This window comes from Drosophila erecta, unplaced genomic scaffold, assembly GCF_003286155.1.
Source record: "Drosophila erecta strain 14021-0224.00,06,07 unplaced genomic scaffold, DereRS2 tig00000126-arrow-pilon, whole genome shotgun sequence".
NCBI lineage: Eukaryota > Metazoa > Arthropoda > Insecta > Diptera > Drosophilidae > Drosophila > Drosophila erecta.
This window is the reverse complement of record NW_020825209.1, coordinates 9,121,606-9,253,390: the sequence shown is the minus strand read 5'-3', so window position 1 is coordinate 9,253,390 and position 131,785 is coordinate 9,121,606. Positions and strand designations below refer to the sequence as shown.

Here is a 131,785-nt window from a genome sequence, read left to right as displayed (position 1 = left end):
AATTTGGCAAGACATCCAATCTATTTACGTTGTGTAAATAAGCAGTAGCTGCGATAGAATTAAATAACGATACATGTTGCTAATATATCATGCAAGTTGTTGGGCAGATATATATTTCCCAAAGCATAATAGCCGTCGAATCGGGGATACCCTCGATAATCAGGCGGCTTGAGGTGGCACCTTGGGTTTGCGTTTTGGCTTTCAGGCAGCTCGTTACGTGGATTGCCTCATGCATAAACATGACACTCAGTCAACGCCTGCGAAGGAGCCGCCCTCATCCTTCATCCAACCCATTGCCATTTCAGGTCGCTCCGTTCCACTCCCGAAATGGAGCAATTTGTGCCTCTGTGATTTTGTATCAATTGCCACGGCGGGTGCCACGGGGAAATTGCTCATACGCCGCGTAAGCCGGCAGCGTAATAAATTCGCTGGTAGATGTGGCACCTCTTAAACCGATTTATTTATCGCCCGGCCAGAAAACCTAAAAACCAAAAACCCTTGCCATTCAGCCAGACACACGCACACACTCGCAATAATAAAGGTCATATATCAGGCGGAGTCGGCAGAGGACTTCATGTCTTCCTGTTTGTCTTGAATTCGATTCGGGGATTGCCTGCTGGTGATTTATATCACCCAACCAGCCAGCCAAGCAATCAACCAAGGCGATATAAAGGAAACCCTTTGGAGACCATATATGCAAATAAGCCGGATGAGAGGAAGCGAGAGAAGCTGCGTGAAATTCAATTAAAAGAAAACTGTTTTCTGTTCTCCCTGTGAAAGGAATAACGCAATTACGACAGAGGTAGACGACAAGCTCATCCTTTTTTGCCTCCAAGCCGGGCATATAAACCCATAACCAAAAGCAATAAAATTATTAAGCCACACAAAGACATACATACACACACACGCACACAGACACACAGGAAGAAAAAGCTAGAGTCTGAGTGAATAAAGTGAACTCTGGGGAAATGAGGGCACACATCACAGGATGCGGGATCCTTCTGCATGAAACATGATGCAATGAACGCAATCACCAGGCATTATCATCTCCATCAGCTCCTCCAAGGCAATGTGAAAAATCATTCGCAGAGACGTTGAATTTTTAATGCACTTTGCCACTCGATTTTTGTGGCTTGCGACTCCTGGTGACTCCTGAATTCAGAATTCTGAATCCCGGCTCCTCGCATGCGGATGTCTAGATGCGATGGCACTTTTAGTGCTCCACTCTGGCTTACGTAATCATCGACTCCACGGAGTTTGCTTTATTCTGGGCCACCTGCTTGTGTGAATGCGGATGCCTAGCTAGTTAGCATTCGAATTGCTCCACCAGGCGTATACGTAATGCGGCGCTTTCTTCTACGAAATTACTATGCGACCCACTGGGCGTATGCGTAACAACATTCTGGCCACCCAAATTGCCAGGCATAAATTTCGCACGAACTGTCTTTGTGTCCTTAAAATTTCCTTGGTCTATGACGATTTCATGGAACTCTATCTTTAATAGGGAATTCAGGTAATTTAAAAAACCAACTCAACTTGGCGTATACGTAATGTATGAGCAACTAGGGTAAGAGACATTTTGCCGAAAAGGGGTATCATCTTCGCAAAGTTGATTCTTAATCGGGTTATGCAATTATTCAATTTTCCGAGGAAACTAGACAGAAATACATTTCTGCAGAGCTGCATTACGCAGTTGTAAGAGAAAATGTTGAGAAATTATTTATTATGTATATTATATATCATTTAATTGCTGTTGAAGTATATTTTCTGAATGATGCAACTTAAGACTTTAAGCTCCTGCCCAAGTGCAAATGATTAATTAGTTCAATCAGCAATCCTGAGCTGCTAAATCCATTGCCCAGAAATTGGCTATCGAACATGGAATGGATGGTTTCGATTTAACGCCGCTTGCAGCTGAAATCGTACGATAGGCAATAGTGGCAATCGCTGCAATTACCTATCGGCGTCGTCGGCGAGTGGGTGGTGCTGATTTAAGGACCTGCGCCCACAGGCCTTGCTCCAAATGTGCGCTGGCTTGTCGACTGGCAAATACCAAGGACCAAGGACCAAAGACCTGCTGCCTGCCTGGCTGCCTGGCTGCCAGGCTGCCTGGCTCAACAATTTTTCAATGTCGGAACTTTTCTGTCGCTTCTGCCTTTCCCGCTACTGCTTGTTCTGTTGCTTGGGCACCTTTTCAGCCGCGAGTTTGAAAAATTGAAAAACGTTTTAATGGCAGCGGCAATGGAAATTAATGGCCATACTGTTGGTGGCTGCCAGTTGGCGGCCTTTAATTTTGCTCAATCGAATCCGAGCGCCGCATTACGCATACGCCGCGTGTTCGCAGCCGACTTAATGCAATTTGGTGGCAATAGCTGGCAACATGGGGGGCGTGGATTAGACCGAATTGGCTTAACAATGCACAGGCCGGATAATAAAGCATTCCCACCGGACACTTCGCTTCGATAACGATAAAATACAGAAGGGAATTGCTTCAAAGTAAATTAGTAAATTATATGAAGAAATTTTACAGGACTAATATAATATTATTATTTTGAAACAAATGTTATTCAATCATTTTGCTTGTTATTCAATCCCAGCCAAGCAAATGTATATCAAGTATTCGTATATGCAGCTACTTTTACCTAAAATCTCATATTTATTTTTGGGAAATCATAAAAATGCGTTGTATTTAAAAGGCTTATATTTTAAGCTATCTTTTAGTCTGCGTATCTGATTGCATTAAACAAAATGAAAGTGTGCTATCAACACATAAAATACAATTAAAATCCTTTGAATTTAATAAAAGCGATTGCCAAAAGCCCATAAAAACGGATTTCATTTATTTAACAGCTATATTAAATATTCTAGAGCCATGTTCAAAATGCCAAAAAGAATGAAAACGTAACGAATTGTGGGGAAAAATGCAAAACCAAGGACGTTTGCAAAAAAACAGAAAACGTAGCCCATAAAATATGCATACCAGAAATGGTTCGTCTATCTTTAGCCAAAAAGCAAAATGTATGTATTTTAAAGCCAATTGATTTTTTTTTACCGGTATTTTGGGCCAACAAAACAATCGCATAAATAAGTTATTGACAGCTACTGATACGATTGCCGTCTTTTCATTGAGAATTTGATAATCCAATGCGACGCACAATGGCATCCCAACATCCGCCCGTCACTTTCACATACACGCGTAAACCCATTTCCTGTCCGCCATATTCTTATTCATTCTCAGTTCACTTTGAGTTCATTTCGAGTTTCACTTTCATTCACACCAACGTACACTTCGCATTGGATTCACCCGTTCTAATGGCTTTGCACTTAATTGCAGCGTTAGTATAAAAAAGAAGGAAGGGCAAAAGGCGCCGAAAACATAAGCAGCATAATTATTTAACGCCCTGCATCAAACACTTTTTTGTGTGGCCGTGAAGTGTTATTAGCTTGAAATTAGCTTGAATATTTAATTGAGGTAAATAAAATCTGGGTTCGTGATAAAGGGAGGTGAGGATCTGGGGGGTGTGTGTGTAAGAGCATATTTTTCGCACCCACAGAGAGCGGCACGCACGCACATAATTGGCATCAACTCGTTCGCAGGACCAATTCGTCCTTCTCCTCCTCCACATGTCAATCCAAATTCAAATGACGAACGGAGAGCAGTCGAGGGGGGGTAGGATGAACGGTGGGCGGGGTCAGGTCAGGTTAGTCAGTCAGTCAGGACCCCCGCATGTGCGTCAAATTACTTCCGCTGGATTTGAATTTGTTGTTAAGGCTGGCGACACAACACTTGGAGAAATAGAAGTTCCCCTCCTTGGCAACAGCTATCGATTTTGTACTGAAAAGCCATGCTGGCTAAATGTTTCAATGAAAATGTTGAGCAAATGTTTTTTTTATAAAGCTAACTATTGACATCTGCAAAGGATGCTAACAAACTGCAAGACCTGAGCTATTTTCGATATAATGACTGACTTTAATTGAACCATTTTATGAGTTATTAAAAGTGGTTAGCTGCTGCAATTAGAATAATATGCGTGTATATGAAACATGCTTAAATGCCAAACAAAATGTTCATTTCTCCTGGTGCAGCGAGAGACTAAAAGTAACCAGCTCAACAAGAAAAAAGAGGAACTCATCTGGCTGAGCTTGTTTCCATCAAATGGCACACGCACACGCACACGCACACGCACACGCAATCACACTCACACAATTACGCGAATGACAGGAAAAGTGAGCACAATGCGCATGAAAGCGTAAAAAGCAACAGAGATGGCAAAGTGCCGCAGCAGGATGCTGAAATGTGTATGCAATGAGCGAGGAGAGAAATGGAAAAATTATAAAATACGCACACTCACACACACATAGGGAGCAGAACCACCCAGCAGCCAGCCACCCACACATAAAGCATAGCCCAGCGAAAGGCAAATGAATGCCAATTAAGCCTACACTTGAACCCCAGCTTCGTGTAAGGACGAAGGACGAAATGCGTTGAATGAAAGGCGCATTGCCGCGCACCGTCCCCACTGGCAATCAACAAAAGACGCTCGTCGAAATAATAAATGCGTTAAAAAAGGCTAAACACACTGACACGACAACACATACACATGTAGTACGCACACGCATGCACACACTCGTAGGCTTGTGCACTGGGAGAAAAGGAGACTGCAGAAGCTAGACTCATTGATTTTAAAGAAACTGAGTGGCGGTTCATACATTTATTTCGCACCATACCGTAAAAACTACTAATTCTTTTGACAGAACTTGTTTCTCAGTAGTTTATCTGCAGATACTCACAAATGAGTTCGTTTTAAAATTGTATCTGATAAGTTATGTTTCTCTGCTAATTCGACTGCAGTTTTCAGTCCATTTGAACAGCCCAAGATTGAGTTACTTTGTGAAGTGGGTTGCGAGGTCATCGATCATTATTTTCAGGCTGATTTTTCGGTGTACAAGCATGTTACAGAGCAGCATACAAGTGCTGTTTTTTCGTGTTGCTCGTTCTTATTTTTACAATTTTTTCATTTTTATTTTGCAAAATAAAGAACAGTGCAGGGGCGTGACGAGCTGCCTGGGGGAAATGAAGGAGCAGAGAGCAGGCCATCTCAAGTCAAGTCGAGGCGCAAACACAAAAGAGGAAATTGTAATAAAAATAATTGACAACTATTTGACATGCCTCATGTCCGCACACACGCAAAGGCCATGCAAACACCCAACCCCACCCCCACCCCCACCCAAGCCAAATAAAAACAAAAACAAAGTGGCATTCGGTAGGTGGTGTTCGCATGTGTGCCTCTTCCATGGCCTCCCCCCAAAAAAGTCCCTGGTGTGCATTTACAGAGGCTTCTTCCAGTCATTTGGCTGCCCTTCGAGTGGAGGGGAGTCCCCAGCTGAAACCCAAGGAGTGGGCCACATTTTGGGCACACATATGTGCAAAGATGATATTTCATCGGAAGCTAATTGATGGATGCTTCCCAAATTATGTCTTCCTCATTTTCAGAGCTAGCTGCCAATATTTCAAAGCAATGTTTGATATTTATTTCATGCATATTTATCAGTACCATACAATAATATAGGAATATCGTATACGGATTGCTTTATTGCAATTTGTATTTCAATTAGAACAAGCCTCATGAAAAACCCAAGCATAGAGCGCCCTTTAACCCAAGCAGAATATCAGCTTACCAATAAATTTACAAAGCACCTTCCTGCAATGTATTTTGCTTCAAGTGGGCAGGGAAACTCTGGAGGAATGGGTGATCTTATTATAGCCCTCGACCCGAGTCGGAAATGTTTTGTGCCAGGGTCTGTAACCCTTTTAAGATGAATCCCGTGATTGATTGCAGCTCGGCCAACTGAGGCATACAATCAATTTCTCGGCGGCAGCATAATTAAATAAAAAGTGCGCAGAGGAAGAAAGGCGAAGAAACCAGCTGAATCCATCAAGATTCAGTTTTGCATAGCTCAGTAAATTATGTTTGACTGAGATGAAACAAAAACTAATAAAAAGAAGAGATACAATGGGGCGACTATGTGTGGCGAACCCAATCAAAATGGAAATTAATGGCAAGGAGTGTCTGTTACACGGAAAAAGCCGCCTGCGAATGGAACACGTTCCGGCTAATAGGCACGTACCACGCAGTTGCCAAGATGCGGCGATAAAGCCGGCTGGCAAATGAGTTACTTGCCGCTCTTTGTGCGGGCAGCTCACGGAATGCGGAAATGCGGAAATGCGGAAATGCGGAAATGCGGAAGTGGTGGCCAGAAGTCAGTCCACCCACTCGGCCTGGCAAAGCAGTCACCCCGTCACCAAGTCACCCCAGCCAGCCAGAAGGATCCCAAGTACCAAAGGACCAAAGGACCACGAGGAGCACCAAATGAAGACGCCTGCCTTCCTGCTTAACGAAGGTAACAACGATTTTTATGGCTCTCGGTATTTGGCTTCACGGGTAATCGAAAGTTAAGGTAAACAGGCCCCAAGCCAGCAAAAAAATGAATTGGGGAAGGTAAAATTCAAGTAAATGGGTGAAAGAAGTGGAGCCAAGGGTAAAGTGGGTGCTTTTGGGGGTTGAAAACCGCTTGTTAAAGGTTTGTTATATTGGGCAAAATATGACAGTCAGCGATTTTTCGGAAAATTTAAACCCAAACGGATAAGCCACTATTATATTTGGATATCAAATTTGAAATATCTTTGCGAGTATTCAAAACAGTAGATAGAATTGAAAACGAAGGCAAAATGAAAGCTGCGCATTTTCTTTCCACAGAACTAATTGAAGCCCATTTATCTCTCCTAGTGATTACTACATTTTCTATTTCCCCCATCAACTTGACCATTATTCGCACAAAAGCGCATTGTAAAAACATGCAATGCCCAACTCTTTCCAAAAACGATCAAATTCGTCCCTTTTCACACATCCCCAGCGGGCTCTTTTACATTTTCAGCAGCGTAATAACATTTATAAATAATCTCTATCAAACCTTTTTCAACTTGGCATCCATTACGGACACATTTGTCCGGAGCTCCGGAGCTCCGGACTCCGGACTCCGGACTCTGGAGTCCACACACCAGACTCGTTCGCACGAGGACACAGATCCTGGCAGACCATAAAATCAAATCAACTGAAAGTAACAAAAAACTTGGCCAACTAAATGCAATTTATGGAAAAGCACACACCAGCGCTGTGTGTGTGTGTTTGTGTGCTTATGGGTGTGTGTAAGTGACAGGCATACAATGCAGCAATGCAGTTGCTCCTTGGGTATATACATATACAAGTACATATATATAAGTATGCGTGTATTAGTGTGCCCTGAGTGCATTCTCTGTGTTGGCAGCTCATCGTTGGACTCTGTAATTTCATTAGGGCAGTAGGGCAAACACACACTCACACTCACACTCACACACACACACACACACATGCACAGGCAGAAGCAGAGGAGAACAAAGCTTAGTTCAAAATTGATAGTCTTGAGTTATTTAAATTTTTATTGCTACCAGCGCACAATAAAATATAACATTTCCAGAATATTCGCTTTTATGTTTTAGCACACAGCAACTACAAACCTAAACTGATAAATGCCTGAGTCATAACATTACAAACTCTGTATTTATTATTTAATTTATATATATAAATATAGAGTAAAGCTAGAAAAAACATGTCTTACTTATTTAAAAGTCTATTCAAAAATTTGATTATGTGATTATCTCGAATAGTAATGTAGCCTCATGTCACTACACATTTTTCCCAGTGCACAAATGCATTTTAGTTGAGCTCACACCCACGAACAAAGTAAGGACGTGCTAAGGAGCTGAGCTAAAATTCAGTTCACTTTCACTTTGGGGCGCAAGCCGGAAATGCCACCCGAACCCTCGCCCCCTTCAACTCTCGCTCTCTTCACCCACCACGCCCCTTTTCCCAGCGCCACCCCGCCCTCAGCCATTTTGGGCGAGTGCTATTCAATCAATAAAAAGGGAAATCTCCGCCCGGCATGGCATAGTTTTTCATGCCAGCTGCGAATGCACGATGAAATCAAAAAGGGCTTTAACAATACTTTTCGTCTTATGCGCGTACCATATTATGTAATTGTAGGGCTCACTCACACCCACACACACACACACATGAACACACAGATACAGTGTGAGCGCTGTGTGTGTGCTTGTGTGAGGGAGAAGCACTTCATTTCTTGGCATTTCCTTTTGGCATTTCGCATAAAGAGAGACCAGGAGACGCGCACACATGGTCTTCTTGGGTTTTATTATTATTGCTGTCACACACACACACACATGTGAAGGCAAGGAGAGAGTCCTTTACACAGATACATTCACACTTACTAGCAAAGATGTCGTCTGCTTGCCATTGTCCTTTCTTATAGTCGGCATCTTTGGCATTTTTCTTCTGCTGTTTTCTCGCTCTCACTGTGCCGCTTTCTCCGCGCTTTCTCTCCCTGCTTTCTCTTATTCTTATTCTTCTACTTCTTCTTCATCTTCTCAAGCATCCTGCGAATACGAATGTGTGTGTGCCTTACTTTTGCCGCTTCTTCTTCAGTGTTTATTTTGTGAACACATTTCGAATGTGACTGGCCGAGTGTCATTTTATTCTCTCGTTCTCTATCCCCCCCGCCCCTACTCTTTATCCAGTCACTCTTTTCTTCCTCTCTTTCTTATCCTTAATCTGCCAGTATTATGTGTGTGTGTGTGTGATTGTGTGTGTGTAAGTGCTTGTGTCATTGCCATTAATTAAACACGTTTATGGCTCGGCCAGTCGAAAGAGAACAAGAAAGTGGCAAAAAAATATAAATAAAGTTGGCTAGGGGAACAGAAATAAAAAAGAAGTATAAGCACACACAGGACCAAAAATAAAAGCAGCCACTTTGCACATTAAATTATCGATTATGACATTCATTCACAGCTCCGAGCGAAAATAGCATCAACAGCAAAATCAGCTGCCAATCTGGGCAAAAACCCAGATCCTCGAAAAAGCCGAACCCTCTGTCCATCCAGCCAACCAACCATCCAGCCATCCAGCCATCCAGCCATCCAGCTATCCGGCCATCAAAGTCACAAAACGACCAGCGGCGAGCAAACAAACAAGCAAGCCAACATTTTCAGGCTGGCATACACGGCGTATGGGTAACGTCAGTGAGAAAGTGCCGTCAATGGGGATTCCCCACGTCCATCGAATGCGTAAAGCACTGGTCAACGCGATAGTGACCACTGGAAAAGTAAGCTCTGCAGTCTGAAATGCTGTTGCGTGCTTTAACTTATATCGGTGAAATAAGTTACTTCGCAAGACTGCTGAGTTTATTCCAAATATACTTTCGTAAAATGCATTTTGTTGTAAAAAGGCATAAATGGTTATTTTCCTGATTTATTTCACTTTCTTGTATAAAAGTGATTTATCAGTTGGAAAGTACATTCAAATTGGTTGATTTAAGTCTTTAGGAACTTCCCATACCTACTTTAACTTTGTATGCCAACAATTTGTTGAATTAAAAAATATATACACAAGTATAAGTCTTAAAAACATTTTGTTCTGGTATTGGCAAACCTCTTTAACGAATTGAAATATTAATAAATATAACAAAAACATGTTGCTCCTACTATTGTGGCCACCACTGTGGGGTTGTGTGTGCTGCTGAGACAAAAGGGCAAATTTATATTCGACGAGCGACAAATGGCGAAATGTTGCTTGCAACAAAGCGCACTTTGCATTCCGGTAATTTGGCAACGACGAAACGTACAGCGATGTGGTAATTAAATTAAAACCGGAATCGTTTATCAAATTAATTAATATGCAACCGTCAGGCAACCAAATACCATCGCATTGTAAACTTGACATCTATGAAGGGTTGGGATTATCTATCGGTTTTATTCGCTAATTAAAGGTGCCAAGAGTCCCACATATAAACCAATTCACACCAATTAGCAGGAATTCAGAAATTAGGAACAATTCACAGATTTTCAATTTTAAGCAGTAATTAGTCAGAGCAGTTGACTTAATAAGTCAACGATGTGGTGAGTGCCAACAATAATTAGTTTATTTAATAACCCAATTTATAGAAAAAAAGCCAGTCATTAATTGATGAATAAAATGGTGGCTTTGAAGTATAAATCATGAAATAGCTTGTAGTACAAGCAATACAATATTTCTAAAACCGAACCTTACTCAAATGGAATGAAAATGAACTAAAATCATTGCTTTTTGAGTATGTACATATTTTTCAACCGTAATTTCTCGAAAGGGAAAATCTGTATGGCAAAAAGCTGATGATTTTCCAAGCACAACAAAGGCGCACACACATGAGGGACAGAGAAATACGCAAAATTATTGCCCGCATTCCGACACAACACCCATAATCACTCAATTTTCAAGTCAACCCCTCATCAAAAATCCCAGACCCCTTCGGCAGCAAATTCTCGACTTTGAAAATGCCCATACAAGAAAATATCATTAGGAGCCCGGGCAGAAAAGGGAAAACTTTATTAATAATGGAGCTAATAGAGTTTTGAGGACCAGGCCGAACCACACCCCCAAAATTGCACCCCCCAACCCCCGACAAAAAAGAAATTACAGCCGAAGAAAAAAAATTGGGGAAAGGAAAAGGAAAATTTGGTCAGTGGCTCAAGGAGCTGTAAAAATAACAAGGCGCAGACAAGAGGCGGCAGTGCCAGAAAGGCCTAAATCGAGGGTGGCACAAGGACTACAAGGACTACAGTCACACCGACAGGGACACTAGCGCACACACACACACGCACACTAGCACACCATCGGCGCACACACACCAAAGGCGATTGAGTAATTTTTTTGGCCCTCCCCCCGCTCAGTCGCCGCCGCCACACAACTTCATTAGATGAATTGGGATGTTGGGTTGTTGGGTTGTTGGGATGTTCTCTGGGATTTCTGGCGGAGATTGGGTGCCGGGATATCGGTGTTATATAAATTATATAAATAAAAATGCCAAAACGGGGCCAAGGAACCACTGGCAATTAAATTTTGGCATTAGTTTTGCGTAATCTGTCAACTAATTGGCACAGAAACACAGAAACACACCCGCACACGTGGAAAAGTTGACTCGACTTTGGCTCTCAAATTGGATTAGAACCGAGCGCCGAATGGTTTCACACTTGGCAAATGGCAAATAAACATAAAAAACAGACTGAAAACTGCCCAGCAATACATTTGAAAACTATGCGAACATATATACAATTTTGGTTTAGTTACATATCCTGCTGCTTTTGGTCACATTTCACGCACATTTGCAGCAGTCCTTCATCCTTTTGTTGTGGTTGCTGTAGTTGTTGTCGATGCTGTAGTTGTTGTTGTTGGATATTATGTACATATATATATGGCTATATATATATTTATATATGTGTTTAATTATGTGTTGTTGTAGTTGTTCTGTTCGCACTCGTGTTCAAACCGCACAAGAACAAAAAATCTCAAAAAAATTAGCAACTGCACGCAGCATATTTATCCCTCTTTGCATTTTTCTTTTTTTGGGCGCAGGCACATTTATATTAATATATATTTTCTTCAGCTTAGCTGGAAGGGTTCCGGTTTATTCGTTTGAATTTTCCTCGATTTTTTCCTTTTTCTTTTTGGCACTTGAGCACTTTGCTTATTATATTTTTCTTGCGCTTATTTACTTTGTTTTAGCTGCTGGCTAAATGTTGCAATGGAATTTGGTGGAACAAGAACAAAAAACATTTGTGGAGAGCGGTCCTGGCTCTGGAATCCCTCGCTTCCGCTGGCCAGAGAGTTCGTTGCGGATTCAGATTCAGAATCAGAATCAGAATCAGATGCGGATGCAGAGGCAGATTCGGATTTGGTTTCGAGTTGGTTTTGGCTGTGGCTGTGGCTCGGCTGAACTGGACTGAAAGACCACTCAGAGGGCGATGATGATGGGAGGCGAGCGCACGCTGGCTCCGCACCACATGACCGCACTACACGATTGACAGTTTGGCACTGAGCTGGAGCAGGACCACGAAAAGGACGACTGGGCCAGGACCACAGCTTATCAGAGCCGAGCGGAAACGAGCTGACACGAAGCCCCGAAGGCCTGACGCCCCGAATGCCCCGAGTGCCCCGAATGCCCCGAATGCCCCCAAGAACCGAGAGTCCTTCGGTAAGCGACTGGCGAAGGATGAGCGGGGGGCTGATCAGCATCCTGGCGGTGGGGGGGATGTGAGCGGGGAGCGGGAGAGCTCGCTTAAGGATATGCGCGACTGTTACAAAAAATGTTTGTAGCCAGGCCCAAAGCTCGGTCCTGTCGCCTCCGCATCGCCGCCTGCCGCACATCCTTGCCCACCTCGCCCCGCTCTCACATGTTCATTGAGGAAAGCCCAGCATCAGCAGGAGCAGCAGGCGGAGCAGGAGCAGGAGCAGCCTCAGCATGGGCATCAGCATGGGCATCAGCAGGACTCCAGGCGAAGCGAGGCGAGACCCAACGAAGTGAACCGAGCCAGGCCAAGCCAAGCCGAAGCGGGCCAAAACGAATGCCGAGCCCAATTGCGAGCCGAAAGGACACTACTAATGCTCCTCAGGCGGAACAGCCCGCTGGGAAATGGAGCAATAGTATTCGGGCGTGATTTAAATTAGGTGCCATTAGCAATTATTAAAATGTTAAATAATATTAAATGCTAAATAAATAATATTATAATATTTTAAGGTGTTGCCTAATTACTTACTTGCAGTAGAGGAGTTTCCGGGTGAAATATAAATGCGTTAAAATTATTATACAATAAATTACATTCTTCCATGTTAAATGTAAAGATTTAAAATTAGATACACTTTTTTTTAAGCTGCAGAACGTGCTAAACCTATATACTTCATTTTTTTTTTCAATGAAAAAATGATTGATTCATTTTTTTTGATGAAAGAAAGCGATTTTTGCAATTTGGAAAAAATCCATTAAATTATGATTAGGGACTGCTTGGTTAAAATGACTCAAAGTTTATTAAATGATAAAAGATTTAGTAACTGTTTGACCACGTGGTATGCATGAAATTATGTACCACCTGTAACTAAATGAATGAGTGTTTAAAGTACATTTCCGAGGAAGATTTCCGCCCCTCAAAATATTTGTATGGAAACGCTTGGCGAAATGTCAACTCCGCGGGGACTTGGACTTTGCGACTTTCCCCGACGCCCATCTGCATACATTAAAGTTGCAGGCATCGGGCAGCCGGCTGCTCCCAGCTCCATTTGGCAGATGAAACTGCTCCGGATTTCCAATTAAGACAATAGGAGAATCGTGTCCGAGGACGGGCCAAAGAAAAACCGAAGTGCTCGCTGGTGGAATTGAATTGAATAAAGATAACAAAATATTTGTCTGCCGCGGGCGATGCGCATTTCCCAGCGGGGACAAAGCCAACAGAAGACCCCACAGCTCCGCAGCAAGAACAACAAGAACAACAAGAACAACAAGAACAACAAGAACAGCAAGAACAGCGAGAACAACAGCCAGCACCACAGATAGAAACAGAAATGGTGCACTGAGCACAAATTTGGCACATTACTAATGATGTGCATATACAGTTTCTTTTATGACTTCTTACACCTGAGCATTGATATATTGGACAGAGATCAAAATACTATAAGCATAATTATGTTTAAGCACTGACCAATTTAATGAGAAAGCTTTCAAAGACATGGGATATCATTAATTCATTCACAAGAATGCTTCAAAAACGCATTAATATGTTAATATGTTGTATGTTATAAGCATAATGAATTTATCTATTTATATGCTATTTATTAAATGCACCTGAGCACGTTACAATTAAATAAGCTCGTAGTTAGTGAAGTACCCAATAAGTTTTTCTCAGTGCTGGGACGAAGGAAGCGCCAAGTGCCATGTGCGGCGCTTTGTGTCGGCGTCTGTGTGAGTGCGGCCTTGCGGTGTCTCTGTGTGTGTGGGTGTGTGTGTGTGAGGGTCCTGTGAGAGGGATGGGGGGGGAGGGGCTAAGGACGAGAGGCAGCATCAGCAGCAGCAGCAGTGGAACCACGACGAGAGCACAAACAGAAACGGCACAAACAGCAAACGTGATGAGCGCATGTGTTTTATCTTCAATCTCAGCTGAAATCATCTGCACCCCCTGCACCCCCTCTTCACACCCCACCGCCAAGTAGTGAGGGCAAGGGGGCTCCCCACGGCCCACCCCCCTGCCGCATTATGAAGGGCAATAGGTTGCGTGCGACTCCTGTGGACTCGGGTCGCCATCGGTGTTGGGATAAAGTTCGGGTTGTCGGGTCGACAAACGCCTTCGGCTGCGACTTAGCTCTGACCAAGTCACTAAGCCAGTCAACCCCGCTATCTGGCATGGACCTCTTAGCCCCCCTTCGATCCAGCCAGCGCCAGTCAATACCCCCCCTGCTGCAGGGCCCACGCCCATGGAGCGCTTCACAGCTCGCTTTGTAACGGGAAGAAATTTGTACTTCCGCCAGTGGAAGAAGATTTTAATTAAAAGCAGCAGGAAATGTGACCCAAATAATACTTCCGCATAGTGTGAAAAATTGGCCAGGAATTCCCCCGAATCGCCATGCCCCGTGTCCATGTCCTCACATGGCCATTCCATGGCCCACAGTGTCCCACCCACGGTGGATGCCTAATTTGTCGCAGGACCGCCTGGGAAGCGGGCGTTTAGCTGCCGGCGGGCGGGAAAAATATAATTGAAGTGATTCCTAAGCTGGCGACTGACAAGCGAGCGGAAAGCGTTTATCACTCGAGCGGAAAATGACACGGGGAAAATGTGTGGCTACTTTGCAAGTGGAAGGCTTAAGTTGGCCCATTCAGAATGTATCACTTGGCTGGGAATTAGTGCATTTACAGATTGAAATTAAGCAATTGAAAGACTGCCAAAAAAGGGCGTTGGACTAGCATATTTTGTACAATATACTTATATTTTATAAAATTTCTGGCAATTGAATATGTGTATGTTACTCTTACAAACTTGGGGTAAACTAGAAGAGTAACTTTTAAATTTAATGGATAAAACTAACAAACAAAAGATACAAAAATGACTCACGCAACGATTAGAAAGCTAAAAGGTATCAAGTCCTTATAAATATAGAAATTCATTTTGTTTAGTGTACATGTCCGTGTAGCTACATGTTAAAAGACGTTGATCCCTTTTCTCAAAATAAATTTGCCTCATATTAAACAGTAATTTAATTGAGCATGACCCCAGTATGTGGTACCATAACTGGAATGAAGTTTCGGCTAGAAAGTCGGATGCATTACGTGGCACTACTTGGTTATTCTTGGCGCGACACAAAATCAATATGGTTACCTTGTCAAAGCGTGTCCTTTGACTTCGTTCCGTGAGCTCTTGGCACGCAAGCAGCGTGAAAATGCAATCAATAGCAAATCGTTGTCAGCAATTAGTGTCCGGCCCAAGCCCTGAAAACCGATCCCGCCCAGAACCAATACCACGCCCGCGTGGGCTGGACCAGGTGGTTGATTGGGGAAGGGTTGGATTGGTGGTCATGTGCGGATAGCTGAATATCCAGCTGCAACACGTGAGTGATGCAGGCTTTCGACTGAAGTGGGCCAAAAAGGATTTGCCACTAACGATGCACTGCATCTACAACTGCATCTGCAGCACTCTCGAGCATATTTGCTCATCATGCTCGGTTTTTACAGCCCCACCGCCCCCAATTGCCACCCGAAAGTGGGCTTCCCACCCACTGTCACTGGCAAACCATTCCGAGCGATTCTACGATTCTATTCATAGACTGCTCTGCGGCTCTCTCGATTGCCAGCAAAATGGCAAACAAATCGTTGCAAATATTCCCTTAACGTGGCGTATGCGCAATTTTTGCCCAAACTAGGGGGCTGTGATAAGCATACACACATATATCTGCACGAGTAGATATATATTCATATATGTTTATCCGAACTGCCTAGCATACATGTTTCATCGCTGAGTGTGTCTCGTTGTTGATTTAATTCCACATTTACCGAATAAATTTGCATCTTTCGTTGACAAACACCCCATTTATGGGCGTACCAAATCCAAGTCCATAGCCAAATCAATCCGAGCTGGGCTTCCAAGATGTGGGCGTTAGTGAGGCAGCTATGCATTTTGCAATTCCAGGAACACTCACTTTTGGCCATGTTCAGCGTCTTAATTACCGGCTGGCTTACGTAAACTTTTCTTCTTTTTAATTGATTTTCCTCTGAATGAGTTCTGGAAATCAAAGGTCGTCGGGCATTACATACTTCCTGTTAATTAAGAGGCGATTCATGCGCTTATCCAAATTATTTGGAATTATTCGGAACTTGTTTATACAAAGCTAGCACACAATTTAAATATCGCTTCAATGCACGAACTTGCATTGAATCTATATTCTCTGTATCTATAGAGTAACACACAAAAATGTTCAATTTTAATTCCCCATTCCATCTTCCTATCACTTAAAAAACAATGCTTACTTTACATCTATAAGTATTTTATATTTATTTTGGAATTTATCATAAATTTTGCTTGAATTTCAAATACACATCCATAGATCGTCATTAACTATTTGCAATTCAGTTTTAAATAGGTCGTAACATAAGTTTGACTTGCAAGCAAAACAGAAACGAACAAAATGTATCTAAAAATGTGAATACTTAAGTGACTCAATATTTTATATGCTGTCTTCATGTACATAGATAATATATAACAATTACGATTACAAAAAAACACGACATTTCATGTGACTGCAGGACAGTGACGGCGGAAAAAGGGGGTTTGGACATGGGACAGGGGACAGGGGGCGGAGGAGCACAGCTTGGGTGAAAAATGAATTTCGCTTTCTTGTTGTCTCTGGTCGAGGCGACGAGGGAAAAAGTTCTATAATGTAAGCGTTAAATATATTATTTATATTATGTTTGTTATATATAAGATCGTATATATGTATGTGTGTGTGTGTGTGTGTGAGTGTGTGCGAGTGGGTGTTGCGTGTGTGAGGGAGTGGGGGATATTCCCATATCGTTTTAATGTCTTAAAGAACTAGAAAACATCATCATCAGCAGCAGCAGCATCATCATCAGTGTCATCCCTTTCGCCTGGTTAATCTGGCTTAGTATCAGAATCCAATTATTTCACAGGACGCACACACAATAATTTAGTCTAGATACTCGTATTTGGAGGCATATATCATACGATTAAGATGTCCTGTCTTCCCAATCCGCTGCAGCTGTGTATCGAAGGCATCGGAGGCCGCTTAGTTTTCCATTTGTTTATCATATTTTCATTGGTTTTTTTTTTTGTTGTTCTTAGTTTCAGTTTAGTTCCAAGTTGGGTTTTGCTCCGTTAATAAATATTGTTAATGCATTTGCATTAATGTTTTTGTGTTATCATTACAGTAATTATTTGTAATAAAGACGACGGCATTCTAGGAATTGTTTATGCACAAAAGCAAATAGTTATTAGTTCCATGCTCCAATGCTAGCTTTAGTTTCATGTTTTTGTTTGCTTCTATTTTGTGTTAAGCTATTTCAATGTTTATTTAATGTTCCTTCTCCATCTCCCTCTCTCTGGCGCGGCTATCGTCTCTTTCTGTCCCAGTTTAGCAGGATGAGTGCTTGAGTTCGTGGTTGATTGATTGATTATCCTTTTGATTTGATCAGATCCCGGGAAGGCAGAGTGTTCCTTAGTACCTGCTGTTGTTAAACTGCGAGTTAATGGCCGTATTAACGGCCGAGGAGGCAGCCTCCTGGACGTGCTGGTTGCGCAGAAACTCGGTGGTGAACTCAGCCTGGGCCTTGGCCATACTGGCCCCTGTGCTGCGGTAGATCGAGTGAATCTTGGTGATCATCAGCACATTGGCCACGGCCACCGCTGTGAAACAGAAGGCCACGTTCAGCAGCAGAATGCCGACGATAATTCCCGACGCATTGCCGTCGAACTGCCGGATGGCCGTAATAAAGCCACAGTAGCCCATCTTGTTGAAGCCCACCGCCTGCACAATCGAGTACAGCGTTTGAAAGAAGTAGATGAAGAAGAAGACCATGAAGTTGAAGCTCGAGTCGTTGCGGAACGCCTTGTACGCCGGTCGGAACCTGAAAAGAAAGCATAAGGTATCACATTATTCGCGAATCCGAAAGTCGGGCCTTAAGGAGCTTCTAGGTCTAAACTAACCAGCAGACATATGAGGCGGGCGAGAAGAGCATCGTGTAGAAGATGGCCAGGAAGAAGGTTTCGAACTCGCCAGCGTGGAACAGCAAAATTAGACCTCCAATCACGTTGGCCAACAACGTCATGGTGTAAACTGTTGGAGAAAGTATTAAAAATAGGCACATACAATCAACATAATGGTATACTCTGTATTTTAATGCTGATAACATGCAAATCATAGAAATTACATGATGTGCTATCGCCTCTTTGGTATGAAATTCAGCACAAAGGCACGTTTAATAACGGCATCGGTCTGTGGACGACACGCGATGACTAATCCCAACCTATGGCACCGCTTATCAGCGAAACCATGTAGAAAACACAGCCATAAAGCGTCAATACTTACAAATCCAAATGTAATACAATCGCTTGACCAGTTTCTGGAACTCGGGCGGTATCTCCACCTCGAAGTCCTGGTAGAAGCACGGCTTCACACAGAAGTTATCCGGCAGCGGTGGCCAGTTGTTTAGCTGCGGCACATTGCCCTGCAGCTGCTGCTCGCGGCGGTCCAGCTCGGCGGCCTTGCGGTCCAACTCCTCCTGCCGGCGCTAGATAAAATACAAATCATACTATTATCTTCCGTTTGCAAATACATTTGACTTTAGCATAGCATATGGTAAATACTTTAAATCTCATTCCCTTACATCTTTAGGAAAACAAAGGCTATATTCATCGATAGAAGTTCACATCGAAATCTTGAAATAGATAAACTATTATCTTAACACATAAGACATTTGACCTGTCTATAGTTCATATAATATCTGATTCTGTACAAGAATGGTGCATAAAAAACTAAAGCCACCAAGGCATACGTATTTAGGTCTAGCAACTAGTATTTCTTGTATTTTCGTGTACGGCCGAAGAAGCCAAGTAAATCAAGAGAAACCGCAGTTGGTACAGTGAATATTCGACACGCCAACCAATAGCTGCTTGTAGTCTCAGCCAGATAAATGCCCCAAAGCGGATACATCGTTGGCAGATTGAGATAAGTCCGGCTATCTTTGTGACTCTTGATGGAAAGTAAGATGTGATAAGCCTATACGCCCTAATCCGGCACTCTTTGAAAGTGATTACTGTGCAGACTTTAAGGGCAGTGGAACGGGGTGGTGTGGTCTATTTCGGTTTTTTCCGAGTGTCGAGTGTATCTCAAGACTCTACGAGATGTGGTTTTAGAGTAATGCGGATGTGGCGGGTGCCGGCACACCGCAGAGTGCTCACTGTTGTGTGGGCGGTAACGCGAGACGCCCGGCCAAGTGGGTTACCTGCAGCTCCTCCGAGGTGATCTGTATGCTGGTGCTCGGCGCCGAGGCGCCCAGGGAACTGGTCTGCGGGGGCGGAATGTTCTGCGACAGCGGCTGGACCACCGCCGCCGTGTTCGTCGAGTTGATCTGCAGCTGCGGCTTGGCCTGCTCCTCGAACGGATTGTAATCCTCGAGGGAAACGAGGGCGGCGCCGCTCTGGAGTCGCCGCGCCTGCTGGATGGCGGGGTCCTGCGGGGGAAATCGGGAAGTCCCAATCAGAAACCAATTCATTCAACATATGTGACGAATGCACCCAACACACACACACTCACTGGCACGTACACAAGCACCATCACCGTTGCGTACGTGTGCGTGTGTGTGTGATGGGATTTTTCTTCGGCTTCCGCGCTCTCTCTCCTCGCTCTTTTATCGCCTTACCGCAAACGGATTGTCCAGATTAGGCTCCCCGAAGGGATTCTCGTCGAGACCGGAGCCGGACATGGGTATTCTACTTTGGATAAGGCTGTTCGATGACCAGGAAAACGCACTGACTCGCACTTTACTTTTGGCTGTGTATATTTTCCCTATGACTCTGCTCAGTTATCGCTGTCGGTGTTAGTGATGGGCCAGCATCGATAAGCTATCGTTGGAAATTACAGTGTGGCCCTTAGCTATCGCATTAATAACATAATATATTAAACGTTATTTAAATTATAAATGTTACTAAATTTGGCAGCGATCCAAATTATCTAACACCATTAGCATTAATCTGTAATTGTCAGAAATGTGAATATATCGTGTCGACCGGAACTAGTCCAGCCGAAGCAGCTCCGTGGAACCAGTTCCCATCGCTGGTGCCGCCATTCCGCAATTGGAATTCTAGTGTTTTGGGTTGCGAATCGATTCATTTACCGCTGCCCGCGTCTCCAATTCGGTTGTGTGCGATTCTGTCTGCTCCGCATCCAAGTCCAACTCCCAATCCTAGCAAGAATGTCGAAGCCCAGCTACAAAGTCGGTGAGTTGCGTTATAAATAAACCCAAAGGGATGGGAAACATTCGAATCGAATCTCCGGCCGGCAACAGGCAACATGTGCTGGTGAATCGCATCCATCCAAGAGCACATGTTTCTGAGGTTAAAATAGCGGCCAAACGGAGGAAAGCACGTTGTTGCCGGGAAAAAAAACGTAAAAATGGTATAAATCAACAGTGCCCGCTTATCTGACCCTATCTCCCTTTTATTTACACACTCGACAGCCGATATCAGTCTGGCAGAATGGGGACGCAAGGCGATCATCATTGCGGAGAACGAGATGCCCGGCCTGATGGCCTGCAGGAAGAAGTACGGCCCGTCTAAGCCCCTGAAGGGCGCCCGCATCACCGGCTGCCTGCACATGACCGTCCAGACCGCCGTCCTCATCGAGACCCTCGTCGAACTGGGCGCTCAGGTGGGTTCCATGCCTGTTTGGCGCTTGAGATGATGATATGCATCGTGTCATTCAAAATATATGCCCAAATCCAGGGCTGAACAGGCAGGATCGTACATAATGATATACTAAAAACCTTAATTCGGTTAGGGATACTACAAAAATCTGAATACCATAGTTCCATTACACAAAAGATGCATAATACTTCACTTATTAAGTTTTTAAAGTATGTAAAAATGTAGAAAGATAGGTATCTCCAAGCACTGACCAAGGGCTGGTCCCTTATCATCTTTTGTTTACGCACCATTTGAATAACAAAACTTTCGTTTAACAGGGGGGCAAGTTCAAGGCATCCAAGATAAGAGCATCAGATTGTTACTTCCTCTGACACAGCACCTTTTGCTTTTCAATCCTCGCACATGGCAACTATATCGAACAAAATGCTATGTCCTGAAACCCCCTTAAAAGTATTTAGTCATTGATCATTGATCCTCTTCCAATATACTTAATGCATCTCACTCTGTAAATATCCATCCCAACTGCAACGCATTGAACTACATTTCCATTTTTCCCCAGGTCCAATGGTCCAGTTGCAACATCTTCAGCACCCAGGATAACGCTGCGGCGGCCATCGCTGCAACAGGCGTGCCCGTTTACGCCTGGAAGGGTGAGACCGATGAGGAGTACTTGTGGTGCATCGAGCAGACGCTGGTCTTCCCCGACGGCCAGCCCCTGAACATGATCCTGGACGATGGCGGCGACCTGACCAACCTGGTGCACGAAAAGTTCCCCGAGTACCTGAAGAACATCAAGGGCCTCAGCGAGGAGACGACCACCGGTGTCCACAACCTGTACAAGATGTTCAAGGACGGTCGTCTCGGTGTCCCGGCCATCAATGTCAACGACTCGGTGACCAAGAGCAAGTTCGACAATCTGTATGGCTGCCGTGAGTCCCTGATCGATGGCATCAAGCGGGCCACGGACGTCATGATCGCCGGCAAGGTATGCTGCGTGGCCGGATACGGTGATGTTGGCAAGGGCTGTGCCCAGGCGCTGAAGGGATTCGGGGGTCGGGTGATCGTCACCGAGGTCGATCCCATCAACGCCTTGCAGGCGGCGATGGAGGGCTATGAGGTGACCACCATGGAGGAGGCCAGCAAGGAGGCTTCCATCTTTGTGACCACCACCGGCTGCCGGGACATCATCACCAGCGTGCACTTGCTACAGATGCCCGACGATGCCATCGTGTGCAACATCGGTCACTTTGACATCGAGATCGATGTGGACTGGCTAAACGCAAATGCCAAGGAGAAGGTGAACGTGAAGCCCCAGGTGGATCGCTACACCATGCAGAGTGGCAAGCACATCATCCTGCTGGCCGAGGGTCGTCTGGTGAATTTGGGCTGTGCCCACGGCCATCCCAGCTTCGTGATGTCCAACTCCTTCACCAACCAGGTGCTCGCCCAGATCGAGTTGTGGACCAAGTCCGACCAGTACGCCGTTGGTGTGCACGTCCTGCCCAAGATCCTCGACGAAGAGGTGGCCAGTCTCCATCTGGACAAGCTGGGCGTCAAGCTGACCAAGCTGACGGAGAAGCAGGCCAGCTACCTGGGCGTCTCACAGAGCGGTCCCTTCAAGCCAGACCATTACCGGTACTGATTACCGTTACCGATTCGCCAACCGGTTCCGCACCCGAATCGGGCCGCGGCGCCGGGGACGAGGGACCCACACTAGTTATCTATTGTTTGCGCGTTTAACTGTTCACCTAAGCTACAATAAAAACCCATCTCACGTTCTCTCAGCGAGAGAAACGCCAACACAGCTCCAATGTTTTCTTTCGCCCCTATAAGCGGGGCATATTGGTTTGTAAAATACGAAAAACTTGGAAGCAATGTTTTTTGTACTGCATTAAATTGGTGGGTTATTTTTGTACTATACAAGCTACCAAACTGTTTAGAGTAAGGAATATTCAAAATCGTAAAATGCTAAGTCATTATCTAAAACATCTCTTATTTTAAAGCACGTGTTCACCATCAAAAACATACGTTCTGTGAAGGCAATCTGATTGAAGAATTACAACTTGAAAAAACAGTGACTATACAAATTAGGACTAAACAAGATCAAGGGCGAACCGAAACATCTGGAAGAAATTCATTAATTTGATAAGCAAAACTAGGCCCGAAAAATCTACCAAAAATATTCTTCCAAATCACATACATACGTAAGCAAATTTGGTCTGATAATAGCTGACATAGCTTCAAGCTCATGTGCAACTATTTATAAACAATATTGCAGAGGCTCAAACGAAAAATAAGTAAACTAAAATTGATATATACATATGTATATATTCATATTCCTATTAATTTAATATTTGTAATATGTTTATTTTATTATAAAATCACTTATTTTGTGTCCCCTTTAAAATTCACTCACGTCCAGGCAATTTTACGATATTTTGCTTATCGTTTTCTGCATCATCCCAATTGCAATGTAGGGGATTCGAGGTGAGAGATGGCCGACTCTCGCAGATCCCGTTGATTACCAGCTGGTCGTCGTCGCCATCCCGCTCCCTCTCGCGAGCCATATCATGCCGCCATCTCGCTCCGACCTGCAATTGCAGTTGTAAACCGCTGTTTTGTGATATTTCACGCTCACTACAGTTGGAGCACTTGTTGCGTGCGAAAACATTCCGGCTTACCCAAATTACATCACCCAAGTGGCGATGAAAATAATGTCACCACACGGACGTCCTGGTTGGGCTTGGGGCTACCTGCTGTTTACCCTGGCACTGGGATTCGCATCCACCCACGGCTGGATGGCCCACTTTCGTCCAGCTGCGCTTACGTTGCAGATGGAGAGCGGGGATCGGGTGCAGCTAAAGCTGGAGAATGTGGCACCGTCCACGCTGCAGCAGACGGCGCGTTACCACTTCCGCCTGGAAAGTGTGGACACGGATTTGGCCAGTGTGCCCGGGGAGAATGCCACGATACCCCTGGATGTGTTCAGCACGGAAACACGCGACTGGACGGGTGACATAGTGGTTAATGCCCATTTCCTGGGACAGACCAAGATCCAAGTGAAGCTGTACGATAACCAGCGAAACACCAGTGAACTGCCCACCAATTGGAGCAACGACAGCACGCTGGACGTGAAGATCAAGCGGCCGAAACGTGTGGCGGATAGCATATTCCTGGGCACCATAATACTGCTAATGTCGTTGCTGTACATCAGCTTTGGTGCCGCCCTGAATCTGGACGTGTTGAGGGGTCTGATCATCCGGCCAACCGGTCCGTGCACCGCACTCACTTTGCAGGTGGTGGGCATGCCTCTGCTCAGCTACGCCCTCGGCGTGTTCGTCTTCCCCCAGGCGCCGACCATGCAGCTGGGCCTCTTCTTCACCGGCATCTCGCCCAGCGGGGGGGCATCGAACACCTGGTCCGCCGTTCTCGGCGGGAATATACATCTGTCGGTGTTGATGACCACCGTTTCCAATGTGGCGGCCTTCGCCACCATACCGTTGTGGACCATCACACTTGGCCAACTGATCTTCCAGCGTGCGGGCATTAAGGTGCCTTACGGCAAAATCGCCTCCTACAGCAGCAGCCTGATCCTTCCGCTTCTGCTCGGACTGCTTGTCCAGAAGAGAATGCCCAAAACCGCCAGGGTGCTGGTCCGCCTGCTCAAGCCCATCTCCGCCTTCATCATCCTGTTCATCATCGTATTCGCGATCATCAACAACTTTTACCTCTTCTATTTGTTCTCCTGGCAGGTGAGTTGGATTCTCTTCTCTACTAGTTTCTTGATACATCTTGGGATGTAATTTTTTGATCATTTGCAAAGGTCGATAAGGTGCATATTCATATTTATATCGATCTCGTTACCCACTCTTATTGAACAACGTTTAGAAAATAGCATTAGTTGAATGTACATGTTAATTGTTCTCTATTCGAGCTATTCCTTAATATTTTAGGTGAAACGGACACATAAGTGCAACATGTATTAAGCTATTGGAAACTTTAACGCTCCTTTCCAGATCATTGTCGCTGGCATAGCTCTACCGGGTCTGGGCTACATCTTCGCCTACCTGGCAGCCAAGCTGCTGCACCAAAATTCCGCCGACGCCCTGACCATCGCCATTGAGACGGGCATCCAGAACACGGGCATCGCCATCTTCCTGCTAACGACCACGCTGGAATCGCCGGAGGCGGACATCACCACGGTGGTGCCGGTATCGGTGGCCGTGATGACGCCGCTGCCCCTGCTGGGCATCTATCTGTACAAACGATGCTGGGGAGGCAAGCCAATCAGCGAACTCCAGGCATCCACCTCCGAAGCGGAGCGGATAACTGGGACAATACATTAGCATTTCTATAGCATAGCAAGGCTATAACACAAATATTTTTTTTGTACATATTCGTTATTTTTATAGCTTATACATTGTGGTAGCATGTAGACAAGGCTGAGATGCTGGTTAAGTTTGCGACCAAGGTATTCCGCAAATCTTAGGCGTATTATACTCCAGAATTTCATACACCTAGGACTCACCCAAACTTGTTGGGATAATCATATTACAAATAAATGAATTTATTCATTTTGTGCAAACATTATGGGCTATTTCTTTTTTAACATATTTTATACAACCTTTGCGCTAGTTTATATCGTTAAGCATTAAGGAACAACCAATTAAATTTTCATTACCCAAAAGTTCCGACTTGATTTTATAACAATTTAATTTTAGAAGTTGGGCGGCAAACTTTTATGCAAAGTTTCAAAGATTATCAATAGCGGCACAGAAAACCATAGACATGTGCAATGAATATCAAGCGTAGATCATTGATACAACAGATATTCTATGTCTAGCAAAAAAGTATTTCCATCGGGGATCATTGGCTGCCCATGGTGTACGCCAAAAGCGCTGCCTCATCCAAAGTCACCACCTCGGTGGTCAGTGATTGAAGGATCTTCAGCAGGGCAAAGATGGTGTGCGCGCCGAGATTCAGTTGGCGGAATTCATATAGAACACGCATGTAGTTAATGGTGCCCGTGCTCAGGTCCACTCCATTCAACATATTCGGCAACAGGTTATAGTAATTGATCACGCAGAAGGCTCGCTGCAAGTCCGGTCCACTGACGGTAGTCACATAGCTGGGATCCAGTCGCTTTCGACTGAGGAACTCGCGCAGCGGTAGGCACAACTCGCGCGTAGAGTTCTCCATTTCCTGCTTGAAGAGCTCTTGCATCATTTGGATGAGCTCCACCGAGATGAGCGAATGTTCCGACTCCTGGCTGCGACTCAAATAGGCATCGATGAGCTTCAACTGCCACACATCGATGTTGTTCAGCATGGACTTGGTTACGTGCTAAGGGCAAAGAAATTTATATTTGCGATCAGATGACGCCAAAATGGATCCACTTACATCATATAGCGTTAGGTAAACTGGCAGCAAATGCATGCGATCCTTCACGACCGCATTGTAGAAGAGCAGCATCATCTGGTGGCGCTTCACCAGCTCCGGATAACTCAAATTCGTGCCCTTGGTGGCCAGGCAACGACTTAGGAACTGCTTGACCATGCATTCGCTGGCAAACTGCTGCAGGTCGTTCATGTCAATCTGCCAACAGATGCTCTGTTCCATCGTCAATGTCTGGGCCAGCATACTCTTCAGCCTGTCCGGATCCTCCAAGTGAGAAAGGCAGCCCGTTCGCTTCTTAATATCGATTGGTGTACTCATCTCCAGCGCCTTTTCCAACTGATGCCAGTTGCGCGATCGCTCGAAACACACTGGCCAATAGTTCTCGTCGTCCACCACCACCTGCTGTAGGCTGCTCAGCACTGGCAGAATGCAGGGAGCGATGGGCAGGCGGCGCATCTCGGTGGCACCCACCTCCAGCACGGATATGTTGGCCAGACACAGCTGATTGGTGTCGATGTCCCGGGGCAGGAACAGGCGCGGCTCAACAGCCAGTACATAGAGATGTCTCAGCGCTTGCAGATGGTACCTAGGAATATAATGGTGGCGCTAAGTGTGCTACCTCTTTGCTGCGAACCGCAATCGATCCTTACCGATTGTCGTTGCTGTGTATGGGAAACTTGGGGAAGAAGGCGCAGACCAGGGCAGCAATCGACTCCGGTGTCTTGGCAATGGTGAAGCGACCTGCGCCGAGGAATAGCAGGCCCAGCGACATGTGTATGGCCATGTGGGAGCCGTAGGTTATGTGCGGATACTGCGGTCCCACTCGCGATCTGAGATACCGAATTATGCGAAGAATTTCGCAGTTGCCGGAGCCGGCGAACACCAGGGAGATCGAGATGAGCAGCACCATCAGGCAGCTCTCTACGGTTGTGCGACCGGCACATTCGCCCATCGGCGTGCCGGGGAACCCAAGGAACTCCTTGATCACCGCTCGCAGTGTGGCGAAGGCCACCATATCCTCAGTGCCCGCGTACTTGAGACCAATGCAGAAAGCAGCACCAGCCATGATGTTGCAATAGGCTTGCCTAGACAAGAGCATCTTAGTCGTATCTGATTATTTAATATTCAACTATAGTTGCTTACGTGATGGCCTCGTAGTCCACATCATTGTCATCGGAGGGATGCTCATCTTCGCGGGACGGGAGTCTCAGGTGAACTCGGAGTATTTGTGGAAACTGTGCCTGGAACCACTCGTTGTCCGGCCGGATATTCTGCCACAGGATCAGGCCCCTGGCAATGGTGCGCAGCAGGAGGAAATCAGGACGCACCATGTCCAGTAGATATCGCGAATCCGGCGGCTGCATCCATTCGGCAATAGCCGCGTTCCCAGAGTTGAAGAACATAAGCCCCAGGGCAAGCGTGGCACCCGGAGCAGTGACATCTATGTTGACACTATCGCCTTCACGAACTTGAAACGAGGCCAGTCGGTATTTCTCCTTCTGGGAGCCGCAAATGGGTCGCTTTACTCCACCCACCATGTAGTAGTGTAGCGTATCCGGCAGTTGGAGGTCCCTTAGTCCCGCCGGCGATTCACCCTGGCCCAGGGTGACCAATCCGAGGGACAGACCAGCTGTCATGGCATACGATTCGCGCTCCACGCTGTTCTCCATTTCAGGGCCTGGAGGACGGCCAATCTCCTGGAGCAGCACCTCGGCTATGTGACGCTTTGCTGATCCTTGATAGAGCAAACCAATGCCCATTAAAGCAGCCACTTGTGTGCTTTGCGGTATGTCCAACTCCATGGCGGTGGCTGGGAGCAGTGCCTCCAAGTGAACACTCAACAACTTTGTGGTTTTCGTATCCATGGTGCCGCGATGCGCGGCGGATATGCCCAGCAGCAGCCCCACATTGGTCATCTCATCGCATTTAACCAAATACTTATAGACACTCATGAAGGACAGGGTCTTCAGGTGACCATTTAAGCCCAAGGCCATGAGGAAACCAGCATGCTCCAGGGCATTGTTCGCCTGCGTTTTGGGCTTATTGTAGACAATCCAATTTGAGTCTATGTCCTGAGCCTGGGTCGAGATCTTCAGCCCTGTGGCCACACCATTGTGGAACGATGGCCACATTTGCATATTTGCGGGGAACTCGATCTGCTGCATTTCGATGGTGGTGCCCTTCAGCGGCTCCCTGCCCACCAGGCACAATTTGGGCATGGACAAGCTGTCGCTTGGCCGCGGTATCATCGTTCTCAGGGTGAACATGCCTCTGCCCAGTGGCAGCGTCATTGTACGAGCACACAGTGCAAACAGTTGCTTCTCCTGCTCCTCAATGAACTCGTGATCGCTGGTTCCCGGCGCCTGCTGCACTTCAATGACCACCGGTTCCGAGCTGTTGAGCAGACGACGCACTTCCTCCACCCGCATGTCATCGGGAAAACGCAGCCGCAGCAGTTTTGTGTCCATGTTGTCCATGTCGTCGTGACGCAATTGGTCCGGCGTATCAGTTTCTGATCCTCCGTTCGGTGGACACCTCGCTGACAGGGAATCTTCCTTGTAGACCCGGCCACAATGCGGTTGCCCAGTGCTCGTTTCTAGGAATGGCAGCTGAGCGTGAGCCGCCAATTCCGGACGCAGGATAAGTTCATAGGTGGCCATGCTGCAGCCCATGGGCGGCGATAGTCGTGCCTCCTCCAGAGCCTCCGCTACGATCAGATGCACTGCCGCCGGGAATCTTTCAATGTCGCGCCGCGTCAATCGCATGGCCAGGAGCAGCTCAAGCATCTGGTGACTCCGCGGAGAATCCGCCGTGATACTGCGCTTAGCCCGCCGTGGATAGTTGCTCTGAACGGCTTCGGGGATCTCGAGCAGCTGCCACCAGTGCTTGAGTCGCTCCTGCCCGTGAGCCACCAGTGAAACGAGCTGTAGTAAATTGCGACTCCTCTCGTTAACGCACTCCAAAAAGCTGTAAGGCATCACCTCCTCCTCGCCGACGATAATGTGCTCCAGTTGGGCAAACACACTGGGCGCCGGAACCCTCAGAAGCTCCTGGTGCAGCATCATAGCTCCATGCTCAGAACCCAGCAACGAGAGCTTGCCCGTGCGATTCGAGAGTTCCGGAAAGTCCAGAATGTAGTGTAGCACATAGCTGTCCAGCTGCATATCGATGGCCAGCTGGTGAAGGAACTGAAAGGAGTCGGAAGGAGATAGTGTAATGCACCCACTGATGGATTTATTAAGTTATCCACCTACCGTTGCCAGATATGGAAGCGCTGCATAGAAGACAGCGTCCAGTTTGAGATCCTCGTACAGTAAATGCAGGCTGAAGAAGATGGCGGGTATCATTTGGAAGAGCGGCGCACTGATGTTCACGCTGTAGCTGTGGCCATCGGCTCCACAGGGAGCCAGTGTCGTCTGGAGCAGCAGGAACTCCCAGTCGTCGTCCGTGAAATCCTCGCAATCATTGTATTTTCTCCGTTTCTTCGGCTCATCTTGAGCGCCCAGTGTGGAATTGGAACTGCAATTCGAACCGTCACCCGATCCCGTCGCAGCAACGCCTCCGAATTGAGTGTGCAGAGTTGGCGTGGCACACCTACCGTAGCTCTCGCCCGCATCCACATCTGGTGCAGCAGTCAGACCCATTAGGGCGAGCAGTGTGGACCGGAATAGCAGCCATTCCTGCTCTATGGAGTAGTCTCTGGATCCCGGCGGATTCCTGGCACTGTACCAACGGATCACAAAGTGCAGGAACTGTGCCGGATTTAGAACCTGCCGTAGAGTAGCCACACACCTGGTGAGCAATCGTGTGTCGTTTAGAAAAGGCAGCGCTATTCTGAGCATTCTGCCCGTGACATAAACCAGAGTCAATCTATTTCCCGCCGGATCTCTCAGGGATTTGCAGACATTGTGAGCCTGCCGCTGTGTGTAGGACACCGGCTGCGGTTGGATGGGCGACAGCATGTGCAGCTCCTCATCGAAGGCAGGCACATGGCCCGGAGCTTTTGTGGGGAGTAGGCTGCTTCTTCGCACCTCTACGAAAGAACTGCTGACGGTCGGATCGCAGCCTGCAAGTTCAGCTGCCACCGGTGTTTTCACAAGAGATGGAGCCGACGGAGGTGCCGCAGCAGCTACGGGCGTAACCAGCGGTGTGGGAATGGAGGTCGGCGCTAGCAACGGCGTAATGTGCACCTTGGAAATGAGCACAGTACCAGTATATAGAATCAAGCTCCCACTCGGATCGAGGACGGCAATCATGTGCATTCTGTCGAGACCCACTGCATCCTTGGCGGCCAGCGTGGAGGCGAGTGTGGAGAGCTGCACCTCGCTGGTTCCGTAGCCAGTGAGGCGGACCAACTGAAGGCGGCAGGAGCGGGGCAGCAGGTAGCACAGAAAGGTCTGACCCACCAAATCCGTGTGGATAAATGCTCGGGTGGCTATCTCGCAGAATTCTCGTTGTCTAAGGGACATACAATTTTAGTACTGAAAATCACATCTTTCTAATATTACAGACGTTCCGTAAATGTTCTCCGTCCAGATGTGCTCCAGACACAATTCCGGTTCAATGGGCTTTGCTGGCTTCACGTGCGTCATCTTGCGTATATCCTTCCCGGACATGGATTGCTGGCTAATGCTGCTCTGCAGTTGACTCAGTGGAGTGCCCAGGGAAGCGCGACTTAACGGGAGTAAAGGGAAACCAATAAATAAGTGTTGGATGCTGGGGACTTAAACCTACTTGGACTGGCCGAGAACTCCGCTGAATGACTGCGACTGGCTGAGTCCGAACTTGGAGATGTTGGCCATGCCGGTGGTGGTGTTATTCCTGCCCATAAACGATATATTCGAGGCTTTTGACGTGGCTAACAATAAAACACAGTGAATAAATCGAATGCCGTCGCTCCCATTGCTGTCAACTCACCTCCAGTGTGCTTGGTGGAAGTGAAGCTATTGCTGGCCATCGATCTGGCTCCCAGTAGCGTCTGTCCCAGCTCCATCTGCTGGCTCACATAGTTGACCTCTTCGGGCGTGACCTTACGCAGGCGTGCCACGAAATGCTTGAAGAACTTGGCATCGTACAGCAGCACCAAATCCGACTCCTCGGTGGTGTAGACCACACTGTACACCGGTTCGGTCATGTAGCCGGTGTAGTTGGTGGCCGTCTTCAGGACGACGGGACAGGCCTCGTGCAGCGGATGCGACATGGAGAAGAGCCGCGGCATCGGAATGGACAGGTGCGATATCAAGGCATTGCTGGAATCCTTTTCCAACAGCAGGCCATGCTGGGTTTGCCACAGCTGTGACACAGGAAAGTCCAGATTGGCCAGGAAATCCTCGCCGTCGTTACAGTACACCCGCAGGGCGTCCTGATCCATCACACAGATGGCGGTCAGCTGGTCGTCCTCCGACTGGACAGCCGCCTTCAGCTGCGCCAGTCGTCCGCGCACAAAACTCCGATTCAGGAAGCAGGCGAAGCGCACCGGCGAATCGGTGGTAAAACACATGCGCTTGTACACCCCATTATCGGGATCATCGTCATCGTTGAAGCCCTGCGTCCACACCACCGTGTTTCGGTGCACGTACAGCTCCTCCTCGTTGTTCACCATATAGTCGCACATGGGCTCCTCGCGCCGCTCCGGCGGCGGATTCAGCAGGCTGTGCGGCAGCGACGTCAGCTGGGTGGCCGCCGCTGCCTGGGGACCACATCGCTTGGTCCGCTCGATCAACTGGCGTCGCCGGGCGGCCCGTTCCTCGGAGGCCTCGTAGTCATCGTACAGCTCCCGGACCGTCCACGACTCCTGGCCGCCGGGAGGGCAGTCCTCGCCGGCCGACGAGATGTTCACATTCTGGAGGCGCTGCAGCAGCAGGTGCTCCGTGGTGGGCAGTTGGTGGCGCGCCAATGGCTGGTCATGTGGACCCGGATGCTCCGCGGACGACTGACGGCCGCGCGGCACAAACTCCAGCGGCGGTTCTGCGACGGCGATCATGTCCGCATCGCCAGGTGCATCCAGAGTTGCGATTGCCGAGTTAATTAATTACAGTTTACTATTATCAAATAATTTAACCAATTATTTAAAAACTGTCATCGATTTTGGGAGGCGATAGGTAAATGATTGTATCGGGTTCGGCAGTGCTTCGGTATATATTCCTATCGATATCGATAAGGAAGCCGATAACGATAGCAGGATCAGTAGGGCGTCTAACAAAACAATTGCCGGTACATAACATGTTGCCAATGAGTAGATTTCACTCAATAGTAGCCTAAAGAAATGTCTTGGTGTATTGAAATTATCAAGAACAACAGTTCGATTGCCTCAACTATCGATTACATTGTCGGTTGGTCACTTGCAGCAACGAGCTTTGGTCCGCTTTCGTATTTTATTTTACCGGTCCGGCAGCGCTGTGCTTCTGTTCGGCTTTTCCAATTGGATTTCAGAGTCTGAATGTTGATTTGAGCAGAAAAACGGAACCGGAAATCCTGGCCAGAATTTGGCAATGAGCAGCGGCACCGCCGGCTGCAAGCGCTTGCACAGCATCGAGGTTGAGCAGCCGCTGGAGTCGGAGCGCCTGGAGCACAGCCTGCTGTTGGTCAAGGGACGCCTGGTGCCCAAGTGTTCCACGGCGCGTCAACTGAAGGCGATCCTCGATCTGCCCCAGCACCAGTCCCAGGAGCAGCTGACTCAGCTATCGGCCGGCGGCGAGTTCAAGCTGTTATTCGACTTGGAACAAACGAATAGCGAGGAACAGAGCGCCTGTCTCCTGGAGCTGCGAACCTGCACGGCCACCCGTACGATCAGCTTCAGTTACAGGCCCCGGCGCAGCTCCTACCGGGTGCAGCCGCTCTACCTGCTCTGCCAGGACGAGGAGAAGCCGCTGGCGCAACAGCACGAGGTGCACTCCCTCATAGATCTTAATCTGCGCCTGGTGCAGTCCATTTACGCCCACAAACTGCACGCGGCGGGCTTTCCCAACCGCACCTTCACGCTCAACGGCAAGTGCTGCGCCTTCCGTAGCCAATTGACACGAAAACAGGCGCTGGAGAGGAGCGAGGACGAGCTGTGGCAGCATTTCGCCGGCGAGATCATCGCCTGCCCGCAGTGGGGACACCAGTTGCTCCTCAAGTTCGTCGCCTTTGTGAGTTGCACGCACTACGACGGCGACGCGGTGGTGGCCAGCGGTGACTTCTCGTACGCCAGCATCCGGCGGCATCTCAAGGGACACGCTGCTCTCGGTGGCGGCGGATTGGCGCTCTTCGGCAGTGCCCACTTCTACGCCTGGCCCACGAGCTTCGCGGAAATCGGCGACTGTGTGCGCAGCGCGGAGCGGGTGGACATCGCCCGCCTGCCGGACGAGAGCAACTACCGGAGGACGTACGGTGGCGTGTATGCCAGCACCTTGGGCGCCGTGTGCCACGAACTGGGTCACTGCTTCGATCTGGGCCACACCAGCGAGGGTGTGATGGGCCAGGGCTTCGACTACCTGAATCGTGTGTTGACCGTGGACAAGCCCACGGAGCATTTGCCGCAACGAATTGTGGACGCCAGAAAGGACGCAGGTGGCAATACAAACTTATCCGAGGGCGGATCATCCTCCTCCTCCGTCGCCAGTGGCGCCGCAGGCAACCGTGCCCGCCTCACCAAACTGAAACTGCAGCCCGGCTGCCAACTGCTGGACAACTATCACAATCAGAAGCGCAACGATAGCTTCTATTTTGCGCGCAATTGTGCCGTGATCCTGGCCCACCATCGCTGGCTGAATTTGGAACTGGAACAGACAGCTGCCGAAGACTTTGAAGCGGCCGATATCCAACTGAACCACGACACCCGGGAGATCTGCTCCAGCAGGCCCATCCGGCTGGTCGAGCTGCGCTGCAACCAGAACAGCTTGGTGGCCCACTACGAGGAGTTCGAGGGGGCTTCCGTGCACCGCTTCCAGCTGCCCGCTTCCCTGTGGCATCTCCTCGCGGAGCAGTGCACCCACTACGTTTTCGTGCTGACCACCAGTGGCGATACCAAGCGGCTGTCCTGCGACTCCTAGGACTGCTAGGAGCAGGAGCACTAGGTGAGTCGCCATTCTCCTTGGATTTTATTGGAATAACTGGATGACCCATTGCCAATCGTTTCATTTCATATTTATATTTCATATTTAAATGCAAATCTGGAGTTTCTCAAAAAATGAGGTTTGAAATGTATAAATATGAAAATATGTGAAAAAGGGAACTTTATGCTATGATATACATATAGTTCAAAGTATTATTCCAAACGCGAATACAAAACTTATCTAAATTAATTTTTAAAATATATTACACACTAAAAACATTTATATAGACAGACACATCTGCGCTGTGTGATCGCACTTGATATAAGAAGTTCTTAAAAATATTCCCCACGAATAATGAGAACTTAAGATATCGTTCCGTTTGAACCCAGCTAAATTAGGTAGCAATCCATTAAGTTAATAAACAGTCCGTGGAAAGAACCCCCGCCACGCAAGCGAATTGCCTGATAAAACCGAAATCATCGGTGAGTCACTTTCGTTCGTTTGCCAAGTTCCTGGTGACGTTCACCCTGGTTGGTTCCACAATATCAAACTATCTGACTTTCGCAGCAGTGCCGTCGAAATCAAAAAACTGAAAATACACCAGATTAGCATGGGAATGCCATAAATTGATTGATAAGCGTTATCAGTGGATCGATATTATTCGAAAGTGCGTGATAGTTAAATGTTCGTCTCATTGTTTTCTTCATTAGTTGTTTGAATACGAAAACTGCAGTTTAAAACTGCTTTTGACCCTTGTTTTTTAACTTGTGTTTAACAATTTAGTTTGATTTAATGAATTCTAAATATGCTTTCACTTTTCATTTTCCAACTAAAGAAGTTTGCCCAAAATCCGTTCTTTAGGCGATTTGAATCTCTATTACGTAACACCGCAATTTCAATCTCCACGCCTATCAACAAATCAACACTAAAAACACAAAACCTATAATTTTTTAAATGTCATTTGAAGTCGATTAAGTTTGAGCCGCAAAAGTGCGTTTTAGCCCATGGTGCACAGCAAAGCTGCGCTGAAATCAGGTTTTCGTGCTGCGCCAGCTGGGATCGGATTGAGCGGATGAAGTGGAGCGCTCTGTCGCTCAGCGGCTCTCTAAGATGCAAGACGCCAGCTGTGAGGTGGGTTAAAGCTCTGGCCCTCTCGTAACCCGTTCCCCCGAATGGAACGTACTCGCGCGGCACTTGCTCAGCCCATTTTCCATTATCGCAGCAGCGGAGGAGAAGCGGAGGAGGCCGTTCGGTGGCGATTTCAAGTGTCGCACGAATGTAGGGGAATATTTGTATTCCGCTCCGTTCGATTAGATAAACAGCCGATATTGGTGCACGAAACTGAGCAGCTGGTGAACTTCGCTTGCAGATTACCGATCAGTCGGCGTTGGAAGCGCTTTGGAGACGGAACCGAGCGGAGCGGAGCAAAAAAGGAGCACATGATGACAGCCAGCGAGGGATCGGCGCGCATTCAGTTCAAGGTGCTGCGGGGATTTCCGGCCATCGGCGATTCCACTGATAAGCTGGAGACACAGGCCTTCCTTACCGCCTCCAAAGAGATAGTAACCGTCATAGGTGATAACAACGCACCCAAACTGGCTCCAATCAATTCACTCACTGCTATCTGTTTTCCATTTTGCAGAGAGCTTCGGCAAACTATTCACACCCGTGATCAGCGACATGAACGGAAACATAAACGTAAGTTCACCGGGGCGCCAAGCTTTCGGAGATCGCGGTCGGAATTGTACGAGATGTAGCTGTTGGTTTCCCTGAACCAACCACATGCCAAAATGCTGCAGTTGAACTCATTTTCATTGCCGTTTATTGCCATTTCAGAAACTGACGAAAGCCTACGGAGCAGATGTGGTCAAGTACCAGTATCTGGAGGATCTGATTGTGCTGAATGTGAACGTGGACGACTTTGCGGCCAATGCGTTGCTCTGGCTGAAGCGCGGCCTCCAGCTCATCTGCACCTTCTTCGAGAACATCTACAACGATGCCCAGGCCAAGGAGGCACTGAAGCAACACCTGCAGGACGCCTACGAGCGCACCCTGAAGCCCTACCACGGCTTCATCGTCCAGAGCACAATCAAGGTGGGTGCTTCACCGACCAATCCATTCCATTTCGATGCCTTCATTCGGCTAATTGCAAAATTGTTTGCTCGCTTGCAGATCATCTACAGCTGGGTGCCCACGCGCAGCCAGCTGCTGGGTCAGGGAGACGCCCAGGCGGAGAACATCGAGGTGCTGACCAGCTTTCTGCCGCGGATGCGCGCCCATCTGGACTCGATCGATGCCCTGCTGAAGGCGCACAATTTGGACGATGCACGGAAGGTGTGATCGGCGATGATCGCATCGTTCCCCTAGCCTAGCTTAGCTTAAATAGCTTATCCTACTTTATTATTTATGCCAATGTCCAAGTAAACCTCAGAGCCTCACTTATAAACCAGCTGTTCGGCTCATCATTTCGATTCCGGGGAGCGTCGCACGCGGCGCTTTTGCTCATTGCCCGTGGGCGTTCCCGCACTGGCGGACTGCTGCTCCTCCTCCTCCTCCTCCTCAGGCGGCTCCTCCACTTCCAGTGGCAGTGACATCTTACCGCCCGGCTTGCAGATGACAAAGTGCACCAGGGACACAATCACCTCGAGAACTATCAGCGCGAACACGGCGTTCGTGATGATGCGTAGCCATAAGCTGCGGCCGGCAGCTGAGAGGCGAAGAAAGACCATGGCGGGCAGCAGAATGCAGGGTGTCACTGTGAGCAGCAGCCACATGGCAGTGGCGCCAGAGCACAGGTTCACAGAGTAGCCGGCGTACAGGCGCACCGATTCAGCGGAGACCGCCAAGACGTAGGCCACGAGCATGGACAGGCCCTCCAGGTTCCACAAGTGATTCAGCTGCAGGGGACAAACGGAGGCTGGTCATGACAGCACATCGCCAAGGGGGGAATCTCAAAGGCAGACTCACGCGTATGAGCATGTGGATCATGTAGCTCATGGCCCACACCATGGACACATAGGTATTGGCCTGCAGCAGCATCTGCAGCACCAGGTTGGCCCGATGTGGCGTCACTGAGTACGCCATTTTAAGCACTCCGTATGCACGTGAAGGATCAGGGTGAGTATGTCCCAGTACTGCAGTTTGGTTTGTAAGTTTGGATTGTGGGAATGGATCTCCAAGTAGCTGGAACTTCCAGCACCGTCGTTTGTTGTACTTCTTGCTGGTTGCCAGGGTAACGTAACCAGCTGGAAAGCACAATTCAGCTCTGGCTGCTGCGACTCCTGCGGGTTGCGGGACCTAAGCTGCCTGCTCGCGCACTCGAAGAGGTCCTGGCGCACAGTCCTTTGGTTTAAATAGTTATCGAGCGCCTGGCCCAACTTTCTTTTCTGTCTGCAAAACATGTTTGACATACATATTTAAAAAACATTGAAATGGGAACTTGTCAATAAATTTCACAATGACCACCAACACCATTGGACTTGTTGGAGCAAATGTTCAAGTGCAATTGCAAGATTTAGGAGGGCGGAACACATTAGTGCCAAGACAAGCATGAGAAACCAGCTAAACGGGCGAAACTAAACGAATAAATTCGACAAGGCTACAGAGACCAACTGACCATGCGGCAGCAAGGAGTGCGTTGGTGCAGCCTGGTGGTCGTCGTCGTAGCCATTGCCATACGGCACGTGTCCCAGGGCATCAGCTCCAGCGATCGCAGCTTCCAGTGCCTGCATACGCGCCTGAAAGGCCAGACCAACTGCTCGCCATGCGCCCAGCTGTACGTGTTCAATCGGAAGTCCGGCTACCGGCGCTGTGAGCACGTCAACGGGCAGTGCTACCCATTCCGCAAAGTTTTTCCCACCGCCCGCCTATGCGAGTCCATCTGCCAGCCGTACATCCGGCGGCCAACGCTGCACGAGGTGACCACCCTGCCACCGCTACCGATCGTGGAGCCCTTCGCTGACAGCGATGAGGAGTTCGAGTGAGGTTTCATCAACAAAAATAAACTGCTTTTAATTCAGCTGGTATGGGAATGTTTGGTTGGGACTTTTGGTAATGGCACTGGTAATGCGCAACAAGATCCTTTGTGGAGATTCAGTTCTAATGGGGCAAACTGGAGCTGATGGTCTCCCGCAAGGCAGACACTGCAAGACAAAGGAAATGTAAGTACATGTAACCGATGTCGGGACCAACAAACACTTACGGAATCTGTGATCGTTCTGGTACACCAGCGTGTTGAGGATGTCGGCCAGGGTTTGGTGGCACCGTATGTACGTTATCTCAATCTCCACCACCTGATTGAGCGCCAGGTACTCAAAGCTACGGCGTTCCGCATTGCCGTCGTCAATGCCGTCATCCGAAAGGGTGAAGTCCAAGCAAAGGGCATCGTTGACGCCCATGTAGCTGGCGCAGGTGTTCCACTCCATGTCCAGCACGAAGACCAGATGAAAGAGCTGCTCGAGGGCGACGCGAAATGACTTGAAATCGTCGGTTAGCATGCAATGTGTCTTCAGCCACGACAAGTGCTCGTCGTGCATGCTCCTCAACTCGCGGATGTTCTTGCACTTGCCAATCCTGAGCTCGAGCTGCTGACCCACAGCCTCCATAACGTGCGTGTGCAGGTTGTTCATGAGGAAAATCAGCCAGAAGCGCACAATCTGCAGGCGACGGATGGTCAGGCCGAGCAAATCAAGAGGTGCATATGGATCTGCCTTGTCGGGGCCCAGAATCTGCAGAGTCTCCAGCTTCCAGAGGGCCCACTTCATCTTCAGCATCAGGCGCCACACCAAATTGTAGTCTTGTATGTGCTTGGTTGTGAGGATGCGCTGCTTGGCTACTGGCATCTCGTAGGAAAGTTCAATAGCCTCCAGGGCCTCATAGACCTTAATTGAATTTGAGTTTATCTGGGATATAACGTTGACATGAATGGTGTGAGCCAATCGCTGGTAATATGGATACAGCACTTCGCGGAGCGTAGAAGTAAGTACTGAACTCTGTGTCCAGTTATCGTTCCTCTCAATGCGCGCGAAGAGTGCGGCGTAGTAGGGCACGAGTATGTACGCCTCCAGCATCATCGTGTGCCGCACGAAACGCAAGTTCTCAGCCAGATGCAGCTCTTTGCAGTACGCTCGCATTGCGTACTCGTTCGCCAGGCACTGTCTCCTTTGCAGAACTACGCGCAGCGCCACCGGCAGCTCAGACTTCAGCTGCAGACAAGTGGCGCGCTCCAAACGCTTCAAAATGTTGACCAATTCAATGGGCTTCTTTCTCAGCCGTTCGCGTTGTCGCTCTAAACGTCGTTGCTGCACCGGCTGGGTAAATATGGCAAAGAGATCAAGGTTCCTAATGCCCTGCACATTGCTCGCAATCAGATCGTCGTGTGCCTGCTCTGGGTCCTCCTCCGGCTCCGGTTCGTCTTTCTCATCCGTGGGGATGCTACCACAGTAAGCCTCAATCTGGGTAAAAACCTGGGCGACCAGCTCATCGTACAGTGACGGCGTTTGGCTTTCATTGTGGGTGGTCAGCATCTCGCCCAACTTATTTACACTGGACAGCAGATCTTGTGTTTCTCCAGACTCCAGAGCATGCTCCAGCAGTATCTGGTAAAGAGGGCAGGATTGCAGCTTATTGAAGATCTCCACGACTTCCACACCTTCCTCACAATTCACACTGCGTTTGCGCACGTAGCCACGTTGCTGTGAGTCCTCCTCGACACTTTAAGAACAAAATAAAATGATGACTTCAGCTGGCCCCAGTAGTGAGCACCCTTTTGACGTACCATAGCTCCACGATGAACTCGTTTAGGCGATCCTCCAGCTTGGCACTGCGCCACCAGCCGTCGATGATGATACAGTATCGCTTTAGTGAAACAAGCAGCAAGGCAATGGCCATCTTCTGGTGCGGCACCTGCGGCAGGGTCTGCTTATAAAGTCTGCATAGCAAGTAGGCGCTGCGTAGGTGCGGAGGACCCTTATCCAGGATGGCCTCCTCGACCAGCAGTCGCAGCAAGCGCAGCTGGGAAAAGTGTTCCCTGAACTCAACCGTAAAGTTGATCAGCGTATTTGTCGCGGGATCCTCAATGACACGGTCCTCGTAAGCGACTAGGAGCTGACAAATAGGCTGGACAAGATCCCGCAGGCCGTATGCAAAGCATTCCAAGGTAATCGTTGTCTTTATGCCATCGAAATGCAACGTATGAGTGTCGATGATGCGTTGCACTTCCAGCATGTCCTCCAGCGCAGGCACCACATTATAAAGCAGAAACTTTTGCAGCGTGCACTATAAGCAGATAAGGACTGAAGATAGAGTTACATTAACATTTCGAATTCTTACCGCAGTCACTGTGCAGATACTGACATTATCGCGCACAGTAATGCGACGCGTATCCTTGTTGAATATAAAGAAACAACAGCTTGATGGACGCACGAACATTAGGAGGATCTCCCTTAGCAGACAGGACTCCGTGGTGGTTTTGGGCAGTGGCAGGGCCAACAAGCCTCGGGCGTTGTGGTTCAAATACTGTACGTAGCTCACGGCAAAGTTGTCCAGTGGATTTGTACTGGCGGGCAGGGCGTTCAAATGGACATCAGGGCGCCACCAGAGGGAGTGGATTGTACGCGAGAGCAGGTCCGTGTTCCTCTCACTTTGCCAATATGGGGTGGTTGTTCGGGGCGGTTGGGGCGGCGGCAACTGAATCAGCTTGCTCCGTCTCAGATGATTGCTCTTATAGTTGTTGAGGCTCAGAACCGTTGATGGCGTTATCCGGATGACGCGCTGCACCGGCATGGACGGCAAGTAGCTGTTGTTTTCCCTCCCATTTGGGTCTGCCACCTTTATGGCCTGCTGATAAGCCATGGCCATCTCATCGGGTTTCAAAGTAGATGTCGAGTCGCAGTCCGACTCCTCCGACCAATCCTTTTGGGAAAAAGGTAAGGGTATTATTACGCTGCAAATGAAACTAGCAGTGGTGTTCTCCAGATGCTTACACTTAAGCTGTCCGAGCTGTCATACTCTGGTGGATCCAGGAAATCCTCGGACAGCAACGCTGCCCAGTCCACCTCCTCGTCTGGATGCATGGCGGCCTCCAGTTCTACCTCTGCCTGGCGCTCACTCGCCTCCATGCTGTCGATCATGCACAGACGGTGCTCTTCCATGAACACCCGGTTGCGCCGGATGTTTTGCACCGGCTTATGGGCTATGAGGAGAAGGAATTCCAGCATTGACCATCCATCGGAATGCTGTTGAATTTGTTGCATGGCCAGGTACTTGTTGGCCAGCTCCTTGATGGTATCTCCAAAAGAAGCCATGCCTTCCACCCGGAAACGGTCGGCCAGATCGTCCAAGCTGCGTTTCACCTCCGTGTCTGTGCGGACCCATGCCCAGTGTTCCTTAGTGAGTATCTTTGATACCGTATCCTCCATCTTGTGCAACTTCTCCTGGCTGGTCTGCAGTATAAATGTATTAAATTGGAATAGGAATAACATCTGTTTTTAAACTTACCCCCGGTTCCGACAAGTTCCTGACCAGATGTCGCACGTTCGCGGTTATAGCGGAGTTTATCTGCTTCCCGGTCTTTCCTCGCTTACCCTTCTGCGCGGAAGTGGCCATTTAGCTCCGTTTTCTGATAATAAAGAAATGAATTCTATAAATGGCGCCCTCAGAAATGGCAACAAAATAAACAGTACATCGGATCATTATCGGCGTCGTTATCGATAACGATAAAACTAAGTGGATAATTCAGATCAGTGATGCCAATATTTGTGATTGGATGTGATGTGGAATTATACCAATTAAATTTTAAAAATTCTAACAAAGGAAATTCTAAAGGACAGATTTCCGGATAGAAAAACTTAAAAAAGGTAAAATATTAAAAGCGGCAATAACTATGTGTTCCGACAGTAAGTTAAAGATTCTTCAGGCTTTAATTAAGACAATTTTTACTACTTTGTGTAAGTAACACATACACTACATACATACATATATATACATACATATATACATACATACATACATATGTATACATACATACATACATACATATGTATACATACATACATACATACATACATATGTACACATACACACATACATACATATGTATACATACACACATACATACATATGTATACATTCATATGTATCCATACATACATACACCGGTACATACACTACACATACACCACACTCACTGCTCGACCGGTGTGACTCTAAATTTGAAGACATGCCTTACAGTCCTCGCTAGAACCAGTTGGGAATTACAAGAAGGGCTACACGAAAATATGTTTCCTAAGCAAATATTAAAAGCCCCAATAACTATGTGTTCCGACAGTAAGTTAAACATTCTTCAGGCTTTACTTAAGACAATTTTTACTACTCACTGTAAAGACCTCACTATTTCACTCACAAATATAATTATGACAAAATAATAGATTATTATTTAATTACTTACAGCTCGAGATTAATTTAGTAGCACTTATTTTTTATGTTTATTCGTATACATGTTTATGTTTATTCGTATCACTGATTCAGAAGCTAGTTCAATTAATCGATAAATTGAAATCGACTTGAAATGTAAACATTCCATTTTGTTGTTATTTAAATGGGATTTATGTGGAGGACAACATGAAGAACAGTACGCCTCAGCCCACCTACGTAATACTGGGCTCCGGCGGCCACACGGCGGAAATGTGCCGGCTGACCCAGGCGCTGCTGCAGCAGGCAGACATCGAGCAGACGAAGAAGTACCAGCCAATTAGACTGATCCTGGCTAGCAGTGACTCCACCTCCGAGCGCCAGTTCAGGCAGGCGCTGCCGCAGGCATCTCAGAAGGCGGAATTCGTGAAGGTACCACGCAGCCGCAACGTGGGCCAATCCTGGCTCACCAGCATCTTCACCAGCCTGTGGGCACTTCTGTGGAGCTGCTATATGGTCTGGCGGGATCGCCCCCAGCTGATCCTCTGCAATGGACCCGGCACCTGTGTGCCTTTCTGCTACGCCGCCTACTTGTGGCGCCTCTTCGGACGCCTGCCCTCCCACTCCAGGATAGTGTTCGTGGAGAGCTTTTGCCGCGTGGAGACGCTCTCGCTTAGCGGACGCCTGCTCCTGCCGCTGGCGGATCTCTTTGTGGTCCACTGGCCAGCGTTGGCCACGCGCTATGTGGGTAAGAAGAACGTGCGATATTTTGGGCGCATCATTTAACAGTTTTTTAATAACAAATAAAACGAATTCTGAAAAACTTAATTAATTTATGGTTAGATTAGATCTGTGCTTGAATAAAGTGTCGTTCTAGCGCTTCTTCCGTTCCTGACAGAGAGATCGATGCTCCTTCAGCTGGTGGCCCTCAAACTCCAGGCCACATCGGGGACAGCCAACGGTCTGCTTGTAGAGATTCCGCTGGCGACGCTGACGCGGAGTAAGCTCGTCCTCGCTGGACAGCAAAGTGGTCGAGTCGCTGGAGGAGCTTAGGTTGAGCTCGGCGATCTCCTCTTCTGTGTATCCGGAGTTGCGAAGAATTTGCTTTGATGACGTTGATTTTGACTTGGCGCCGCGTGATGTGGAAGGTCTCGAGGAGGAGGAACTGGTGCCCTTGGAGGTAACAGAGGCACTTGGTCGGCTGTTTTTCGGTTTAAACGATGGCGGTTCCACGCGCACTGTAATGGTACAGCCCTCGAAATGATTGGCCAACTGCGTGCGCTTCATCTTTTCAAAGCAAATGGGACAAGATACGATGTCGTTGTCCACATTTTTGGCGTACTTTGATCCTGTGGGGTGCACGTCATTTTCACGCTGAAACTCCTTCAGCAGGGTGTCCTCTCCAAAAAGATCGTCAATAATAGATTGATCAGCTAGTTCCGTGGCAGCTGTAAAACTGTCATTTGCGGCCGCCTCCTCATCGTCATATTCATCATCAATTAAGAGAATATCGTCCTCGCAAAAGGTCAATTCATCCTCCATTACCTCGCGCTTGATGTTCTGAGTGCGCTCCTGACTGCTCATGGTGTTTCTACCAGCTGGCATCTTAAATTTATTCTTCTCCTGCTCCTCTTCATCGCTATCGCTGTCCGTCACGATTATGACGGGCACATGGACATCCCTGACCATCACATCATCATCGTAGGACTCCCAGGTGATTATCTCGCCGTCACTGGAAACACGACGCCTCTTTTTGGAAATATCTGTTTTAGAATTATTCTGCGGTTTGTCGGAAGCAGATCCACTAAAACGATCGAGTCGAATTTGACGAAGTGTAGCAGTATTGGGCGCATTAGGGCCACTAATATCAATGATTTCTACAGCGCTAGAGCCACCAAGACTGTAGCCCTGACCGTTCATATCAGTGGTGGCTTTCGAACCTGATTTGGTCATTTCGCTGCCTCCGCCACTTTTGTTGAGATCGCCGAAGCTTATGATATTTGCACCACTGGGTCTTGTGGCAGCAGTTGGTGTCTTGGGCATGGCAAATGGATCGGATGAGAGTCCGGGATATGAAGTCGGTGGCACCGCCTTCGCCAAGTTGCCCAGTAAAGCTGTGCCAGTGGCCGCTTTCTTGGCTGCCGGCTGTCCAAGCCAGTTGCGTATATCATCCTTGGGCGCGGCCACCGCCGGAGTGGACTTCTTAGCCCTGGTTTTGGGCTCCGGTTTGGAAGGTTTCGATGGTTCTCCCACCTTCATAAAGGTGCCGCCACATTCGCGCTGGTGCTTCTCCCACCATTGATCGTTCGGACCGGGCGCTCGGTTGCTAGTTCGCTTCACATAGCCCAGAAAGGGTGTGCGCTGCTGGCAAATGCCCGTGCAGCGCCAGATGTGGGTGCGGTAGGCGGCCACCTCGTCGTGAAAAGAGTGGTAAACGGTAATGTTGGTGCCCGCCACCTTGTTGATCGTCTCCATAATGCGCTTGAAGTTGGGTCCATGACCACCGTTGCCCTCGCGGATGTTGAGCACAAAGCAGTAAGCGTGGATCATTTCGTGCTAAGTCAACAAATAGGTATAATGTAATACAAAATATCTATGTACATATGCTATTCTCTAGGCTTGATATGCAAATGAAGTCCCCTCTTCTTAATTTGCATCTCAAGCCTAGCTTACTGCGTAATATACATGCACAGTGCAATAAACCTCACCAAAAGCGTCTCCACGAGATCCTTGCGCGGACGCAGCTTTAGCAGCGGCTCACTGAGCCGAATGGTCACCTCCTTGACGAAGCGATTGCCTCGCTGGTAGCAGATTCCAGCGCACGAGTACATCTTCTTGCTCCACTCGAGAGCGACGGCGCCAAGGCGCTGCTGGAAGAACTTCTCGTCGAAGCGTATAAACATGGAGAAGATGTCTGGAGTGGGATCAACCAGCTCCCACTGCGGATGCACCAGATTCATCGTCTGGTTGAGAAAGTCATCATGGCTGGCCTGAATGGCGCGCACTGGCTGTTTCTTTGGAGCAGAGGCTTTATTGTTTGGGCTTTTATTGTTAGCCATTGCTGCCTGTTTGAGATGTAAGGTGATTAGATTATAACAAGGCCCTTGGTTGAATGAAATCCTCGGATTTTCATGGCAAACTCACTGATTTTGGCTGATTTGAAGGGTAGACGAAACGGAGACTAGTGTCTAGATCGCTGTCTCCGTCCTTCTCGCCCTCATCCAAGAGGGCCTGAATCCTGCGTGCCAGCTGTAAGTCTGTGTCCTGCAGAGAGGAGATCACCCAGGTTTTTTATTGACCAAATTACCATTTCCCACTACGTACATTGCTGGTATCCGCACTTGCAAATGCGTTGCTGCGCTCTGCCTCAGCGTTCAGCTGGTTTTGCAGCTTCAGGGCAAACAAATAGTCTGATTCGGACATGATGGTCGCCGCGTTGCCGCTGGCCAATCCTGGGCCAGAATTTGTATCGCAAGTTGAAAGAACACAAAAATTCTTCGAAAAAGATTTCGCGCTTCTGTGCAGTGTGGCCAGCCTTTGGGTAAAGGAGATATGCTCGTGATTGGTGCAGGGAATCGAGTATCGATAAGTTCGCAAACGATTATCGGGTATTTAAGAAGCTATCGGGCAAAGCTCGCATTCTCTATTTAAGAAAATACGAACATGTTGCATTTGAAATTGAGAGACAGTGATAATTACATATATATAAAAACTTTCCGGTAAAATAATACGACATTTTTATGCATTTGTGCTATAGCAATTGGCTTTACATCAACAAGTACCCATCGTCGCATAATTTAACTAAGAAATCGTATTCACTTGTGGGCAAAATGAACGAAATTTAAATATTACGCGAAACGACTTAATCATTGTTTCAAATAAGAAATACACAGTGCCCAGTGTCGCTTAAGTCCATCTCTAGTTGCAGCGCCCTTTTTAAACAGCTTTCCAAATTCTCGGAGTTAAACTTAGCGCATAAACTACGCATGCCCAAAAAAATCCTGCAACTGATCTATTCGCTGTTTTTTTTTAAGCAGAAACAGAAGCCTTTCGAGTCAATATTGCTTACCAAAGTCAATATGAATTACCTACTTTATTAATTACTTATTCAAATGTATCGCGTCTTTAGGGAGGGGAGAAGGAAGCGATCCCTAAGTCCAGCGAACTGAAGCCATCGATATCGTGATGTCCTACGTATCGATGCTGCACTGCCATTTAACGGTCCATCCCTCGAGGACATTTTACCTTTGGTAACTGGACCGGCATCCGTTTCCGGAAAATCGTCAAAACCAGAAGTGCCGTTCTGGGCGACAAAAGTTGGAGCATGAAGAAAATGAAGTTCGTTAGCAAGCGACAGAAGAAGCGACAGGGCAGCTACGACCAGCCCAATCCTGGGCCACTGATTTTGTGGCAAAGCAAGGAGCATGCGCAGCAGACTAAAGCGCCCAGGAATTTGAAAAAAGCTAAGAGCGGCCAGAGGAACCCGGCACGCAATGTAAGCCATTGGGATTACCATCATGGCGGTAATACGCCGACCCATTATTTGCGCTAACTTCAAATTTCTCGCCTCAGATTGCCACCACAAAGCATAATCCAAACAATTCGAAACTATTTTTTCCGACGGGTACCGGTAAGCCAGTAGTTGTAGTCCAGTAGTCAGTCATTTACATATGCATTATCTACTCTTCTGGTGGCGTCATAAACAAACGCCGCGGTGTACATATGCATGTAAACAAACATAAACAAATTGGCCATTTAGTAATATAAACTTCGATTTGCTGACCATGGACTTGTGCTTGCCAAACAAATCCAGACCGAAAGTGTAGTGAAAGACGTGCTCCGGTTACCGGCATAGGCGATATTGTTTCTCCAATCTTCGCGAGAAAATGCAAGAACAACAAGCTCACGCTCACATTCCTTTCGAAAATGGCGAACTTTCAGAATGGCGTCCTTCTCTCTTCCTCTCCAGCCATCTCGCTCCATTCGCTGCATTGGTGTTGGTAAAGCGAAGAATGCGAGAAAGCGAGACGAGAAAATGTCATATGGAATCAACACACACACCGTGCAAACTACTCCGATTTTTCCCTCGAGGAGATTGGATGTGCAATTCTTAAATACGATCCCTGGGCGATAAACAAGCATATACATATGTATAGCCGTTTTAAACTTGATGGTAAAGTGCTTGTGATAAGTGTTGGAAAGGTGGTTGCGCAAGAACTCCTCTTTTCTTAGAATGTGTGTGAATTTCGGAACCCTTGAGAACCTTTTTTTGTATTTATTCTTCACCGCTTTCGCAATGTCCAACAATAAAATGCAAAACACAAGAAATTTGTAAGAACTTAAAGGTGGCGAATTTGCGGGAAGACCGCTCTTTTCTTATATGTACATATGTATAAGTATATGTATATGCATATGTATTTGTATATGTATATGTATGTATATTTTACCTCTCGAAATATTGTTCCTATTTCTGGCCCTTTTCGATAAAAGTCATTGTGTTGCAAACTTCATGAGGAAGTTGGGATATCAACTATCTTTATATATATTACATATGCATATCTGCATTTGTACAGATATGTTAACTAATTTTCTGCGCAGATTATCGGTTTGCCAACTTGCAAAGAAGTGGGAGCTACAACAGTAGCTTCGAAAGCGGAAATACGCTGACTGGACACGTCGGCAGCAGAGGAAGTGGAATCGGAAGCGGAAATAGCTACTACTTCAAGGATCTGGAAAGGAGCTATACACCTATTTCGATGTACCACTACCAAAACGCGCACAACATCACCTTGGGCAGCTTCATCGATGAGCAGCTATTTAAGCAAGACAATCCAAACTCTGGCAAATCGCAGAAGACCAATGAGCAGTCACCGCCAATGGAGCCAGTGGAGCCAATGGAGCCTATGAAGCCAACGGATGAGACGGACCCCTTCTCTGATTCGCCCCCAAGCGAATACCCGGCGTACACGGTCACAATCACTCCGCCGTTGACGATGCCCATCGATCTTGAGGATGGGTATCTCGATTTTCCAGAGTATTACGAGATGCCCAGGGATGTGGTGAAGCCGCGCACAGAGAATGTCAGAGCACTGATGCAGTTCCGTGGGTGGGCTTACGCTAACAAGCGACGGAACCCGTTGGGTCTGAAGTTCTTAAAAAATGACTACCATTCCGATGATGAGGATACGTTTGCTAACCAAACGCTAAAGCCCATTGGCTACGAGATGCTGATGGGCATAAAACGCAGGACCTATATGGAACGCATATACCGCTACAAGGTGGAGCAGATAGTGTTCATGGTGGAGGCCACCAAGTATGTCTGGGAGAACTATAGGTACGATCGCAAGCTTCCGCCAAACAAGACCATTTGGAGTGTGGAGCGTCATCAGCTCAAGAAACCGTTCTCCAATCGTCGCAACTTTATGCAAAGAAAGCCAAGATATATGAGAACCAATACGCTATTCAAGCAAGACAATCCAAACTCTGGCAAATCGCAGAAGACCAATGAGCAGACACCGCCAATGAAGCCAGTGGAGCCTATGAAGCCAACGGATGAGACGGACCCCTTCTCTGATTCGCCCCCAAGCGAATACCCGGCGTACACGGTCACAATCACTCCGCCGTTGACGATGCCCATCGATCTTGAGGATGGGTATCTCGATTTTCCAGAGTATTACGAGATGCCCAGGGATGTGGTGAAGCCACGCACAGAGAATGTCAGAGCACTGATGCAGTTCCGTGGGTGGGCTTACGCTAACAAGCGACGCAACCCGTTGGGTCTGAAGTTCTTAAAAAATGACTACCATTCCGATGATGAGGATACGTTTGCTAACCAAACGCTAAAGCCCATTGGCTACGAGATGCTGATGGGCATAAAACGCAGGACCTATATGGAACGCATATACCGCTACCAGGTGGAGCAGATAGTGTTCATGGTGGAGGCCACCAAGTATGTCTGGGAGAACTATAGGTACGATCGCAAGCTTCCGCCAAACAAGACCATTTGGAGTGTGGACCGCCATCAGCTCAAGAAACCGTTCTCCAATCGTCGCAACTTTATGCACAGAAAGCCAAGATATATGAGAACCAATACGTTTCCCCAGCAAAATTCTACTTCTTCAATGCCCTCGAACATGGTCAATATGTCCGTGCCGGGATGCTGGCTACCGAACGGCTATCCCATGCAGCTTGGTTGCTGGCATCCCGTTAGTCAGCCGCTTTCTGCAAGTGAAATCGAGTATCTATATGAGAACTGGTGGGATATTTTTAACTACGTGAACTCCTTTGCCAAGATGGACCTCTTCCTGGCCAACCTGTCGCCGAACGAGATCTACGCTGCGCAGATGTACGCCATCCATGGCGAGGCGTTCTTTGAGATGGACATTGGCAGGTACTTCCAGGAGGAGTCTAAGGGCTGCCCCGCGCTATTGGATAAGCTTCAGCAACCTTATCAGCAGCCAGTTCAGCCCTATCAGCAGCCACATCAGTCCTATCAGCCACATCAGCCCCAGCAGCCGTACTATTCATCGCCTGTCCAACAGTGGGCGGGAAAACTGCCCTGGTCGCATCCAAGGCGCCCGGAGCAACAGGACAACCAGGTGAAGATAAATTAATGAACTTACTTGTTTATTGCTTTGCTAAGTTTATATGCATTTCCGACCCCAGCAGACCATGCGTTACTCAAGAGCTGCAGAGAAAGGACCACATCCAGGAGGATTTAGTGGACAGGAAGAGGCTGGTGGAGGCAAGGCAAGTCCTGGTGAAAAGGGTACAAGTAAGGACAGCCATAACTTTCTATCTTAAGCTTTCTAAATTTAATTTGGTAATATTTTATTGGCTTTTTTTTACTTTTAGTTTTGCCAGCTTTTAGTATCCCAAAGTATTCTTTGCATTTCCCACAGATTTTGCATTTTATGTGCTCAGTAGAAAGCTGGTTTTTAATTTTTTAAATATGTACTTAGATAAGTAGTAATTACCATTTGCTTGCCCTGTTTCAAGCCTTACATAATATTTAACATTATATCCACTTGATTTGTACAACAGAACGCCGGCATATTGGTCAAATTTGGCAGGAGCTCAACAATAACCCTTTTGAGTTTTGGTGCTAGAGGATCGGATGGACCGAAAGATGATCTCAAAAAACTCGACGATCTCGCCTTAAATATAACCAACTTTCCACCGCTTCCCGGGCCTTCAAAAAGTGCAGGACTTAATAATCGAAAATCACAGAGGAATAGGACAATCTAGAGCAGAAAGTTAAAAACATCTGCTTATGCCTTAGATATAAGAGCCTATTTATTTGTACTCCTAAAAACATATCTGTTACCAAAAAAAAAAATTTTTACTAAACATTTCATATTAACACCAAATAAAACAACTAATTTTTAACATGTACTAATATCCCTAACTTGAAGTAGTGTAGAAGTCGTTAATTTACTAATTTGTATACATAGTATTTCTAAACTACATTTCGAAGTTGCGTGTCAAAAGCTTTCTTTGGAATCAATTTCGTGATAACAAATTTGTGATAGATATTAATGAATCCCTTACTTTACATATTCAGGAATATTATTTATTAATTTATTTACAAAATAACATTGCATAGAACTAATGATAGTAACCCCTTTATTAAAATATATACTAATTTCCAATTTTTAACCTATTCGGATTTTAAAAATTTTACGAATCGCACAGAAGGAAGAATAAGTTGATTATTAATTAATTAATCATTTAAATCATTTTAAATCTTCCGCTGACATTTTCATGTATATATCTATGAATATTTTTAGAATAAACCAAATATAAGATGATATTGCCCCAGAAAAAACACTTGTTTCAAGTGTATTAAAATTGTATTGCCACTATAAGAATTTAGTTTTTCAATATTTTTTGGTTTTTTAATTTACCGTTATTTATCAATGGATAGCAGGGAAATGAAATCGATATATATTAAAAGCGTCTGGTCATACTTATCATCTCTGTACTTACTTCCACCACTAGTTTCTGCTCTAGCAATTGATTACTTATTTTTTGGACGCACTCGGGTGCTAAAACCATATTTTTGGCCATAAAGCATGGAGGCCCTGGTAAATTACAGTAGTGAGGACGACCAGGAGGATGCTGGCTTTCAGATACGGGTAAATATGCCTACGCTGCAGCGCCGGAAGCAGCTGAAAAAAAAGAATCGTCAGAGCGCATTTTGTGTACACACACATCTTCCGTAATTTTTTTCTTCCTCATTTTGCCCTTGCGTATATGCGTACGTGTGTGTGTGCGAATGCGTGAAATGAAGATAACTGATCCCCATCAATAAAAAAAGACAAAAAACGTGCTAAAATCAAACCACTAATCCTCTAATTTAGTTCAAGTATCCTAGTGCTTTAGTAAAATAATGCGAATTTGCTGTTTCTTAATAGTTGCAAAATTCCCCTAGGCACCACAACAACTGCAGCATTCGCCGCATGCTAAATCCACAAAAACAACAACAACTGCTAACTTACTAAAGCAGAAGAACAACAATAACAATAATAACTATGGCGGCAGCGACGGCTACGTCGACGCCGGCAGAGAAAGAGACCGAGAGCGCGACAGAGATGGAAGCAGCAACAGTCCGCGCGAAAAGGAAAGAGACAGAGAGCGGGAGAGAGAGAAGACGAAGCGACGCCATCACACTCCGCCGCTGCTGACGTCGCAGCAGAGTCAGAGGAGCAGCAGCAGAGGCCACATTGATGAGGTAAAGAATTGCCGTTGCACCAAATCGATATTTACTCTCCTTATATATACCATATGCTATTGTACTACTTACTCCATACATATATACATATGTGTGTATTTGGGTTGGAGCGGATGCGAATGCAGATGCGAATGCGAATGCGGATCTTCCATATGTCATTGCCTTTTGCTGCCGCAAAGGGCGACGCCAACGCCGACTGCGCTGCTAGAAGCAGTGACAGTGGCGGGTAGAATAACAGCACAGTCCGCTTCAAGTCAATCGTCCGATTTCTAGATTTCAATCATATCAAAGCCAAAAATTTTTAAATTTTCGAAATAAAAACCAGTGTTATTTTACGTTTTAAATGCCAGTTCTATAAATTGGCCAATGCACTTGGGTTCAAATAAATAGAGAAAAAGTAATGAAAGAAAAGTACTTGTGCTAAATAATAGGACACTGCATCAAATCAATAATGCAGCCTAGTTTTCAATTCCTTCTTTCTTCTACAGCTCAAAATGCGTTGGGCAATTGCCTGAGGAGTAAAAAATTCATTCATAGGCATGTACATATACCATGGCAGTAGGACAATTCGTATAAAACTACTGCATGACACTACTTCATCGCAAAACCTAACAAATTCATGGTAAAAAAAAGTTGGTTAGTAGTTCAGATATGAAAATCAAATCAATTCAGCCATTTCCCTGTGCTATTATCTTATCAGCTGATGTGTTCAACTGAAATAGTCAATGTCGATATACCATATATATATTGATCTATACGATCGACTGCATGCGCTCCAACCCTTCCCAACCAAAGAGAAATTGTGTAAATTTAGACACACCAGCTTGTTATGAGCCAAAACTGATAACGAAAATTGAAAGAAAGTAATTTCTGTTTCGTCCGCTTGCGAATACACACTTTGTTGTTGTAGTTCGGCCAGCTTAGTTAAGTTTACAAACATTATATGCCCATCAATATTTAAATGACTAAACTCTACCATTTTATTATCATTGTTGTTGTTGTTACGTTAACGAAACCAAACCAAACCGAAACAAAATGAAATACCATTTTCTAAACAAACCAATCAAAAACAAAAAATGAAAACAAACCTGACCTACGATAATTGACGATAGCCCGATCGTAGTGATCGCTCGATAACCAATAGCTACTTCGATAATGCGACAATCGATCACATTTGTAATGACCACCACTGTGTGTAGTCGTGTGTGCGACTTTGTGGCTGTGTTGGTGGGTGTGTGTGAGCCACCGAAAAAGATAAGAACAAATAAAACACACTCACCACACACATGCCCGTCCGCACGCACACACGCACACACACACCCACCAACCCACCCACTCACTCACTGGTGAAAGCGCGAAAGCGAGAGAGAGATAATGCGAAAGAGAAAAAGTGAGAGAGAGAAAGAGAGAGAGAGAGAGATCAAGGCGCACGAAAGTGAGTATACAAAAAGTGATCAAATAGAACCTAACAACTCTATAAGCAATCTAGGACACCCCGGAAGGACCTCGGGCCCCAGCTGGTGGCCCACAGCCCACATCCTCTTTCAGTCCCCCCCAGCATCCTAGCATCTAGCATCTAGACCTAGATCCTTAGTCGCCAGCGCAGATTCGTAGATCGATTCGCTGTAATGTAATTCTCCTCAATGGGTTACTTTATCCCGTTCCAGGAGCCGCAGACCAGCAGTCGCCACCGCCAGGAGCGGGACAAGGACAGGGAACGCGACCGCGAACGTGACAGAGACAAGGATCGCGAGCGCGAGCGGGAGCGGGAGAAGCGCAGCGACAAAGGACGTGACAAGGATCACAGCAAGGTAAGGCAGAAGGCCAATCAACTGAGCAACTCAGCATAGCCGAACTTATGTAATCTGGGCTTTTTACAGGGCGACCATCGCCACCATCGTACCAAAGACGGCAACAGCCACAGGGAGCGCGAAAGGGAGCGGGATCGTGACCGCGACCGCGAGAGGGAGCGAGATCGCGACAAGGATCGCGACCGTAGGCGTGCGGAAAAGAGCAGCCGCCACCACAGTAGCAAGGAACGTCATCATCATCATAACAACTCGTCGTCCTCCTCGTCAGGCCCCGCTGCAGCGGTCAATGCAGCATCAGTTCGTCGCTCCTATGATGACCGCAGTCGTCGTCCCCGGGACTCTCGGTCCCACTCTCGTACACCCACAGGCACGCCGCCCGCTCGTCGTCGCCATCAGTCACAGCAGTCACGCAAATATCGCGAACGCGACTCCAGCAGCCGCTCCAGATCTCCGAAGGAAGAACCAGCCACAACACTTCGTGGTGGAGCTGTGGCCGGAGCTCATCTGCTGCTCGGAAAATCAGGAGGAGGAGCAGGATCAACGGCAACTAACGCATCAGCAGCGGCGACGGTTGCAGCGGCCGCTCTGGCAGCTGTCAATGCAGCAGCCGCAGCCATGGCAGCCGGTTCATCTGGCGGAGGCGGCGGTGGTCTCCTGCCGACGCCAAACTTTGCACCCAAGATACCCTCGCTAATGTCCCTGGAGCTGAGCACACCAGCCGTAGCAGCACCTGTCGCAGAACCCATCCAGCTGCCCAGTTACTATAATCCGGGCATCATCAATGCTAATCGCTATGCGGAGCAGCAGCAGAAGCGCAAGCTACTGTGGGGCTCTAAGAAAAGCGAGGACTCGGCAAACAAGTGGGGCAACGCGCACTTCTCCCAGGACTCGGACGGCAAGGTGGCCTCAAAGTTTATGCGTCTGATGGGCATCAAAAACGCAGGCTCCAGCGATGGCGATGCTAGTGGCAGCTGCGGCGGCCAAGCAGAATCCACTAATGGGAGTGCAGCAGGCGACGGAGGTGGCGCAGTAGGAGCTGCGCCATCGGCAGCCGCGGGCGGAACGAAAGTGCCCACGGACGTGCAGCAGCGCCAGCGCATGTTCTCCAACATGGAACAGCAGTACGAGATGGCGCGAGCCGCCACCCACACCATGCGCGGCGTGGGGCTCGGTTTCGGCTCTCAGCCACGTACTTTCTAGAGGGGACCGGAACGAAGGCGGACCGGCTCCCAGCCAGGCTGTAAATACCATGCCACTCAACTCATTAGTCATGTCAATATGTTTCTCCTCAACAACTTCTTGTTTGTGTTGAGTAAATGTTTTTTTGATTTCAAATAAACGTTGCAATCGAATTAATGAAGTGACGTGGCATTTTTTTTGGATTTACGTTAGATAAAAAAAGCGTAAATAAAATAAATAAAAAGATAAAAAGTATACCCTCGGTTGGTCAAACAATATGAAAAATGAACAGTTAAAGCACTATTTCTAAGTTTCTTAAGAGCATCCAACTTTAACTACAAGGTCTAGCGGCTCTATTTGTAAAATTCTTGCAAATAGAGATTTTACAATAAACTTTTGAATTTTGGCACTTGGTTACACAGCAGTCAGCTTTTTGTCATGCACCTTATCGACCAGTCTGCCCATCGCCAATCGATAGCTGGCCCAAAAACAATAACAATAACAAAATCAGCTGACGATAGGACGTCGGATATCGATACCATATCACAAAATAATAATAAAAATAATAATAAATAACAGAAATAATACTACTAGAACACAAACAAAAGCATACAGGGCTTGCACATTCTTTATCATAGCAAACAACCGAATTGCATTTAAATTGTGGAACGAAGTAAACAAATCAGCTTGAGTTTGTGCCACTGCCACGCAAAAAAAGTATCGTTTCCAAAAATCTAACCAAACTTCACCCGAAATTCGCGATTCACTAGCCAAAAACGGAGTGATCTCGTCGAGAACAGCCACGCCCCCATCCGCCCACGCTGCCCATAAAAGAGCAGCGAAGATGTCGTGGCTGAACAGCAGTCTCAGCCAGCTGAAGGGCCAACTAACCAATCTGGCTCAGGAAGTTCTGGCCGAAACGGCAGGACCTGGCGACTTGGAGTATGAGGGACATCGAGCAGGAGGTGCTAGCGTCTCAGGCGCGGAGCAGCAGGCCACGACAGCCCTGGAACTTCTGGCGGAGACCCAGGAGCAAAAGGAGCAGCTGGACAGGCGGTGCGAGGAGAAGGATCGTGAGGTAATGCCAACTCACAGGCACTTTTGCGGCTTCTCCACTAATGGCCATCCAACTCCCCCCTTTCAGATTGCCGCCCTGCGCCGGGAACTGTCCAAAACCAAGCAGAATCAGGAATCTAAGCTGGCAGCCAGCCCGACAGCTTCGCGGGAACCGCATTTGGTAAGTGATGTTTGATCCAAGGGACCTGCAGCTGGCCCCCAGGCCATGCCACATCCGGTGCCCATTCCGTGTTCCAGGAAACAGTGCACACCAGCGTGGTGTGGTGTTTGCCCGGCTTTATCTTTTAAATAAGCGATAAACCCAGCTCTCGCGTTCTCTGTTTCGCTTTCGGCCGCATATCCCTGAATTAATATTTAAACTGCGATAAGCTAGGAGTCGGCACTACCCTAGTTTTATCTGCAATTCTCGATGTTACCTGATGCCACATTCTATGGTCCACACAGAGAAAAATTAATGCAATTTCATATGGTAACTTTCCTTGGCATTATTACAAATCGTTAGAATTCACGGATTTCTGTTTCCCCAACTAGTTTCCATGTTTTAATTGACATAAGTGGAGAGGTTCAAAATAAGACAAGCTTTCGGTTGCAAAGAAATATGTAAATAGTATAGTATTATTTCAGTTTGGAATTACATTTCAAAATAGTGTTTTTGAAGCGCAATGTCATATGCTTGAGCTTAACTTTTCGCTACCTAATGCTGGCTCCATTTAACTTTCTCCTAAATGCATTTAAATTTAAACCATTCATCTTTTTCCCCGTGCAGCGCGTCAGCTAGAAAACGAAAATATGAAGCTTCTATTTGATTTCACATTCGGTGGTATTTGATGCCTGCTATTTGCCTGGCTGTCATAAATCCCTGGTCTCCTTTTCGATCACCCCATATGCCTGTTGGCCTTATCTAGGCGTTCTGTTAACCCTATCGCTGCCCTCCGTTCGTCAACTGCTTGTTCAATTTACCGAATTATTTCTGATTAGGCAAGTTGCTACAGCGCAACCCCAAGTGCCTGCTATTCCCGCTAAAACTGCAGGGTTACGGGGTTGCATTTGGAGCTATTCGCTATCATCATTTGGGGGCTGGAGAGCTATCAGAAGCACAACTGTACCTAAGGTAGACACAAAACTATGCCCTATCTTCCATAGTCAGTTAAATATACACAAAGAGCGCTTCAAACCTTGTAGAACTTGTTTTAAAATAATAAATGTCCTGTCCAAGATTTGGCAATTTTTTAGATTCTTAAATATATTTTGATAATTCTCGAAATAATTAACTATTTTCAATGAATTACAATGTGTTATGGCTCAAAATTGACCGTATTTCCAATTCAGTGCTTCTTAAACTTCTTAAAATTATAAATCATACTTCCAATTGTTTCGCTCAAATTTAAACACGAATGTTTCGCAATTGCTGAATACTATATGATATAAATTCATCTTTATTAAACGTGCTTATATGCTTTGTTCTAAATCTGGTTTTTGTTGCCGCTTAAATTGGTAAATTGATCTTTTTAGTTTTGGCCATCACTACGCATGTTCTAAATTTGTTTCCGATTAGCTAATCGAATATGTAAAAATGAGTTCCTATCAAATATACGTAACAAGAATTATAAGGGAAAATTGCATAATGTAGTATTCAGAGATAAAACATATATATTATTTTCTTATCGGAACTGGCGAAATCTGAACAGTAGGCGATTGGAAAATCGATATTGAAATCTGATATATTTTTTTCTTCCATAGTAAGCGATTTGGATCTGTTTTGGCGGATTTTTTTTATAAATTTATCCTCAAAATTTAATTTTGACATATGGTATCTCTAGTCTTCTATTTATAATGCGCATCTTCCTGTGTTGGCTATGATTTCAATGGCTTAAAAGTCATCGTTTTATTTCTATATTTTTAGGTATATGTTTGCCATGATTTTTCCTTTTGGGTTATCTCGCATGTACTATCTATGGCTATCTTTTGGATCGATAGTTGGGTCACCATATTGTTTTGCATAATTGCGCCAGGCGACCGCGATAAGTGTGCCCTCATCCCCATCCTCATCCCCATCCCCATTCCCATCCCCATTCCCATTTCGATCCACATCCCTCAAGGCCCACCTCCAACTCCACCTCCACTACCACTACCACCTCCAACTCCTCCTCCTCCGTGGATATGGCAATCTGCTCCTGCCATTATCATCCCCATTAGGCGGGCATTTGGGACATCTGCATGGCATGGCACCATGGTTGGGTTATCTTATCCGGGCCAAGCTGGCCAGGATCGGGGGGTTGGTTGGCTGGATCCGGGGGCCTATAAAAGACCGGTTCACCTGCTGACTGTCATTCATTTGGTTCCGTGTGATCGATTCACGTAGGCCCGCATAAAGTGTTAATTTCTACTCAGTTTCTTTCTCATTCGGTGTGCACAGTTTTGGCCTGAAAAACTAAACAAAAAAGAAAAACGCAATAGAAACGCGATTTGCATTTGAAAATCGTGTGGAATTTTACTCAAAAAGGAGAACAATTTTTCGTAACATTTTTTTTGTTTGTTCTTTGCATTCATTTTTTATTGCCGGAAGTCTCGCGACGACTGCAGTTTTTTTTCGTGTGTTCTGGTGTGTACTTTTTCTCTATTTATTTTGGGTGAGTTGAAACTTACGTGGATGGTGTGTAGTTTTTTGTGTTCATTTCCATATGCAACAGGCAAATTAGTCTAATTGTCAAATTTAAAAGCGCAATGATTTGGTGATTTTCGGTCAGGAATTAAAACTCAAAAACCCTCGACACGCACCTGGCGTTGATAATGAGCTACAAAAAATGGGCTAAATGGAAAATTAGGGGATATTTTTTCACTAACGTCCATGGTTCAAAAGATAGTTTATGTAGGCAAACATGTTTGTCGAAATATTTGGGTTTCTGGATTCATTGTGTAAATATTGAAGTACATTAGAAGTTATCTGGCTAGAACCTTTTAATATACCTAATTAATTGGAAGACGAATAAAAAATGTCTAGTTATGTAAATTACGGAGTAATCATCATTTACCTATTTGTTTGTGATATAGAAATACGAAACTTTTATTGTCATTTAAACAAACAGTTGATAAACAAATAGCTTTGTAATGTATCATCCAAAATCGAACAAGAGATGGCGCCACTCAACGGCAACGAGCACCGGAAATGCGCCTTGTTTTTGAAATCGAACCTATAAGTTTTGTAATTTGGACGCCCATTGCGTATGTATTTTTTTATATATGTTCATATATATTTTCCTTACTCAGTTTTCTGTAATTATGTACATCGAACGTTGCGCTCCATGTGCATAATAATCGTAATTATCCTACATTTAGAACTCCTCTGCTGATGGCGTTCATCTTGCACAGATTTCATTAGAGCGGAAATGCTGATTGGCCGCTTGGTTGGCTCACCCGCTTGGGTCAGTGGGTGGTGGTGGGGGGTGTTCAGGTGGTCCAGTGGTCCGGTGGGCAGTTGCTCCATTTTTTCATATTATATTTGATTTTGGACACGTCAACCGTCAAGAGCCAGAGCGAAACCGAAACCGAATCGAGTTCCATTTGATAAACGCGGTTTGTTACGCTCGGCCAAACTGTGTCAAATGTGTCCCAGCTGCACTTGTTACTACCTCAGTTTACCTGGAAAGCCCCCGTGCCGCCAACCTCCACATTCTACCCAATAATCGGGCAACTGTGGGCGTTATTTCCCCATTGGCCACGGATCGCGAGTGCTCCGTGTCCGATATGTCATAATTCTAAACGTTTTCATTCCCAGTTCGCCAACCCCGTTCCCTTCAAGCCCCTCACATTCAAATTGGCATGTTTTGCACTGGGGGCTAGAATCAACTAATTGGAGGAGCTGCGTAGCTTCCTGATAGCTAATGAGTTCCTTTCATCACAAAAGAGGGGAATATTTTCAGATAAAATGCATACCATTGCCTCGCAATTGATTTAAATGATTACTCCTAAGTTTATACTCATTTTTTAATGGCATAAACGCTTTAGATTATCGCTACGTATCGCGCAAGTGATCCACATATTATTTAGAGCCCAACGAGTCACAATTGGTGGAACATGGCATGATACCGATTGGGATTCGAATCGAAGATGACGCTTAAATATCAAATATCCTATTAAAATATATGATAGGCAAATCATTTACACAAGCCTGATTAAATACAGATATTTTATAAATGGAACTGGGTTTTCCAATAGTGCTACCTCTTTTTTGTAAAACACCACTTCAGCAGAGCAATTAATTTTGAACATTACTGAAGCTATTAAAATCGAATTTACCATGGCGAGGGTAACTCTTTATCCATAGAAGTCCACTGAAATGTGTCATATTATTTTGAAAACGTATTTAATAATCGCCAGTAACTATTATTTGGAGCTGCGCTTGTGGTCAGCGAAATCATTCAGCTATGATGATGATGATGAAGATAATGCAATCCAATGTTGTTGCATTCAAGCACGAATGAAAAATACATTTTTGTTGTTGCCTGGCTTTTTTGTGCAGTTGCTGTCGTCGGCCAGCCACCCACCAAACTAAACAAAAAATCCACAACCCACCACCCACCGAACCCGACTCCAGTTTCTAGCAACTGACCCACGGCCAATGGGATGTCAAACGTTGCATGTCACTAAGTGCAGTTGCAGTTGCAGTTTAAGTTGCTGCTGCTGCGCTGCTGCGTTGTTTTTGCTGTCAGTGGAGACCTGCAATTATTTAATAACATTTGTTGTTGCTGATGGCTGACATTGTTCGGCTGCCCGTGGGTTCCTATAAACAATCAACGAAGCGAGCGACCAATTTTCACTAACTGCCGCCAACAACTTCAAAAACTTCAACGGCAAAACGTGGAAAATGGAAAATGGTTTGGTACGCAACAAATATCTTGGTCCAAATCAATTTGCTGCCTGTGAATGGGGACTTTAGTTTCAGCTTCCAACTCATTCTCGTTCTCAGTCACTTCCACTTCCACATTGAAAGCCCTATTCACATTCACATCCACATATCCACAAACCACGTCCATTTCCGTTTCCATTTAGCTTCGCGTGCTTCTAACGAGCCGAGTTAGATTTTGAGGCCTAAACGTCGCTGTCGAGGGGGGTTGCTGCTGCTACAGCTGCTATTCATTTGCCAGAGTTGCCATGGCCACCAGTGAGTTGCTCAATTGACGTCGCGTTTAACCTTCGCATGTAATTGCATGTGTTTGGAGCCACCTCCTGAGATCTCAGTAATCAGATGCACATGAAGAACTGTGGCGCTGAGCGTAGGGGTGCTCTTTGATTGTAGGGGTTTGTGCGATGGAATAGGGATTGATGGGAATGAAATTCCCTGGCAGGGTTGCCATCATCATGTATGATGTCTGAAGGCAACTCCTTAGTCAATCATTTCAACTGCGATACGTGTCACAGAGACCGCACTTTAAATGAAACTTTGATTGCAGATTACTTACTTTTATACACGCTTGCGATCTTTGATCTATAGATCTCCATACTGAAACAATCGAATCCCCCAATTTCCTGCCAACGCCCATGCCCTGCAGCTCAGTTATCGAAACTGGCCAAAATGAACTTGTCACGCAAGCTACTCGCTCGCAAATCGCCATGTTTTGGCAGATTTGTGGCATTCTTTTGGCTGATTTATATCGAGGATTGACAGATTGACGAATGGCCGGTGGCCTTCAATTGGAGCCCCGTACTCGCATTGTCTGCCTGCTGATTCTTTGACTCTATTCACACAACCTTCCTCTGGGCCACGTTGACAAAACGCTGGTGGCTTGTGGCTAGTGGCTAGTGGCTCTAGGCCAGGTGTATATGGCTCCGTGCCCCCGACTGCCACCACCCCCTTTTTAGCAATTACGCAGCACCACCCACACCCCTCTGGCCGAGAAACAGCGCACCATTTGAATCCGCAGTGAAAAATCTAAAAATCTGGCTGAGTGGCGAACAAATGCTAATAAGCATTAAATTATGAAAAGATTTTTAGTTTGCAGGCCAGTCGGGCCGTAAATGACGAAATTTAAGCATCCATATATTTATGGCCCAGAGTTTTTGCACTGGAAAACTACTGTGGCAAACGAAAGGGGGCGCGGAAATGTGGAAAAGTGGCAAAAATGGAAGGGGGCTGCGTTTCGGCGATTTTTATTGGCAAGTCGCGCAGTTGCATAAACACCGGCGAACGGCGAACGGCGAACGGCGACGACACCAAAATGGAAATATGTTCACCTGTACGCCAAGGCAGAAGCCACAAAATGCAGCAACAACAAAGTGTATAAATTTCAAGCCACGAAACCAAAAACTGCTAACTAAAAAACGACAACCGGACAAGCCGGTGAGCACACAAAAAACCGAAAGAAAATTAAAATAACTAACAAAAAACCAAAAACAAGAAAGAAGAAACTAAAAACTAGAACGCCCAAATGGCCCATAGTCCATAAAATAGTCGAACAAATTGAGCGAACGAACGCAGCGATCTCCCCGCCACTCTTGGCATTTTCCAATTAGCCATTTTCCCTTTTCCATTTTCACAGCCCCCTTTTCCAACAGGCCCCAAAAATATATAAGAAACTCCACTCCACTTGAAAGGCTTTCGTTTATTTGAAGGTTGCATAGGCTAGGTTATAGGTTACAATTGGGTTATAATATATATAGGTTATAATTAGGGCATTTTAACTATTTTATCTTAGTATATAAAAAAAATTTGGTTGATTTCTCTACTTTTTACATAGTTTATAGATTTTAACTAAGAGTATATTTCACTTAAAATTGTGTTCCAAATTATTTATTCAAACACATGCAGAGTCATGTTCCAACTACGATAACCATTAGTTTTTATAAAAAACCTACTGTGTTTGCTCTAGCTTAAATGGAAATGCATTCGTTTGCGTACAAGAAAAGTCATTTTCCCCTCTTCCTATTTGCATTTTCACTTAGTTATCGTTAAAGGGATCGTGGTTGGCTCAAAACGAGAGCAATTGCAGCGTGGCAACCAGAAATAATATATACATGTATATATATATGTATGTTTTTATCAGATATAAAATGCAAAATGTAAAACGGAATGAGTGAGGCCCGTGAATAATTTGGAAATATCTATACCATATCTTATGGAGATGTGATTTAAAAAGTAAATATGTGGTATTTCCTATAGGACAAGTCTGAAGATTGTTATAACTCGGACAAATTATGTAGAGGATGTATCTGACAATTAGGTTGCAAGTATCCGAGCTCCTAATCGGAACTACGATCTTTTCTTGAACTCCAGTTCCTCGCAACTGTATCTGTATCTTCAGCATCAACTCCATCTTCAACTGAGACCCTATGCATGTATGTATATGTATACTATATATTCGCGTCTATGGTCGAGGTGTGCATCTTAAATGGAACGGTAACGAACTGAACGAACTGTGCGACCGAATTGAAGCGCGTTATTTGAATTTGATTTCTTGTCTTGTCTGAATTTTAACAGCAACGTGTTAAATGAATGCCAACACAAGAAACAGCCGGCGGTTCGGTCTTCATCTTCATCTCTATCGGTCTATCTCTATCCCAATGTCCATTTCGAACGTATCCGTTGCCGTTGTCAGGTAACTAGTATCTACCCGTCCGGAGATACTCGCACCTAGCCGATCGCCGATCTCCAAGTGCTATGTATGTGGCATGCTCTGCCCATTTACCTTGTTCTTCAGCAACTTCTTTGCCGATCCCGATCCCAAACCGATCCCAAACCGATCCGAGCTGCTCTAGATCGAGTTGGATGGGCGACGTCAGAGCTTCGTGCTTCCGTCATCGATCCGTCTATGAATGGCATCCGTATCCGCCATCCACATCTGGGTCTCCAGCCGTATCTTTCTCTATTCCTCCTTCGGTGACCGCTTTCTTAAACTTATGCACGTACCGCCTTTGTGTGCTGGTACCGTGTTTTCCACATATTGATCGAACGTGTGCAAATAAAATACAATTTAAATATTTATTATCTTTGCAGTTCGTTAGCATCTTGTATCTGCTTAAGGCAGCGGTGTAGTGGAACCTACTCTTGATGGGGTACTTAACCTAGTTTATTTTACTGGGATTTAGTTAGGAATCGAGGTGGTTTTTAGAAATATTCATTCATGTTTCCATACATTAGTTAACTGTTTCTTTATATTGTATTATCGCTCAATAATTAATAATGACTGATGGTAAAACTGAAGTTCTATTGCTATAAGGACATTTCTACCCCCTCTAGTTACGCCTCTGTTTTGGCTGCGTCTATGTGGCCTCAATATGGAGTACTATCCATTATTTCCGTCCTATAAATGGGGTTTTCTTCGACATATTGCCCTGCTGAAGAAAGCACAGTGGCGTATTCACCGGAGATGAAACCGAATTGGCTGCGAGGAAGAATTTATTATACAATTGATTTCAACAATTGGCGCCACAAAGACGGTCACTTTTGTGGGGTGTGGAGAAGGGGGAGGGGGTACTGTACTTAACGCATGTTAACGCCACTGTTAACTTGCACGCCCGATTGATATGGACGTGGAACAAGGAAGCTAAGTACAAGGGTCCCCCCTTTGAGCGATTCGCTTTGCACTCGCAACCGAACGAAATGCATTTGAAAAGCGTACGGAGTGCATTGGTGTGTGTTGGTGTGTGTTGGTGTTGCGCATTGTTGTGCTGTTGTTACAGTTGCTTTTTTCCCTCCCATTGCTGATAAAAGAAAAGCCCCCAAAACTAATTAACGCCTGCAACGTGTTTGCTGCCAGTATATAATGGCATATACCTACATTTTGTACATACTTATACATACGTGTATATCACCAAGCATTGATAGTGTGTCTCCCTCTGCCTCCCCCTCCCTGCCAACCGAAAAGGTGCGAAAGAGATGGCCTCTATGGGCTAGGGGTCTAGACCGCTGTGTGTGCTGTGTGTATTTCTACCTTCATGGGTTGACTGTATTTTTATCTGCTAATTAAACACAGACGCTCGATTGCGCCAGTAACAAATACAACAGAAACAGTGAAAACAGCAACTGAAACAGAAACAGAAACAGAACAGATACAGCAGTAACAACACAGCCCGCTTAAAGTCAACGACGTGGCCATATGGAATCACTAGAAACCCCATATACCACATAATATCATATAATACCATATACCATATGATATAGCCGAAAAAACACTTTGGAATTGTGCTTGCACAGCCAAAAGATGATACTACATGCGTCCGGTGTCGTTTTTCTCCATCACTTGGGAAAGCTAGGAAACTCGGCTGGTTATCTAGATGGCACATACTGTCTATGTAGCCAGCTTTTTCTCGCATCCTGCCATCCCATTCTAAGCCAAACCTTTTTTACCCCGGCGATATCGGGCTTATTTGTTTTCTTTTAACAACTTGCTATCTTTGCGCTCTCCCAAAAGGAGCACAAATGGGGGGAGCCTCGGGAGACCCCATCAAATACAGTGAAGTGTCTTAAGCTGGGATATGTGTTCAAATGCAGTTTGATACAGCTATATTAGGAATACTTTAGAGATGCAACACAAAACTTCGATCCGAGTTCAAAACCACCTGATGAAACTTGTTCGTTACACAATGCAATGCATGTATGAAAGATGTTGGGAACAGAGGTTCTTGAAAATGCAGAGTTAGAAGGTCGTGATAGAGTTGTCGGACTGTAGGGTGTATTTCAACGGCGGTGCAGCGTCGGCAGAAGCGACAAAGGGGCGGTAGGACGGTTGGGGGCGGGGCGGCAGAGGCGGTACAGACGACTGATGCGACCGGAGAGCGGACAGCAGAGAGCATACACCACTAAGCGCTGAGAACAAACAAAATGAGCAAAATAAGCAAATAAAGCCGTCTCCAGCGGTACAACAACAATAGCGGCAACTACACCATCGCACACACACATACACACACATTAACAATTCTTTAAACAACAAAAAAACGAAGGAAAATAAATAAAAACAACAACAACGTCGCTTAATTTCAAGTTAAATAGCCGACGCGCATTATTTGAGTTTTGAAATGGAGAGCAAGTCGAAGTTGCTGGCTACGTGTGCATATCGCCATACATACATATGTACATATGTACATGCATACATACCTATACCTATCCAAATCCATGTACGAATGCCCATGTATCCACGTCCATCCATCCCATCGAGTGAGGTTATGTACGGCTGCCATGATAAATGTCTTTCCATTTTATCCATTAAACCCGTCGGCGCTATCTCCCCATACAGCCCGGTTTTTATCTCTGATTTTATACCTTTCACATCAAACAGAGTTATGAATCACAGTCGCGATGGGTGGATTCATCAACTGAATGGTTATGTATGTATGTCCTTTGAACTATTTTTAAAATAGGATCCTAGCTCAGCAAACTCACCAAAGCTTTGCGTTAGCCATGATTACAAAGCCTGAACCACGCAGTTTTAAAATATATCAAGTGGTACCTGTAAAGTCATCATTACCAAGCCATACAATTCCAACGCAAAAACGCCTATCATATAATGACATGCTGTAGTTTGATAAAGAAAATTACTATGTAATGGGTAGCTTTCGATATGCTGGCAATGTGTTTTAATTAGCCCCAGATAATAGAACTGATCTTGAAGCTGGCTTGGCGATAATATTTCGTTATAAGCGAGTGCAGTTCTTTTTATTATTTATATTAGTCTAGCTGAGACCTTTGAGAACCCTTCAAACACGGTATCATCGGGGCGCATGTAGCTATTTTTAGTTAAGAACTAGAGTTCGTTTCGAAGATTTGATGATCCTTTTTGCGCCCTCTGGCGTCTCCTTCCCTCGCCGGCTGGCCGTCTCGCTCCCCCGCCGATGGCGCTTCGTGCCCGGCTTCGCGTGTTCGGCACGCTGACTTCGGCTCTGGCTTCGTGTGCGGCTTCGGCTGCAGTTCCGTCGCATGCGATAGCCGGTCGCTATTTCCCGCGGCGCACTGCACGCAACGATCACTCGTCGATCGCTCGCTCAGCGGATCGGACGTACCGGTATTATCGCTCCTCCGCCGCCGCCTCGGTCGCAGTCGCTGCTCGCGTCGGTGCGGCGTTGCCACCCCTCGAATCCGAAAGCCCGTTAAAAAAGTTTGAAGTAAACTATATTCCTAAACAGAACTTACGTGTTGCTTCTTTTTTCCTATCGTTGCCTTAAAATTGCAACGCGTAATGAAGTGAAAAGTTGACTCTTGTTTTTTCTTTGTTTTTTTTTTTTTGCGAACAAAACCTATTATTTTTTTGATTTGTTTTTGCTTGTGCAGTACGGAACGGAGTAGCTGAATGAACAAATAAAACTAAGAATATTGAGAAAAACGGAAGATAATTTCAAGGCAGAGTTTACTGCCCAGCTGCCAAATCGAAATTGAAAATCGCCGCTCAGCTGACGAGTAAAAAACTGTAAGTTGTTGCTAAATGTAATTGTTGCCGTCAGTTAATAATGCCCATTAACTTGGCGGCCAGCCGGGTGGTTCAGGGGGTCAGGGTGGGGGGCGCGAAAGAGACGGGGCTAGTCGCAGAGTGACTTGGCTTAAACTTGAGCTAAGTTGAGTTATTCCTCGCTTTTTTAGCCCCATCTCGCTTTTTTTTCGTTTAAGCCCGCCTTGACTTTCGACTTTTGTCGCGTCTTGACATCTCCTCTTATTAACTATGTAATTTCCTCTTGGTTTTTATTGCACTGCATACACTAAATTATTGTGTTTATTATTACCCATTGCCCGAACTCAAATTGCGAAAACATGGCGAAAAATAAAGTGTTCTAAAGTGTGAAATGTGGAGTGGCATTTAAATACAGAATTATTATACAAGTCTATTCCAATATGAAAACGTTTAAATTCCAATTTGTACAGCTCTGCTTAGATCGAATTTGCCTTTTACTGACGGATTATTAATCTGTCAAACAATTGTCTCTATTTCTTCAAGATTGTTTACTCTGTATTTCAGTATTAGTTATAAATCTTGTTGGCTAAAACACCATAAATTGTCTAGCACAGCAACATGTTCTTCCAGAAACCACTTAAGATTGTGTCATCACGAGAAGAGCACGTTTTCCAAGAGTCATCCCTGCAGTATGATATACACTACAGTCTGGCCCAAATGCGAGCAGACAACCGATTTCGAATCGGAACGGAATGGGGATTGGAATTCCGCAGATAAGCATTTGAAACTTTCCATGGGCTTCCGTATCAAGGTGGAGCACGGCGCACCAGCCTAATTGAGTTAGTTCTTATCGTCATTGTTTCGGCCATTTAACACTTTTGTCAATTTCGATTGTGTTGCTATCAGGCAGTCGAAGGAGATCTCTTTCAAAATAGCAATTACTATACTTAATTTAGTAATTTTATTATATTAATTTTCCCAGTTCGAACCAGCTGGTAATAGGTCTGCAATCTAATTCATTCCATTGTTCAGGGAATCTTTAAGTCGCTTGTGAGCGAAGAACTTAGCTCAGCATTGTTCCCATTGTTCCCTCGGAAATCTCCGATTCGCTGACACAGACTTCTCAGAATCGCCAGTGTTTGAATTTCGCTGCAAAATGACGAGAACCAAACACCACAAACCGAAGTGCACAAATCGACAAATGGCCCAAAACTGGAGCACATTCTGATAAGCTCCGATTCGAATTCCGTATTCCCCGGCTCGGGTTGCGGTATCCTAGACGAAATCAAGAGTAAGTATAGCTGGATTCGGATCGTATCGCATACAATCGAGTCGGAGGGCCGTTCCCTCGGGGGAAAATAAAGCACGCAACCCTTTCCCGGCAATCGGTTAATGTTTATTTATAAACAAAGTACGAAATCCCACTGTCAGGAGAAAGGGGAGAACTGCGGATATCTTGGTGGCATGGCCCCGATAAGATAAGAATTCTCTGAGCCCTGGAAGCCGACGTCAGTGGGGTGGCATGACTAAAGCGAAAGCGATTCAAATTAATATTGATCGAGCAATGCTCGGCACATTTTTGTTTACACTGCCCGATAATTGCACACTTTTCGCTTTTGCCATTCGTACACAAATACTCTTCCTTCAGCAAACCGGACCCGCTATTTGATAGCCATACGATTAGTATTAACAAGTTTAATTCCAAGAAAATCGTGCGTTCAAGAAGAATTTTCAGAGGCCCAGATGAAAACTCATCGGAGCATATTTACATTTTAAGCTACTTACTTGGGGTTTTCCAAATAGTGGTTTATTCCTTAGAAGCTCAATTTCAAGAGAAATTTCACTATGCATATATTATTATAGGGTTTTAAAAGTGAGACGACAAGAGCAACAAGTTAATCGGTAGGATTAAGTGCTATTTAAATAGTACTTTGCTGTACGCACAAGCTTAGATTTGCGCTATCAAATTTCAGTTGTATTTCTTTTATGGGCGGCGTGACACATATGTGTGCTATTTTATTTGGGAAATATGAATTGCGAAACTATTTCGAACTTCCGGTTGCCAGGCAACCCATACCGCTCCCTTCGAGAAACCCCTATAAAACCAGAGAAACCCAGAGGACCGACAACCTGTTGCTTAGCTTAACCCCTCTGAACACACCACCATTTTATCTTATCGCGCTGGGAATTTTCGGTTGATTTGCTCTTGTTTTTTATGGCTACTCAGTGCGTTGTCTCTGCCCGCCCATATATCTTTCTATACGACCTGCCCATATAGTTCATATCGTATCATATGTGGTATCGAAACGATGACCGATTGCATTGTGGATCGTTGAGATCGGTGGCAGAAATTGTGCCCTCAAGATCGCGGAGCGACGAGCGTGAATAATATTTCCAATATTTGTTAACAAAACACAAGTGTTATTTCACACCCAAGCTACATGGCAGCCATGTTCTCGGTTCCACGTTCTCGATTCTCGATTCTCCACTCTCCATTCTCGGTTCTCGATTCTCCGCAGGCAGTCCATGTTGATAACCCAGTTTGCACAAGTGTCTTTTCGGCGCTTTCGATACCCTAACCGGGCCGAGGGGTACAATTACACACCCATGCAGTTAAAACGGGAAAGTGGACTGCCGGCCGAGCAAACAAACGCAGCGCAGACCGACGTCGGATCGGCGGCTATATAAGTGGATATATACACATATCCACATATGCATATGTGTATTACGAGCCCGACTGCCTCGAGTTCCGAGTGTGGGAATGGCATTTCTGGTAGTTTCCTCTCAGGACTGCTTGGGCTTATTTGCTCTCTCATGCTATTTGAAGAAATATAGGTATATAGGTTCTTGGATCAAACAGTTTCATCAGCACTATCTACATATATTGAGATAAAGAGAAGCGCTGATCTTCATCCTTGGATATCAGCTAAATTCAGACAGGAGTATAAGCGGTACCATATATATGGTAATACCAGGTTAGTTTATACAATACCTGTTTATTTTCTTTTGTAATTTGGTCGTATTCCTTATCTGAGCTCTCATTAGTGCCAGTTATATTGGTTATCATTAGCGAAACTGTATTCCAAATCACTAAGCCTTTTCAAATGCCTGGCAAAAACGAACCTTTGTGATTCATCGCCGTAAAAACAGAGATGTGTGCATAGACACATGCATGTCGTTTGAGGTAATTTTAATTAGCTTGCCATATTTTTTCAAATATTTATTTCGTGGCCCGTTTCCCGTTGCTCGTCGTTGTTAATTTTATTCAACCCATTTTTTTACGGTCCCGTCCATTTTGTTGGCGCCCGCTAAGCGGTCTCGTCATGGGTTTTATGGGAATTTCGTTGCTGGGACCTTATCGCTAGGGTCGCCAGCGTCGCAGTCGCTCGTGGCAGCGACGCTGGCAGCGACGGAGGCAGAGGGCAGCCATCTTTGCTCAACTCATCCATAAACTCATTAACGCGCGCATGTCTCATGCCTTCTCTTTTTTGCGGGCGGTACTTGCACCTGTCGTCCCGCCTGAACCCACCTCCTCCGCCTCCTCCACCCCCTGCCCCTTCTCCGCCGGCCATTAGCGGCTGCCAATTGACCTGGTTTGCTAATGAGCCAAGAGGGGGAGGGGAGGTGGGTGGACTCGGGTGGCCAAGTGGCCAAGTGGGCGACGCATGCGCAACAAGTGCCAGAAGATTGCGATTGGCGACTAGGATATAATGAGCTCTGTGCTGTGCAAGTCAGCCAGCCAATCGAAAATCAGCTACGGAGCTATGGATAGGATAGGATACGCTATCTTACAGATGTATTAATAACTAGGTATTATATAACTAAAACTGGGAAATAAACACTGCAAGTACATTCGTAATGGCTGACACGTTTCAAAAGACCTTCCAAAACTTGCAAGTATTTCAGAAAGATTAATGAATCCCCGTTTTTGGAGACTAGTCAAAATGGCCATTTGTTTACAAATATCAATTAAAATGGGCAGTAAGAGGCCTTAAATAATACCCTTAATTTGGTTGAGACTCTAGCTAATATGTGTGTTTTCCCCACTTCCATGTTTCCTTCACTGCAGCAGAATGAGGAGCCCAATGTGGAGGACAGTTGGTGCTGGGAGCCCGATGGAGGTAACGAGAAGGGTGTCGCAGGCGCAGGATCGGGCGATTCGGCGAGGAGAGATAAGGAGTCCGAACTCGTGGACATCGCACTGGGGAACAACGATGTGGTGCGGCTGAACAATCGCATTGCGGAGCTGGAGCAGCTCAACGCACAGCTCAATGCCTCGCTGGAGGAGTTGGACTCGCAACATGAGTTGGCCATGCGGGATGTGCTGGAGCACAAGACGCAGCTGGCGGGTCAGGTGGCGAGTCTGAAGCAATTGCAGGCGGATCGCCTGGTGGAGCACGAATTAGCCAATGCCAGGCAGCAAAAGCAGTTGGACGAACTGCGGCAGACGTCCACAGTCGCCAGGGAGCAGCAGGAGGAGCTGCAGCGGAGGGTGGAGCAGCAGGAGTCTGAGCTGGTCGAGATGCGAGAGCTGCTGGACAAACGTCGCCAAGACACTGCTGAGCTCATCGAACGCGTGCGCCTGGCGGAAACGGAGCGCGATCGGCTGCTCAAGGATCTGGAGGAATCTCAGCAAGCCAAGGAGAAGAAGACCTCGGAGTCCTCATCGAACAGCTCCTCCACGGGCAAGCACAGCGAGGATGAGTTCATTGTGGTGCGCCAGGCGGATGCCACGGGCTCTGGCTCCGCTTCCGGCTCGGATCGCGATCCAGATGCCGACGTCACTTCACCGCCCTCCAAGGAGAAGCTGCGCGATCGTCTCGTCTCCCTGGAATCACAAATCTCGGAGCTGTCCCTTACCAATACCCAACTGCAGGATGCTCAGCTGGAGAAGCAGCTGAGCATCAATTTGCTCGGTGAACAGCTCGTCGAATTGGAGAAGCGCCTGCGACTCAGCGAGGCAGAGAAGGAGCAGCTTCAGCTGGACTTGCAACTTCGCCTGCAGCAACTGACCGTGCAGAACCAGGAGCTGAAACTCCACGCGGAGGCTGAGCAGGAGGGTCACGCCCAGGATCTGGAGGAGCAACTGGGAGCTCTGCGCGAGGACAACCAACGTCTGCGCCAGGAGCTGAATACCAGCATAGCACAGGCCAAGTTCCGACAGGCCATTGCTGAGGAGAAGCAGGAGATTACGGATCTGGACGACGCGGACTCGGAGTATGGCACCTTCGAGCTGGACAAGCTGCGCGCTCTGCTCCAGGCCGAGCTGGAGGATCGCCTGGCCAGCTCCTTTCCACAACAGAAGCTAGAGCGAGCCTGGAACTCCCTTAAGGATCGCTGGCACCGACTGGATTTGGTGGAGCAGCGACTGGTGGACGTACAGAACCAACAGTTGATTAGCGAGCACGAGAAGAAGACCCTCGAGGCGGACATCTCGCAGTACATCCTCCAGTGCGATGAGCTGATGAAGAACAATGAGTTGCTGCTCAACGAACTAGACAAATACAAGCGCAACAAGCTGGAAACCATTGAGGAGCACCACGAGGAGACGATTGTACAGTTGGAGGCCCAGTTGGAGGAGGCCAGACAGAAGTTGGAGGCTTCTCTGTGTAGCCAACAGCAGATGGAAACAAAACTGAAGTCTAGTCCGGAAAAATCTCCCCTGGACAGCGAGCTACTTGCTAAAATAGAGCAGAAGGAGCAGGAATACTTGCTGTTGCAGGAGCAGTTGGCCTCCGCCAAAACGGAAGTGGCCAATAGAACCAAACTGCTGGAGAGGAATGCGGAACAGTTGACTAAACAGCAGCAGCAAAACCAGGCAGATCAAAAGAAATTGGAAGAACTTTCACTCCTGCGGGAAACATTGCAACGTAAGGAGGAGGATCTAAAGGAGCTGGAGGAGCAACTAACAGCCGTCAGGCAGGATCTAGATGACATGTCCGTGCAGATGAAGATCAGTCAGGATCAGCACAAAATCCAGCTAGCCAATCTCCAAAATCAGTTGCAAGCCGATCAGGAGAAGCTAAGAGAACTGCTCCAGACGCAGGACAAGCTAGAGCAGCAAAAGGAGCTCATGGAAGTCGACCAGAATCAACAGATTACCATGATCAGGAAGGAGCTGGCCGAGACGACCAATCAATTGAGTGAGTGCCAAGAGAGGCTAACCGTCAAGGAAGCTCAGCTGGCGGAGATCCAGCAGCAGTTGCAAGAAGTCAACGAGGAACGGACAACGTTGCAGGAGCAACTCCTTAGCAGGGAGCAGGAATCTGGCTTGGACTCCGAGCAGGCAAGCCGGCTTCAGGTGCTTGAGCATCAGCTGCTGGCCAAGGAGCAGCAAATCCAGCTAAACCAAGCTGAACTGGATATATTACAAGAGACTCTTCGAGGCAATGAAGAGCAACTCCTGGCCAATAAGGAGCAGCTTCAGGCCAAGGAATCCCAACTCCAGGCCCTGGAATCCCAACTACAGGGCCAGCAAGCTGCCGATGAGAGCCAGCAACTCCAGCAGACCATCGATGCCTTGGGCCAGGAGAAGAATGAGCTGATCCAGGTGCTGCAGCAAAAGCACCAGGAGAACACGCAGTACTATGCGGAAATCCAGCGACTGCAGCCCTTGGAGCAGCAGGTGAAGGAGATGGTCAAGGAGCGCGAGAAGCTGCAGGATCAGGTCGGCTTCCTCAAGGAGAAGTCCGACATACTCACCACCAATCTGCTGACCGAACAGACCAACCAGCGACTCCTGCAGCAACAGCAGGCGGAAGCCCAGGAGCAGCAGGCCAGTGCACTGCGGGATCTGGAGCGTTTGCGCGCCCATCTGCTGGAGATCGAGGAGCTGCACACCCAGGAAACCGTGGAGCTGCAGCGCGATCTGGACGAGTCGCGCTCCCGTCAAGCGATCCTCGAGCAGCAGGTGTCCAAGTCCAGCACGGCCTACACATCAGCCAGGTAGGAAAACCGAACAAGTTACAGCTCGTTGGTGGGGGTCACCTTGGTTGCCATTGGCTGATATATTCGTCATGCCGGCGATAAGCGATCGAAGCTGGCTAATTGCATTCGCCACATGTTCCCACACGATTCCAGTTCCAATTGCCATTCCACCCACTGCATCCCGCCGCCGGCGGAATCGGACCATGCAAATTGCCATCCATATTTCCGCATGCCTGGCAGCTCGCCTTATCGCCAGCTGGCAAATCAATTTCGAGCTGGTTGGATATCGTCACTGGGTGCTCTTGCGTAAGGGTCCTTTCCTGGTCTGCGGGCACCAAGATGCTAGTTTAGGCCGCGATTCAAAGGATTTGAGGTTGGAATAGGGGGCTTCTGATGAAGCAAACCAAGTGTCAATCAACTCATTGCGAATATTCCAAACAACTTAGTGAGTTTAGATTTTAAAAACTAGATTATGTTATTGAGAACTTGCTGTGGGTGTTATTAAAATAATTAGATGAAGGCATTCAAAGTATAATGACACTGTGCCTGGGAAAAGTGTAGACTGCAATTTGGATCTGAAAGTAAGCACTTATACAATTGTACTAGAGCACCAACTGATATGAAATTCCAATGAGCATTTCTTAGAGCCATTAGTTCCAATGTCACTTACCTTTAAATTATCCCGCAGCATCCGTGCGAATCAGCAGGCGGAGACGCTCCAGGCGCAGCACGCCCTGCTCCAGCAGCAGCGTGACGAGCTGTTGGCCAAACTGGGCCAGTACGAGGATCGGGAGCTGAAGCAGCAGGCGGCGCTGACCAATCTGCAGTGTGCCCTGGAGCAGTTCCAAAACGGTAAGAACACACACATCTATAGCACAAACCGATGAAGACTAGCCCGGGCTGCCATTCCAGACAAGGACCACGACATCGAAATGGCCACCCAGAGGATTCGCCGCGAGATGCAGGCCCAGTTGGACCGCCAGGGTCAGCTCCAGCTGGAGATGAGCGGCCTGCAGCAGCAGCTGGCCGAGGCCAATCAGGGATTGCGCGCTGCCGCCCGGCTCTCGGATCAACTGGAGGCTGGACAGCAGACGATCGCCGTGCTGCGGGATGAAGGTGAGTGCGGAGTGCCAGCGGAGCAACTGCAACTGCAACTGCAACTGCAACTGGTTGTTGCGGTTGTTGCGGTTGGGGGAGCCACCAACAAGGGGCTCCCCACAGTGTGCTTGCGCAGCCCGATTGATTTGACTAACCCAAAAGCCTGTTGAAGCACCTCCGGGATTCCCGGCATGTACTTAACCCACGGTGTTGCACCCCGATCGAAATTATACACACGTACCCATTCCCACTAAATCACGCATAAAACTGGGAAAACGTTTACAAAATACTGCAAATCATTTAGCTTAAGAATGAGAGAGAGAAAGAATGCCAGTGTGCTTGCCAAAGGAAAGCAATAGTAATTAATGTTAAGATTGGAAGAAGAGAAAAGTGTCACCTCACACGATTCTCAAAGGTAAATATCAGCTGGTAATTCTGGGAGCTAAGCCTAAATATGAAACACTCGGAATTTCAGTTGGTATCGACTTTTTTGAATTGCATTTGATCACCATAAGCGCAACAAACCGAAACCAAACACCACAAAAACAAAAAGCAATCAACATAAATTTGAAAATAAAAACACACAGAAAAGTACCACAAAAATGCAAAAAGAAGGGAAATCAATCAAAATGACTCGTTAGATCGCACCTACGGCACGTGGCAATCAAAATCTATTGGCTGTTAACTGCTCACGTCACCACAGGTAATCCAAAATCCAACTAACTTGTCCGCTTTTGCGTCCGTCACAGACTGCTGAAATACCCCGTCCAAAAAGGAGGTACTCCAAAAGTAGTCATTTTTAATAACCCATTAATGTTGCACCACCAAAACCACACACAAAAGCCGGAGAGTACAGAAGAAGTACACTGAAAACAATCCTCACTAGGCGCCTTTGATGTTGTGAACTAATTAGATAGTACTTTGTGTATCCTTAAGTTCGAGTATCTGTGATTTGTATCCTTAGAACTTCATGTTGTTTTAGTGTTGTGCAGAACATACTTGAAAATGTGTCAAAAAATACAAACATAATTAAGTGAATGTATATTTTATGCAGTATTATGATGTAGCATTTCGTATTTATCTGAACACATGCATTTTTGAAGTAGAGTATTAAAGCTTTAACCCATTGCTGCCCCACCCCAAATTACTGAAACCCGTATTTGTTGTCGACCGCTGCTTACTTTTAATGTATCTTTGGCACTTATTATTTTACCTATTCTGATTATAATTTAATTATGATTGTGTACAAGCTATAAGTATGAGCGTGCTAGCACACCAGACACACCCAGGGACAAGAAACTCTATGCTCTATAAACCGTATAAACCGTAAACCGTACCATCCGTTATCCGTAATTCGTAACCCGTAATCCGTACAAAGAAAAAAACCAAAGAAAAACATAAATAAAAACCAGTACCAATTGTATCTGCAGCATTGAATAATCTCAATTTGTAAATGTGAGCGGTTTGAGCCATTTGACGCACTCACTTTGCAATTGGAGATTGCTCGAGACTGCGGCATATGCCACATTATTATGTACACACCTTATGTATAGCCTATATATCTACCGCCTCTATCTACTCTGCATGTCTGCATTATGCATATATATAAATACATATATATATATCTGTACGTATCTATCCCTATGCATCTGAATATCGTTTGGATATGCTGTCTGATCTGTTTCCGTTGTCGTATCCCCTTGTTCTCTCTCCTTTTTTAGTTTGTTATTTTGACTTTTTTTTATCTGTAAAATTTGCATTTGAGCGAACTTGCCCCGTCTACGTCCCAAAAACTGACCAAACCCAGCCAGCTGAGAGCAGAATCGAACACCATCGACCAGTGGAGTCGAGCAGAGTCGGAGTCGGAGTCGGAGTCGGAGTCGGAGCAGAGCAGTCCGACGAGTAGGGCATCATTCCCGCGACGCAGTGAAGGATCGGCTGTACGAAGGAGCAGCGTCTGTACGGTTGAGTATTACATCAGGTACTGGTGTGCCTTAAAACCAACAACCAGTACTTATGTCATACTACGCCGTGCACGGATCGCACTAACCGCATGACCAAAAACCACGCGCGCGCTTCTCCCACACGGATGTGCCATGAGTTTCACTCACATGCCCATGCCTCTAATTGAACTCCCTTTGCCCCATTCCGGTTACTAATCACCGGTTACTAATGCACCATGTTTGCTCCTTTTCTCTTGTCCAGTGGAGAGCCTGAAGGAGGCGAATGGCCAGCTGGAGCAGCGGCTCAGCAGCAGCGAGAGCAGCCAGACGGACAAGATTGACAAGAGCCTGATCAAGAGCCTGCTCATCGGCTACGTGGTCAGTGGACACGCGGGGGATAAGCAGCAGGTGCTGCGCATGATCTCCTCTGTGCTGGACTTCAATGCCCAGGAGGCGGACAAGGTGGGACTCAATAAGCAGCAAAGCAGCTGGCTGGGCGCCATTCTCGGTGGCGGTTCCGCTCAAGCGGCGGGATCAGGTGAGCGACCATTTCGAAATATACCTCAAGTGCATATCTGATATCAGTTTTCATCCAACAGGATCTTCGCGTGGCAATGAGAACCTGGTGCAGGCCTTCGTTCAATTCCTGGAGCAGGAGTCGCAGCCGCAGGCGCAATCGCGACCCACGCTCCTCAGCCTGACGGGTCAGATGGATGGCGCCACGTCCGCCGGCTCCAACACCATCTCCACATCTGCCACCTCATCTGTCCATCTTCCGCCGGCGGCCCCATTTTCACCGGCGACACCAGCAGCAAGTCAGCAGGATCCTGCGGCTCCTGGCACACCGCCAGTGGGTGGCTCCCCACAGTCGCTGGCCATGGGCTCCAACGAATTTGCGCCGACACGCAATTCCAGCTCGATATTGAAAGACATCCTGAGTGATTCTTGATTGTTGTAGAGTAGTCGCATCTTCATGTTGTCGCGTGTTTTTTTTATTGAATAATTTAGCATATTTTAATCCAACTTGTAAACGTGGAATTGTCGCCCGTATGCGCAAACGTATGTCCCGCATATATCTCGCTCTATATATATATATAATTAATTATATATATCCCCCAACTGTACAATGTCTGTGTGTGTATATGTGCAACGCTAGCAACTTGTAAATATGTAATATGCAATTTAAACATGTCGAGAGCAACAGCCAAAGTAAAACCCAATGGTTTTGGCCCCTTTTGCTTGCCCGTGACACGCCTTCACAGCGGCCTTGCTAATGAGCAGCCGCCTAAATAATAAAAACAATTAATACTTAAACCACACCATGGTATTTATATTTTCCACTTGGATTTTAAACAGTTCTTCCCAGCCAAAGAGTGAAATGCAACGCCATTCGTTTAAGTACATACAATATAAGACTGCTGCCTTGGTTTATTTTTGTTTCTACACATCTCGCATAGTAGGTTTGCCTATAACATTTCGATAAACTCTTTGAAATCGTTTGCTAAAACACACGTAGGACACACGTAGGATCCATTTACATTTGGTTATGGCCATGGATGGCTGCTGTTTGTATCTCAGCGTTAACAACATTTAAACATTTCTACACATCGTAAACAGGACTGCTAGACTTTTCATAAATATCATTCGCTCTTTGAGTTCAATTTTTTTTTTCAGTTTCGTTTTTGTTTTATAAAAATATACAATTATAAATATAAATATCCATATATATATGTTGTATATATATATATATATCATGCAGTATGTACACTTAGAGGTTTCAAAAAGACAAGAAAAAAATTTACGTCTTTTTCGATTTTTTCGTTCAATAAATTAGTAGAAAATACTTTTGTTAATATAAAAATACAATAGGGTCCATAGGTTTCGATACACATACACGTTTACATTGCAATATATTTTCACTGATTTTGGTATTTTTTTTATTTCAATTTTTCCTTATTCTCTTGTGGCGGAAATAGAGTTTTGCTTAAGTTTACCATTAGAAACTGGCAATGTTGCATTGCACAAAAGGTGTGTTTGTATACAAAAATGATACAAAAGGCTATAAAATTATTTTTCCAGTGCACCGCGGTGTCTTGGGGATAGGTGTGTGTGTGTGTGTGTGTGTGTGTGCGTGAGGTGAAAGCTTTTTTGGTGGGTGAGTGCGTGTCTTTGTGTGTGTATGGCAAGCATTTTGGTGCATACTTTTCGGTCGTTTGCTGGGGCACATTTGATGTAAAAGCTGCATGTTATAACTACATATGTAGATCGTTAAATATAGCTCTTTTACTAGCAAAAAATGGAAAAAAACAAAAATTAAACTACACTGGGAAACCGATTTCCACCCCATGTACTGCACGACGTAATAGCTAAGATCGGACGACACAATGATTAAGACATTTGGTTGCGATTCTTGGGAATCGGACATAAAGCCCAGCAGAACAGAAACCCCAGCTTATATGGCAACAGACCTTCGTCTGCGAGACACAATCAGCAATCATTTAACTTTAGCTACATACATTTATATACACACATTGATCAACATCGAACAACAGCCAATACATACAGGTAATATCCATTCGTTGGCTCAAAAAAATTGTTATTTAGTTACTTATATGCATAGTGGGTTAACTCTATGGTACATTGAATCTACACACAATCCACATCTATATTTCGCTACTACCATTTAAAGCCACGTATTTCCATTAGTTTAATTAAGTTTAGTTAGAACTATTTGAAAAAAAAAACAGTGGTAGAATGGAAAGAAAGCATTTCGTTTGGTTGTGCAGATGAGTCAACTGGCTAATACACTTAAATACACACATATTTTGCATAAGCCGAATATTTCATTGGCTGCTTTTGGTTGGGTTTTGAATACTCCAACTCGTTAGCCATTCCAAAAAAAAAACGCAGTTAACAACAATCAATCGATGGATCAATCAACCAATCAATCACTAGCAACTTTAACCCGATTCTATCGTTCCTAACGTTTCTATCTATTCATATTCATTTATATCACAAAAAACACGGTTGCTTTTTTAATTGTCAACCCCCATCCCCCTGGGAAATCCCTTGCCCCGCCCCGCCGACTTTGTATCCTCTGGTTCCGGTTTGGTTTTCTGGCCACAGCTCCATGCTCTTTGCCATCCATGTGCTTGCTGGATGGTCTGGTTGTCCGGGAAACTTGCTGCCCCACCGTTAGAGTCATTAAATGCAATTTTGAAACCATTTTTCAAGTGCCTTGCTGCCCGACAGTTTTCCTAAGTTTCCACGGGCATTGAGTTGTTGTTGGCCGTTGTTGTTGTGGTGCTTGTGCCAATGTTGTTGTTGTTGCTGCTGTTATGGTTGTTGTTGTTGGTGAGCGTAATGGTGTGGGAGTGGGTGGTGGCTGTGGAGGTGGCGGTGGCGGTGGGTGCCAAGTGGCTGCCACCATTCGCCTGCAGCGATTCCTGCGACTTGAAGAGCGTGGTGGTCTCACTGGAGTGCAAGTCATCCTCCTCCTCCTCCTCCTCCTCGTCATCCTCCTCCTCCTGCTGCTCGTTCTGCACCACATCCTCATTCCCCCGCTCCTCGCACTCCTTCGTCTTCTTGGCTGCCAACTGTTCCACTTTTTCAGCTTCATCATCATCCAGTGGATTATCTCTTCGTGTCGTGTAGAGGAACACCTCCATGTGATCTTTGCCCTTTACATAGACACTGCCACGCGGCTCGAAATCATAGCGATTGGCGAGGAAGGGCAGGCAATCCTTGCCCACCTGGATGCGATTGGGGAGCCCGGTGGAGTCCATTCTGGAGGCCACATTGACGGCATCGCCCCAAATATCGTAGTATAGCTTGCTAGTACCGATTACTCCCGCCGTCACATCGCCAATGTTCATGCCAATACGCAGGATGAGGTTGAACTCCAGCAGATCCTTGTTGAACGCATCCACCACCTCCTGCATGGCGATGGAGAACTCCATCAGTGTGTGAATGTGCTCGTCCCCCGTGCCCCGATGTGAGGGATCCAATCCACTGGCCGCCATGAAGGTCGACCCAATGGTTTTGATCTTCTCCACAGCTCGGAACTCCGGGCGCGAGAGCAGCTCATCAAAGTCCCCAATCAGTTCGTTGAGCACTCGCAGGAACTCCTTGCCACCCAGATAACTCTCGTCGTACATCTCATTGAAGTTGACGATCGAGGCAAAGATGATGGCTATGTTGTGGTGGTTCTCCGAGTACTTGGCCGTGTTCTTCAGATGCTCGGCCACGTGCTTGGGTATAATGTTGTGGAGCAGCATGTCCGCCTGGTTCTTCATGTTCTGCACCCGGACCTTATCCTGATTGGCCACCGCATTGCCGTAGAAGGTCAGCCGATATCCAATCTCAAATTCGCGATTGAGGAACCAGACCAGCACCAGGATGAGCAGCAGATCCAGATAGATTTCCACATGATAGTCCTGGAACCACTTGATCTCCTGGATGAAGTTCGACGCCTCCTGATCCTGCTGCTGGTCACTCCGATTGTGACTGTAGACCATCAACTGGGACACCGCAATGCCAATGAAACAGAGTGCTGCCAAAAAGGCCAGGACGTTCCGCACCCAGCAATTGAGCTGTGTGAAATTGCAGAAATGCACGATGCACACAAAGATGAGGAATCCATAATGGTACTCAAAGGCCTCCAGCTGCTCCAGGTCCAGGAGCAGGAAGTTGGCGATGATCAGCAGCACGGGCATGGCCATCAGGACGGCCAGGCAAATGTGCCATGGATACCAGCTGGATATGGCCTCGAATATGCGATCGGCACAAGACTCAAAGTGCGGTCTTCCCACCGGTCCACCGCCGCGCTCCTCCCGCTCCAAATCCTCACTGGTCGTCGACTTGGATCTGAATCGATTGCTGACATTGCTCCCGCTCTGCCGGCGACACATTTGCCTTGTGAACAGGAAGAGGGCGAACACTTGGATGCCTGTGAAGCAGGAGAAGAGGGTCACCCACAGACGGAAGCTCGGCGACACCGTGTTCTGGGTCATCAGAAACAGCGAGATGGAGATGCACAGATAAACCGCTATGCCCACGAATATATCTATGTAGGTGTTATAGCGTGGCGTGGCCAAAGTGGGCGGTCCTTCCGTCTCATTTTCAGCTCCAAAGCGATGGGCCTTCGAGCGGAAATCGCGCTCCAACTGGCGTGACTTGAAGTACAAACTGAATTTGCGCAACGGCGGTTTCACTAGATAGCTCCTCTGCGACCTGGCATTGTCCCGAACGCAACGGATAAGCTGGAGATCCGATTGCTTGCGCAATTGCTGCAGGCAGGCGGCCAGGGGATCCGCCATTTGCGAGGAGCAGGCGGGCATCAGGAGAGGCGGTGGTGGTTGTACCGCCAGCGGAAGGCCCAGTCCCTGTACCTCTCCCAAATTGGAGATACTGGATGTGGAGCTGGTGAAGTAACCGGAGACCCGGTGCTGATTAATCGCCGTCTGGTTGAGTGCATAGATTTGTTGTTGGATTGAGGATCTGCGCGAGTTGCTCTTAATCCCGGAATCCTTTCGCGAAGTGGCCGATGGACAGATGCTTGACTGCCGGGAATGCGTGGGCGGAAAGATGCCACCACCTCCGCCGGAGTTTCCCGGCGCTGGCAAGCAACAGGGACTGGTGGACGAAGTGCCCGGTTCCAGGCTATTCGGTGTGGGTCTTCCGGTAGCCAAAGTGGAGGCACGCGGTCGCGGGAGGGGCGATTGCTCCACTGGTGGCGCTGCCTGGGAGGTGCCAGCTCTTCCTTCGGCCCCAGCTCCGGCTGCTCCTCCTGCTCCGTTCACTCCACCCGTGGACTGGCGGCCACATTGCGATCTATAGCTGCCCGAACGACCGAATGGAGATATATCGCTCCTTGACTGACTGATGTAGGATCGCACATCAATGATGTCATCGTACATGGAGTACTGACCAGGAGAACAGCATCCTCCGCCTCCGCTGACTCCAGCCTCCGGCGATCTGAGCACGCTGCTGGCCAGTGCTGTGGATGTAGCTGCATGATGGAGCACCGGACGAGCGGCCGGGATGTCCAGGGTCTGGGTGCGATGGTTGGACTCTACCAAAACGGGCAACTGCTGATAGCCACAGCCGTTGCCATTCTGCATCTGGTTATCCATGAATGCCAAGGTCTCCTCGGGATTCAGTTGATTTTGATGATGCAGCTCCTCTTTCTCTTTCTCCCGCTCCCGCTCCCGCTCCCGTTCCTTGTCCAGATGAGCGGCGGAGCAGCTGCTGCTCCTGTTGGATAGATCCTCGAACCGCTTGAGGAATCGTGGAATTTTCCACACCTTCAGCTTGATCCGCGATCGCGTTTCGGCCGTTGGAGGATTTGCCGGTGGCAGCAGCGGTGGTGTGACTGGCGGTTGCTCATCAGAGTCCAGGCTGCCGGGCAGGGACTTGGTGGTAATGATGATCTTGGGCCGTTCCCGTACCACAATCACCGGAGGAACGCCCGCTGCCGCCGGATGGATAATGCCACGTTCCACATCCCGGTCGCGGCTCTGCGACTTCTTGCGCATCTTCATGCTCAGCGAGGTGAGACGCGGCCGCATGGAGAGCACCGGCGAGGGATTCAGCGAGCTGGACAGCTGGCCCACCGGGGAGGCGGGTGGTACGTTCGGCTGCACCGCCGACACGTTGGTGGCACTCTGGGAAAGCGAGGCGCCATGGGCGCCGGGCAAGAGCAGGGAGCTGCCAGTGACATTCGCAGGCATGCTGGGACTCAGGCTGTTAGTGCGTGTGAAGTCGCGTCGTCTTCCCACCACGAAGTACGTGCGATGACCTGATAGATGGACAAGCTTTAGGGGATTCCAGAGGAAATACTTCAAGGGGCACACTCACCAAACACCTCCTCGCCCTCCTCCAAATAGTAGGCGTCGCCCAGAAAGCTGGACGTCTCCTGCGAGATGTGCACTTGCTCCGGTTTTCCCGAGGATTCCATTCTGGAGTGAGGATAAAGCGGAAGTTAGTAACTGCATTGTTGCGAGGGGGTGTCCAGACCCTGGACAACTTACTTGTTGGCCAGGCTGACGTCGTTGCTCCACACATCGAACTTCACCCGCCTTGTGCCGACGATCCCGCAGAGAACTGTTCCCGTGTGGACGCCCACTCGCATCTTGACACCCTCGTGGCGCTGGGCATCGAAGCAGCGCATGGCATCAATCATGCCCAGACCCATTTCCACACAGCAAATGGCGTGATCCCCCCGCGGCTCTGGACAACCGGACACGCAGTAGTAGCAATCGCCCAGCGTGGAGATCTTCTCGCAGCCACTCAGCGAGCAGAGGTCGTCAAAACGCTCGAAGAGATCGTTGAGTATCTCCACCAACTGTTCGGCTGTTTTCGTGGAGGACATGCGGGTGAAGCCCACGATGTCCGCGAACAGGATGCTCACGTTCTCCATGCTGTGCATGTGGAAGGGTCGGAACAGGGACTTCACATCGTTGGAGGCACGTGGCCGCATGTAGTGGGATTCGGGTGGCAGGCCACCGGCATCCAGGCCCGACGGACCACCCTCATTGAGCAGCATATCGGCCACTTTCGGCGGCATCACCGAGTGTATCATCTTCTCCTTGAGCTGCTTTTCCATCTCCAACTGGCGACGCACGAGGAGATTCTGACCCACCTTCATGAAGGTGCCGCGCATGCGCACCAGATTCATGATCAGCACATGCACGCCCACCAAATGCACACTCAGGTGGGCCATTATCCGCAGGATGAGTATCCTGTTGCTGGGATCTCCGCTGGCCTCCACTCCCGATCCCCCTGCTCCTCCGCTTCCCCCGCTTCCTCCGTGCATGGGACCTCCGTGAATGGCACTGCATCCGATGACCATGTGCGAGACCATCTCGAAGGCAATCGAGTAGCTGATCGCAGTACTGGCGCCCAGCCACAAGGGCATGGGCAGAGCCGTGTATATCAGCAGGACAATCTCCAGGCAGATGGCAAAGTGACCCAGCGGACTGAACGCCCTGCCCGTGTAGGTGAGGAATGCCAATGAGGCGCCGCAGAGGAGCAGTGCGGTCACCGCCGAGGTCACCGTGCGGTGCTCCCTGTACAGGTCCCAATGGGTGAAGCACAACGCCATGATGGTGACCAGCGAGAGCATCGAGAAGGAGCTGGAGATGGGCCGCCAGAAGTCCTCCGATCCGCCATCCACCACGAAGTACAGGCACCACATCAGCGAGCAGAGCAGGATGTACGAGAGGGTGAACCTGGAGGGCATGGAAAGAGACGAATAACCAGGAATTAGGAGCGGGCTTCCAGGAAGTGATTGGCATTTTATTTCTGTGTTTAAGTCTAATGGGTTAAGTGCAGTGCCAAGTGTCCAGGAAGCCAAGCACTTGACCCAGGAGGCTGTTTTTCCTGCTGGCCAGCAGATTCTCATCATCCCATCGTGGATGGCAGGCAGTGCAATTCATCCTAATTAACGCCAACTGCAGCGAAGAAAAGCGGCTGAGAACTGGAGCGGTAAGCGGAGAAAGCGGCTTACTTACTCGCTTACTCAACTCACTTTCCCAGCTGTCGCCATGGGAACTTTCGCCAGTGGAACAGCATTCATCGCCCACTCTGTTCCGCTCCAGGGAGCAGAGGTCACTCCGGAACTAAGCGGGTAATGCAGTTCCCCCAGATGAGCACCACCACCTGCCTACTAATCTCAGGCCATTGTTGATGGCTTAGCCAGCTGTTGGGACCAGGAGCTGTCGCCATTGTTTCGAGTAACTTTGCCTGGGTGCACCCTTGGCTTCCATCAAAGTTCCCCAAGTGAAAAAGTGTCAAGAGCAGTGCACTGCACTGCCATCTTTCCATGACTTGAGGAACTTTTACCTCTTCGAGGGCTACGAACCAAAAGCTGGTTAAGAAGACTTTACTAATTTAAAGTCTTAGTAAATTAAGTAGTGCAAATGGAAACCTCCAAGAATCGAATTTGGAATTGCAGCACATGGCAATAGAGTTGTCATTTTTAAAGTACAAAAGCACAAAAGTTGGGTAGCAAACTCATTGGACAAAAAATATAAATGCAAGCTAGTGTCGTTCTTAACTAGATTTGTTAAATGTTAGCACACCTAATAAATTTGATTTAGAAATCCCCAAGCTGGCAGTACTGGCAGCCGAATCGATTGGCTGTTAGCCTTTTTCTGGTGCCGCACGCGAAACTGCTGCAATCGGCCGCCAAATGGCCCGAAATGGCATTGACCTGCAACTAACCCCATCCTTAACCCATACCTCCTGCCCCTTAACCCATACCCCGCACCAAGAGCCCTTTTCCGCGGATGTCCCACACCCTTTTCCACCTTTTTTGGTGGGCACACGCCAACGGAGCATTTATGGCGGCAATTTCGCCATCCTGCGCAGTTCCCCCACTAATTTACCCATGACTTCGGACTTCCGACCCCCAACCCTCTGATCCCGCCCAGAAAGCCACGTTCTTTGGCGTCGTGTTGATTGCATGCAGGTCCGTGTGCTGGGCGCCCCTGCGATTCCATGGAGCCGTACACCTGCACTGGGCCAGCACAAAAGGGTCTAAGCTATCCAGGTGGAGGGCAGGAGTCGGGGTCTTTGGGCTAAATGGAATCCCCGCCAGGTGTCAGCGAACCTGCGACTTTTAAACACATAATTGGATGTGGATTGTGTGTGGATAATAGGGCTGATTTTAGGACATCAATACGGATTGATGGGTGTATCTAGAATATTTTTTAGTACTGAAAGCACCATATATACACCTCAGCCTTTTAATAATTTAGCTTTTTCATTTGCTACAATTACTGAAAATAAACTAGTGACTGCAAACCCAACTTTGAGCCAGCAATTTAGCCATTTATTTAAGTGCTCAACGAATTTACCTCATTTTCAGAAAGCTTTTTCATTTCGCACACGTATTTTCATTTTTCACGTATTTACAAGTAACGATTTAAACGAAACACTGTTTAAATTGTTCCAAATCGGGGCTGTAAAAGCTTAAAACTGACTGTGTCCCCCGGTTAAGTTGGCCTATTTCTTCCTCTGATTGCGCTGGCTGACAGCTCGATTTGCATAGTTGAGTACTTGAGTAGTTGGCTGGGAGCCACGATGATGGACGGGTTGACCCACTGGCCCCACTTAGACTTAATTCCGTTTTCGATGCCAGCCTTCTATGATTTTAATTACAGGAGCTTGGGGAAACCGTGCTGCTCAAATATGGAACCTAAAATGGAACACTTAACACAAATCGAATTAAGCTGCTTTATTAAAAAGTGGCCACATGCACATTGCACATTGCACATTGCACATTTCGGAAAGGGGAACTAGGTACTTTTATCACATTGTTGCCCAGGTGATTTCGCGTGAAGGAACACATTGTATTTGGCGTGCCACCCTCACCTGTATCGCATCCGGACGTGGGGAAAGACGCTGGCCTGGTACTGCTCCTCGAGGACCGGGGAGTCGAACTTGGGGTCCAGCCAGGACTTGGCCGCCGCCCGCTCGAAGGCCACTGGGAGCATCACGCTGCAGCAGGAGTGCCGCCGGCCAGTCTGGCTCAGGTAGGTCTGGATGTGGGGCGCCAAGGCGATCTGGATGTCATCGGTGGAGTTCGCCCGGCTATCGTTGGCCAGAACGCCCGGCGGCATCGCCCTGGAGCTCACCGACTGTCGGCGCGACTGCAAGTATAGGATCGGGTAAATAATAATGTTAATACAAATGAAATGGCTTGGAGCAATGGCAATAGGCAGTACTTGAATGCACAGATCTTTTGATTCAAATATCTAAAAAAGAGTATTTTTTTTTTCTACCCCTTTGGTACTTTGCATACTGAGCCCTTTGACTTTCGAGGTTTAACAGTTTAAACAATTACGCGACTGAAGTAGTCCGAAATTCGTTTGGCACAAGAATAAAGGTAAACAAAATTGTAAATTATAGCAACAGATTAGCGGATTAAGTGGGCGTGGCGGTGGGTGCAAGGTCAAGGGTCACGGCCAAGGAACCTTAAATCTTTTGCCATTTCGCAAATGGGACAATGGCTTTCCTTGCTATTATTTACCCGGGCGAATCGCACAAACTTACTCTGAGAATCTAGCATTTTTGTCGATAAAAATTCGACGCTTTTATTGATATATTTTCCGAGCTAGAATTGTACTAGTTTTGCATACAATACTTCAACGGTTAGATATCAAACTACAGCAAAACTACAGCAGATTTGAGTTCCTTCGTGTATATACAGTAGTCGCCTTCGCACTGCGGTGCTCTTCGTCACTACGTGGACTGCCGTTCACAGTGATAAATCTGCGATTTGCGGCCCCTCGTAAAAATTCCTTTTGAACGCTATTTAATTTCCTCTGCCTGTAGTATTTCTCATTTCTGATTATCACCAAAAATTACCGCAGCGCAAGTCACGCGACAACGGCTCTGATTTCTGATTTCTGATTTCCGATTTCTGACTTCTGATATTTGCCAGCTGATTTGCGATTGCTGATTTGTGTCGGCCTTCAATTTCTGGCAATCTTATCGGGAAATAAGCAAGCGAAGGTGGCCAAAAAGCCAAAAAAGCAGCAGCCAAGTGCAGCCGAAAATCGCTATCAAAATCAAGGAACAAAAAGTAAATTTTGGGCGCCCAATCACATCGCGTATACGACTCGTGGGCGGCACTCGAGCGAAACGTTAAAAAAAACGGACAAAGTTGCTAAGTTAATCATAAAAAGCACTCCCCATACAAAGTTGGTTGTTCATTAAGAAGCCGCTAAAAAGTCGGTCCAAAAATAGAAGTTGGTGAATACAAAAAAATAGATAAGGTGCGCAGAAACAAATCTAAAAATGCCCCAACACAATCCATCATTTCAATAATTTCATGAGCTATTTTAAAGTTGTTGAGCACAAGTGGTAAGTTTGTTTTGGGAAAACTCTAAAAATAAAACGTATAAGCAGAGATTGCACCTATGATCAAATATATAAAACAAAAAAATCCTATATATACGACAAAAATGTGTGGCTGAATCAAAGGAGTTTGAATGCCGAACAAAGAGGTATCAAAAAGGTTCTGACAAGCTTTTATCATTTGGGTGGGGCTGAGATTCGAGAAACAAGCGCGAAAACAACTTTCTTTCGCCTTTTGCCCCTTTGAAGCGACTTTTGGGATAAAGTAAACCAAATCTGTGGGCATACTGGGGTTTGTTTGGCCGTTGAATCCTTTTCTTAACCGCCTACCCAGGCCAAAGCAAATATTTAATTTGCAAATTGCTAGCTGACCCTTGAACTGCTCTTAATACACGACGTTTTTATAATCTTCCATGAATTGCGGCTTTTCAAAATGTGTGTTCTAGTTGTTAGCTGCTGCACCTACCGAGTAACAATCCACAAAAATTCCATGAGCGTGAGTAAAACATTTCACATATATTTTTATGGTCGACAATGTGCGACAAGTCGGCAAAATAAACAATTCACTTAAAGTCCAAGCATTTTCGTCGTATTTTCTTCGCTATTTATGGGCAATTGGTAATTTGCCTGTCGCGCTATGCGTAGGTTATTCGATTTGATTTGGATCCGGATTCAATTTGATACGATTCGAAGCGATTCGATTTCATTTGATGCGATTTGAAAGTGAAACAGCAACCGAAACAGCAGCAAATGGCGGCCAAGCGGTGCGCTGCGGTTCAACGAATTCCGTTGACGCGACGCTGAATGAGAACTGATTTGAATTTTTCGGTGCGCCGTTGGGGATTGTGTCGATTGTACCGCCGTCGATCGCCAGCGGTAAAATAGCAAACAGCAAACAGCTGACAGAGGCAGGAGCCACAGCGTTTGGAGAATGCAAAAACCAGGCAGCTTATCGCCTACCTGATAAGGCCAGGTGAGCGAATTGGCCGGGAGAAACTGAGCAATAGCTAGAATCACCAGAATCGAGGGCGAAACAGTGAGGGATCTGGAGGGAGCTGGAGATCAGTTCCGAGTGGCGAATGTCGCTCTCAAGTGGCCAAGGACCCCCGGCAATAATCTACGAGGTCATACTCGGAGATACCCCCTTTTTGAAGGTGGGCGCATTGTTGTTGTGGACCTGTAAAATTTAACAGAATTTTAATATAAATAGCGCTGGGCTATTCCGGCAGTTGGGGCGAGATAAGATAAGAATCGCCCCCAGACACGATTCTTTGCCATGTGAACTGCCGGGAAAATCGCCTTGAACTTCTTCGGCGAGTGCACTCATTACACACTCGCTCTTCCTACATACACTGAAAAAAAGGGGAGTTCACAGAAATCACTAGTTCGAATAGTGAAAGAACTAACTGCTATCTATTTTATCTCCTTTTATACAAGTCCACCGAAAACATATATATTTATTACTGCTTGTGGCTCAAGCTGATCTAATTAGCGCACACGTTTTGATCATAAGATCCATGTCAACTTCGCAGTATACACTTAGGAATTAACACATGCTCTGAAATTTTACAAGTACAGACAACAAAGGCGCAAGCAATTAAGAAGCCCGTAATATTTATTGATTCCTTCAAACCTTGCACTGCAAAAACAAGTGTACAAAAGCAGTAATGCCCTAAAGATGCTTATGACAACCCATGATCTTGTAGATACATACGTGTATGTGGCAGATAAGAGATACGAGTGATATGATAAAATGCCGAAACGTTGACAAAAGCAGCTGTCCTACGAATATTATTTCTGCTCTTTATTGTGAACAAGTCCTGCTCCTCCAGTTCATGTACATGTATATATATTTATTTTTATATACATGTATGCATGTACATGTATGTATTCACTGGCTTAATTGAACAATAAGCTGCTATCTATGGCTGCGGCTGCAGATATTCCTTTGATTTTCGTTCTAGGCTCCTGGACAGCGTCCCTTTTCTATTCACATTCGATTTAAGGGGCCTTTGTGAAGTCGGCTCAGTGGCTTGCATAATGCATTCGGCAATTGGGGACAGGAAATTGGAATTCCGAGAACGACCACTGCTACCACAACAATTCTGCTGGCTGCAAATCAAATTCCAAATATTTGTTTAATTAAACTCCCTTGGCAGCCGCATCAATTCCCCTGGCGAGCGACAACAAAAGCGGCAAACTGTTAAGAAGTTTTTGAATATTAATTAGCATAAATCCAGCGGCAGAGGCGAATGCCAAGAAGCAGCCATGTTGGCTGCCACTTATCAGCAAACTGATAAATTTACGCCGGCGATTCAGTGCGGCGATTCGGAGGCGGAGGTGGTGGAGGGGCGTGGCACGGATACACACACCTAAGAAGCTACCACCGATAGATCTGTTTCATATCAAATTGCAGACGGGTGTTGATTAGTGGAATAATAATATGACTGACTGCGCAGCAATGGTCAAAATATAAAAATACAACACCATATTAACTGCACGCTTAAAACTTTCACTTTAAAAAAGGAATTAATATTTCAGTTACATTAATGTGCTACAAAATTGAGGAACAGTTCTAGTTACTTCTGCTGACCATTCCATTGCAGCTGGAAATAAAGTGCGCAGTCTGAAATATTAAGAATTTCGAATTTTGTAAAAATATCTGAACCAATTTTATTGAGTTACTATAAAATCTTATCAACTTTTGAGAAAAAAATTCAGTTACGACTGCGGACCGTAGAATATTGAAATTCAATCACCGCCGATGGTCAATTTGTGTGCATCGATTGGGTTGTGGTTACTCGATGGATCGACTCGACTCCAGGACCAGTGGTGAGCTGCATCAGGAGCACTCTTTGGTCCTAGTCCAACCCCCTTAACCCCTTGTTGCCTGTTGGGCACGCAAGGGAATGACGGACCCGGTGCTCCGTGCTCCGTGGCCAGAGGATGGTGTCATGTCCATGTTGCATTCCAAAATATGATTAACTGTCAAAACAGGGCGGTGTCCAGCCAAGGGGGCGTGGCACGGGACGTTGCGTGGGCCATGTGGAGAGCGGGTCCTTGGTTGCAGTGCGGTTTTCCATGTGGCTGAAGTGAATGCACTTGTGGTCCCTGCTGCACATCCACGCCCACCACACAGCATCCCACTGCATCCCACTGCATCTCTCTGCATCCCGACGAGCCAACAAACTCACTCAAAGTGTAAATAAGCACTTAAATTTTTAATGAATACACATGAAGCTGCAACCGAAAACGGGCAAGTGTTCCTGCGAATATCCTGCACGGTTTGGATGAGATGGAGCTGGAGATGGGGGCGAAAGGATATAAGTTTAGTGGAGTGGCGTCGCCAAAATGCAATTAAGCCAAATGCACCGAACTGGTGCCAGCAAAAAGTTTCACTTGCGGCACCAGGGGGAAAACGAGGCTCTTACTTTAAACAAAGCACATCCATTTGATTTTGGTCATTGGTCCTAACAAACCGAAGCAAATGGTCAATCAAACGGGTAATTCACTTGGGAAATAATCACCACTTGGTGCCAACGCTGGATAACATTTTGGTAATCAAGTATTACAGCATTTTATAAGGTGTTTTCAGGTTATTCCGATGCACTGGCAGGATCACGATTTTTTTCGGTGCATGCCACTTATGCACAGCAGAAAGAAGGTGAGCGTTTGGATGGCCAACTGAAATATGCATGAGTGGGTTTTTCCGAGCCCCAAGCCTGGACCTCGCAAGATTTTCCGTTTGCCCGCATTCGAAATGCACAAAGGACACTCCAAGGATGGGGTCGAAGGATTCGAGTGGCAGTGGGCGTGGTGGTGGCGGTGGTGGTGGTGGTGGTAAACAATAACTGAAAATGCGATTATAACAAAGCGGCCTACACAAGGACAAGAACGAAAGATGTGCGGGAGAGATGAGGGCAGACATGCGAGCGGAAACGGCATGTATAATGCATAAAATGGAATATAATCGAGTCATATATATATACACATATATAAGCACATGAACAAAACACACACACACACATATGGCAAATGCTTATATAAAGAAGCACTCGCACTTAAGCCAAAAATCCGTTGGCAACAGTTGCGGGGGAGTCCCCCCTGAATGCCAAATGAAAAGGCCTGCGCAACATCATTGCAAAAACGGAGGCGGGTTCCCCAACCTTCGACCTTTTGGCTTTAAGTCAATAAACAGTGACAAAACAAAGAGTGCGCCAAGTTCAGCATGGGATTCATGAAATATCAAATACAGTTGAAACACAGCCAGCGGAATTGCGGCTCTTGAAGCTCAAGAATGGTTGGGTTTAGATAATTAAAGTCAAAACCGTCTATATTTTATTCATAATCATATTCATATTTTTTCATAGTGGACCTAATCATGCGCCCCTGTATGTGGCTCACAGCGCTCGAGAATTAGAGGAGGCACTCGGCTCAAATGAAATGGGAATAAAATAAAAACAGTCAAATTATATCGCACACTTTGAGGCTGAGTTACAGGCACCGACAATTACTTGGTCGAATTGCACTTGTGTGTGTGTGTGTGTAATAAGCCGAGAGCGAAAAAATCAATTTAAAAAGACATTGCCAAGGATAATGAGCAGCGCCAAGGAAGCGACTGTGCTCTGGAGTGGGGCATTCCGGAGACAGACGGTGCCTGCCATCGGAATGAGATTGGAACTGCGAATGGGTATGGGAATCGGAATCGGAATCGCAATCGCAATCGCATTCGCAATCATCATAGGCCCAATCACCAGCACTCCCAGCGCCACGCGTCCTGGGCCAAGGATTCCGCCATCACAAATCGCGCACTCGAGGCAGCTCTCAATCGGCATTGCCGAGGTCCTTTCCGCATAAGTATAAATTCCAATAAAGCGCTAACGTTTTCCGCTCCCCACACATGATGACGTACTCCGTGCACGGCATTACGTGGAATAAGTGGCCTAATTGCGGGAAATAGAACTGCTTGAGATAAGATCCAAGTTACTGGAGCTCGCATTGAACTCGATAATCCGATAAGCATGCATTTTCTGCGATAATTATGGTAATGGGCCTGGCACGTTTTCAAGGATAATAAGCAATCTACCACATGCTGTGGTCTTTAAGCAATTACATTCATCGTTTTATGAATCCATATACATCGATTTTAAATAGGTTTTTTGCACATATTTCCTAAGAATCTGCTCAAGCAGATTAACTTCTTAATAAGACCTCGTAGTCGTTTGTTTCTTTTGTGCTCGCAAGTATGCAGCGGAAAGTTTTGAACTGATAATTGGTTTCAATGAAGCGTTATTTCAAAGACGGAGATGTTCTGCCTATATATAGGGTATATATATACAAGTATTGGAAAAAGAGGCAGATATATATAAACACGCCCAGCTGATGGGTTGGCATGAGCATGAGATTATGGCATTTCCGAGTAAAGTCAACAGCACTTCCGCCGCTTCACGCTTCACTAAACCCAGAGTCGTGGGTCTTTTCCGCTGCAGTTTCCCACCCCATCCCCCCAGCAGCGATTTTCCTTTTTTCAATTTATACCCAACCCATTTTGCTCGACGGCCAACTCGCTGTCATCAAATTGTTGTACAGCTCTACCTCCATTTTGATGCTACGTCTTCCATTTTGATTTTAGAAATAATGCACTTTGCACCTGCCACGCCCACTCGCATCATGTCGCCCCTCATTGCAGGTGACAAGTTTGGCTGCTGCACTCATCAGTGAAAATCTTTTTGGCTTCTCGCGTAGGACTGACAACTACCACTTGAAATACCCTTTGAAAATTACTTTTATTCGAACGTTGCTGTTTTAAATTTAGCAAATTTCCAAGTTACAAATAACCATATAAAGGGCAGTTCTACTTTGCACAACTTTTGGTTACTTGTACCTAAATCGCCTATTTTCCAGGGTATTGTATGCACGCAGCATGCAGCTGCAACTATTTCCATTATGAAGTTAACTGCATTGGGGTTTTTGTGGAACCTTTGAGAGGCCATTACTTTAAGTGCAAAGTGGCGTCAATTAGCGCCACATTCGCTGGCAAAAAATCAAAATTCCCGAGGGAAAGCCAGAAGGTCCTTTGTAATGCATATGCAAATAAATACGTGTACCTATGTGCATGTTTTTGCATTTGTTATTCGTATGATGCGCTCGAATATCCTTTGATTAAAACAGAACATTGCATGACATTTGCTTTAAGCATGACGATGACGAGGAGATTTGGGGAGTGGAGGGCAGGATAACAAGCTGCTTCCTCGCCAAATGTTTGGCAGGCGCAGGGAAACGGGTAACGCAAAATGGGAAATGGGACATGGGACATGGGACATGGGAAAAGCCCTCGACAGAAACACGCAAATGCATTCATGTGGAGCCCGCCACCCACCAACTGACAGGCAATCTTGAGGACACAATGCGGAGGTGCTGCAGGCTTAATAGTGTGTCCAATTTAAGATTAGAGAAGCACTCATATGGCTAAATGAAAAATACTGTTAAATACAAACTTATTTACGTGTAAGTAAACCTATTTATCCAGGGCCAGAACTTCGGGCGTTCGAAAACTGAAACCGTTCTCCGCTTTTGTTGGCTATAAGACTGCCTGCATTGTTAGCAAGCTGAGCGTATCAAGTCTCATATCAAGCATACGCCACGTTGTTTTTCAGTCAATGTGCCACTCAAACTGAAACTAAAACTGAAGCTAAAACTGAAACTGAAACTGCAACTGATGCTGACGACCGAAAATGAACGTGATGATGCTCCGGATCAGGTGCCATTTTGATTGTTCTCGAAAATCCCCATTGGGGCTTTGTAGACCAATATTAAGCATACGCCATGGTGAGCGTCACTCCGCAAAGCGTGAAATGGAAACTGATGCCTGCTTTCATCATGATTGAGCTGTTGCTGCACCATTTTTGTAATTATTTTTCGATATTTATATCGGCTATTGTGGGGAGCATGCAACCTAATCCGAGCTGGAAAATTAAAATTTGTGGGTGGACAAATCATAGTAAGCTGCTATCTGCTAATTTCACACAGTTGTGCGTCAATGGGATGAAAGTGTACTGCGGGCATCCGGATTTTTCCGCTTCGTTGTGGAATTCACGGTTGAACCTACAATATACACTACGATCTCTGGATCACTCCGTTTGTCCACCTGATGACGTCTCTTCAAGGCGGCTGGCAAAAGTGGTGACAGCGTTGGCAGTCTTATCAGCGCCATGGCCAAAAAGCAGGTGAATGTGTGACAAGGCAAGCTGGAAAACAGGGCTGGAAAACGGGAGGGTTGGGGGGGAAGCTGGTGGTGGAAGGGCCGATGTGGGGACAAACAAATTGACGAACAAACGAGAATTGTTGACGGTGGCGAGATAAGCGATAAGATCTTAACTTCAAGCTGGCTGCTGTGACAGATTCAGACACAAAGTAAGAAGGAGACTACGGCCAAGCAGCTACACAGTGAAAAAAGGCTGTAGTTAATTGGGGGTAGCCAAAAAAATAGCAAAGAATGAATTGAATCATCACCATGAACAAACTTGACCTTTAATGTCTTTCTAAATAAAATATATATGCAGTATATACCGTATCCTATTAAAAGTAATAATAATAATAATTCGGTGTACATTTTTTTCCGTGTGCCTTGGCCCACCCACACAAATGCACCACGTTTTATATGTCTTTGTGTGCTGCTGCGACGATGGCTGATAATGAAAGTACCGAGTCCCGCCAACGCTCGCCAAATATTTGAACTGCTCCGGATTGCAGCAATTGTCGCTGGTCCACAGAAGAAATTGTAGGGAATAAGAAGAGTAAGTTTTGGGGAATCGAACATTTAATCTAAGCAGATACATCTCTGGTCCCCTTGGAAACCACATAAATTAATGGGGCTGTTCAAGTCAAGTTAAATGTATTCACTTTGAAATATGTGTGGCATCCGCTTATCCTTTAAGAATGAATTGACTTCCAACATCATTGGATGCCCACACTTTCCTGCCAACTCACTGGCCTGTATAATAAATAAATGCACAAATTGTGCAGCTGCGTTAATATCCGAAATGGAGAACCACTGGATTACCCGATGAGTTAATGCGATAATGCCACCATGCTGCAACAGTTCGCTGCTCACTTCGCAGTCGCTTTGCTGACACGTCACTCAAAGGAATCCCTTCGAAAGGGGCAGAAAGGGGATGCAAAGCCCCCTGAATCCCACTTAGCGCGCTCATTTGCGAATGCATTCACTGCATGCGATTGGTAATTCTTCCACGATTTTCTACTCTGTTTGGCCAGGCGAAATATAATTGTGTGCATGACCTTGCACCCGCTTCCCACCTGCCACTGCCCTCCAGTGTTAGGCAAACATCAACAAATTTATGACACTGTCGCGCAAACACAAAAATTCAAAGAAATAGAAGAACACGGCGAGCAGAGTGCTTTGGGTTTGTGTTTTTCGCTCCTCGTTTCGGAACAGAGCATGTGGAAAATTTTGACATTGTTTGCCCCGATGCGTACCGCCCATCCATCCATCCACCCATCCGCCCATCCGCTGATCCGCCCAGTCAGCCATCTCTCGAGATGATCCCAGCAGATTCCCGCCCGCCGGTTAAACACTTTGAATGACTTTATCGCGTTTTTATCGCTGCACCATTTACCTGCCGTCTTGGGTGCACTGAGAGAAAGTTCTGAGGCAAGCTAAGAGTTCATGAAAAGTCATTGAAAAGTTATTCATGCCTGTGCAAATATAAAATAGTATCTGATAGGTAAGGCAATAAGAGGATTCTTAATCTTTTTTACCTTTAGATTTTGCATAGCCTTAACGGCTTGAAAACTGTATTTTTCTCTGTGAACTTGTTCTCATTCCCGCCCTTGCTGTTGCCCATTATTATTTTATGAGAATTGCTCTCGGCCTGACAGATTTATGGGCCAAAGGTCTCCGGCCCCCACTTGTCACCGGTTCGCCTCCAGGCAACTCACAACTCATAACCCCGCCCAAATGCTGCTTAAATTCTATTAAATCGCTGGCTAAGATCGCAGTGGCTTGAAAATTCAGGGGACGCGTTGTCGTGCCAAGTTTGTCACGTAGCCGCAACGTGGGCACCCAAGACTCACCCACGCCCCCCACTTACCACTCCCCATTCCAGTTGTCATCCCAGGGAATCGGAATGCAGGAGTGCTCCTCCAGCTCTAATGAGGCAGCTCGTTTGGATGGTCTGGTGGTCTGATGGCTAGTTGGTTAGTTGATCATTTGGTCAGTTGGTCAGATGGTCAGCAAACACTCGGGCAGATTGCGTGCCGCAGAGCTTAATTGATTGTCCAAAGGTCGGCAACTGGCATCCCAGAAATCCATCCCACTGCCAGCCAGGAGGACGATGAAATGTCGAGATGGAAAGGCTGCCCGTTTTGGAATGCGGTTCTGCAGGGGGGAATGAACATCATATCTTGCCCAGCCGCAATATTTAATATAAATGTACATGTAAACAATTTTCCACATCCTTCACCCTTTTCAGTTACAAAATTATTACTCGACATCGTACATTGATCGCCAGCTTTATCAATCACCTCCCATTCATCACAATATACCATTGATTAATTAGCAATATAAACTTGTCTTACAGAGAAGCAAGTTTATCAATATTGTTAATCGGTTGCATATGCAAGGAAATTATCTAGATTGCACAATACTCATCAATGAAATTGATAAAGCGCACACAAACTTATCATACACATTTTGAAAACGATTTTACTCTTATCTTGCAGCACGTTAAACTCGCAGAACTTAAAGAAAAGTGCCCATCTGTTTTCCACTTGCTGTGAAATTTATACGCTTGTTATTGGCTTTTTCCTAGCATTTTCAGCTTCAATTTAGCCGATAGTTTGTTCGATGTAACCTCCATAATTTCCATTCAGCAGATGGCGGATAAACCCTTTTTGTGCCTTTAATTTCCTTCGATTTCCACATAGCTGCCTAGGAATACATGCGATTCTGTACCAGATGCTGCTAATTTCAATGGGAATTCAGTCTCGGATTCGATTTCTGTTTGAGCAGTCATAAAATGTCTCACAATGGCTAGAAGAAACCCGAATTCCGGCGGGCAATCACTTTAACTGAGTGCATTTGTAAGATAATATATAACACATCATAGTCTGATACAGATAGCCGCGGTGAACAAACAAACTAATTTTCCATTGAATAACAAACAAACAGCGAGCAAATCCGAAGCGGCATAAAGAAGTTAAAGGGGAGCCAAACAAATCGACTACATAGTACTTTATATGTGAAGGAGCAGCCACAGTGGAGACCCAGTAAGTCTCACACTTAAACTACTGAAAAAAACAAGCTATATAAATATTAGGAATAAGTACCTTGAGCAATCTGTTTATTAAAGGCTTATATGTATATTGAGAAAATCGGTACTGTTCTATAGCCTTTAATCAAGGCTCCACTGTGCCTCTAGGGCGGGTTAACTCCGATGCCCATAGGTTGGCCAGCACGACGAACTGCGATGAGATGAATCGAGATGGCCCAAGGAGATGGATGATGAGGTGGTGGCAGAGGTGGCGAGAGACGCTGGACAACCGCAGAAGGCAAATTGAAAATAATGTGTCCTGGCCAGCGAAATAGGAGTGGCGCAAGGATGTGCCAGGATCAGGCTCGGGAACAGGAGTAGGAGCAGAAAAAGAACAAGCACGAGGAGGAGGAGGAGGAGGAGCAGGAGGAGCTGCAGCCATCATCCGTCGGCCACTTGAGATTGTTGCTAATTTAATTGGATTTATTTGCTGCGTGCTTGAAATTTATGATAAGGCCGGGCCAACGGATGACAGCGGACTGCCACGGCTGCCACGAGCGGCCTCCTTATCTCTGGCAATCGCTGAAGGCCCTCCAAGGGGATATCCAGATTGGGGCTTATGTCCCGGGGGAAAGCCAAGTGGGCGGCGCCCCCTAAATTGAATTTTCGGCCGGGGGATAAAAGTTCCCAGGAAACAACGACCAAATATTGATGGCTATCACCGCGTTTAGGTTAGTCATTTCGTTGGCAGTTCTCTCAGTTGAGGCAAAAGTAAATATAAACGTTACATTAGATAGTTTGGTTGGATTCATCCATAACAGATATTTGCACACTCAATTTTGATCATTTCTATTAATAGCTTTTAATAGTTTGAATACAACCTATACTCGTAGATACTCAAGTAAAATTCGGTTGCCTCCAAACAACTTGTACATTGAAGGGCATTTAAGTTTATGGGTTTTCAAATAGATAAGTTTTGGTATGAAATTCAATAGATACTTTTAAAGAACGTCATCATACGAGTATGTTGGTAAGGGATTACTGCCAAGAGCAGAAGGCGGCTAAAATGTGGGCCGTGGGCGGTTTCCCAAGATTGGGGATTACGGGGGCTGGAGGAGATGGGAAGGATGCACACCACTTGGCATTCCTTTGGCTGCTCGCACATTGCAAATGACGTTCGACAAATCCCCGTCGGTGGCAGCTGCAGGTCATATCCCCTCCACAAACAGGAGGGCCCCGCCCACAATTGTCCGCCCATCAGCCTCATTTCAGGCTTTTTGATGAGTTGCAAAGCGGGTGACGTAATGGCGCCGCCCTCTTATCAGCCCCAACCCGAGTTTATTTTTATCGCACTGCTGATTATGAAATTCCTTTGGCAAAGGCTCTGTGAGGCAGGCCAAAGTGCCAAAGGTTAAAGGTGAAAGGTAAAAGGTGAGGAGTGAGGGTGGGGGTGGGGGTGGGGGTGAGGGTGAGGGGTGACAGACCAACAATGCAAAGCAATCTGTCAAAGGTGTCAAAGCCAAATGGGCCGCCACAGCAAATGAGGCAGCAATAATTTTTCGACAATTGTTTGCTTTACAATCCCTGGCAGCTGTCACGCTTCATTTGACAGCAAAAGTCGAAGGGAATGGCAAAAAAATATAGAACAAAAGACTAATAATGTTATTGACAAATTTTCAATATTTTAAAAATGGGCAAAGTCTACAAAACTCTTCCTTAAGCACAGAAAACCATCAGCGAACTTGTAGTCATGTTGTTGATATCTGCTGTTATTTGTATGACTTAAAAAGTTTCTGCAAGTTGTAAATAATTTCGAAACATCAGAAGACCTGGTTGAGTATGACAGCATACATGAAATTAAAAACCACTTCAAACTTTCCGGCCAAAGTGTGCGTTTCTCGGCCAATTGTGCCATCAGCTCTGCTGTCACACCTGGCGTATGCGTATTTATTTGCCATATGTGCGCATTTTGACAGGACACTTTGCGTGTCTCTGCCACTGCGTGGCGCTTCCACTTGTCGCAGGAAGTTTATAGCTCATTATGGGGCTTAATTGTCGCCAAAAGGCCGAGGAATCCAGGGGAAGAGCTGGCAACCAAAGACCAAGAGGCGGAAATGCGGAGACACGGCGACAGACTTGGACCTGGGCGAAACTTTTAATTGGAAAACTTTCTGCATACGCACAGATAACAGATAAACGCGCCTCAGCGCGACAGCTCAAGCGGCCAGGACACTTGACAACCCATTCCATCCAGCACATCCCGCGACCTGTTCCCCCCAGCTCCTCATATGTAAATGCATGCAAATCAGGATGCGAACGGCTTAGTCCTGTCCGCGACTCTGCGACATTGCCATAAATGTTTTATGTTAATTTCGACAGCTGCTGGGAGTGCAAAGGCGTCGCCAGCTTCCCCATAATGATGCGGAAAGATCGGATTGCTCGATGGGACGCAGGACGAGGACAACGGCAAAAGGAGCTGCTCCGAGACCGAGGAAACAGCTGGAAAGCAGGACCTTTGCCTGGATGGCGTCTTTAAGTAACTTTTCGTGGAAAATTCCGGACATTCCTTTGAATATTGTGGCCATGCACTTGAGCAGTACGAACATTTTCCAAAAAAGGCAGCAAGGTAGCAACCGCAAATGCCTACAAATTGCCCATTTCCTATGAACTATAACCGATTAACACTGCTTTCCAATATCAGATGTAATCAAGTGGGCCAATGCCCCCCTGCTGACCTTTCGGATTGCGGTTCAATGAAGGTTACGGCGATTGGAGATTACAAGAGCGACTGTAAAAGGGGGTGTTGCGGTGCACCTCCTCTCATTATGACCTTGGCCCCGCCTTGACCCTCGATTGCCGTCTCCACGAGAGCGTCGAAGTCATGAATTCAAACCAAAATCGAACATCCTTAGCCCAGACAAGGTTCTTTGCTAGTTGGCGGCTCATTAGGCCCACTGACTCGATCGGAAATAGGTGATAGTGCTACTAGTGACTTTGGGTTAATCTCATACCCCGTATCATATTGCAATGATATTGTAGCTTTTCCAAAAGACTTCCTAAAGATTTGCTATACTTATCAGTTATTGGTAAATGAAAATTCTTTGAAAATGAAATTCTTTAGTACATACTAAATTTTCGTCGATTTTCGGCCATAACATTGGAAATTATGGCCTAAATGTGAAATGTCATACATAGTTGAGCTCGTGTTGAAATTTCCAATCGAACTGCGACCGAAAATAGGAACCCAATTTTTTTCCATTTTTTGCTAATTTTGTTGGTGTCGGGTATTTGCCAAAAGTTGTTTTTCCGATATTCCGACATAAAATAATCAGCTTTTTGGCCACAACTTAAAAAATAATTGTATGAATGTGGAATGTCATACCTCGATGAGCTCGTATTTAAATATCCCATTGAACTGTGTTCAAAAATGGGAATGGAAATTTTTTGCCATTTTTTGGAAAACATGCTTTACGAAACTTGCGAAAATGTGCCAAAAATTAGTTTAACACAATCCTCATAAAAGTTATAGACGTCGTTGGCATTGGTAAATAGCTGTGCAAATGGGTTGTTATTTTAGCTATACGATCATTTAGCCAGGTTCTGACAAAGATACTCATAAAAAATAGCATAATTTATCCACAGTGTTTTATTACGTTTTTTCGTCCAACAGTAACGGTAATCTCTACAACAATGAAAATTATTGTCCAACAATTAAATATTATACCTAGTAAAAATCGTTAAGCGTCGATTTGCATTCAAGCGGGAAAACTGAATTAATTAAGTACACGCAAAAAATCATGTTGCAACCCACATTCGCCCATTAATTTATTCGACTTGTCTTGTTTCCAAAATGAACTGCTAACAGCCTTGCTGTTCATGTGAAAAGTGACAAACTGGTCGAAATACGTGTCATTTCGCTGTGAAACATGTTGTTTTGTTTCGGGGTCTTTCGTTTGCCTAGTTTGCGATTACAATATTTTTTACGGCATACTTGCAGGCGCAGATCCTTTGCAACTACATGCACGTATATCCTTGGACGCCGCATCCGTGTTCATGTGCACTCGTACACGTCTCACGTGGAGGAGCTTCATTCGGTTTGCCAGTTGTCCAGTTTTCCCGTTTTCCCATTTTCCCATTTTCCTGCTGTTCTCCCATTTGCACACAGCTGTGCGGCCTTTTTCCTACCTGACCCACAGCTCCTTGTTGGCCACTTTTGTTTGCTTGCCGTAACTTTAGTGCTGTGTCAATTTCAGGCCACGACATTGCGACACTTTCTTCGGCTTCTGGTTTTGCGCGGGGAAACCCCTCTGTTTGCCCCACTTTCCCCATTGTTATTGACTATTTATTTTTCATTTAGTTTATTGCGGATCAGGGCTGGCTGTTTGTCTTTCGGGGGCAACACGCAATAAAAGCGGAGACAAGACACAGATACAGATGTACACAATGATACGGATACAAAGGGAGAGAAGTGGAGCAAATTGCACTAATGATTCGAGGCACCTCACCGCCTTCATTAAAAACGCATCAATCAAGGGAAATCAATGCCCAGACAACAACAGATTCGAGCTGCCAAAGAGAAGTAGCGGTGATGATAAGGACGATGGAAATAGCCAGAGTGGAAATAGAAATGGGCATGAGGATGTGGTTTAGGATGAGGACAATTCAATGGCAATGTCATGGGCGAGGACAAGTTGATGGCAGGGCGGCCTAATTGCCAGACGCCATAATTACCACCACCATCATCATCATCGTCGTCATCATCATCACCATTACCATCAGTGGAATCCATTCGAGTCGAGGCAAATGACCAAGGCACTCATTAAGTCCTCGATTGAATCGTTTCGCATTTCGAGTGCTCCTAATCCGCAACTGGTGCACTCGGCAATTAAAGTTAAGCATTCACCCGGCTAAGTATCTCAATTTCAGACTCTTTTCGGGATTAACTCACTTCTGATGGAGCACCAATTGTCCAACTGGAAATGATTTGCAAGCCCCATCTCTCTTTCTATTCGAGGGTCGTATCTCTTAGCTGTCTAAGCCCGCCTTCTATCTTTTTTCTAATTATTAACTTATTCAGGGGGAATTTGCAAGTGAGTTTACTTTGAACATATTTCTGAAACTATTTATATTACATTTAATGTGTACTTGTATTTAACTAAAGTGCGATTTTCCAACCCAACAATAAAGTTGATTTGAAAACTTGAAGTCTTCTCAAATGTCCAAGTTCCTCATTTGAGTTTCTATTTGTCATCAATTTATACTTTTTCACTTCCATATAGTTGTTGTATTTTATTTAAGATTACTTGCGGACCACTGAAAACAAAAAAATACTCTGGAGATTTATCTTTTTCGAAAGCGAAGCGTGTAGTCTTTGCAAATGCCACATAGCTTAGCCTACTTAGTTGTTCCCTATTTTATTCCGGTACCTTTTGTTTGTCATCCCATCCCTCGCAGATCAAGCATACGCCGCGTAAGCCAGCGCAGAATAACATCGAAATTCGCATTTGCAAATTTGTTGCTCCCGCAGCTAACTTTTCCCTTCAACGAGCGGGTTGAAAATGCAAATATTCTCCCTAATAACATGCCAACCAGCAATCTGACCGAAAAGCCATGCACAGCGAGAAAAAGCCATATTTCTAATGCACTTATTGGGCATAAATACTGAAAACAAAAGAGCAAAAGGTAATTTCAGTTTATGCCGAACGTGAGCGTGTTTTCAATTTAAGATCAAAATGGACTGGCACATGGAAAAGCATTTTTATCGGTGGAAATATGGTCGCTATTAAACTACATTTTCATAGCTCTTTTCTCACAGTGCAGGAGTTTTGGAGCGCTGGAAGTTGCGTTCCTTGGCTTCTGTGCAACTCGGACGTGAATGAGCACGTGGATGTATGGATGTGCCTGTGAATATGGATGTGAGTGTGGACATGGTCGACCCACTTAGGAGTGCTCGCGATGGAGACGCCGTCGTGGTCGTCGCGCTCCGTTTGCTGCATAAATCATGCGGCAAAAGCACAAAGTCCTGCCAGGACGCGAAATGGCAGGACGGGGCGGGTAGTTGGGTGGCTCAAATGAATTTGTAAACAGGTGCAAATTAGGTCAATATTTATGTCTGCGTGTGCGAGCGGTGGGTTCGTCGTGCTTGTTTATGGCGACAGCTGCTCGACTCAGTTATTGCCGCCTGTTGCTCACGATGCTCCCACCCTATAGGTATGCTCCATATAACCGTATAGCCGTATAGCCTTATAGTCGCCCCATGGTGTCACACATACATAAACATGAGGCGAGGGCAACGATTGCGATGACGATGACGAAGACTATGACGACGTCAGTGACCCAAAATTCAAATGCCTATGCGGGAAATGCCAGCAGGAAGTGGCAGTGGAGAAAGGGCAGCGAAAGAAATGTGAAGCCCGCGGAACGCAGCTTCAAAATAATCCTAAAGCCGCCATATAATCATAAGGTCAAGAGCCGATGGCGTTCAAGATGCCCCAAGCATTTGAATTGAAAAAGGTTAACGAATGAACCTAACATTCTTTAAGAAGAATACATCTTTTTGCCGTAGACTCAAAACAGAGAGAATAATTTGGTAGTAAGAAGTTACTATAAAAAGAATATTTAGTAATACGCGGATAAAAGAAATGAACAATGATTTTAAGCATTATTACTATTATTGCATAGATTTTTTTGCATTTACAAGTTTGGTATTAAGTTGCATAAACCAATAGCTTTCCATCCAATTCACGTTTAAATTGGCTGTGTTATTGTTCAAAAAAGCTTATAATTTCTTATCTCTTTAATAGAAAATTGGCCATTCCGTTTTTATCTAGCATTTATTGCAGTTTATTTCCCCTGCCAGCATCCACTTTTATATATGTAAGTTTATAGTTCAAGACTTTGTATGTGAAAACGACAACTTCTTGTTCTTCTTGTTATGAGCACAAACACACAAGCACACTAACACAAATACACACACACGCGCACGCACACCATTCTTCTCACAAATAGGTTCTAGCGTCTGTGTGTGTGTGTGTGTGTGCGTGTGCGGTTTTTTGCTTTTAATGTGTTTGATGCTCTTAAGTCTTTTGATAAAATAAACTGAAAATCGATTTTAATTCAATAAAAATGGAAATTCTGACCCCCGTCTCTTTAAAAGGCTGCCTCGAAGAAACACTCTCTGTCTGGCTTCTTTAAGCATCCTTAAGGACGCACTGCAATAACTATGGAAGGCCTAACTATTTCTAATATCGGATAATAGGTGTCTGCAAAGAATACTATCAGAAACACTTTACAAGAAACCTTTCTAAAATAGATGTACGACTATTATAGAACCACTTGTAACCCAATAACTTTTTATCGCACATTTTGTCCAAGTGTAGGTCGGATACTTGCTATCGCTAAAGTTCGACTATATAGAGATTTCAATTCCTTTAGAGCGTCTGAATTTTTGGTGTAAGTCTAAGTGTGTTTGATATAAAAGCCTTCCCCTTTTCCTCTTCATCTTTCATATTTCAACTAAAATTGAATCTTTTTTCGCTGTGTAACTTTGGATTTGGCTTACCTCAGACATTTTCTTGAGATGTTTTTGTTCCGTTCGAGTTCAACGGAATTCTTCAACTTTCCTTGATGTTTCAGCTGAATGTTGCTGTTCGCTGTTGCAGTCGTTGTTGTTGTGTCTGCTGGTGGTGGTAATGGTGGTTGTGTTTTGTATTACTACAGCTGCTGGTGGTGTGGGTGGTTGGGTGGTGGTGTTGCTGTGTGGCTGTGGCTGTGGCACTAGCCTTAGCCCTAGCCTTGGCCGTGGGCCAGTGTGGCGCCCGTCGCTGCTGTTGTTGTTGGCTGCCGTTCTTGCAACATCCACCGATCGCCTCGCGCCCACATGGCGTATGCGTGTTTTTCGTGGCCGCAGCCCAGTAGAGACTGGAATCGAGTTCGCTGTGCCGCCGGTCGCTGCAGCTTCAGTTGCATCATGAATGCCTGCAACAAGTGGCCGGACATAATAACAGCTGGCGGCGAGTGGAACGCTGCCGCCTCATGGCTGCCACATGCCTGAAACACAGATGCACAGCGATAAAAAATTAATCAAGACAGCTATAACTTATAATCGAGGTTGAAATCAATATCCTTTAATCAATAATCACATTAAATTCATATTGTTTAGTAAAATAAACTTAAGTTGAAAATTAATAAATTATAACTAAATAACTTTGATAATTCAAACCCACTAATAAGTAATCCTGTTCACTCGAAATAGGACATACTGTCGCCGACTCATTTTTCTTAGTGTAAGAGGAGCGCGAGCGGGAGTTAATCAATCAATGATCCGGCGATCAATCAGTCAAACAATCAGTCAACACACGCCGAGATACCTGTTCTGATCGTGGGGCAAGGGGGTTCGAGGGGGGTTGAGGCGAAGGGAAGGGGAAGGGGCAGAGGCAGGGGGGACAGTTGACGACCTTAGTGACGAGTTCAAGAATCTTTCGGTGATAAATTTCAAGTTTTATTTTACGCTGGCTTTGTGTTCATCGATTATCGTTGGCGGCTGTTTGTCTGGCTTTTAGAGAGAGGTTGTAATAAATATACGTACGTATGTACATATGAATATATGTTTAATACATATATGCATATGGGAAAGGAGGGGAGACAATTAGAGATATTGAGAAAATCGTGCAAGGCCCAACTTTGCCGCGACTTAACATTGATTCAATTTGTCGCCGCTTTTAATTAGCATCTAGTCGCTTTTCCATTTCTCTGAGTCTCTATCTGTATCTCAATCTCAGTCCCAATCGCCACTTCTCCACATAACCGTGGCCAAGTGCTTATCCAATGCATCAAGTTGTTTGTCAGTTTCCATCATTGCTCAGCAAAACTTATTTTCCAAGCTATTTCACAAACTTTAGCTGAACGAAAAACTTCAGATTCTATCCGAGTATCTGATGTATGAGCCATAATAGTTGCGCAGACTTCCAGTGACATGGATTCGATAAAACTCCATCAAGTTGGTGCTTTCGCGCAGTCTGATAAGTTTATTATAAACTTTCTCAAGAATGATATCGATGTAGTTGCTTTAATATTCATTTATGATTTAAAACTTTCGCGAAACTTGGGGGATTCCAATAAAATATCAAGTATATTGCCCAGCGCCATATTTTAAACAATGTTTAAACAGTTTGCTCACTGCAATGAAATACTTGTTTTAATGCTTTAATGAGTTGAGCAATGTGACTGATGTGCCCATTTTAATTTCCGGAATATATGGTATAATTCGGGAACAAATTGTAGCTTGTCTTCCTGCCCGAAAAATATTTAAAATTGTGATAATCAATTGCCGCTCTCGCATTTATTTCGTAATCCTACCCAATTCAGGGCCATAATCATGTGATGTAAGCCATGTAAGCGCACTCATGGCGCAAAGCTGCGTAAAGTCCGATTATCCTTATACCCACGGAACTCCCCGGAACTCCCCACAATCCCCCAAAAGCACCCACAATCCGCCAGATACCCCAGTTACCCCAGATACCCCCGGAACCTCGCGAAACCCCGTGGACAACGGGAAACCCTCGTCCGACAAACGGAGATGGTAATCGGGGCACACATAATGCATAATAATGGCCACAATGATAATGACGATGTGCTCATGAATCCCGCTTGTTTGGTGGCTTCCGCTCCGGAGGAAAAAAAACATGGGGCAACATGCGGGCGGGGCAGCGCGTGGAGGGCCACCGGGGGGCAAAGGTCGCCGCAGGGCCAATAATCATGTGGTGATACTGCGGACAAATTCCAGTAAGCTGGCGAACTCCATGGAGCAAGTTGTAAGAGCAAGTTGAAGATGCTGAACTTTAAATCAATTGAAGTCTTGGGTAGTTCCCATATAACTTGATTACTTCCAGGTATGTTTTCTATTCGCCTAGCAATTACAAATTAAAGTATACAACTATTTTTTATTGAGTGCACAGTTTATCCAGAAATCAGTGAATACATTTTGGCTGAAATTGGCTCTCAGGTGGAATTTTGTGTGCTATAATATAAGTCGTTTGCGAGGAGTGATAGTAAGTAGTGAGGAATGCCAGAGAATACCAGGAAATATTTGCACTCCGGCCAGCTGTAATTCGAATATTACAATGACTTAAACCCACCGCCCTTTGATTACATTCCCGATATTTTTTATCATTTTCAATTTGCGCCAAGTGCGACGAAATTCAAGAACGTCGAACGTCGAACATCGAAATTGTAGCCGAACAAGAGTGCCAGCACGTCAAATAAAACCAGACACTCTTGCCAAAATTCACGAGAACAACGAACATCTGTGAACCCAAAAAAAAAAAGAAAAAAGGAAAGTGTTCAAAAGTGTTCTTCAAAAGAAAGTTCCAAATCCAAATCCCTTCCGACGGTCAAAGTGCTTGTGAATGTGAAAAAATGGAAATGCGGGAAAGTGGAAATGTTTTCAAAACGCTGCGGCTTAGCTTGAAAGTTGGTCCTCTTGCTGGGCTGTTTTGCAGACCAAGTTTGAATAAATTGTTATGACATTAGACTGCAGCTTGCGAGTTTTGACTTTACCCATTCATTTCACTTTGCAGCAATGCGTTATTGAGCTTGAAACCTCATCGGGCTTTGATATAATCTATTACAAAGTAATATTTATTGTTTTGTTTTGAATTGAACTAAGAAGTCATTTCATTGTGAGCTGTTTAAAACACCACATCGGAACGAATTGCTATACTTTCCCAATTGCTATTACCATAAATAATTATATACTCGTATACAGCAGTTTCCGAGCTTTAAGTGCCAAATATAAGAGGTAATTAACTTTAATGCTCAGCCCACTTGCTTTTGCATTTATTTCAAACAGCAGGCACTTAGCCCTTTTTTACTATAACCTAATTGCTGATTTACCAGATAGCTTAAGTTCCCACTTTTATGGCCGACACGCCTCCAAAAAAATCCCATGCCACGCCCGCCCATTTCCTTGTTACTCGAAGCTGTTGCCGCTGATCTCGCAGGGCGTTTAGATCGCAGATCGGAGATGGGCCACTTGGGATTGCGGATTGTGGATGCGGGCATTAACAAGTGCAAACACTTCCTTCCTGTCGATTTAGCTGTGTCGTTGTCCGAGATTCATCACTGGCATTGTGAGTTGCCAGCAGCGGCATTATCATAATTATTTATTGTAAATCGTTCGCATGCAAAGGAGAGTGATTACTTCCTGTTTTCCATGCACATACACGTGCACATTTATATACTTGTGTGTGGCCATGGTGCAGCTGTGAAGATGCTGCGATCGGTGGCGGATCGGTGGTCTCTCGGATGTGGATGTCTCGGATTACGGCACTTGCTCCGCCGCTTCGCCAGCCACTTGGCGGGCTTCCCTTCTTGCCGTTGAGATGCCAATGTCAAGCCGAGATCTCCCCACGCGATATCGATGCACATACTAGTATGTATATATGTACATACGTATACGAGTATATAGCGTTTCGTCTGCGCTCTGTCTGCGTCGTAATTAATTTGTATCAGCACTGATTGCACTTGTCACGCCCACGGCTCATTGTGCCGGTGGTGTAACTAGCTCAGTTGTTCAAGTCTTTTCCCCACAATCCATTCTTTTGTCTAGCTCGGAAAAGTGTGTATTTGTACTGAGAGAGATCGGAAGCCTACGAAAATCACAAGGAAAATGTTTCCAGTGACCTTCTTATTTAGCTGAGTAGCAGTCATTAGAAGCAGTAACTGCTGTCCTGGCAATCGAAAAGTAGCTATCTTCCAGGCCTTTCTCTCAGTGCACGTCTTGTGACGCATCGCAGGCAGCCACGAAAGAGTAGAGCAAGAGCAGCAACTGCAGTAGATAGAACTCAATTCCAATTGTTCATACAATATTTATGGACGGATTATGTCATTTGACAGGCGCAATTGTTTGCTCATTTACAGCTCCGATATCGGGCATTTGAATGAACCACGGCTGCAGCAAGTGCGACTTTTGAGTGCCAAGTGCAACGGCAGGAAGCAGACGCCCAGACACGATAGAATGTGAATATACTATATACATACATACATACACATATATACAGCACATATCTGGGTAAAGTCCTCGAGTTGGACAATGCAATCGCAATTTGTTGTGTGCAGATCGATTAGGCTTGATAAATGCGGTGCAAAGACTTTGATACCTCTTGTCTGGCCACCAGGAACGTGTGGGTTAGCACTGTCGATAAGAACGCAGATCCATTAGGTAAGAGATCATAAAAGTGCCGCTGCCTGTATATCTTATAATAATTTAAGACTGACATACACGTATGCATGTTCCAAGTAATACATGATTAAGAATCTCTGCGATTTCTGGTGTTCCACTGATTTTAGTAACACTTTGGTTCCATTAGTCTTGCCACTTGACTAAAGGGAAGCCCCAATAGTGAAGCTGCCCCAAAACGATTCAGTGACTGATTGCCCCACTTGCTGGGGTTGCAGCTACAGCTTGATGTTGCCGCTGTGATGTTGCTGCTGCGATTCCGCTGCTGCTGCTGCTGCAGTTGCAGCCACTAAACGCGTGGCACTTTCCGATTTCGCAATGTGCGGCTTTTTTGGCTTTTGCGGCTTGTGCGCCGTGATTATGCACAAATTGCTCATTAACATTTGATATGATACTCGTTTGATGCGAGTGTCGTAGTAGTGCCAGCCACCAGCGCAAAGTCATCGTCATTATCGTCAGTCAACGCACACAAATGTGGCATACACTTGGCCAAATTCTTGAACAACTTTTCAATTTTATTCGGAATTTTCTAACCATCTCAAGGATACAGAAATGAGCATATTCATTTGACTGCTCAAAGTGGTAATGGTAAAATGCTATTTCTGCCAGATACTTGGAGTGTGCAAAGTATATCTCCAGAATTTTGCTAACCTAACGTGATCCGCTTTGCAGCTGTGTAAGATTTCGATTCCCATTCTCTGGTCCTCAGGGCGCATTCAGATTCACAACTACACTCGCACTCGCATTCAGAGGAACACTCACCATCACGATAAGTGCGCCAGACATTGAGCGCTCTATAAATATTTAAAGCGAATTACGTGGACTTCTTCGTAGTCTTTGTGTGTGGCAGCGACATATGCGCTAATATGTGTGTATTTATATGGAAACTGCATTCCCGTATAATCACTATAATCGCTTGCTAAGCCAAGACTTAGCCAGACGAGACTAAGAACAAAAGTCAATGCAGCTGTTTCTCTAATTGAGGCCAGGGGCGTGGCAATCGGGGGCTCTTTATGGCCAGAACAATGCAAACTGTATGTGAGGCCCCCCCAATTGTAAGGTGTAAAATAAACTGTGTACCCGGTCAATAGCTCTCTATAATTATCAAGAAAAAATTAATTATGGTAGAAAAACACTGCGCAAACAACTGGCGAATCGGAATTTAAATTCGTTAAGTAAGCTAACGTGGGATAATAAAAAAGGGAGCTGCGAATGAATATACAGGGTGATCGCCAGTGATCCCTGGGTGAATCAAATGATCCCAGTGATTCCATGCCGTGCGGTAATTACCCCTGAATGGGAATGGAAACATTCTCATTTTTATGAGGCACACGTTGGCCGGCGAGACAATGTGTTTATCGGTTTATATGTGGATCGGACCAGATCGGTGCGTTGATTGCTTTATTCGCAGCGGAAAGTTCTCCGTCCAGGCAGTGGATCCATCGGATCCATCAAGGCATCATAGCATCATCAGCCTAATGATAAGCGGAGCCATCATCAACAGCTTGATTAATGCTAATCATCCGCCACATGCTGAGGAAACCCCCAGGAATCCGGGGAAACTCGACGCGGAAAGAGATGTGGTTGTGTAAATGGAAATGGAAATGCATGGCAGGCAAAGGGAGGAAATTGAAAGAGGTAAAAAACAAATTGCTAAACTATATAGATATAAATATATAAATATAGGTGGACAGGAATATAGTCAAAGCTCTGTGGAAGCAAGTGGGTTAGAGATTCGTGATGAATAAATCATCATCGCCACAAAAATGGGACTGCAAATGAGGAGCAAGTGTGCCATAAAGCGGCGTGTGAAGTTTTCCCAGTGGCCAGTTCTTGGGGAATCCCCCCCCCCCCCACTCCCCCCTACACACATATACATGTAAAGCTCCATGGCCCTGCGCTGACCTCGAGACGTCCTTGACCTCCGCACATCAAAAACACGCCCAATTCCCAGGCGATGGGATGCATGTAATTGGAAAGGGATGGACAGCTTGTTATTGTTCATGTTGCTGCCACATTAAATGGGAATTGAAAAATTCATTTTTAAACATTTGTTTACATGACTCCAAGCAGAAGGAGAAGAAGGAGTGGGGGCTGGAGGCTGGGGGCTGGGGGGTTTGGGGTTTGGTTTTTGGCGCGCATGAACTCGAAGCACAAATTCGAAAAGTTGAAAGACAAATAAGCGACGGAAAAGTGCAAATAGGCAAAAAACGGCAGCACCAACAAGAATAAAAGACACAGATTAACAAAAATAAACACAAACAAAAGAACCGAACCGAATACAACAAAAATAACAGCCATTGAGGGGTAATGAAGAAAGGCAGAATGAACGAAAGGCAGAATGAAATCAAAACGAAAAAAAAATTCACGCAGGAATAAACATGTATACAAATCATTAGTTTGAACTTTTTTTTTGGAAATTGTATTGTATTAGTTCAAATGCTCGTATTATTATAAGAAATAATATCAAAATCAATCATTTATCTAGTCTTCAGAGTCTTGATAAGATAACCATATGGCACTTTCCATAATTTAAGTAAGAATTAGTCAGAATTTTGGTTTCTTCGTATAATGCCTAAATAGTTAAAAATTTGTATACCAGCTTAAAGATTTTTCTGGAATCATTCGATTGCAAGATTTAAAGGAATCGTGATGTTATAAAACCGCTCTGCTCGCTGCTTAATATGAAAAAATGTAGAACTTTTTGTCGGCGCCATTGACGAGGTGTTAAAAAACACAGCAAACTTGAGCAAGTTAATTTGTGCACTTATTGTTGCTTTTGCTGAAATTTCTGGCTGTTTAATTTTCTGCCAATCTGCCAATTAATGGTGTTATTTGTGTTGTTAGTGTGGCGTACATTTTAACAATGCCGATTTATTTATCTGGTTTTTTGTGCCCCTCCCCTTATTGTTTATTTACGTTTGCTTTGCGAATTGTTATTGCTACCGTTTTATCACTGTTCAGTTTTCAGTTTTTCAGTTCTCAATTCTCAGTTTTTTATTTCTCATTGAATTTGGGCTTCTGTTGAAGCTGAATGCTTGTGGGAGATTTTGTTTTTGGAGTTTAATTTTTTTTGTTTTGTTTTTTTTCGAGTGACAGCTGTTCACAAGTGTCTGGCCAAAACGGAAAGTTGAAACGTCAGTTGCAGGAGACTTTGTTGACCAAATGTAAACCGATATCCGATATCCCGGGGCTGCCGGGTGACAACCCGGAGAAAAACTCGAATCCTCGAGATATACACCCAAACTCACTGATGCAGGCATTTGATGCCCACGAAATGAGATCGGCTATTTTTAGCGCCTTATAATTTGTACTCAAATAAAACTTGAAGCGGGCGAGAAAAGTTCGCAGTTGCCCACAAATCAGATATTTTTGTATCGCCAAGTGCCACTCGGTCTGTTTACCCCCGATTTTAGCGCCCTCCGATCCCAATTCCCAACTGAATTTCCCCTCCACTCGCGGACATGCCAACTCCCCCTGACCCACAAAGTGCCCACTTTTGCTTATTTGTAATTGATACTTGATCTGGTGGAGCGTATAAAAGCCACTTTAGGCGTTGCCATTACGTCACCTTGAGTCAGCCTTAGCTTCAGTTTCAGCTTCAGCTTCAGCATCAGATTCAGCATCAGATTCAGATTCAGTTTTAGCTGTAGCGTTAGCTTTGGCGTCATAGCCAGAGTAACAGCTGTAGCTACAGATACAGCTACAGCTACAGCTACAGCTACAGATACAGCTACAGATACAGATACAGCTACAGATACAGAGATACGGATTCCGATTCCGATGGGCAGAGTGTGGCGAGTTGAGAACGAACCCCAAGCGAAGAGTAACAAATTAAAATCGGAAAATTAAGCACCTTGCACCTCATTGTGCATGCCCTACACTGAATGGCTCCAAGCATAACATAAAATCTGTAGCTTAGTAGGTTAGAATATTATTAAATATAATTACCCTACTAATATTTGTGCTTTACATTAAATATTAAAGTACTTTTAAAGCATTTTTTAACAAACTTGGCGTTATAATTGGTAAAAGTCAAGTAAATGTGCGACTTTCTCAGTAGGAGCTCGTCGAAAAATTAGTGATATTTTATTATTGCGGGGAGCATTTGCCCTAGTCGTGAGACTCGGGCTTGAAGTGAGTGTATGAGCAGGGGAAAAACTCCAAGCCGAGTCTCAATCAAATCGAATTCGGCTGAACTCTGATCGGCAGTTGAGATCGCGACGACAGCAGCAACATCAGCAGTAGCAACAACGATCAAGTTGGCGCTGCACTCGGAAAAAAGGTATACTAGATAACAAACGCAAAATTTTCTGATTATACAAATTCAAAAAAAGAAAATACTTCTTATCTTATAATATATTTTATTATGCCTTAAGTATTGTTTTTTAAGTTTTTTTTTTACTTTATATATATTTACTTTATTTTACTTTATATATTTACTTCGCTGTTTAATTCAGAATGTACACTCTCTATTTTAATGTGAAACCACTTTTTTGTCAGTGCAGGTTTGAGCCTAACAGCTGTTTCTGCGATGGATTTTGATTTTTTCAGAGCTACTTTCGAGACGCCGTCGCTGTTTGGCGCTCTTGACGCTTCGGAAATTTGTTCGAGAGATTTTCAGCGACAAAGTCTGAAAACTGAAACTGGTCTGGCCACCCGCCCCCTTTGGCCCCGCCCCTTTTCGACCATTCAGCCACTACCATGTGTGCGAGCATTGAAAAGAAAAACATAAATTTTATACGAGTAATTTAAAAATTCATACAAAAGTTCAGCAAAGCCAAGCGACACGAAGAAAACCGTGTTTATTATTATTTTATTTTCATTTTATTTGGCTGCTGTTGCTTTTGGACTTTTTTATTGGTGGTCGTGGTGGGGCTGCTGCTGCCATTGCCACTACCACTTGCTGCTGCTTAATTAATCAGTTTTAATTTTAATTTTCCATAAATAAAAGCAGCAAATTGTGGCCCATTGTTGCCGGCCAACAATGCCACGAGAAGTTGAATGTCAAAATGGGAGCGGCCCTTCAAAGGCACAGAAAACTGCAGCGGCCAACCTCAAAAAGCAAAATAGGGGCGGTTTGGGTGGCCATTTCTTTTTCTTTCGTTCATGTTTCTTGTTTTCTGTTGTTGGTGGCATTTTGCCTTTTTCCTTGCTTGTTGTTTTTGTTTGTGGCAAGGACCTTAACGCACGAGCAGCAGCACCAAATGTCCTGCGGTAATAAAGTGAAAAACGAAACTCGAGGCAAGATGAAAGCCAGGGGGGAACCCCTTTTTCGGGGAGCGTAAGCAGCGGAATCTGGGGAAAAGCTGCTGCAGGAAAATGCATTTGAATGGACTGGCACAGTCGGGGATTCCCTGAGGCGGCAGGGAAAATGCGTTCAAGGCAGGTGAAAAACAGGTGCACAGTAAACGGATGCAAGCTCTACATTAGTGGGTTACTTAGCCTCAATGGAAAAAGTGAGAACGCGGACTGGGGAAACCCCCCGTTCTTCAGATAACGTTAAAACGAAACGCAACTCAGTGTAACTTCAATTCTGTAATCAATGTAAAATCAACAGGAAATGGGTTGACGGTATTTAAGTTTAAAGTAAACTCGTTCAACTGCTAAATGTATTTGAAGCTTAAGTGAACATTTTTTGTATGCAATTTAGCCATTAGAACTACTTTTTGCACAGCAGTATACGAACCTTAATATCAAATCGTTTATCAATTGCTTGGTAACATTTATTTCACTCTCTATAAATCAAAAATGTATTAACTTTTATGCTATCATAAAGTAAATAAAATACGCCAGAGAATGCGGCGATCCTTCTTGTTGAAAAGAAATGATAAGCCGGCATATCGATGGAGAGGGAATCCATAAATAAAAGATTGATACGATTTTAAATCAACTCGTTAAATCGTATGATGTTTACACCCCCACAATAATCAAAGTCATTTGGAAAACTGCTGCTAGGCATTTCAAAACAGCTTTGCGCTCGGATTCTATTTGTTTGTTAATAAATCAATAAAAATATTTGACTTCATCTGGATAATACCAGATGAGCATCTGCACTTTGAATGCCAACATTGAATTTTGTCTATTGGACTAGCACTTGATAAATCTACATTGAATTTGTATCTTTATTAATCGAATTGTTTTTAATGTGGTCTCTTAGCACCGAGGAATTTTTATTTATTGAGCACAGAAATGTAGGAAACTGCAGTTTCATAATTGATGAATGATTTATAGCTACCTCTGATTTTTATGGATTTTACGGAACACAGTAAAGTACTTTCAAATACGAGTACATGTAACGTACGAAGCGTTTTGTCGACATTTAAGCTGCGATTATTCGTATAAAGTATGGCATTTTTTACCATCTTAACCCATTCCCCTCGCAAAATGTTAAGTTACAGTTCCGCTCTTGGCGGCCTTTGTTTGCTACTGTTGCCTTTTGACGTCTGCGGCAATTGCATTATTCTGAGCAATTTCCACTTGTCTAGATTGCGGCTAAGAACCATCCACTGCTCGCATCACTGCCCCCTTAACCCCTCTGAGCCATCTGAGCCCTTAACCCCACTGCACTCTATGCGCTGTCAAAGCGCCAAGCGTTTTGTTTGGTATTGAAATTCTAGACAAGATTGCGCTTAACTGCACTCCGCTCCGGGGAATGCGCCTGCAACTGCGTTTAGTTCGGAGATACATACATCCATGGAATGCAATTTCCAGCCCGCCGGCGGGGGTTAAGAGGGGGTCGGGGGTTCTCTAGAAGAGCCCCATTCTGGGGTGGCGCGTTATCACCGCAGACAAACAAGCGACTTTCGGCTATAACACACTGCCCCAGGAAATCCCAGCGCGTTTTCTACTTTCTTTCCTGCCAGGATCTGCATTGTGGCTTCTGGCCATTAACCCACTGAAGGCCGAGACCGTTTGAGGAAAACAATTTCGCCATCGATGAGGAAGCAGCGCACTCGAAATCCTAAAAATCGTAGCACACTTTATCATCCCCTGTTTTTGGTTTTGGCTTAAACTTTTGTATATTTTTTTGGGCGGGACAGGGGCTGAGTTACGCTGACAAAACGAAGCTGCAAAATGTAGTTTAGTTGGCAGGTTGCGAATATCTTACACCCATTAATCATGGTTTTCTGTTGCCAACATCAAGGAGCATTTTTCTATCATCAACTTGGCAAATGTGAGATAATTAATTATTTAATTTTACATTTGTATATGCTTTTCCCATTCAGTAGGTCCAACCAATTGTTAATTAGATTTAAGTCTTAAATCGTAGCTGCTCTTTTGGCCAACAGTGTTTTCGTGCCGGGGTGAAAGGGAGATAGGCGCAGAGAGAAAGAGCGAGAAAGGAAGTGATCTTCAAGCCTGGTATGAGCTTGCCAGCAAGCCTCTCTCGCGTTCTCTTTTATACCGCGTACTTCTGGAGAATGAGGGTGTGTGAGGATTGAAAACGCGCAAGGTTCAAGTCCCGAACTCCATTTCGTACTATTTTAATGATAACAAATTAGAAACAGCTAAGGTTTCACGATTAAAAGTATTTGTCTGCTTGCGACCACCTTGTATTTGACTTTGTATGTTCTGGACCATCATAAGCTTTATTTTAACACCTTGATCTCGGGAGCTATTCAAGCTTGTAGCACCATTTTCTGGATACTGGAACTCTATTATTACTTCTGTTATTATTAAACATAATAATGGTATGTATTATATGCAAGAACTGCGATTGAGTTGGGCATCGCATTTTTATTCGTATAAAGGGTATACCACACTTGGGAGTCGCACAACTGCAACTCTTCTCGTTCTCTCCTTCTCTCTGTGTTCCCTTCGCCGGCGGTTCGGCCAAAGAAGATCGGGAGGAAGAGGAACGCGAAGATCGCTTGCAGTTTTCTGTATCTCCCAAACGCTGCCGACGTCGACGGCAACGCCGACGCAGGCAGCGCACTTGTAGAGTGCACCGCATTTAACTAAAAGGCGAACCAGAACCAGAAACAATAACAATAACAATAATAAATAACAATAGTTAATGACAAAAATAAATAACAAATCACAGATCACCAGTAGCAAATAGCTGCGAATGAACTTGACTCTCGATTTACCAAATGCATTTTCCCATTTTATACACTTACTTGTTTTCGCTCTCGTTTCGCTTGCTTCTTTGTTTTGTTCTGTTGAAACACAAAACAGAAAGATCTCGCTCAGAAAAAAGAGTGAATGACAAAAATCAAAACAAGAGTCGAACTAATTAAAAAGCAAACAAACTAAAACACGCACACGCACACACACACACTCGTACGCACAGTAAAAAAAAGTGAAAACAAAAATGAAGGAATTAGTTGAACCACGTTTTAGTTGTTGTTATTACGCTTTTGTTTTGTATTTTTTATTTTTGCACGAATATTTTAAATGGCAAAGAAATAAATCCAAACACACGCGCTCGAAAATCAAAAGTCAACTTTGGTTGCTGCTGCTGTTGTTGTAGTTGTGGTGTTGTTGATGGTTCGGCTGTTCTTATCACACATTCTTCGCTTTTCTCTTTTAAGTCTCGTTTGGTCTGAGTTTGGTTTTAGATTCCGTTTCAGTTTCAATTTCAGTTTCGGCTTCAGTTAAAGTTTCTTTGATCGTTTTGGACCCGCAGCTTCGTAGTTTTTCCGCCGAACGTCCGCCACCCGCGACTTCGAAGTTCGGAATGAAATTTGGAGCGGAATCGCAGCGCAGCAAAAGGCAGCGAACCAAGCACGCACAGTGGGCCAAAACTGGTTAGAATGGCTCCTTACTGGGAGGCTTTAGAAAAAGTGCTAAGACACTAATTAATGGCAGGAAAACAACGGCTATTAATGTGCTGCTTGCTACTTGACTTTCAAGTGTGCATTACTATTAATGATAATAATAGTTTTACTATATATATTTTTGGACATCTTTGATAAGCCCCAAGTTATGCCCTGCATATGCTAGCTTGAGTTTTTTATATTCAGTACCCAATACCCAATTCAGTACCCATTCGCATTGGCCCCACTGTGCGACGCCACGAACAAAACACAACAAGTTCGAACGCTGGTTCGGCTCGATGCGGCACTGCGAACTTGGTTCGATGGCCAAATTGCTGCAGTGGCGCCCTATAAAAATGTTGCATTTGCAGTTTGCTTTTGAAAAGCGATTTTCGAAAATTATGAAGCTGTTTTAAAGGTGGCTTAAAAATAAAGCACAGTGCAGCCTTTGTTTTTAGCTAGTATTCCAAGTTTGACTTTACTTAATTTCGAAATGTATGAAATTAACTTAGATAACAAAAATGGAAATGTGCTCCAATATTTCATAACCTTTCAAGGTGCTAAAATCGTCTGCTTAAGCTTAAAATCCAAGTTGGGCCATATACTCGCAACGGTAAAAGCTGCAAAAGAGTGTTAATAAAAATGCGACCTAATTATTTTGGAAACATAACTCGATTCTCCACTGACCGTTGATTACGGACCACGGAAAGGAAATTCGTGCAACAAAAAACGAGACCATAATTGGCGGCCCTACCCGAATCAACTGGCAACTGGACATGACCCTTGACGCTGATTGGGATTATGGGTTATGATTCAATTTGGAACTCGACCGGAGCCGGGAATGTTAATCAGCTGCCAATTAGCTGTCTGTTCAGCAGATCCCGGGCTCCAAGAATCCCATAATTATGCAAAAGCCCAACGAATGCAAATCAAATTACGCAAAAGGGGTAGTCCTGTTTCAGACTTGGTTTTATGCATTTTATTACTAGGAAGCTTTAGCTCATATTTTTTATTACATTTATTAGGAAGAATGTTAATTCAGTAAGTTATGAATAACATATGAATATTTGATATAGTTAAGTTCATTTACACATCTAAATTTATACCATTTTGCCATATCTTACAAACTTACGGAACAAATGTTTGTTGTAATGCTTTAAAGTGCATTGAATATTGATTACATTGCGGTGACTTGTCAGAAGAATCCCTCATTGATTCTTTATATGCGTTATATGTAATGTAATCGTTGTTTTCCTTTTGCAAGGACTTTGAACTGAGAGGACAGCTTCAGAGTTTTCACACTGCGAAAACCCTTTCTGCCCTATAAATCTCCCAGGCTGTCGAATTAAGCACTTCCCCAGCTCATCCTCTCGCCCCGATACTGTTGGCCATAATTCGTGGAAACTTTGCCATCCTGTCAATTAGAAGAAGTCAGCAATTGCAGTTATCCCTGGCCCTCAACATCCATCGCCCCCATTGCCACCCACTTTTCCCGACACTGGGCAAACTCATTTCGTAGTAAATTAAAAGACACTGCGTCCAGTGGCAGTTGCATGTGCATGGGGCAAATGGGGAAACTGGGGGAAAGTACGGTGGAAATCGGGTCAAATCGGAGGGTATTTAAAGGCTGTAACATACAAATGAAATGTAAAATAAAAATGCTATCGCAATTTTTCAACAAAAAGGAACGTTTATGTAGGGAAATACCTTTCGAGGAGGAATTATAAGTTGTAATCCGCCTACTCTGTGCCAGGCTTGGTGGAAAAATGCCACGATGGCATAAATAATTCAGAAAACATAAACAGAAGACAAAGGCTGGCGACAGCTGAAGTACGAGCGACAAAAAGGACACCCAGGACATTTTAACCATGTCCTTGTGGAGCCCCTTTGACAAGTGACAAATGCAGTGGACTTAATTACATCTCCGCAATCTCAGTCATCCCGGGGAAGAATTCCCCACTTTCCGTCAACGGGTTTTTGGCATCCGTTTACACTTTTTCACTTTCAGGCCCAGTTCCCAGTTCTCAGTCCCAGTTCCCAGTCCCATTTCCCATTACCCAACGCCCAGGTGCGAAGCGGAAGGTGGTGGGCGGAAAAGCGAGTGGAGAGGACACCTGTTGCATCTTGCATTTCAAACGAGTGCAACGTTGACTAATTGCTGCTTGTTAACAGGCCCAGCCAAAAGGGGTAAATGCGGAAAATTGAGACTCTGAAATGGCGGAAAGGAGAGCAGAGGATGGATGCTTCGGCCTTGGAACATGCCACTCGAATGCGGCCTCACATTCAGAGGAAGATCAAAAATAAAACAGCCACAATTATGCCATTATTTCAAATGTAAGAGGATATCACTTTAATGAAGGTATACAAGTTTCGGTTGAGTAGCAAATGAACTCCAGTTTTCAGGCGAAATTAAGCTATATTCTACTGACCAACAGCTACAATTGTAATGATAATATAAGACAGTACACTTTATTGTTTTCGATTTATTGGAGACAATAAAAGAGGGAAAGTGTCAGTTGCTTCATCGCTGTCTCACTGTAAATGCGAATGCGATGCCAAGTTTTCTCGTGGCTGCACCTTAGCGCATTCTAGTTACAGGACGCTTTGATCAAAGTTTCCCTTGATTTTCCAGCTAATCAAAAGGGGTTGTCAAGGCCATTTGCATGCGCTGAGAAAGGCCTCCATGTGACTGGAGATAGACGCAATACACTACATTTCAGCGCTTACAGTGTCAAATGAAAGTAACTACTGTGGGGCTTATCCAAATCAGAAGCGTTACATTCGAAAGTGGCCTAAACAGGTGACTTTATAGGTGGCCCACCTGTTGGCTACCGAGTGCCGAGTGGCGCGTCCTGTCTGGTGGTAATTTAATTTATACGCCGCCACGCCCACTCGCACGCCCATTGACGTGGATATTCTATACCGCTGACTGGTGCAGTCGCAGCTGGAGCTTCTTGTAAACAAAATGTATTCTAATTACGGACCTGCAGCGAATGTCCTTGGCCCACTCGCAGCGCCACTGAGCCACTGAGCCACTGAGCCACTGAGCCACCGCCGAGTCATGGAGCCACCGAACCACTCAGCACCACACCCCATCAATTGGCATCATGCAGCTTATTTATTTACGACGCACTTGCGCCAATCCACTTCAGGTGGTGGTGTCGCCTGCAGCGAATACCTCCATGGCACCTCACTATCTGAGCCGAGCCGCGCCATGCAGTCAACAGCATTCGCCAGATTCAGATACATAGCTCTTCGTCAAACAGAGTAACAACTAATTGTTATTGTCTTAAAGAAGTATAACCAGACTATATCTTGGGATTTTACCAAAACGAACTAACCACAAGTTGCCCACAACCTACTTCCTTACTGACCCCCTTTATGTCCTGGTCCGTAGCTTTGCTTTAATGCAGTTCCACAAATCGGGAAAGATATCAGGAATTAAGCGACGGTTTTTTACCTGGTTTTGATGGGTGGTTTGGGGTGGCGCATGGGGATGAGAATGAGGATGAGGCGGGGACTGGAGCTTGGAGACTTATTCCTGAAGGTGCTTGGGAGTGCATGTAGGATTTTTACGATGCCATTGGGTGCGTCATAAAGCGACGCGGATGCGGGAGGATCCTTGAGTTTTTTCCTTTGACAATTTCTCTCACTGCTTCGTGTTGAAATATTTAAGATGACTCGTGAATTTGCTCAATAAAAATTCAACTTTCTTGCCACTTACATTCGCACACACACACATACGCAGAGGAACGCGAGCTCATCTTCAATTTTTTGGCCACGCTGCGTATACGTAATACGGCGAAAAGTATGCTATACATTTTGAAAATTCAGCAGCTCAACCGCTCCACCGCCCCCCATTCGCAGTAATTACGAACCACGCCCACATGGGCAGCTCGCAGGCAACAGCGATATCCTGTGGGCGGGGCGCAGTGGGCGTGGCTGGTATCGTTTTGATCAAAATGAGTTAAATTCCATTTTCATTCGCACACACACACGTAGCCCAGTATGCAAATATGCGATACATTCCGTCTCGCTCACCCTCACCTCACCCTCGCGCTGTCCCTTTCCGTTTCTCCGGTTTTTCTCGCTGTGCCGGAGAAATGTGACCGCATTTCGGTGGCCAACTCCTGTGGGCCCATTAAATCAATAGACAAAGACATTAAAGGGAATATTCAACAGATTGTCGAAACATTTCCCACGAGACGGCGCCTTTTATGCGAACATAAACATATATTATGATCCGATATTGATGCCGTGCTATGTATTTGGCAGCTGTGCATGGTTATTAAATATTACTGGGATTCCAAGGCGTTTATTCAAAGTAAATTGTTTTTGTGTATAAAAAAGTTAAGTGTGTCCTATCAAAATCTCTAACAAACGTGTGGAATTTTCAGCAAAAAAAAATGGATTTGGATATCAATCTTTAGATCTCCCAGTTAAAGAAATTAAAACATGAAGATAGATATCATTGTACATTTATTTCGCTCCCATTGAGAAAAGTTTCGCATTGCACTCGACAGTATTCATATTTTACACGAAAGGTCGAAAATCTCGAAGTGAATCGTCCTTGCCATGAGAGTTTTATTACAGCTGCATATGTAAACGGATATATGAGCACTTACTGCATAGACATACGCATCTGCAGAGGCACAGGATATTATCTGCAGACAGGGCCACCTGGAAGTATCTCTGTAAATTCCGTGTATTCCAAAATCTAGCTTGATGCCCTGATGGGCGCACTCAATCCAAATTGAGGTGAGTATCAATCGAAAAGGGATCCTCTGCACGCCACTGGCTGCGTTTCACATCATTTCTGAATAAGTTTCCAATGATTTTATTGTTTTCCCTTTGCGAAGGCCACCACCAAAATCACTTAAAGTTCTGGACTCGGATGGCCAAAAGCCAAGAGCAAAGGCGAAGGCGAAGGCGAAGGCATTAGGGTCAAGGCTGCCCTGCTATGAACTACCCCGCCTCCTGACCCCTGACCCCTGACCCCCGTACGTGTGTGTCGGTGTGTGTGTGTGTTCAAGTGCGTAGTCAAAAGGCAAAGCGCAGAACGCTTCTTAATTTCCTGCCTCGAAATTAATGCCAATGATTTGTTTGGCGCAACCCAAAAAATGTGAGCCCACCTGATGGCCTGGCAATTATCCTTGGTATCCGGTTCCTTTGAACGGCAGTCCTTTTTCGGGGCTTGTTTGGCCACCTGCCAGGCGGCGAATGCAACACAAACAATTAACATGCCCCCTTCATTAGCATGACAAATTAACCCACAAGCGCTCCACAAAAACACATAGATTCACTGCAAATCTCTATGCGACAGTTGCTTGAAGTTGAAGGACCAAATATTAATTTCTTCTAAGTAAAATTCAACTGCAGCAAGCACTTGTATATATGACCGTATATTTCCAATGCACAAACTAGCTCTAATTTCTGGGGAAACTATTTTTTCCAGTGCAACTAAACAAACTGAAAGTGGACGCAAAGGAGTGCGTAGATGTGAATGCCCGGATGCCAAGTCGCAGTCCGGCGCAATTTCAGGTCCCCCAATGACAATGCGGTGGAGTAGGTCCGGGCAGCCACCTGTACAGGTGGAAATACGGTTTGCTGGGGGTGGTGGGTGGTGTTTGGCTTGGGCCGAAGGCCATCGAAAGCGGCGTAATGCGTGCGTGCCCACAAACGTGTGCTCAACATTTATTATGGACAGCTGCCCGTATTGTCCCTCGCCAATTTGGCCTTTTTCCCCCTCTCCCCCTCTCCCCCCCTACCCACCTGCCCCCTGCAACTCGATTTTTCCAATTGCTGTATTGTTGAGTGATTGAGCATTTGATTGTTCGCATGTAAATAGAGGAATGCGGATCAAGGTTTAGTGGCGAGTTTATCAATGAAGTGAAAGCCAATAAGGCATAATATTTTTTGTTTTTTAGAACTTTGAAAGTGGAGTAGGAATGGGTGTCTTAAAAACTTTTCATTAATTCTGCCATGACAGCGGAACAGAACATTCGTGTAATAAGTGCCACGAGCAGCAATAGTTTTTAGAAATTCAAACTTAATGTTAATATTAGAGCAGTGCTCTCGGTTGTTCCCATTAAAATATTAATGATTCACACGGATGCATGTGCTGGGTAAATCCCCTTAATTGTGGACGTAATACTGCTCGCGATGCGCAAACCGAGATTTTCCGTAAATTTCCCAACACGCTGCTCCGCGGTGAAAGTGGTTCAATTGGGCGGGGTGGGCGTGGGTGGGTGGTGCGGATTAAGATGGGGCTGGGAAACAAATGAATTCTGAAATCCAATCGGAACGCAGTGCACGCACATAAAAAACAACACAAACATTCGCCCAGAGAACCGAAAACCGAAAACCGAAGCGAAACAAAACAAAAAGCGTATCAAAGCGAGTGAAAAGAGTGCTACAATTGGGGCAGGGGAAAGCGAAACATTCTGCCCCTGGGTCGGAAAATGTTGATGGGTGCTGGGGGGTTGGGGGGTTGGGTGCGTGATAATACTGTAGCTGCCGCATGCAAGTTCAAGGTCAGCGCCGCGGGGCAGCCAGACACGAGCTTCGTCGAAAGCGTTATTGCAGTCGTACTGCTGGATCGGCGCACTATATCGCATATAGAAGGATATGGAATGGATGGCTAATCCCCATCACTCAGCCAAGTGACGGATGCGACTTGATGTGACTTTATAAAAAAGAGCAGCACGCAAATCTATGCGCCGCCAAGGCAGCCGGAGCCATCTATTTATGCCACTTCCGCACCCAAGGCAAAAAGTTTGGTCATAAGGTATATAACCAAGACTGGGCCATTCCAATTGTACCAAAAGGTGCTAAAGAACTCGCGTAGAAATCTACTTTATTTTATTTCAATAGTTTGTTTGCTCTTTACGTTTGTCGATATGTTTTGAAACACACCATCTTACTTTCGAACTTTCCGTTCACCTTAAGAGCGCACTTTTTACAGAGGGTCGCAGGGTTCTTCAGTGCCAACATACCCCTATTGAATTCGATACCCCTTGCTGGCTACTGTCATACAAAAGGGTAGAGGGGAAGTGGAGCGGACAGCCGCGATAATGAAACACAAACTCTCGTCTCAAGGGCCAAAAACTGAAACTGACAATCGAGTGAAATGTGAACGAGGGGGCGCAATGGGCGGTGGGCGGTGGGCGGGGCTGATGGGTGTGTGGGCACACAGGCAAACACAAACCAACAAATGTACATACACAGAAAGCCGCAACAAATTTCGGGAGTAGGAGCTAATAAATATGTGCACAGGAAAAAAGCTGGCCAATTCGGCTCCAAAGATTTCAATATTCATTTTAAATAACTGAATAGAGCAATTTAGACAAATATTTATTACGTGAGTAAATATATGCCTATCAAAAGAACGAGTGTATTATTTAGACATGTTTTAATATTGTCCCTTTCAGCTGGCTCATAAAATTTATTGCGAGGATCATTCCAATATTTTTCCGAGAGTGTGCGAGCCTTTGCCATTGCAGACAGGACAATTGAGCGACAGGCGATGGAGAATCAGGGATTCGGAGGATTCGGAGTGTTCCGGGGGACAGGACAAAGAGGAGTGACCCAAGGACGTGGGCAATCAAATTTCCACCAGGGCAACATAACACATAAAAGCCAAGTGTTTGATGTCCTTTGTCCAGCGTTGCTCCTGTTGGTTTTTTTTTTTTTTTTTGCCGGCGCTGAGGTGCCAAACAGAAAGTTTTTGCCACATTTTTGCAACATTTTTGTTCATGCGGAGCAGCTCCAAATGTATATTGCTATCACAGAAAGTAAAAGCGTAGATATCCTGAAATAAAAGTAATTGAATAATTTCAAGAAAAGCTGAATGGCATGGTAAGTGAAATTAAATTGCATGCATAATATAACTTGAATTGATCGAGCTTCTGTTTGCAGCCATATAAAACTCTGAAAATGCATGGTAATCATTCGTAAAATGCGAAGAGTAACACTGAATATTGTGTTGCATGAACCACATGAAGTGCATTGGACACAGCAACTGGACACACAGGTACATATACTCCTACACTTACATATGTCTGGAGAGCCTCCAGGCGCCTGGAGTCAAGCCATTCTGCGTCGCAAAATACTGTATCACCTCCTGCCACAATGCCGCCCGCCCCTTTTGGGGGCTGCCCCTCTTGCCTTTGCTGGCGGTAAGACCATGTAAACAGCCGCAGAGTGAGTTCATTGCCACCCACCGCACCAGCCAAGCCAGCCAAACCACCCAAAACCACCCACCCAGCAGTCCCCAGGATCCCCATTCCAATCCCCCTTCTGGACGCCCCTGTTGCTTGTCATTTGCTGCTTCATATTTCTTCATTGCCACAATGAAGCCCAAAACAGAAGGCAAACAGGGCAAACTGCAATAACAGGGGAAAAACCAAAGCCAAAAAAAAGGGGGGAAAAGGAAAAAAATAGACAACCAGCGGGCAAAGTAACACGTAAATTAATCGCAATTGCAAAAGTTATTTGTTACCCCCTGCAATTTACAAGGGATTTCCCGGGGGAAATGGTAACAGCACACAATATTCGAGTGGAAGCCAAAGTTTCTGTGCTTTGAATCATGGGAAAACTGTTTGTTTGCCCCTCACATTCGTATTGAATACTCACTTTATTTAATTTTATGTACGTGTACTTGTGTGCAAAATATTAAAGGTCCATACCTCAAGCACATTTCCAGCTATATTCCCAACACAACATCGCACTTGATTAACCAAATACTCAGGCCAAAATCAGCCCTAAGTATTTTGAAATTGAATTAGTTTTGGGGCAGATTGAATAGAAGCCATGAAGCTATTGGTAGCAGATTCCAGCTGCCCACCAGCACAAAAGTTTCTAAGGGAAAAACTTTATCATTCCCCATTATAGTAGAGCTACACTGCCTTTAGAATATATAGAAGAATATATAAGAATATATTCAGAATGTCGCTGTTAATAGAGAATTTTGTATTAACTAGAGCTTAAAAATTTGAACACCTTCAAAGATATCTATATTTTTAATCAATTCAAGTCGCGATTGAGTAGAATAAGAATAAAATGCACTACCTCTCCGTTTTTCGTGTGTAGTTCAGCTATAATTGTTATCAGCCAAGTCCTGGCCAAAAGAAGCACCAATAGATGAGGTCAATTTACAACAATCGATATAAGTAGACCATATATAAGCTTCATATATATATCTTTATAGATGTATTCAAATTGCTGCAGTAGTTGGAAGGCGAGTTGCTTGCCGCCAATGGCAAGGAAATTAAGTTATAACACGCAATTTGGCCCAAACAAACAGGCAACAAACAGACGTCGATAAATTCAATTATCTGGCACTGGGTGAGCAGATAATATCAACTGCGGTGGGCTGGCGATCGCCTGCGGTTTATTCTAAATTAATTTTCAAGTGGCCGCCTCGAACGGAAAGACCGAAAGACATCAAATCAAAGCCAAGTTGAAATCTCGGCCAGATGGGGGGTTTTCCAAGTAGACACGTCTTTCGAACGGAAAAACAAAGCAAAATAGATGGCCCAGAGGGAGCTGACAACTCAATTTGCCAGCCAGGACGTTCAAAGGACGCAGGACAACGACCTTGCCAAGTGTTCGAGTGTAACCAATACGGCAACGTGGATTACAATCCATCCTGAGTCCATTAGAAATCAAAACCAACCGAAATTTGCCGCACAATCAAGAGTTTAATTGGGAAGTTACTTAGTGAGGCACTGGAAAAAAGGGTCCCGACTGTTGGTGCAAATCAAAGATGATATAAAATTCTCAATTTGAGTTCTGTAATAATACTTGGAGTCTCTTTAAGTAATACAGGCATTTTTAAACCTGTATTCTTAGCCCAATAAAAATAGTTTTTGGCTTTATAGTGCATACAGATGTATGTATCTAAATATCTTTTCTGGACTTCAGTTAATTTTTAACAGTTTATAAACACCCGCTGTAATTGTTCTGTGTTTGGCCAGCCAGTTGAAAGAGGGCTTAATTGGAAAATAATCTGAGTCGAGAAGGTGTTTCAAGCAGCGGACTGCCCGGAAAATGCCAGAGACAGCAAATTATCCGGTTTCCCACTGGATGGCTGTGCGGAGCGGGAAGGGGAAGGGGAAGGGGGAGGGTGGGAAAATCGGCGTGAAAAGTGAGGAAATGGCAGCCGTGAGCCGCAACAAAAGAGGCTCTCTGGCGCCTTTGTCGCCATTGTCAATGTCACTCCGGTTCCGATTTCCTATTTCCGATTTCCTATTCCCGATGCCCACTCCCGCTGCACTTACGCAAGGAATCGACAGGTGGATCTCATGTGTTGCGACCTTTGGGCTTTGTCCAATCAGGCGAAGTATACTCATGCTCCAAGGCCAACACACTCATTATCGTAGCATACTTTTCAGCTGCGCCTTCTACTACTAGTAGTAGCAGTTCTTCGGATGAAAATAACACTTCTAACATACACGTGTGTATTGGTACCATAAATTAATTGTGCTTACACAACTTCTAAATTGAATATTAAATTACATTACTTTCAGCATTTCAAGGGCAACCGCCCAAACGAATAAATGATGTATTTCGAATATATTCAAAATTCATTATGTGTACCGATTGAAGAAACCCAATATTTTGCAGGTAGAAAATTCGCATAATTGATGCATCGAAATTCCAAATTCTGCATTAATTAATGGCACAGTAACCATTTCTGTTGGAAGCAATTTAAATACATTAAAGTAAATTATAGTTAAAACCACATTGCCTGCAATTGAGAAATACGTACTTCAATTTAAACACATAACTCCGTGGCGCGGCATATTTGCTCAAAAAATGCCTT

General features: G+C 45.6%; 14 protein-coding genes across 20 annotated transcripts; 8 read left to right on the top strand and 6 right to left on the bottom strand.

Annotated features, from left to right (window-relative positions):
• Positions 1 to 16,608: 16,608 nt before the first annotated feature.
• On the bottom strand, positions 16,609 to 20,060 carry LOC6550801 (secretory carrier-associated membrane protein 5). The gene is made up of 5 exons (XM_001978056.3): positions 19,837 to 20,060; positions 19,420 to 19,647; positions 18,504 to 18,705; positions 18,122 to 18,251; positions 16,609 to 18,042 (listed from the first exon to the last, which is right to left on the bottom strand). The coding sequence occupies exons 1-5, from the start codon at positions 19,897 to 19,899 to the stop codon at positions 17,634 to 17,636; spliced, it is 1,032 nt and encodes a 343-aa protein (XP_001978092.1). The 5' UTR covers positions 19,900 to 20,060; the 3' UTR covers positions 16,609 to 17,633.
• A 167-nt stretch (positions 20,061 to 20,227) lies between these two features.
• On the top strand, positions 20,228 to 22,644 carry LOC6550800 (adenosylhomocysteinase). 2 transcript variants are annotated; one of them, XM_001978055.3, is made up of 3 exons: positions 20,228 to 20,413; positions 20,653 to 20,843; positions 21,399 to 22,644. In XM_001978055.3, exons 1-3 carry the CDS (start codon positions 20,389 to 20,391, stop codon positions 22,479 to 22,481), a joined length of 1,299 nt encoding a protein of 432 aa, XP_001978091.1. In that variant the 5' UTR covers positions 20,228 to 20,388; the 3' UTR covers positions 22,482 to 22,644. The 2 variants fall into 2 exon arrangements, with proteins under 2 accessions (XP_001978091.1, XP_026837610.1); XM_026981809.1 differs by lacking the exon at positions 20,228 to 20,413 and adding an exon at positions 20,421 to 20,582.
• Positions 22,645 to 23,447: 803 nt separating this feature from the next.
• Positions 23,448 to 25,418, top strand: LOC6550799 (P3 protein). The gene is made up of 2 exons (XM_001978054.3): positions 23,448 to 24,591; positions 24,856 to 25,418. The coding sequence occupies exons 1-2, from the start codon at positions 23,545 to 23,547 to the stop codon at positions 25,183 to 25,185; spliced, it is 1,377 nt and encodes a 458-aa protein (XP_001978090.2). The 5' UTR covers positions 23,448 to 23,544; the 3' UTR covers positions 25,186 to 25,418.
• LOC6550798 (anaphase-promoting complex subunit 1) lies at positions 25,417 to 32,363 on the bottom strand. Its single transcript, XM_001978053.3, has 8 exons — positions 31,154 to 32,363; positions 30,971 to 31,094; positions 30,749 to 30,910; positions 29,491 to 30,694; positions 27,380 to 29,424; positions 26,887 to 27,321; positions 26,240 to 26,822; positions 25,417 to 26,182 (listed from the first exon to the last, which is right to left on the bottom strand). The coding sequence occupies exons 1-8, from the start codon at positions 32,217 to 32,219 to the stop codon at positions 25,706 to 25,708; spliced, it is 6,096 nt and encodes a 2,031-aa protein (XP_001978089.1). The 5' UTR covers positions 32,220 to 32,363; the 3' UTR covers positions 25,417 to 25,705.
• A 224-nt stretch (positions 32,364 to 32,587) lies between these two features.
• LOC6550797 lies at positions 32,588 to 35,677 on the top strand. The gene is made up of 2 exons (XM_001978052.3): positions 32,588 to 34,293; positions 35,642 to 35,677. Exon 1 carries the CDS (start codon positions 32,728 to 32,730, stop codon positions 34,267 to 34,269), a length of 1,542 nt encoding a protein of 513 aa, XP_001978088.1. The 5' UTR covers positions 32,588 to 32,727; the 3' UTR covers positions 34,270 to 34,293; positions 35,642 to 35,677.
• Positions 35,108 to 36,721, top strand: LOC6550829 (glycolipid transfer protein 1). Of its 2 annotated transcripts, XM_026981742.1 has the most exons (5): positions 35,108 to 35,403; positions 35,642 to 35,847; positions 35,915 to 35,970; positions 36,109 to 36,366; positions 36,445 to 36,721. In XM_026981742.1, the coding sequence occupies exons 1-5, from the start codon at positions 35,345 to 35,347 to the stop codon at positions 36,610 to 36,612; spliced, it is 747 nt and encodes a 248-aa protein (XP_026837543.1). In that variant the 5' UTR covers positions 35,108 to 35,344; the 3' UTR covers positions 36,613 to 36,721. The 2 variants fall into 2 exon arrangements, with proteins under 2 accessions (XP_026837543.1, XP_001978087.3); XM_001978051.3 differs by having other exon boundaries at positions 35,336 to 35,847.
• LOC6550828 (transmembrane protein 17B) lies at positions 36,072 to 37,906 on the bottom strand. Its single transcript, XM_001978050.3, has 3 exons — positions 37,889 to 37,906; positions 37,240 to 37,662; positions 36,072 to 37,169 (listed from the first exon to the last, which is right to left on the bottom strand). The coding sequence occupies exons 2-3, from the start codon at positions 37,354 to 37,356 to the stop codon at positions 36,735 to 36,737; spliced, it is 552 nt and encodes a 183-aa protein (XP_001978086.1). The 5' UTR covers positions 37,357 to 37,662; positions 37,889 to 37,906; the 3' UTR covers positions 36,072 to 36,734.
• On the top strand, positions 37,879 to 38,290 carry LOC6550827. The gene has a single exon (XM_001978049.3). The coding sequence runs from the start codon at positions 37,890 to 37,892 to the stop codon at positions 38,253 to 38,255; it is 366 nt and encodes a 121-aa protein (XP_001978085.1). The 5' UTR covers positions 37,879 to 37,889; the 3' UTR covers positions 38,256 to 38,290.
• LOC6550826 (gamma-tubulin complex component 5) lies at positions 38,258 to 42,127 on the bottom strand. The gene is made up of 7 exons (XM_001978048.3): positions 41,955 to 42,127; positions 41,770 to 41,890; positions 41,256 to 41,714; positions 40,603 to 41,184; positions 40,049 to 40,548; positions 38,474 to 39,984; positions 38,258 to 38,414 (listed from the first exon to the last, which is right to left on the bottom strand). Exons 2-7 carry the CDS (start codon positions 41,875 to 41,877, stop codon positions 38,371 to 38,373), a joined length of 3,204 nt encoding a protein of 1,067 aa, XP_001978084.1. The 5' UTR covers positions 41,878 to 41,890; positions 41,955 to 42,127; the 3' UTR covers positions 38,258 to 38,370.
• A 682-nt stretch (positions 42,128 to 42,809) lies between these two features.
• LOC6550825 (UDP-N-acetylglucosamine transferase subunit ALG14 homolog) lies at positions 42,810 to 43,509 on the top strand. The gene has a single exon (XM_001978047.3). It carries the CDS (start codon positions 42,892 to 42,894, stop codon positions 43,465 to 43,467), a length of 576 nt encoding a protein of 191 aa, XP_001978083.1. The 5' UTR covers positions 42,810 to 42,891; the 3' UTR covers positions 43,468 to 43,509.
• LOC6550824 (sprT-like domain-containing protein Spartan) lies at positions 43,451 to 46,242 on the bottom strand. The gene is made up of 4 exons (XM_001978046.3): positions 46,006 to 46,242; positions 45,826 to 45,945; positions 45,390 to 45,746; positions 43,451 to 45,237 (listed from the first exon to the last, which is right to left on the bottom strand). The coding sequence occupies exons 1-4, from the start codon at positions 46,102 to 46,104 to the stop codon at positions 43,555 to 43,557; spliced, it is 2,259 nt and encodes a 752-aa protein (XP_001978082.1). The 5' UTR covers positions 46,105 to 46,242; the 3' UTR covers positions 43,451 to 43,554.
• A 5,374-nt stretch (positions 46,243 to 51,616) lies between these two features.
• Positions 51,617 to 55,585, top strand: LOC6550822 (arginine/serine-rich coiled-coil protein 2). Of its 2 annotated transcripts, XM_026982065.1 has the most exons (4): positions 51,617 to 51,818; positions 52,115 to 52,414; positions 54,082 to 54,225; positions 54,295 to 55,585. In XM_026982065.1, exons 1-4 carry the CDS (start codon positions 51,756 to 51,758, stop codon positions 55,423 to 55,425), a joined length of 1,638 nt encoding a protein of 545 aa, XP_026837866.1. In that variant the 5' UTR covers positions 51,617 to 51,755; the 3' UTR covers positions 55,426 to 55,585. The 2 variants fall into 2 exon arrangements, with proteins under 2 accessions (XP_026837866.1, XP_026837867.1); XM_026982066.1 differs by lacking the exons at positions 54,082 to 54,225; positions 54,295 to 55,585 and having other exon boundaries at positions 51,629 to 51,818; positions 52,098 to 52,321.
• A 284-nt stretch (positions 55,586 to 55,869) lies between these two features.
• On the top strand, positions 55,870 to 79,141 carry LOC6550782 (thyroid receptor-interacting protein 11). Of its 4 annotated transcripts, none has more exons than XM_001978043.3 (7): positions 55,870 to 56,482; positions 56,549 to 56,641; positions 71,926 to 74,801; positions 75,472 to 75,635; positions 75,696 to 75,899; positions 78,087 to 78,362; positions 78,424 to 79,141. In XM_001978043.3, exons 1-7 carry the CDS (start codon positions 56,249 to 56,251, stop codon positions 78,771 to 78,773), a joined length of 4,197 nt encoding a protein of 1,398 aa, XP_001978079.1. In that variant the 5' UTR covers positions 55,870 to 56,248; the 3' UTR covers positions 78,774 to 79,141. The 4 variants fall into 4 exon arrangements, with proteins under 4 accessions (XP_001978079.1, XP_026838259.1, XP_026838260.1 ...); XM_026982458.1 differs by having other exon boundaries at positions 71,929 to 74,801; positions 78,424 to 78,943; XM_026982459.1 differs by lacking the exons at positions 55,870 to 56,482; positions 56,549 to 56,641 and adding an exon at positions 58,787 to 59,111.
• A 76-nt stretch (positions 79,142 to 79,217) lies between these two features.
• LOC6550781 (adenylate cyclase type 9) lies at positions 79,218 to 120,879 on the bottom strand. Its single transcript, XM_026982457.1, has 7 exons — positions 120,493 to 120,879; positions 120,322 to 120,360; positions 107,522 to 108,009; positions 88,202 to 88,479; positions 84,856 to 86,055; positions 84,683 to 84,783; positions 79,218 to 84,623 (listed from the first exon to the last, which is right to left on the bottom strand). The coding sequence occupies exons 3-7, from the start codon at positions 107,528 to 107,530 to the stop codon at positions 81,082 to 81,084; spliced, it is 5,130 nt and encodes a 1,709-aa protein (XP_026838258.1). The 5' UTR covers positions 107,531 to 108,009; positions 120,322 to 120,360; positions 120,493 to 120,879; the 3' UTR covers positions 79,218 to 81,081.
• Positions 120,880 to 131,785: the final 10,906 nt, after the last annotated feature.

Bases quoted from the DNA above. Each gene is read 5' to 3' on its own strand.
- LOC6550801 (XM_001978056.3), bottom strand. From the start codon at position 19,899: ATGTCCGGCTCCGGTCTCGACGAGAATCCCTTCGGGGAGCCTAATCTG. The intron at 19,648-19,836 runs GTAAGGCGATAA...TTTCCCCCGCAG, and splicing joins ATCTGGACAATCCGTTTGCG to GACCCCGCCATCCAGCAGGC. The intron at 18,252-18,503 runs GTAAGTATTGAC...TTTCTCCAACAG, and splicing joins ATTGTATTACATTTGGATTT to TTTACACCATGACGTTGTTG.
- LOC6550800 (XM_026981809.1), top strand. From the start codon at position 20,444: ATGGGAAACATTCGAATCGAATCTCCGGCCGGCAACAGGCAACATGTG. The intron at 20,583-20,652 runs GTAAAAATGGTA...CACACTCGACAG, and splicing joins TTGTTGCCGGGAAAAAAAAC to CCGATATCAGTCTGGCAGAA. The intron at 20,844-21,398 runs GTGGGTTCCATG...ATTTTTCCCCAG, and splicing joins TCGTCGAACTGGGCGCTCAG to GTCCAATGGTCCAGTTGCAA.
- LOC6550799 (XM_001978054.3), top strand. From the start codon at position 23,545: ATGAAAATAATGTCACCACACGGACGTCCTGGTTGGGCTTGGGGCTAC. The intron at 24,592-24,855 runs GTGAGTTGGATT...GCTCCTTTCCAG, and splicing joins TCTATTTGTTCTCCTGGCAG to ATCATTGTCGCTGGCATAGC.
- LOC6550798 (XM_001978053.3), bottom strand. From the start codon at position 32,219: ATGATCGCCGTCGCAGAACCGCCGCTGGAGTTTGTGCCGCGCGGCCGT. The intron at 30,695-30,748 runs GTCTGTAATATT...TATGTCCCTTAG, and splicing joins ACGGAGAACATTTACGGAAC to ACAACGAGAATTCTGCGAGA. The intron at 27,322-27,379 runs GTAAGCAACTAT...GCTCTTGTCTAG, and splicing joins GTGGACTACGAGGCCATCAC to GCAAGCCTATTGCAACATCA.
- LOC6550797 (XM_001978052.3), top strand. From the start codon at position 32,728: ATGAGCAGCGGCACCGCCGGCTGCAAGCGCTTGCACAGCATCGAGGTT.
- LOC6550829 (XM_001978051.3), top strand. From the start codon at position 35,445: ATGGAACGTACTCGCGCGGCACTTGCTCAGCCCATTTTCCATTATCGC. The intron at 35,848-35,914 runs GTGATAACAACG...TCCATTTTGCAG, and splicing joins AGAGATAGTAACCGTCATAG to AGAGCTTCGGCAAACTATTC. The intron at 36,367-36,444 runs GTGGGTGCTTCA...GCTCGCTTGCAG, and splicing joins TCGTCCAGAGCACAATCAAG to ATCATCTACAGCTGGGTGCC.
- LOC6550828 (XM_001978050.3), bottom strand. From the start codon at position 37,356: ATGGCGTACTCAGTGACGCCACATCGGGCCAACCTGGTGCTGCAGATG. The intron at 37,170-37,239 runs GTGAGTCTGCCT...TGTCCCCTGCAG, and splicing joins TGATCCACATGCTCATACGC to CTGAATCACTTGTGGAACCT.
- LOC6550827 (XM_001978049.3), top strand. From the start codon at position 37,890: ATGCGGCAGCAAGGAGTGCGTTGGTGCAGCCTGGTGGTCGTCGTCGTA.
- LOC6550826 (XM_001978048.3), bottom strand. From the start codon at position 41,877: ATGGCCACTTCCGCGCAGAAGGGTAAGCGAGGAAAGACCGGGAAGCAG. The intron at 41,185-41,255 runs GTAAGCATCTGG...TTTTCCCAAAAG, and splicing joins ACAGCTCGGACAGCTTAAGT to GATTGGTCGGAGGAGTCGGA. The intron at 40,549-40,602 runs GTAAGAATTCGA...ATCTGCTTATAG, and splicing joins GTATCTGCACAGTGACTGCG to TGCACGCTGCAAAAGTTTCT.
- LOC6550825 (XM_001978047.3), top strand. From the start codon at position 42,892: ATGAAGAACAGTACGCCTCAGCCCACCTACGTAATACTGGGCTCCGGC.
- LOC6550824 (XM_001978046.3), bottom strand. From the start codon at position 46,104: ATGTCCGAATCAGACTATTTGTTTGCCCTGAAGCTGCAAAACCAGCTG. The intron at 45,747-45,825 runs GTGAGTTTGCCA...CATCTCAAACAG, and splicing joins CTTCAAATCAGCCAAAATCA to GCAGCAATGGCTAACAATAA. The intron at 45,238-45,389 runs GTGAGGTTTATT...TTGTTGACTTAG, and splicing joins ATCTCGTGGAGACGCTTTTG to CACGAAATGATCCACGCTTA.
- LOC6550822 (XM_026982065.1), top strand. From the start codon at position 51,756: ATGGAGGCCCTGGTAAATTACAGTAGTGAGGACGACCAGGAGGATGCT. The intron at 51,819-52,114 runs GTAAATATGCCT...AAATTCCCCTAG, and splicing joins ATGCTGGCTTTCAGATACGG to GCACCACAACAACTGCAGCA. The intron at 54,226-54,294 runs GTAAGGCAGAAG...GGCTTTTTACAG, and splicing joins GTGACAAGGATCACAGCAAG to GGCGACCATCGCCACCATCG.
- LOC6550782 (XM_001978043.3), top strand. From the start codon at position 56,249: ATGTCGTGGCTGAACAGCAGTCTCAGCCAGCTGAAGGGCCAACTAACC. The intron at 56,483-56,548 runs GTAATGCCAACT...CCCCCCTTTCAG, and splicing joins GCGAGGAGAAGGATCGTGAG to ATTGCCGCCCTGCGCCGGGA. The intron at 75,636-75,695 runs GTAAGAACACAC...CTGCCATTCCAG, and splicing joins CCTGGAGCAGTTCCAAAACG to ACAAGGACCACGACATCGAA.
- LOC6550781 (XM_026982457.1), bottom strand. The intron at 84,784-84,855 runs GTAAGTTGTCCA...TCCTCACTCCAG, and splicing joins GACGTCAGCCTGGCCAACAA to AATGGAATCCTCGGGAAAAC. The intron at 84,624-84,682 runs GTGAGTGTGCCC...TCCATCTATCAG, and splicing joins GGAGGGCGAGGAGGTGTTTG to GTCATCGCACGTACTTCGTG.